Raw genomic sequence first — 133433 nt, 5'->3', positions numbered from 1 at the left:
ATATAATAAATTATTTATACATTATATATAACGTTTGTGTATATAGGCCTATATATAAAATACATATGTATTTTATTTTGAAACCCAAAATAAATGAGGCTCAAACATTATTAACAAACGTACGTGTTTATTTGAGCACTTCCGTCAGTGAACAAGCAGCCTACAAAACGCTAAAATAAATCAAATAAATAAAACATTTAAATATGAAACTAGCCTAAATAACAATGTTAAATGGGCTATTAAACAAACATTCGTTGCAAAAACGCCTCATCAGAACTACTGGCCCGAGTCCGACTGAAACCGGTCTTTTTTCCCTTTCACTTCGCCAATTACACAGCTGCTGTTTTTAATAGCAAAGTGATTACTTTTATTTTCATTTATTTAGGTTCTAAAGTTAATTTAGAAATAAATTTGGAACACTTTTTATTTGTTATATTCAAGTTTTTTTTTTTTTAAGTAACGACCAATTGCGGCCAGCGGCAGAGAGAACAATTTAGCCTTCTCAAGTCATCACGATTTAAATTAAAATCCATAGATATAAAAAAACTTAAAGCATATCACAATATTAGTTTAATCGTTTAACCTAGAGAAATGTGTGCTATTAGGCTGTTTATTCTTTATATATTTGTTCATTATTCGTTTACTTTACCACTTCGACTTTGCATGTTCCGGTTTTGCGCAGCAGAGCTGCCTGCCCTGCTCTCTATTTTTGTTTGAAATGCCTTTGTTCTGAGATGGTGATAATAAACTTTAAATCTAACATTGTGATATATTGATGTTTGTTTTATATCTGTGGATTGTATTGTAGACTAGTCAAGCGTTGATTTGACATATAGCTTAAATTGAGTAAACTCACTGTGGACCACATACCGCTTGGATATCGATGTCACTTAAAAAACTAAAACTTACATTTAAAAAAACAAACAAAAAAAACTCCAAACATTTCTCTAAATTATTCTGATAAAAATAACGAAACGAAAAAACATCAACTTTCTATTAAATACAAATCTGGTCTATTTTAATGGCTGTAACAGTATAAGCTGTTTGGCGGAAAAAAAGACGGGCTTTGGGTCGGACTCCGGCCAAAATTTTTGATAAGCTGTCGGACAAGGGCCGGGCTACAGCCTGTGCATCTTGGGCCAGGGCCGGGCTTGGGCTACGATTTAAGGCCCGTGCAGGGCTCTACAGTCACTGGCTGCGACGGAGGAAAAAAAAAAAGAGGAAAAAAACTCGGCCCGTGGATCTGTTAATTTTTCCGATCCCCGATCCAGCTATTTTTTCAGTATCGGGGCCGATATCCGATCCTAATATCGGATCGGTGCACCCCTAGATTTAACATGTTTATAGCACATTTTATAGCATCTTTTAACATATTTAAAGCATGTCACTAGCATGTTAGCACATTTTTCAGAATATTTTTAGTACATTAACATGCCATTAACATGTTGCTAGCATGTTTTAACGTGTAGTATGTTTATAGCACATTTTAACATGTCACTAGCATGTTAGCACATTTTTGGAATGTTTTAGCTTTAGTACATCGCTAACAAATCGCTCACATTATTTACCATGTTTGTAGCATATTTTAACATGTCGCTTGCATGTTTTAACATGTTTATACGTTTATAGCATGTCACTAGCATGTTAGCACATTTTTGGAATGTTTTAGCTTTAGTACATCGCTAACAAATCGCTCACATTATTTACCATGTTTGTAGCATATTTTAACATGTCGCTTGCATGTTTTAACATGTTTATACGTTTATAGCATGTCACTAGCATGTTAGCACATTTTTGGAATGTTTTAGCTTTAGTACATCGCTAACAAATCACTCACATTATTTACCATGTTTGTAGCATATTTTAACATGTCGCTTGCATGTTTTAACATGTTTATACGTTTATAGCACGTCACTAGCATGTTAGCACATTTTTGAAATGTTTTAGCTTTAGTACATCGCTAACAAATCGCTCACATTATTTACCATGTTTGTAGCATATTTTAACATGTCGCTTGCATGTTTTAACATGTTTATACGTTTATAGCACGTCACTAGCATGTTAGCACATTTTTGGAATGTTTTAGCTTTAGTACATCGCTAACAAATCGCTCACATTATTTACCATATTTGTAGCATATTTTAACATGTCGCTTGCATGTTTTAACATGTTTATACGTTTATAGCATGTCACTAGCATGTTAGCACATTTTTGGAATGTTTTAGCTTTAGTACATCGCTAACAAATCGCTCACATTATTTACCATGTTTGTAGCATATTTTAACATGTCGCTTGCATGTTTTAACATGTTTATACGTTTATAGCATGTCATTAGCATGTTAGCACATTTTTCAGAATATTTTTAGTACATTAACATGCCATTAATATGTTGCTAGCATGTTTTAACGTGTATAGTATGTTTATAGCACATTTTAACATGTCACTAGCATGTTAGCACATTTTTGGAATGTTTTAGCTTTAGTACATCGCTAACAAATCGCTCACATTATTTACCATGTTTGTAGCATATTTTAACATGTCGCTTGGATGTTTTAACATGTTTATACATTTATAGCATGTCACTAGCATGTTAGCACATTTTTGGAATGTTTTAGCTTTAGTACATCGCTAACAAATCGCTCACATTATTTACCATGTTTGTAGCATATTTTAACATGTCGCTTGCATGTTTTAACATGTTTATATGTTTATAGCATGTCACTAGCATGTTAGCACATTTTTGGAATGTTTTAGCTTTAGTACATCGCTAACAAATCGCTCACATTATTTACCATGTTTGTAGCATATTTTAACATGTCGCTTGCATGTTTTAACATGTTTATACGTTTATAGCATGTCACTAGCATGTTAGCACATTTTTGGAATGTTTTAGCTTTAGTACATCGCTAACAAATCGCTCACATTATTTACCATGTTTGTAGCATATTTTAACATGTCGCTTGCATGTTTTAACATGTTTATACGTTTATAGCACGTCACTAGCATGTTAGCACATTTTTGGAATGTTTTAGCTTTAGTACATCGCTAACAAATCGCTCACATTATTTACCATGTTTGTAGCATATTTTAACATGTCGCTTGCATGTTTTAACATGTTTATACGTTTATAGCACGTCACTAGCATGTTAGCACATTTTTGGAATGTTTTAGCTTTAGTACATCGCTAACAAATCGCTCACATTATTTACCATGTTTGTAGCATATTTTAACATGTCGCTTGGATGTTTTAACATGTTTATACGTTTATAGCATGTCATTAGCATGTTAGCACATTTTTCAGAATATTTTTAGTACATTAACATGCCATTAACATGTTGCTAGCATGTTTTAACGTGTATAGTATGTTTATAGCACATTTTAACATGTCACTAGCATGTTAGCACATTTTTGGAATGTTTTAGCTTTAGTACATCGCTAACAAATCGCTCACATTATTTACCATGTTTGTAGCATATTTTAACATGTCGCTTGGATGTTTTAACATGTTTATACGTTTATAGCATGTCACTAGCATGTTAGCACATTTTTGGAATGTTTTAGCTTTAGTACATCGCTAACAAATCGCTCACATTATTTACCATGTTTGTAGCATATTTTAACATGTCGCTTGGATGTTTTAACATGTTTATACGTTTATAGCATGTCACTAGCATGTTAGCACATTTTTGGAATGTTTTAGCTTTAGTACATCGCTAACAAATCACTCACATTATTTACCATGTTTGTAGCATATTTTAACATGTCGCTTGGATGTTTTAACATGTTTATACGTTTATAGCATGTCACTAGCATGTTAGCACATTTTTGGAATGTTTTAGCTTTAGTACATCGCTAACAAATCGCTCACATTATTTACCATGTTTGTAGCATATTTTAACATGTCGCTTGGATGTTTTAACATGTTTATACGTTTATAGCATGTCACTAGCATGTTAGCTCATTTTTGGAATGTTTTAGCTTTAGTACATCGCTAACAAATTGCTCACATTATTTACCATGTTTGTAGCATATTTTAACATGTCGCTTGCATGTTTTAACATGTTTATAGCACGTCACTAGCATGTTAGCACATTTTCTGAATGTTTTAGCTTTAGTACATCTAACATGATTAAACTTTTTTTTGCATGTTTAAAGCATTTTAACATGTTGCTAGCATGTTTTAACATATTTATAGCATGTCACTAACATGTTAGCACATTTTTCTGAATGTTTTAGCTTTAGTACTTCTCTAACATGTTGTTAACCTGATTAAACATGTTTATAGCACATTTTGACACGTTGCTAGCATGTTTTAACATGTTTATAGTACGTCACTAGCATGTTACCACATGTTTTGAAATATTTTAGTACATTTAGTACATTTTGCTAGCGTGTTTTATAGCGTGTTTATAGCACATTTAACATGTCGCAAGCATGTTAGAAAATTGTTCTTAATGTTTTAGCTTTAGTACATCTCTAACATGTCGCTAACATGATTAAAATGTTTATTGCATGTTTATAGCATTTTAACGTCGCTAGCATGTTTTAACATATTTGTAGCATGTCACTAACATGTTAGCACATTTTTCTGAATGTTTGTAGCTTTAGTACATCGTTAACATGTTGCTAGCATGTTTTAACGTTTATAGCATGTTTATAGCACATTTTAACATGTTGCTAGTATGTTTTAACATGTTTATAGCACGTCACTAGCATGTTTGCACATTCTTCTGAATGTTTTAGCTTTAGTACATTGCTAACACTAACATGTTGCTTGGATGTTTCAGTACAACAATAGCATGTTTTGACAAATTGCTAGCACATGGCACGCATGGCACTAGCATGTTATCAAATAGAAAACTCTTGTGACATTATACATGTCTTAACGCTTGTTCAGTTTTATTTGTCCTTGCTGGTTTTTTAACTTCTTAAAAATCTTACGGCCTCATACCTTTGAACGTTACTGTATATATTTAGAATTAAGTATAACACAAGTATAAATTACACTGGCATAATTATTTGATATAATATTAACCGATTTAGGCTTACTAGTAGCGTATCTTATCTATATTATACATCTGCATATCGTGCATCTAACATGCTGAATTGGTGTGGTGTATGTTTGAGAAGTGTTGTGGCATGTGTGTTTGCGAGCAGCATTGATTTGAAGGCTGGTATCAGTGTAAGTGTGGCGAACAAGGCTGCGGCTCTCATTACAGTGTGTGTACCTGCAGCTCTGCTCAGACTCTGGCTAATGGTCTTAGATCTGGACTCCTCATTAGTCTGTGGGCCTGCTGCTGATGTAGCCGTTATTGATGAGCGAGCGCAGTGCTAGCGTTCTGTACAGCACTGCTTCTTATTAGTCCATAAACAAACTGTGATCCAAACTTAAAATTAAATTATTGATTATGCTATTCAGGACCTACACTGTTTCTCTTTGCCCAAGGCTGCCTTTAAAAAATAAGGTTTTATTTTAACTGGAATATCATTTTTCTGTAGTGTAGGTGTTTCCTAAAAAATACTTGCTGAGCAATAATAATATTGTAGACTTTTTTTTTAACTATAGGTGAGGGTCGTTATACATCTGCATGTATTCATTTGTTTCTGTCTGAGCAAGTTTCTATTTTCTTTTTTTTGTTTCAGAGATGTGCTCCAGCATCCATTCGGCTAATGGACAACGAGCAGTTTCAGTTTGGTGAGTTTTGTTTTTCATTCATAATACTAACTTTATTTTGTGGGACAACAAAGATATTTTGAAGAATCTTTACACAGCTCTTTAACAATGACAGTTCATAGTGACAACTTTATTAAATTCATCATAAAAACATCATTATTCACTGATAATCTCATAATAACGAAACAAAAACTCATTTTGAATGACGAAAATCTTTTGACATTTTTATCAATGAATAAAAATGAGAAGATAATGTTAGGGAGAGACGATTTGGAAAGGGATTCATTCAGAATGAATCTGTTACATGGTTAGGAGGTTAGATGCTGCACATCCCCTAAAATGTTTGAAGATGTCAATATCTAGGAGTTAGTGAAGAGTAGATATAGATAAATTTGACGACGCAAAAGAGAACTCATTTCGGTTTGAGTTCAAGCAGTCTTTTGCGTCTCATGAACGGAGAAAAGCACAAAAAAATTAGGTCAAATTGTTAGTTTTGACGAATATTCACATAAACACACTCGGTTATGTCTTAGATGAACGTAAACAGTTGGGAGAAAATCAGAAATGTATCAGTTCATTGCATCTGTGCATTTGGTTTAAAAGGGACAGCAGCCTAATTTAGTTGCTATTGTTAAATAAGCAACATAAGAAAGACAGAAAATCACTCACTGCTCTTGATTGAATCACTTTAGTAGCTCTAGTAAGTCTATATAACCAATGGCATTTAATTGAAAAGACCAAGTTCTTGTTTCTTTTTGAGAAGTGGTTTTATTTCATTTTAATATAAAGGCATGTTGCGTGTCACAGCAGTCAAATCTGTCTATCATGATAAAACCTAAATATCAAGCCTATGCAAGTTCTTCAGTAATTTTAGAGAAAGGCTTAATAAATGTGATCCTGGACCACAAAACCAGTCTTAAGTAGCACGGATATATTTATAGCAGTAGCCAAAAATACATTGTATGGGTCAAAATAATTGATTTTCTTTCTTTCATGCCTAATATCATTAGGATAATTAAGTAAAGATCTTGTTCCATGAAGACATTTTGTAAATTTCCTACCATAAAATTGTTTTTCATATTTTATTAGAAATGTGCATTACTAAGAATTTAATTTGGACATCTTTAAAAGATTTTCTCAATATTTAGATTTTTTTTTGTTGTTGTTTTTGCACCATCAGATTCCAGATTTTCCAAATAGTTTCCTATCCTAACAAACCATATATCAATGGAAAGCTTATAATGATGATGTATAAATCTCAATTATACAAATTGACCCTTATGACTGGTTTTGTGGTCCAGGGTCACAAATGCATTACACTGCAACTGTAACTAAACCCATTAGATTTTGGCCGACTAAATATACTGTAGATTTTAATATCAGGGGTTACTTCAAGAAAATGCTTTGAATTATGTCATAAAGCCTTATCCAGTTATCACAAAAAAGTTGCAAATCATTGGTTAAGTGTTGGGATGCTAAACAAATCAATATATATTTTAGTTAGTGTGTATTCAGGGTTTGAATTTAACTTTTTCCGCTCACGTCCGGTGACACAGTTTGAATCTTCATTTGTTTTTTGACTCTTCATTACTGCTTCAATGCATAGGAAACCAGCGCGTCCACCATGCTGTTATTTGGTGGGTATGTTCAAGTAAGCTAGATATGCGCAGATGCTGCGCAATTAGGCTGTATTTATTGTATCATGATGACTCACAAATTCAGTATTTGCACTAAATCTGATTCTGCACAGATTTGGCTAAAATTGACCATATGCACGGAGGAGCATTTCTTAGAACTTCCACATAATGATAAGCTAGCTCGTAAACTTCCGCTGAAGCTCATTTTTATATGTGCTAAATATGCTCTTGAGACTCCTCTACTGCCTTGTTCTTATCAGAAACTGAGAAAAATAATAATTGCAACATCATAAATAATGATAGCAGCATGAACATTTAGTTGCATATTATTTAACAACATATAATTTAAATGCAGTGCCTGGTAATCCCAGGAGAGTACTTGCATAGTTGAACATTTAAATGCTGAAAGCTAAACACTATCATAACGTGCTAGTCACACATTTTTTAAATCTTGTAATATTCATATAACAGCTGTGCAATAAAATTCACTTCAAAGATTCACTTTTCATTCATAAAGACAACATGGAAGAAAATGTCTTTTCAGGGAAAGCAATGTCTTTTTAAGATAAAATTGACATGAAATTACCAATATAACCAGAAGATGGCAGCAGAGGATCAATCATTGGCTGCAGCTGCCATTTCAACAATTGTGGTACTTTTACCGCTCTTAGGTATAGTATAGCAAGTGCAGAAAGTCATTAAAATAAATAAATAAATAACCTCACACACCTCACAAACATCCTATAAGGGTGAATTATTTAAAAACATATATAGTTCACTACAAATTAAATAAGTTAAATATTAATGGTATAATCATTAAATAATGCACTCAATATGAATTTGAAATATTTTATATAATTTATTTACATCTTTTAAGCTTTATCTTGAACTGTAAAAGCTATTAAATAGCCACACAAACTTGTTCCTGCCGTAGTTTTGTTACTCTGAATTTAGGCTGAATCATTTAATGCACAGCTCTTTTTTTTTTACATCAGCTTGTCAGAAGTTTTGTCCGGTACTGTCAATCATAGCAATGACTGGTGCATATTTAGCCGATTTACTGTGTATTATTATTATTATTTTTTTTTTTTAACTCTGGTTTGTCATTCTTGAAACGGTATACATGGATCTTTAGTCCTCTTAGACAAACAAAACTTTTCTTTGATTGTGAATGGATTATGCAGAGAAAACAAGCAAAGTACACTCGAATTATGGCATTATACAGTTGACCGGAAATGACTTAGCTGGCTTGTCTAAAACAAGGAAGTAGTCTGTGCATATGGTCAATTAACTTGCCCCTGAAATTAATGAGTGAACATAACATATGAAAAGTAACCCGCCAAATAACCCGCATTTAGCGAGTTGGCAGGGGTTCATTTCAAACCCTAGGATCCTTAGAAAACATTTTAAGGAAGTGGGCCAAGATGAAGGGAAAACTGTGATGCAAAGCATGCTGTGTAGGAGTGCAGGATGTGTTGTCATGGTTACAGAAGGGCTGGCAGGGAGTAAGGCCTTGTGTCCTGTGTGGGCTTATCTCAGATCAGGACTGCTCCAGCCAATCACACTAACCTCAGGAAAGAGCAGTTACACATGCAATCATCTGTTTGCTTTGGGAAGTAATGTTTTGTCATTTATATTTGTGTATAGCAGATTAAACATTACTTCTGGACCAGCAAATAATTTTTATTGTGCAGCTGATGATTCATGCATAACACTAAATATTTGAACAAGCAGTGGCTGATATGAGAATGACGATACTGATATTTGAATAAAATATGTTAGACAATACTTGCAATAATTGCATAAATAATTTAATATGCTACATAATTATTATCATTATTATTATTACAGTTGCAATCTGAATTATTCAACCACCCAAAGACTGCAGTATTTTACAAATACAAGCTTTTCTGAAGATCCAGGACTTTATAAAAATGGCATTTACAACAGTTTACTGGCATATTAAAAGTGATAATGTCAGTGTATATATATAATGTAATGTTTTTGCATTATAGGAGGATTTTTTTTAAAATAACACAGCTCATAATTATTCAACCCCTTTTCACCATTGCTGTTTTAAGTGACTTATTTTATGGTAGGGAACAAAATTGTTTTAAAACACAATTAAGCCTTTAGAAACTCTATTAAAAACAGAATTAGTGCATGTGCTGCAGTTGAGTAGCAAATATGGTAAAGTCAACAGAGCTCTCACAAAAGCTATAGAGAGTAGTTTTATTATATTAGAAAGTCTAAGGCTACTTGAAGTTTTCTAAGACATTTAAAGATTGTAGAGACACAGCTGACAGCCTTATTCCCTAGTTTAAAGTGTGTTGTACCAGGAAAATCTTTGGACAATATTACAAAATGTTTGATCAGAGCAACTTAAAAACCTACAATGTACAGCCAAAGACTTGCAAGATGACCCAAAGAAAGGAGGGGAAAAGACAAGTATGGCCTTCATGTTGAGGCATCTTGCCGAATGCCACTCTTGACAAAGAAGAAAAAAAGCCGACTTGAACATGCTAAAATTCATTTGGATTGACCAGTAGAGTTCTAGAAGAATGTTTTTTTGGAGTGATGTGACCAAACTGGAACTTTTTGGACCTAGGAATTAGCCGTATGTCTGGAGCAAAAAAAGGCAATGCTTATAAGAAGAACACTATCTCACCATCAAACATTGAGGTGGACCAGTTCTGTTATTTTACTGTAGCAGGAAGTGGGAAACATGTCTGTGTAAATTATATCATGGATTTATGTCTTTGGTGCAAAGACTGAAGCTAATGATCAATGGACTTTCCCGCAGGACAATCATCCCAAAGTAAACTTCCAAATCTACTAATGCTTGGTTCAGGGATCAGTCATAAAATGTTGTCTCCAGATTTAATTCTTTTAGAAAATATTTGGTTGAATTTGAAGAAAGCAGTGGCAAAGTGAACACCAAAGATTATCAGTGATCTGAAAGCTTTTCAGGCGAGGAATGGGCCAAGATTGCAGTAGAAATTAGCAGAAGCTTCTAAGCACTTCCAAGTAGCATTTATTGGTGGTTTTAAGGAATAAAAGATTCTGCACCAAGTTTGACGTTTGGGGGTCGAGTAATTTTGAACATGAACGTTTAGAGCCAATTAGATATGTTTTTTCATTATTCATCAAGTTACATTCTCAAAATCACTCAAATGTGTATTAATACACTTTCTCCAATAGTCTACTGATGCCTTTGTATAATTGTTTTCACAAAATGTCTTGTAGGTCAAGGGGGTTGAATAATTTTGATTGCAACTGTACATGCACATGTGTGTTTTTATATAGGCATAATAAATATTCATAGTACTCACACATATAGTATGTAAACAAAATCTTTTATTTTGGATGCTAAAGTAGTACTGGTTTAATATATATGTGACCCTGGACCACAAAACCAATCAAAATCACCTTTAAAGTTGTCCAAATTAGGTTCTTAACAATGCATATTACAAATCAAAAATTACATTTTGATATGTTTACAGTAGGAATTTTACAAAAAAATCTTCATGGAACATGAACTTTACTTAATTTCTTAATGATTTTTGGCATAAAAGAAAAATCTAAAATTTTGACCCATGCAATGCATTTTTGGCTATTGCTACAAATATACCCCAGCGACTGGTTTTGTGGTCCAGGGTCACACACACATATATATATATATATATATATATATATATATATATATATATATATATATATATATATATATATATATATATATATATATATGTATATGTATATATGTGTGTGTATACATTTGTTTATTGAACATTTATACAGTTATGTTAATGCTGTTGTTTGCATTTTAGTAACTACTCTGCCACAAACCTGATTTCAAAATCAATTTATCATTTTAAATTATTTGGGCAAAGCCTAATTAATATTCATGAGCCAAGCCTTGAGCATTTTGTGACATTACAAACACCTTTTCCAACCCGTTCAGCTAAGAGGCACCATTGTTTTGTCCAGTAGCGCTGTATATTCATAACCAAACATCACCTGAGTGGTCATATAATACTGAGAAGCAAGCAGCAGAGAGACACAGAGAGCCAGTTTCCACAGTCATCAGTTACAATCCATTTCTGGCTGCAGAGACAGTTATCTGTTTTCATGTCCCGCTCCACAGAGATGAATTGGAAGATTTAGCATTTGAGAGCTTTGTTTTGGTTTTATTACTTGTTGTTGTTGTTGTTTTGTGTATTCATTACATCAAGTGGTTTAATTTGGTCTGGTGTAATTTATCTCTGGAGAACCCCCTCTCGCGCCGCCTCGTATAAAGCGAAATTGATCATTATTTTACCAGCTGAGCAGCGAACGAATGAGCGAGCGAATGCACAAACACACAATTCAGGAACAATGAAAAATGGCCCTGGCAGCAATTAAGCTCACAGTGCAGCCGAGGTTTATAACGTTACATGCGGAGATGTGGGGGAATTTGTGAGGGGTTGCCAGATATATCTGGAAAAGTTCCCCCCGTCTCCAGGGATCTCATTAACTCCTGTTCGGCTCTGTGTTTTCATCCACGGTGCACTTCTGAGAGGCAGAGAGATGTATTGACTCTTTAATGAAGACTCCGGTCTCTGTAATCATAATGCTTTTTGCAGCATGCACACTCTTTAGGCCCAGAAGTGTGGCTGTATTATTTTTATATCTGTTATAATCGCAACCAGAAGAAAGAGGGAGGTAATGAGGGTTGTAGCGCGTTCAGACGCATTAGCGTTGTAATCTCTGAATGGCATTGTATGGGTTTGGATCCTTACAAACTAAAGGTCACTGGGATTAAATGTGACTGAAATGACTGAAAAGTGTATGACCAAAAAACTATGTCTCAGAATAAAGTAATTTTATATCATCGTAAAGTTACACTAGTTAATCAGTTGAATTTAACAGTTTTATTGTGAAATATTAGTACAATTTTAAAAATGAACTGTTTTCTATTTTAATATATTTTAAAATGCCATTTGTTCTTGCGATGCAAAGCTGAATTTTCAGCATCATTACTCCAGTCTTCAGTGTCACGTGATTCTTCAGAAATTGAATATGCTGATTTGTTGCTCAAAAACATTTATAATCAGTGTTGCAAAACTCTTGCACTATGTATTTTTTATTTTTTTGGAAACCATGATACTTTTTTAGGATTAGAAAGTTCCAAAGAACATTTTTTTTTGTCTGTATTATAAACACTGTCACAGTTGATCGATTTACTGCATCCTTGCAGAATAAAAGTATTAATTTGTTTACAAAAAATAATTAAATTAAATTAAATTAAAATTATTAAATACAATTTAATTATGACCCCAAACTTTTTTTTATGGTAGTGTATATTGATAGATTTTAAGAAAAAATATTTATCTATTACTATCGCATCTAAAATAAAAGTTTTTGTCTAAATAATATAATTATTATTAATAGTGTTAATAGTAATATTTATTATGTGTAATAAAATGTATCAAAAATATATTTAATATATAAACAACATTTTCCTTAAATATATACATGCATGTGTGTGTATTTTTATATACATAATAAATAAACAGTACACACACTTATATTATGTACACAAAAACTTTTAATTTGGATGCGATTAATCGTTGCCCAGTACTATTTACATAACTGTGGTAATGGCTGTTTTGGGGTTAGAAAAAAAAATCAATGAATTAAATATAGAACTTAAACGAACTTCAACTCATTGGAATATGTTTGCTTATTTTTTTATTTTTAATTTTTACTTGGATGCTAAAATGCAAAAGCGAAAGACAGGATGCAAAAAACATAAATGCCAAACCACAAAAAAAGTTAAAAAGGTAATACTATTATTAATGCTATTAATACTAATACTAACATTACTAATATTAAAATGTTCAAATATTTAAACTCTGATTAGGTGAGGCATAGTTGATGCTGTTGCTAAATAGTTAATATACAATATCCTATACTGTACTATACTATATAAATTAAATTAAATTAAATACTGTAATCTGTGAAGTTTTTATTAATGCACCAATTTGTAATTTTAGACATCATCCAATAACCTCCAAAAACTAACAATTCACTTGCATAAAAGTTGCCTTACTTCCATTTTTCGTCTTCATAATTAATTTGGGACTATCCTAACAAGTTGCTTGTTCATTCATTATTTAATTTTTTTTTTTTTTTTTTTTAGTAATTCAATGCTTTCTATAAATATATTTATCAAGTCAGTGAGGCTAGTATTCACTGAGTTTCGGTTTATGAGAAGAGCTCCTGCTTAAACTGCAGAAAGCACATCCTGTTTTTGTCTTTATTTTATAAAAGCACAGCGTTTTGTTGATATTGTGAGTGCACACAAATAAAAGTAGACCCCTTTACATGGGGTTTGCGATGGTGCCTCCATGTCCTGTAAAGTGCGTCTAACAGCGCACATTATATAGGTAGGGCCTAGATTTTAGGCCTGTGCAGGGCTCTAATTCTTGGATGTAAATAAACACTACGATGATAGCGAGAGACAGGGGGGAGTGTGTGTGTGGACACAACACAAGCTGGAAGTGAACTTGTGCCTCCCACGTTTGCATGCTAAACTCTAGGCCACGGCTGTGTCGTGACAAGCATGTTTGATGTATTTCTCACACAGATTCATGTCAGTTTTTCAGTTGATTTGGATTTATCTGAGATTTTCTGTTCATTCTGAGGTGAATCTGACTGTGTGTGTGAGATTTAGCGGCATTTCTTATCAGAGGAGCTGCTATCAGGATGATTTATGAGAAACCCCCTGTGAAACATCCTCACTGCGTTGCCTCTCGCTCTTTCTCCCTCTCTGTCCCAGTCATTACTGTGCTATTGTTCACACCGCTAATAAATCTGACACAAAGGCCTCTGGGAAATCCAAGGGGCAAAACTGAGGGATGTTTGGTGACATTAGAACAGTACGAGAGCCATTCGTTTCTCTCTTTTTTTTTTTTTAAGGGAGGAAGCTTTTGACTGCACAAAAATGCTAAATGATTGTATATTTAATACTGGGGTTTAGTAATGTTTTTAATGTTTTGACAGGTCATGCACTCAAGCCACAAGTGTCCTCCATATTCACATCGTTCTTGGATGGGTTGAAAAAATTCTACATCACAAAGGTGAGAAAGAACCGTAAATGTGTGTCAAGACAACATTTAGGTACTATTACACTGCTCTCTAGAATACTTTATTCTGATTGGTCAGTCACAGTATTCTGCATTTAAAGCAGGGAGCTTGTGCAAGATTTATTTTTATGCACTTGTGATAATAAAATTATTGGTTAACATTGTTTTATTCACCGAAATGAAACATCTTAGAAGGTCCCTAATTAAATTGGTTGATTAAATGTTGTTTAAGTGAACAGAATCAAACGATCAGAATTTAAATATAGTTGGGTTTATTAAATTATTTATTCACTGTTTGTTTGTTTGTAATATTCTTTTATCCCACTCAAAAATGCTTTGAATTGAAATCAGAAATAAAAAGTTATTTTAGAGGAAGAGCATATACAGCATCCCAGAATGCAGTTCATGAAGCTGGCTGATTGAATCTCTAGAGTGAACAGAATCAGACAACTTAAATAAAAAAACTTAAATATGAGTTTTGTTTTTGTTTGTTCTGTTTAGTTTTTGTTGTTGTTTTGTTTAGATTTTTGTTTAGATAGTGTTTAGTTTTTGTTTTGTTTTTTTTGTTTGTCTTGTTTTAGTTTAGGTTTGGTTTGTTTGTTTGTTCTGTTGTGTTTTGTTTTTGGCTTGTTTTGATTTTTTTTTTTGTCAAAGACACTTAAATGTGAGTTTTTTTTGTTTGGTTTGTTCTGTTTTTTTTGTTCTGTTTTGTTTCGTTTGTTTTTGTTTGCATTTAGACTTTGTTCTGTTATATGTTGTGGTTTTTGGTTTATTTTCTTTAGTTTTTATGTGTTTTGTTTTTGTTTTGTTTGCATTTAGGTTTGGTTTGTTCTGTTTTGTTCTTATATGTTTTGTTTGTTCTGTTGTGTTTTGTTTTTGGTTTGTTTTGATTGTTTTTGTCAAATAAACTTAAATATGAGGGGTTTTTTTTGTTTGTTTTGTGTTTGGTTGTTCTGTTTTTTAAAGCTTAAATATGAGTTGTGTTTTTTTAGCTAGTTTTTTTTTTAGTTTAGGTTTGTTTTGTTTAGATTTGTTTTGTTTGTTCTGTTTTGTTTTTGGTTTATTTTGTTTAGTTTTTTATGTGTTTTTTTTTTGTCAAACCTAAACATGTTTTTTGTTTGTTTTGTTTTAGTTTAGGTTTGTTTTGTTTTTGGTTTTGTTGTGTTTTTATTTGCATTTAGGCTTGGTTTGTTCTGTTTTGTTTTTGGTTTTGTTGTGTTTTTTTATTTGCATTTAGGCTTGGTTTGTTCTGTTCTGTGTTGTTTTTGGTTTATTTTGTTTAGTTTTTTTATGTGTTTTTTTTTTCAAACCTAAATATGTTTTTTGTTTGTTTTGTTTTGTTTTAGTTTAGCTTTGTTTTGTTTGTTCTGTTTTGTTTAGATTTTTTGTCAAAGAAACTTAAATATTAGTTTTTTTGTTTTGTTTTAGTTTGGTTTGATCTGTTTTGTTTTTGTTTGTTTTTTATTAAACTTAAATATGAGTTTTTTTTGTTTGTTTGTTTTGTTTTAGTTCGTTTTGTAGTTTTGGTTTGTTTGTTCTGTTCTGTTTTGTTTTTGGTTTGATTTGTTCTGTTCTGTTTTTTTTTTTTTTTTGACAACTTATATATTAAACAAATATTATGTTTTTTGTTTTGTTTTAGTTTAGGGTTGCAAAAAGGTGGAAAATTTCTAGTAAATTTCGGAAACATTCCAGAAATTTTGGAAACATTCCAGGATTTTTTGGAATCTTTTAGGAATTTTTCCGAAAATTTACTGGAAATTCTCCACCCCTTTTGCAACCTTAGTTTAGTTTAGGTGTGTTTGTTCTGTTTTGTGTTTTGTTTTTGTTTTGTTTTGTTTTGTTTTGTTTTGTTTTGTTTTGATTTTGATTTTTTTTTTGTCAAAGAAACTTAAATGATGTTTTTTGTTATTTTGTTTTGTTGGGTTTGCTTTAATTTAGGTCAAGTTTGTTTTGTGTGTTCTGTTTTGTTTTTGGTTTGTTTTAGGGGTTTTTTTGTCAAAGAAACTTAAAAGGTCTGGTTTGTTCTGTTTTGGTTTGTGTTTTTTGATGTTTTGATTTGTTTTATTGTTATTTTATTTATTTTTTTGATTACTACATCCTTAAATATAAGGATGTTTATTTATGTGTGTGTTTTGTTCACTACATAATTCCCATACACATATATCATTTTGAAAACTATTTTATTTACTATATTTATTTAACATTTTAGAATAATGAACAGTGAGTAGATGTGTCATTTTTTCTATTCTTCACATCACAGCTACTAAAGGATTTCAGTATTTATCTGTACTGCCATTTCACCGCTCTGCTTTCTAAAATACTTGGTCAGTCATTCTCCAGTCAAAGCAAGACATATTGCTATTGATTTTTTTCCACTGATTTGATTGCCTTCTGTAAAGTAGGCTATGATATTATTGGGTAAGATTGTTTTTCTGCGCACACAGCCTTGAAATAAAAACAGAAATGAAATCTAATTTTAGAGGCAGAGCATGTCAAAGGCACATACATTTTGATAAAAGATTGTCACTTTTTTTTTTTTTTTTCAGAATAAATCTACTGATCAAATTTGATTTCATGTCATCTAACCATGTAATACCACTCTCAGTTTAAAGGATTCGACCCGCACCACCTGTGTGTCGCTACGCTGTTATTCGAAGGGGATCGTGGGAAAGTTTTGCAGCACGAAAAACAGGTTTACGACATCGCAGCCAAATTCGGGTAAGAAACCTCATTTTTGTGTGCTCTTCTAATCTGTGCTGTTTCTATGGAACCAGAGTTACTGTTTCACCAGTAAAGGTCACCAGGGTCGTGACCCCTGACCTTAACTGATCTCTCTGATTGTATACAGAAGCATTAGCGTTTGTCTCTGTCTTTTCATCCTCCCTCATTCATCACGGCTCTTTCGGTGGCAGTGATGGGTGTGTGAGGAAAAGAGTGAACAGATTGAATGATTTCTGCATTAACGCTTGTGTTGATTTTGAGAATATTTAATTAGAGGCTGATTGTGATTGATAGAAGGGGAATCCCAAAGCTGACCTTATTGATCCGGTTCTTCTGTGTGTGTCCATGCAGGAAATGTTCACCGGACTACAAACTCCTAATTTTTCTTTTGCAACATTGACTGTGCTGATAATATATATTTTCTCCTTCGCTTCCCAGTGACCTGTACTCTGTTATGTTTCTGTGTGTGTGTTTTAGGGGTCTGGCAGCAGGAGAGGATAACGGTCAGAGGGGATACATGCTAACGTTTGTCATCGCGTATCTGCGGGTGTGTTATGAAACTGATTTACTCTCCTTAATTACAACAGACTTCAAAGTGCCCAAAAATGCACCTTCATAAAACCCTTTTTTTTATGTGTAACCTTAAATGTGTCACAAATTTCACTTATTTTGTCTTCTGGGAAAAATTTAAGTATCTCCTGTAGCTTCTGAAGGGCAGTACTAAATTAAAAAAATATGATGTTTAGGAAAAATCAGAAAAATTTACACATCTTCATTCTGTTCAAAAGTTTTCACCCCCTGGCTCTTAATGCATAATCTTTCTTTATGAAGCATCAGTGAGCGTTTGAACCTTCTGTAATAGTTGCATATGAGTCCCTCAGTTGTCCTCAGAGTGAAAAGATGGATCTCAAAATCATACAGTCATTGTTGGAAAGCGTTAAAATAAGCAAAATTGCTCAGAAACCCAAGAATTTGTAAGACCTGAAAGATTTTTCTGAAGAACAGCATTAAGAATCAAGAGGATGTAAACTTTTGAACGGGGTCATTTTTATAAATTCAACTATTATTTTCTCTTGTGGACTATGTGTAAACATCTTTTATGTGAAATATCTTTTTCAGGTCAGTACTAAATAAAAAATAGCATGCATTTTGTATGATCCATCTTATTTTGGCAGAATAATTATTATATATGTTTGTGTGTGTGTGAAAAACTTTAAAAACTAAAATCTTCAAATACAGAGTTAAGTTCGGTCCATTAGTGTAACATCTTTGTATATGTGTGCAGGATTTGGGAATGGACTACTATGTGATTGGAGAGTCGTTTGAGACATCTGTGCCTTGGGACAGGTACTTTACAGCTTTGCCATCACTTTTGCAGTGTGCACTTTCTGTCGCCCACTGCTGCCCACACTCTCTTGGATGCTTTTGTTGTCTCTGTCTGAATGGTTTAGTGGAGGTGGGAAGGTTACAAGGACACAAAGTCAAAGAAAAAACTTGAACTTCCACAAAGACACACAAACTTTCAGACTTCATGTGAATCTGTGCAGATTATGAACTTAAAGCAGTCAAGTGTGCAACACACAAGAGAAGTATTTACAATTTAAAAGCATCCCCAAACTCATCTCTTGTTGGTTGAATGTTTGAGTGAGAAGAAACAAGACCAATAACCCAAATATAAGATGTTTTACATATTATTTATATTTTTTGTCTCTCTTTCAGGGTTTTGGACTTGTGCAGGAATGTGAAGGAGAGGATTGTAAGAGAGTGTAAAGAGAGAGGAGTACAGTTCCCTCCGCTCTCCACATGCAGGTAGACACACACATCAATCTCTCTGACTTTTGATACACTGTCCATAAGTAAGCACCTAGCAATCATGTGAAATGTTAACATATGTGACCCTGGACCACAAAACCAGTCGTAAGTAGCACGGCTATATTTGTAGCACTAGCCAAAAATACATAGTATGGGTCAAAATTATCGATTTTTCTTTTATGCCAAAAATCATTAGGATATTAAGTAAAGATCATGTTCCATGAAGATATTTTGTACATTTCCTACTGTTACTATTTTAAAACTTCATTTTTGTTTAGTAATATGCATTTCTAAGAACTTCATTTGAACAACTTTAAAGGTGATTTTCTCAATATTTAGATTTTTTGCACCCTCAGATTACAGATTTTCAAATAGTTGAATCTCGGCCAAATATGTTTCTATCCTCGCAAACCATACATCAATAGAAAGCTAGAAATGTTGGCAGCAACATCAGTGAATTGTAAAAATCGACTTTAACGCTTTGACGCAATATTGATTAGTAAATTCAGTCTTCATTCTGATCTCACCTTTGCCGTCTCACACACAGAAAGAGAGGGAGATTTGGGTGCATTTCTCAGTCATTCATTTCCTGTCTTTCGCTATCCAGCTGCGTGTGACATGATTGATGTGGCCATTTAACCTCTGCAGAACCAGATAACACAAACTCACGGCCCTTAAACTTTCACTGTCTCAAAGTCAAGGGTCACTAAAGCAAGGGCCAGGATAGAAAGCATGTCACTGTCCCTCTCTTTCTTTTTGTGTCTTTCTGGGGGCATAAAAGATCCCACAGAAGCGGTAAATCTGATTTAGCAGGAGGAACGTTAAGATAACTGATTAAAGAAACATCAAACTCATGATCCTCTGAGAAATCAGTGGTTAGAGGGTGTGTATACCAACATAAAAATAGAAAACTAAGTACATTTTAGGAAATTTTGATTTCTAGTTTAAAAAAAAATACTTTTGTCTTCCTTGGTCATATAAAAATCTGTATTTTATAGTAAATTGGTATCATGATTGTGAAAATGAACTGTACAGTTGATTTTGCATGCTCTGTGTACCATTGGTGGAGAATAGCTATAGATTTTGCAAAAAAAAATCTAATTGATGTATAATAATGTAACTAGCTACATTTTGTCCAGCATCTTAATTTCTAGAAAACCCAACAACTTGAAATCAGTGCATAGATTTTTTGGAATGTATATAATTATATAATTATTGTACATTGTTAAATAAATGTACATAATTGTATAAAGTGCACAAAAGTTTGGGATCAGTAAGATTTTTAATGTTTTTTAAAGACGTTTCTTAGGCTTTTATGCTCAGTTACTTGGCTGCATTTATTTGATCAAAAATATTGAAAAAAAATATTTTGAAGTATTATTACGATGCAAAATAATGTTTTTTTTATTTTATTTTGATATACATTAAAATCTAATGTATTCCTGTGATCAAAGCTGAATTTTCAGCATCATTACTCCAGTGTTCAGTGTCACATGATCCTTCAAAAATCATTTTAATATGCTGATTTATTATTAATGGTTGTGCTGCTTAATATTTTTTGGAACATTTGATACTTTTTCAGGATTTTTTTTTTCTTTTTTTTGATGAATAAAAAGGTAAAAAAAAAAAAAAAAGAACAGCATTTATTAAAATTAAATTTGTTTCTAACAAAATACTGTACATTACCGTTTAAAAGTTTGTGGTCATTAAATTTCTATTCCTTCTTTTTTTGGAAGAAGTTAATTTATTCAGCGAGGATATGTTAAACTCATAAAAAGTGATAGCAAAGACTTATATTGTTAGAAATGATGTCTGTTTTGAATAAATACTATTCTTTTTAGTGTTTTATTCATCAAATAATCCTGAATAAGGTATCACAGTTCCAAAAAAATATTTGGCAGCACAACTTTTGCCAAAATTGATACTTGTAATAAAAATTAAGCATATTAGAAAATCATGTGACACTTGCTGATGAAAATTCGGCTTTGCTTCACAGGAATAAATTACATTTTAAAGTATATTAAAATAGAAACCATTATTTTATATTGTAATAACATTTTGCAATATTACTGTTTTTTCTATATTTTTAATTAATAAATTTAATTTAATTTAATTAATCATTTTAAGACAACAGCTAATTTAAAATATTAAATGTATATAAAAAAAAATAATCAAAGCTGACTGCTAATAGCACATTTCTGCGTCTATAACTGAAAAATAGTACTTTTGCATGCTGCTACATCCACACCACTAGGTGTCAATATAAAATATCAGCCAGTGCAAACAAAAAGTTGCTGAGTGCATTAAGTAGGAACTTCCTAGAAGTATTTAAAATCATTTTAACTTGATTGGTCTCTGTTTTCCTCTTTCCAGAGTTACACAGACGTATGATGCAGGTGCTTGTGTGTATTTCTATTTTGCCTTTAATTACCGGGGTCTGAGCGATCCAGTTCACGTCTACGAAAAAGTGGAGGTACGTACATTAAGAAAGTGAAAGACTAGCCATTAATCTTTACACTTGTAGGTTTAAGTACTGCTGTTAAATTCAAAACAAACAAAAGGCTCAATTTTTGGCTTAAAATAAGTAGATATTTGAGAATTTGTTTCTTTTTTGTTTTTGTTATGTAGCATGCAGCCCGGGAGGAAATTCTAGCCAACGGAGGAAGTCTTTCTCACCATCATGGAGGTGAATTTCACCACACATCATCTGAAATAAATGAATATATATTCACTCCCTCGGATCTCTGCTAGAGAACATATACAGTACTCAGCCTCTAGACTCAGCATTTCAGCTTTTGAGAGAATTGCAGAGTTTGGGTCAGTGGTTTGTCCTGGTTTATTGGGTCTGAAACACATGACTTATCTACCGTCCGCCTGCTGCTAGCTAAACATCACCACACTCATTAATCACAGACACACACACACACACACACACACGTTGGGTTTACATGTTTTATGGGGACATTCCATGGGCGTAATGGTTTTTATACTGTACAAACCGTACTTTCTATCGCCCTACACCTACCCCACACCTAAACCTAGCCCTCACAGGAGATTGTGCACACTTTTACTTCATCAAAAAAACTCATTGTGTATGATTTATAAGCCTGTTTCCTCATGGGGACCTGAGAAATGTCCCCACAAGGTCAAAATCTACTGGTATTCCTATCCTTGTGGGGACATTTGGTCCCCACAACGTGATGAATACCAGGTACACACACACACACACACACACACACACACACTCTGTTACCTACAAGAGGTTGAGTGCTATATAGAGTATTAAAGGCATAGTTCACTCAAAAATGACAGATCTGTCACTGTTTCTGACTGTTATGTCATTTCAAAAACCTGTGGAGGACAAAAGACAGATTTCTGAAGAATAATAATTATGAAAATGTGAGTTTCATGCTTCAAAAAGGACCTATTCAGATTTAAAATTGATCTTTTATATTCCCCAGAAGAGAGAAATGCAATTTTTGGATGAACAGTATTTTTAAAATGAGAGAGGAAATGGTGAGCTTTCCTGATCTAAATAAAAGAAAGCTGTGTGTGTGTGTGTGTGTGTGTGTGTGGAGGGGAGTTCTCTGTAATTGTGATTAATAGCAGTACTGCGGTACTATCTGCCTGCCGACAGCACCTTTTGTCTACACACAATCACAGCATGACAAATGAAGTGTGTATGTGTGTATCTGGAAAAACAGATGTAGTGTGGGCTTGCGAGGTGGGAGGGCGCAGGAGAGAAAGGCACAGTTTACTAACCTGTGTTTACCGCAGGTCAGAGCTGTGAATGCAACCAAACACATTTGCCAGACCTCCACTCGCTTTAAACACAAGCGCACACAGTGTCTTTGTTGCACGTTGGCCATGTGGACATACGTTTAAGCAAACTAAACTAATAAAAAAATGCCCTTTGCACTTTAAAAAGACGTTGCTAAACCGATTAAACTGTTAAAATAAATTTGCTGCTCTGTTAGAGATAGAGTTAAAAAGAACGCCTTTTGGGAGAGCAGGATGGAGAATGGAAATGAATAACCATAAGTAACGATTTCTGATTCTTTAGTGAGTCTTTTGTAACTGACTTCTTTTTAATGATTTGGTCAAACCAATTTGCAAAGCATTTGTCAGACTGTACTTTGGGAGTTGGGTGACATATTGGGTGACAACATTGGACACAATCAATGTAAACTAGTTAAAATGTAATACTTAACACTATGGGTTTGTTAAAACACCTTACTCTAGCAAACAGAACTGACTAAATATTTATTTCACTACAAAAATTAAAGGATTCTGAGAACATTTTTAAAGTAATGACTCCATTTAATCGGTGAATCATTTGTGTAAGCTGTTCTTTATGTCGCCGCTAAAAGAGGGACTTCCTTTCATATTTTGGAAGTAGTGACTCAAATGAATCAGTGAATCATTTGTGTAAGCTGTTCATTGAACTGAACTGTCTGAACAAACATAGAAAGAGAAATAACAGAACATTTATGTCGGTACAAAAAAAGGACTTCCTGTCATATTTTGGAAGTAGCAACTCGAATGAATTGGTGAATCATTTGTGTAAGCTGTTCATTGAACTGAACTGTCTGAAGAAACTTATCAACCCTAGCAAAGAGAATTAACTGAACATTTATGTCACTACAAAATCTATAGGCTTCTGAGAATATTTTTAAAGTAATGACTCAAATGAATCATTGGATTGTATGTTTAAATGGTTAATTGAAATGAACTATCCAAACGAACCTAGCAACTTTATCAAACAGAACTAACCATTTATTTTATTACAAAAAAGAGCTTCCTATAATATTTTGGAAGTAGTTAATTAAATGTGAACCATTTGTTTATTTGTGTGAATCATTTGTGTTTATTGAAATTAACCAACCAAACAAACAGAAAAATATTGCTACAAAAAAGAAGGGCTTTCGAGAACATTTTGAAAGTAGTGATTCAAATCATTGAATTGAACTGTCTTAACAAACCTAGCAAAAATAAATAACTGAACATTTGTCAGTACAAAAACAAGGGCTTCTTATAATATTTTGGAAGTAATGACTCAAATGAATCAGTGAATCATTTGTGTAAACGGTTCATTGAACTGAACTATCCAAACAAACCTAGCAACCCTAGCAAAGAGAACTAACTGAACATTTATGTCACTACAAAAACTATAGGCTCCTGATAAATATTTTCAAAGTAATGATTCAAATGAATCAGTGAGTCATTAGTTAAATGGTTAATTAAAAATGGTCCAAATGGACCTAGCAACCTTATCAAACAGAACTAACAAAAAAAATTATTACAAAAGAAGGGCTTCCTATCATATTTTGGAAGTAATGAATCAAATGAATCAGTGAATCATTTGTGTGTTTGTTTATTTGTGTGCATCACTGAGTCATTTGTGTTTGGACAGTTCAATTCATTGAACCGCTTACACAAATGATTCACTGATTCATTTGCGTCATTACTTCCAAAATCTATAGGCTTCTCAGAATATTTTAACAGTAATGACTCAACTCGAATCAGTGAATCATTTATGAGTTTTAAACAATTTGCTGAAATGAACTGTCCAAACAAGCTGATCCTCTTAAATGAATTAAACGCTTTAGCCGTCTCCAGAATAACGATCACCCCTTCTGCCAAACATCTCTAGTAATAGTGATATGTTCAGCCTAAAGTTTTTTTTTTTTTTTTTGGTGCCGTGACCCGGATTATAAAAATTGAGTTGGACCTCACAGCAGGAGTTTTGTTATTAGGATTTGTTTGTTGGGCACCATGCTAACATGCTTTGAGATTTCTTCGAAGCTGATCCCAGAGTCTTTTTTATTTTAACAGCAATGACTCAAATGAATCATTAGTTTAAATGGTTCATTGAAATGAATGGTCCAAATGAATCTAACAACCTTATTAAACAGAACTAACTAAACATTTATTTAATTACCAAAGAAGGGCTTTCTATCATATTTTGCAAGTAATGAATCAAATGAATCTGTGAATCATTTGTGTGTTTGTTTATTTGTGTGAATCAATGAGTCATTTGTGTTTGGACAGTTCAATTCAATGAACCGCTTACACAAATGATTCACTGATTCATTTGAGTCATTACTTCCAAAATCTATAGGCTTCTCAGAATATTTTAACAGTAATGACTCAACTCGAATCAGTGAATCATTTATGAGTTTTAAACAATTCGCTGAAATGAGCTGTCCAAACAAACTGATCCTCTTAAATGAATTAAACGCTTTACCTTTCTCCAGAATAACGATCACCCCTTCTGCCAAACATCTCTAGTAATAGTGATATGTTCAGCCTAAAGTTTTTTTTTTGGTGCCGTGACCCGGATTATAAAAATTGAGTTGGACCTCACAGCAGGAGTTTTGTTATTAGGATTTGTTTGTTGGGCACCATGCTAACATGCTTTGAGATTTCTTCGAAGCTGATCCCAGAGTCTTTTTTATTTTAACAGTAATGACTCAAATGAATCATTAGTTTAAATGGTTCATTGAAATGAATGGTCCAAATGAAACTAACAACCTTATTAAACAGAACTAACTAAACATTTATTTAATTACCAAAGAAGGGCTTTCTATCATATTTTGGAAGTGATGACTTAAATGAATCAGTATATCATTTGTGTGTTTGTGTATTTGTGTGAATCGTTTGTGTTCGGACAGTTCAGTTCAATGAACAGCTTACACAAATAATTCACTGATTCATGTGTCATCACTTCCAAAATCTATAGGCTTCTGTGAATTTTTTTTTAAAGAAAGGAAAACAAGAAATGCTACAATAAAGAAGGGCTTCTGAGAACATTTTGAAAGTAATGATTCAAATCAGTGAATTATTTGTGCAAGTGGTTCATTGAATTGAACTGTACAAACAAACCTATCAAGGAGAACTAACTGAACATTTATTTCACTACAAAAAGAATGGTTTCCTTTATTTTGGAAGTAATGACTCAAATGAATCAATTAATCTTTTGTGTGTTTGTTTATTGGTGTAAATAAGTCAGTCATTTGTGTGTTAATTGAAATTAACAAAACTAGCAAACAGAACTAATTTAAAAAATGCTACAAAACAGAAGGGATTCCAAGAATCGTTTGTGTAAGCGGTTCAGCAAATTAAACTGTCCAAACAAACTAACCAAACTTATGGGATTCTGAGAATATTTTAAAAGTAATGACTCAGATGAATCATTGAAGCATTAGTTGAAGTGGTTAATTGAAATGAACTGTCCAAAGCAACCTTATCAAACAGAAATAACTAAACATTTAATTGATTACAAAAGAAGGGCTTCCTATAATACTTAAGTAATGACTCAAATGAATCAGTGAATCATTTGTGTTTGTTTGTTTGTTAATGTGAATCAGTGGTGAGTCGTTTGTGTTCACCGATATCAACCAAGCAAACGAACCTAGTAAACAGTACTAATTAAAGTCACTACAAAACATTTTCACTTCCAAGAACATTTTGAATGTAACAACTCGAATAAGTGAATCATTTATGAGTCTTAAACAATTCACTGAAATCAACTGTCCAAACAAACAAATTCTCTTAAATAAATTAAATGCTTCAGCTTTCACCAGAACAACGATCACCCTTGCTGCCAAACATCTCTAGTAATAGTGATATGTTCAGACTTACGTGTTTTATTTTTTGGTGCCGTGACCCGGATTATAACATTTAGTTGGACCTAACAGCAGGAGTTTTGTTTTTAGGATTTGTTTGTTGGGCACCATGCTAACATGCTTCGAGATTTCTTCGAAGCTGATCCCAGAGTCTCAGAGCACAGCATGTGTAAACGCACGGTTGAGGACAGCGTAGGAGTACAAACAGCATGCGTGTGTTTGTGCAGGTGAAGACCAGAGGTTATTGGGGAAAGAGTTCATCAGCTTCCAACACACTCAGACCGCTTCCACTTCATTCAGCTATTATTGGACACACATACACACACACACACACACACACACACACACACACACCTATGCTTTTGTCTCTTGAGTTTTTTGCATGTCTCAGCTGTGCGAAAGTGGTTATGAGAGATGAATAGTGACAGGATAGTGATGGAAAGAGAGCGCGGGAATACGGGCTGATGGCGAGATGATAGATGTGTAAATTATCTCCGTGATGGAGGCAATGATGCAGTCATGCCTCCTTCTGTTTCTGTCTGTCGCCCATCAGAGACACAAATACACCACTGGGGGTTCGAGGAGGGGCCGACGTGCGCTTCTCGTGATTGGCTGGCTGTGCGTTCAGTGGGCCGGCCGTCTGTTCGTTCATGCGAGATGACTGGCTCTGTCGCCGCAAGACCCATTTGCATATGTATAAGAGAGTCTCAGATTGGGGTGTTGCCAATAGCAAGCTGCCCTTGCCCTAAACCCCGCCCCCTTCTCAAACAGTAACGTATTATGACGAAACGCCGTCTGCTCGCTTATCAATCATATTAAGCGTCAGAGACAGAGAGAGAAAGAAGATGGGGATGTAAAGGTTCCCTAAACTGCTGCTCTCACAAACAATATGTTGTGTGGTATTATATTAACTGAACGCTCATAAAGGATGTCATTGTTTTAATGAGCTAAGAAAGAAATAATAACAATCTTACATTATATTTAATAATTATATTATCTTTTTTAGACATTGGTTTGATTTTTATTATCCGATACATGTTTTTATTTTTTATTTAATTTATTATTTTATTGTTTTTATTTTTTATTTAATTAAAAAAATATTATTATTATTTTTTTTTAAAATAAATTTATTGGTATTGGCTGTTATTAGATTATTGATTATGCACGTTTCCCATATTTTTGCATTTAGAGTACATTTTCCTTCATCTAACACACAGTTAATATTAAAAGTTAATATTTTAGAACAACAATAATTATGTAATAATAATGTAACAAATCCAACAATATCAATAATGGTTTAATAATGATGATTTAATCATTAATAATTAAATTGTTCTTGCAAACAGTACAGTATGTTGTGTGGTATTATATTAACTGAACACTTATAAAGGACATGTCTGTTTGAATGATCTGGGAAATAAATCATAAAAATATTATATTACATAATTATATTATCTTTTTTTGGACATTGGTTTCATATTTATTATCCAATAAATGTTTTAGTTAATTAATTAATTAATTAATTAAATTTTTTGTTTGTTTAATTTATTTAATATTTAGTTTTATCAAAATATGATTGGAAGCCCTTGTTTTCATAGTGACTTTGGGTTGCTACATTTGTTCGGACAGTTCAGTTCAATGAATCGTTTACACAAATGATTCACTGATTCATTTGAGTCATTACTATTAAAATATTTTAAAAGCCTAGAGTTTTTGTACTGACATAAATGTTCAGTTAGTTCTCTTTTCTAGGGTTGCTAGGTTGGTTTGGACAGTTTAATTCATTGAACCGCGTACGCAAATGATTCACTGATTTGAATAATTACTTTCAAAATGTTCTCAGAAACCCTTCTTTTTGTAGCCTTTTTTTTCTTTTTTAATTAGTTCTGTTTGTAAGGTTTGTTTGGTTGGTTAATTGCAATGAACACAAACGACTCACTGATTCACACAAATAAAACAAACACACAAATGATTCACTGATTCAGTTGAGTCATTACTTCCAAAATATGATAGGAAGCCCTTCCTTTTTTAGATTAAATAAATGTTGCTTAGTTTTTGTTTGATAAGGTTGTTATGTTCGTTTGGACAGTTCAGTTCAACAAACTGCTTGAATGATTGAGTGATTCATTTCAGTCATTTCCTTAAAGTGCCCCTATTATGCCTTTTCAAATATGATATTTCATGTAGTGTGTCATGTAGCTGTATGTGAACATAAACTATCTGCAAAGTTGTGACGCCGACAGTGCACTATAAATAAAGTTTTTGTCTAACAAAAAAAAGAGTCGGCTCACATTCGCCTAAACGAGTCGTCAGCAATTCGAATCTTTTTTCTGTAACGGCCACACGTCACGAGCTACACATTTGCGTAATGTCCGCCCACGTTCAATTTCGCGAACAACTTGCCCGCCCACAAACAGTAGGCCTACCATTTTCATGTGGATTACATCATGTCAAGAAGACGCCCTGTGCTGTGACAGCCTGTGAGAAACTATCAAGAATGAGTGGTTAACATTAATTTTTTCAACACCTCAGCAGTCCAATGCCAATCTTGTGTTGTGTTTGCGTCATTTTACTGATGACTGCTTTTCCAATCTTGGGGAGTAACGTTACAACGCGAGATTCACCAAACGCTTGGTTTTAAAAAATGGATCAGTGCCCAGTTTATTTGGACCGGCTTGCTCCTCTGAACTTCTACCTGTAAGTATGATTAATAATTGTATTTTCTAGCGATCGTTCAAAATACGTCTTTGTGTACGTTATGGTGTGTAACAACCCCGCACATGTCTTGGTAACCGGCGAACTTGCGTTTCTGTAGTTCTGTTGTTCAGCTGTGAGTGCAATGTAGTCTAAAAAGTCTTGTGATTGATGCAGCTTGACTGTCTGTCTGCCTTATTAGTTTAAGTAATGATAATGATAAACGATGGCTTAACGCAGTGTTATGGATTGTACGGTGTTGAAGTTCACAACGTAGAGGTGTGTCCGGTTCGCTTACAAAAGCAAATTGCAAGCACTTTCCACAGTTAACATATTACACCCACTGAGAAACGTCCTGCTCCAGTCGTGCTTGCAATACAGTTTCTTGTCGATGTGCCACTTCAACAGTTTCATCGTCAGACTCCGGCTCGAATTGATAGGGTAAAATCGAGGCTATCTTTTCTATGCATTAACAGGTCTCCGCAGCTGTCGTTCAGTTATGCCAATGGGCGTTTCGGTTTGCGCTGTAGCGGTAGACCAATCCAAAAGGACTGCACCATCTGACCAATCACAGCAGTGAGGGCTCACGGAAAGGAGGGGTTTAGAGAGACTGATTCTTCGAACTGCTTCAAACGAGTCGTTTACGAATCATTTAGAAACGGGGTAAAAATAAATCTAATTTTGGAGAAAACTAAAGTGTTTTTTGAACTTGCATACATGTAAACCTGTTTTAAGAGACTATTACAACAATATTAACTACCTTTAAAATGGCATAATAGGGGCACTTTAAAAATATTCTCAGAAGCCTATCGTTTTTATAGTGACAAATGTTCTGTTAGTTCTCTTTCTACGTTTGTTTGGACAGTTAAATTCAATGAAGTGCTTACACAAATGATTCACTGATTCGTTTGAGTAATTACTTTTCAATTATTTTATTTACTTTTTATAGAAACAATTAAAGGAATTTTAATTAAATAAATTACATACATTTATTTTAATTAAATAAATATCTATATTTTAGTATAATATTTATAATGGTTTAATTAATACATATTAAACAAACTCTCATAAAGGACATGTCAGTGTGATCTGAGAGAGATTATTTTATTTTATTTTTTTATATTTATTTTATAGTCTTGTTGGAAATAATTTTTATTTTTTAGTATTTTAGTAATTTTTTAGTATTTATTTTTATCCATTAAGATAATTTCAGGTTTATATATCTGTTGGTAAGTTTGTTTTATTTTATTTTTTATCTGTTAAGATAATTTCAGGTGTGAATCTCTGCTAAAACAAGACAGATTTTTCCCTAAATGTATTATTATTATTATATTTATATCTGCATCGGCTGATATTAGATTATTGTTCATGCTCATTTCCCCCATTTTTGCATTTAGATAACTTTTTATATTATTACATTGTTATAGTCTTGTTGAATATTTGTTTTATTTTTATTATGCATTAAGATAATTTCAGGCATGAATCTCTGCTGATTAGACAGATTTTTTTCAAATGTAGTATTATTATTATTATTATTATTATTTAAATAGTAAAGTATCTACATTTGCTGCTATTAGATTATTAATACTCATTTCCCATATTTTTTCCCATCTTATTTAGATGAATTTTTTAGATTAACTTTTCCTTCATCTAATACTTAAAGTTCAATTTATAAAAACATATTTATTAATAATAATAATAATGGTCATTTAATAATGATTTGCTGCCTAAATTCACTTGAAACATTCAAAATGGTTTATTTATTTTTAACAAAATGGTATATAAGCCATTTATTGGCCATAACTTGGATTTAATCTAAATTTTATACATCTTTACCATTATTTACTAATCATTTATAAAAACCTAGCAATGCTAGAACCATTTAGATTACCTCAAAACAGAACGCCACCATGGCATCTACCCTTCATTTTATTCATTAATTTTATGATTGAGTGTCATATCATTTTTTGAATTGTGCTTACAACTAGTTTCAAAACATTGTTTGGCATTCATTTATTTTTTAATGACTATTTTCTGGTAAAGTTGTGTTGACGTTGATGTATGCTGGGTGGAAGCCTGTGGTATTTAGTCTGAACGCGAGAGCAGCAGACAAACAGACAGCGCTGAGGAAGAGACGCGGCACGCGGAGACGCTCTGCCGCGGTTTCTCTCTCTCCGCTGGGAGCGCAGGCAGCATAATGAGTTTGATAGTCTGCTGCTCTCCATAAATCACATCATGCAAAACATCTCAGCGTTTCAGCAGTGCCGCCCACCCCACAACATCCATCATCCAGTGCTTACAGCCGCTCGCACACGAGAGCCATTCACGTCCTGCTGTCTGCCGCACACGTCTGCTCAATCCCTCTCTCTTCTCTTTCTCTCACAGTGGGAAAGCTCCGGAAGGAATGGATGAAAGACAGCGTGTCCGGCGTGGGGCTCGGCATGCTCAAGTCGGTGAAGGAGTATGTGGACCCTCAGAACATTTTTGGCAACAGAAACCTGCTGTAATTCACTAACACTTTGTTTTCATGCGTTTTCTGTTATCATCTATTTTTGATTTAAACTTCATATTCCTGTCTTTTTTTCTTGGTGTGTGCGCACAGTATTCCGATAAACTACTCCTCTGTTTCCCATTAACTCGATCCTCTTGCGTTTTTGTCGCCTTTGACCTTTGACCTCGTCTTTAGAGAGGTGGCAACGTCCTGCCTCCTCGTGATCACGTGACTTAAGTTCTCGCCGGTCTTCCCATTGCTCTTCTGATTTAACAGGTTTTTGATACTGTAACGTCTGGATGCTTCTGTGTCTGGCACTACTGTTGTGTTTTGTACATTAGCAGTGACTGAATTATGCTTTTTAAAGCAGTGTGCCTTCTGTCTGTCTTTCTGTCTGTCTTACACTCCTCTTTCTGAGTGGCTAAATGTTTACTGTCTCTTTTATCCTCTCTTCCTTACTGTACTTTTGCCTTTTCTATTTGTCTGTCGAACTAGGTGTATTATAATTTTGGGGTGAATTTCATGAAAAATGTCCTGTTTGTATTTCACTCCAGAAAAAAAAAATTGGACCATCAATATATATATATATAAAACACTTTCTAATAGTTGACATGAATGAACAATAAATAATGCAAAAAATGTATTAATCTTGATTGTAGAGTAAACTTGACTTTTTAAAATGTAAGGCTTCTTTAAAATGTAAAAACCCTTGAAAATAGCAATATTCCTAACGAGGTACTTGAAAAGTGCTAGACTTATTGAAAAAACAATGTGTCTATGAAATAAGTATTTAATTTTTTTTTAATAAGCACATATCTTTTAATGCGAAATTCATTAATTTTCAAATAATGTCACAAAACTATAGAGCTAAACCAGTAGTAGAACTGACAGTATCGTGTAAACTTGGCTCAATACACAAAATAAGGAACAGATGGACCAAAACAGTTGAGTCAATCATTTAAAATGGAACCGCTCAGATTGATTCAAACTCGTGACTTCTTTTTATTTCAAACGATTTACTAGCAAAAATCAGATCAAATTAAAAGAGCCATTCATTTTGAATTTAAAAACCATTAAAAAACCATTGCGTCACAACATGATTCACTGTTTCAAAGTGCTCCAATCACGTATCACGATTAATTTGATTCAAATCATAAATCATTTGATTTGGATCAGGACTTCAGAGCAGGTTCACAAATCATTTCATTCAGATCAGGCCTTTAGATTGCGAATCATTTAATTTAGATCTGAACTTCAGAGTGGGTTCTTGAATAATTTAGCGAATTAAACAACTGCCGATCTGCACTCCGAGTTCTGATCTGAAATGATGGTTCGTGAATCATTATTCAGAATGGGACTTTGGAGCCTGGTTTGTGAATTATTTGATTCATATTGGCCCTTCAGATTGCGAATCAATTGATTCAGATCATATCTTCAAATCATATATCAGAACTTCAGAGCAGGTTCAGCGAATTGAATGATTCACACTCTGCGCTCCGAGTCCTGATCTAAAATGATGGCTCATGAATTATTATTCAGATCGGGACTTCGGAGCCTAGATCGCGAATCATTTTATTCAGATCGGGCCTTTAGTTTACAAATCATTTAATTTAGATCAGAACTTCAGAGCGGGTTCTTGAATCATTCCTCAAATTGAACTATTCGCAATCCACACACTGAGTCCTGTTCACGAATCATTATTCAGATTGGGGCTTCAGATTGTGAATAATTTGATTCAGATTGGGGCTTCAGAGCAGGTTCTCGAATAATTATTCAGATCGGGACCTCAGATCGCAAATAATTTGATTCAGATCGGGACTTCAGAGCGGGTTCTCAAATCATTCTGCAAATTGAATGATTTGCACTCAGAGTCCTAATCTGAAATGATGGTTCACGAATCATTATTCAGATTGGGGCTTCAGATTGCGAATCATTTGATTCAGATCGGGACTTCAGAGCGGGTTCTCAAATCATTATTCAAATCGGGACTTCAGATTGTGAATCATCATTCAGATCGGGCCTTCAGATTGCTTCTGAACTTCGAGTCTTGATCTGAAATGATGGTTCGCAAATCATTTGATTCAGATCGGGATTTCGGAGCAAGTTTGTGAATCTTTTTTTAAATGATTTTTTCCCCTTGAACAGTAGAAAACATTAAGTGAGATTTCTTGAAAGTTAAAAAAGTAGTGCTTGAAAAGTTCTTTAAAGTCCTAGAATTTTTTGGACAGTATCTTGACGAAACCCTGAAAGTGATTTTTTTTTTTTTTTGGAGTATGATCTGGGCATTTTTCATGACATTGACCATTTTAAGAGGTGGAGATCTGTTGAAAACTATAACCCCTTTCTTTAAGTGTGGGGTTAAACAGAGATGTTGTGTCTTCGAGCACATGGTCTGGCTGACAGAGGTTTTGGACTGAGTGGATTTGGTTTGGCTTGATCGTCATCAAATCTCTCCTTGTGTTTCTACCAAAGACTGTCAGCATCTCTTCTTCGGCCGACTGCTTCAGCCACACATCTGTACATCCTGTATATAAACGTGATTACTTTGTTTGGAGAGTATGTTCGCTGAAGATCCATCACGATAAATTGTATTTTTTTAACACAACATATGCAAAAAGCTAGAGATGATCTGAACTGGGATCTAAAATGTTTTATGTGACTGTTACATCATTTGATTTGTATGCATTTAACTTTGAGGAAAATTACACGTGGCAGAATTCCTCTTCCATTGAGGTTAATATACTCTGAGAGTCCATTATACGAATCTTCAAGTGGTTTGACTTGTTTAGGAGATGCTTGCTTTCAAACAAATAGTTCATTTGAAGGATTTGTTTACTTTCAGAATACAATTTTCCCGATTAAGTACTCACCCCCATGTCATCCAAAATGTTCATGTCTTTCTTTTTTCAGTCAAAAAGAAATTAAGGTTTTTGAGGAGAACATTCCAGATATTTTCTCAAATGCAGTCGGCAAATCGGTCGAAGGTCCAAATTGTAGTTTCAGTGGAGCTCCGAAGGGCTCTACACGATCCCAGCTGAGGAAGAAGGGCCTTTGAAGCTTCATCGAAACTGTAAATTGGACCTTCAACCTGTTGATCCCCATTGAAGTCCACTATATGAAGAAAAATTTTCCTCAAAAACCTTACTTTCTTTTCGACTGAAGAAAGATATACATGAACGTCTCGGATCATATGGGGTTGAGAACTTATTCTGGAAACAAACTAATCCTTTAAAACCGAAAATTCTGTCATTGTTTACTCAACCTCATGTTGTTTCAAACTGAATGGCTTTCTTTTGTAAAACACAAAAGAAGTTTGGAAGAATGTTCATGCTGCTTTATTCCAGACACTGAAAACATAAAAAGGGATCAAAAGTAGTCCATACAATTAAAGTGTCATGTCGTAAGTCTTCTAATGTCAAATGACCTTAAAGCTTTTTCTGTACATTCAAGCTTGCCACATTATCACTTATGAAACACATGACCACTGCCATTCATATCAAACCTGGTGCACATTAATACATATTGCTGATACTTTCTTGGTGCTTTTTTTTATTCACATTCAACATATTGACAAAAGCAGCATAAGCATTCTAGTTTGTGATATTTGGAGCAGCATGACTTTGAGTTTGGACCTATTGATGACGGTTGAACTATTCCTGTAGGCTACGAAGTTGTCCAGACGTGAAGGAAACACAATGGTTTAAATAACTGATTAATTTAGTGTCCCGTTTAACAGGGCTTAGACTTCTCACTTTACTACAGTGGCACTTTTGTAAAACATTTAAGCCTAAACAAATAATCCAATAGCCTTGCAGGGTCTTTATTTCCAGACGTCCTGCCCACTGCTGAGAGACGCCTCTCCTCGAGCCTGTCAAACGGGGCTGTGATGCTCAGCAGAGCTCTTTCACTGCTTTCCCAAATGACACTACCATTTATTAAGTGTCAGAGGAGCGCTTTTTTGTATGTTATGGATCCATCTGTTTATGAACTCTTTTGTGTTGTTGAAACGCAAAATGAAGGATCAGACGAGGTTTTGTCGCCCCTCGGAATGAATCCTGAACGGTTTCATCATCAAACGTCTCATGTTTTACTCAAAGACTAAACAACAGCCGTATTAACAGTTTTGAACCTGAATATTATGAAAGCTCCCTTGTCTTTCCCCAGATTTCCTGGTCATGTGTTTAATATCAGAGTACATTTTGTCAAAGCTGTTTGTGCAATAAATTAACAGAACATGTCAGAACATTTTAGATCTCATGTCTTCTGTCGTTATTGCAAATGTCAAGTTTATTTTTCTGTCTGTCAGATTAGAGATCTCATCTGAAAAGCATGCTTCCTCATCCTGATTGCGTCATAGTCTGACAAAATCACTTTTTTCAGTATATGTCCAGTCCAAACTTCCTAGAAATTTCTGTTACAACACAGTGCATTCGATCTGATCTTTCATTTCCAGGGTCACGAATGCATTGTTTTTCCTTCTGAAGTATCAGTGAGCGTTTGAACCTTCTGTAATAGTTGCATATGAGTCCCTCAGTTGTCCTCAGTGTGAAAAGATGGATCTCAAAATCATACAGTCATTGTTAAAAAAGGTTTCTTTTGTGTATCAGTTCAAATACACAAAAATGCTGGAAAACCAAAGAATTTGTGGGACCTGAAGGATTTTTTCTGAAGAATAGTGAGCAGTTTAACTGTTCAGGACAAACAAGGGACTCATGGACAACTATCACTAAACAAACAAAATCAAAAAAAAAAAAAAAAAAAAACACAGCCGTAAACATTCAGGTAACAAACAGTATTAAGAATCAAGAAGGGAAATTTTTATAAATTCAAATATTGTTTCTCTTGTGGACTTTTATATGCAATATTTTATTCAAATCAGTACTAAATAAAAAAAAAATAACATGCATTTTGTATGTTCCCTCTTATTTTGGTCAAATAATTAACATTGTGTAGATTCTGAATGAGGGGTGTAAACTTTTGCCCTTAACTGTACGGTATTATTTGATCCCAAAGAGAGGTTTTAATCATATTTTAAAAAATAAAATAAAAAATAAGCCACTATTAAACTACCTACTTGAGGCATAACGTGTCACGGTGATCTTACCATGTTTAAAAAGCCAGTGAAATGGTTGCTGAATGTGATTTTATTTTCTGTGTGGACTTCCTGTTGAAACAAGAATTGGGGTTAAACACATTGTAAGACTTCTAGAGAGCATTAGAATATACAGAAGATACAGGCCCCCATGAACCACATGATTCATGAAAGTTGCATACTCACAATAGGAAGCTTTTTAATTGTAAATATGTGACCCTGGACCACAAAACCAGTCATAAGGTTAAATTTTACAAAACTGAGATGTATACATCATATGAAAGCTCAATAAATAAGCTTTCTATTGATGTATGGTTTGTTAGGATAGGACAATATTTGGCCGAGATACATCTGTTTGAAAATCTGAAATCTAAGGGTGCAAAAAATCACCTTTAAAGTTGTCCAAATTAAGTTCTTAGCAATGCATATTACTAATCAAAAATTACATTTTGATAGGTACAGTAGGAATTTTACAAAAAATATTCATGGAACATGATCTTTACTTAATTTTCCTAATGATTTTTGACATAAAAGAAAAATCAATAATTTTGACCCATACAATGTATTTTTGCTATTGCTACAAATATACCCCAGTGACTTTTTTGTGGTCCAGGGTCACATATACTTTTATAGCTCTTGCAATTGTATTTAATAATTTCGATTAAATTATTAAATAAATAAACTAATCAACGGTGATTGTAAATCACTCTGTAAATCTAGTTTCTGTTAAAAAAATCTTTAGATTCATAATGTGTAATGCGCACAAATGCGTCTCACCACACGGTGTCACTGTTGAGTGGCATCTGTCTGTGTTTTATCAGTGCTGCTCCTAGGAGCCCCTGAGCAAATTTCCGCTGTTCCTCGTTATGTAACAGCGCTGATCACACCTGACTAATGAACTGAACTCATTTGTGCTTCATGGCCTGAATTATGTGTGTCAGGTTAGTGAGACGTCTAAAATGAGCAGCGCTGCAGGGCCGTTAAGAGCAGCTTCATCGCCACCTTTGCAGCCTCGCTGTCAGAATATATTTCTCATTGGGTTTCACCAGAGAGATTGTTGTGAAGCAAACCAACCAGCTGCAGGATCAATCTCAATATTAAAACGCATTCATTCAAGTTCTAAAATAAAACAAAAAGCCATTACTAGCAGCACGTTTATTTGAACTGGACAGAAATCATGCTTCAGGATTCTCAAGAAATCTCTGCCAGACAAAAGGAGAGCAAGACGATTCAAAAGAGCCTCATCACTTACATAATGCCTCAGAGAAGAACCTTAACAGTGGTAATAACAAGAACCAATCCCCCAAGAAATCATTGGGAATAATGTAAAACATTCTGAATAATGCAGTTACACGATATGAAACCATTCCTCCCCGCTGCGATGCAACAGCTGCTTCCATGCAGGCACATTAAATCAAGTACTGAATAATGAATTACAGCTGAATCTCATTACAGGTAACTGTTCATCTCTGAAGCAGACACTTCTTCATGCAATTACGTTTTACTCTTTATCAATTGACATTTTATCTGGGTTCATTTCCCAAGAGCAGGTGGACTTTTAGCACAAGGAGGCTTTCAAACCACAACACAATTATCAAAGTGCAGTCACGGATCAAATAAACCAGAGTCCACGTCAGGACACAAAGGAGCGTTAGGGCAGGGGAGGAAAACTAAATGTCTGATCTGAGTGAAGGTCTGTGTGGTCGTGTGTTATAGCTGCCCTCAAAACTTTAGACAATAAATTCAAAAGTAAATCCTGCATTACTGAAAATTTGGGCAGTTGCAATGTCAAAAAAATCTTTAGTGTCCCAAATGATCCTTTATGCAAAATATAGCTTTGTTTATTTTAATTCATTATTTTTTGTTTTTTGGGGTGAAATATGACCCCTTTTTTTATTTAGCCAACTGGTGGAGAGGATGAGAGCTCAATTTACTAACTTGCTAACTAATGAGATTCCTGACTGGAAATGATTCTTGTGTGCATTGAAGTAGATTTTTACTTTGTAAAGGCACATACATGTCTCAGATTAGACTAACAATTTCACAAGAGTTCTCATGGAAAAGGTGGTGGACAAAAGCAGTCTGAAGTTAGAAATTGGCCCAATTGGAACCTGCAGACCTTTTTTTTTTTTACACTTATTTTATGGGACAGTCTGTGGAGGAATGCACTTCTGTATTAGCTGAAAACAGGATCAAATTTGACAAAATATTCAATAACCAAACATGGAGAAGCTGTGTAGAATAAGCCAGGTCTTCTGTGCTGTTCTGCAGGTTCAGCGTGGGCCTGTGGCCTGTAGCACGAAGCGAGTGCAAAAGTTGGGCAATTTTAGTTCTAAACTTCTTTGACTGTAACCTGCTAGAGATTTGGAGCTAGAGATACAAAGGAGTGGCTTCATTGCATCAGATATACACTGACCAACATTTTTAAATCAACACCATTGTTTCTGCCCCCATTTTTCATGAGCTGAACTCAAAAAGCCTATTTCTCTCAAATCTGTCTAAATCTGTGTTATGCCGAGTTCAGACCGCACGATTTTAGCCCCGATTTTGACTCGCCGACAGGTTTTGAGAAATCTCAGGCAAATCGGTGCTCGTTCACGCGAGTGACAATCACACAGTGTGAACTATCAAAGACGCGATCTGAGAGAATTGCTGACGAGTCGCCGACAGCCGTGAGATATTTGGCATGCTAAATATCTGGACCTGTCGGCGATTCAAAATCATGCCGTGTGAAATGTGTTCTGACCACTAATCTATATAATGACTGGATCGCTCATTGCGTTCTAAACTGCCGTTGAAGCCACCGGAAATGTTCGATCCGCCATCTTACTATTCCCTACCATGTACATGACTTTGATGTAGGCTATATGAACGTACATTTTTAATAAGCAGAGGGAATTCCCGATATTAAACAAATAATCGTTTACACGCTTAGGACGTTTGGATTGTGAAAATGTACAGTGAGAATTCAGATATAAAAACGCTGACTTGTTATGTGATGTTTTCTCAATAAAATAGTATAATTTCCTATTCATTCAATAGAGTGTATGGGAATACTAGGGAATACTAATATGGCGGCGCGGTGGCTTCACCTTTATGACGTCATGAGCAATCCAGTTCTCTATTATAGATCAGTGGTTCTGACTGAAAATAACAATGGCGATTACCTACAGCCAATGAGAGAGCAACTTCCAGGCCAGAGGGAAGTTAGGGGAGGAGTTACGAAGGTATAGACAATATCACAATATCAACAAGTATGGCTTTGGTTCAGAAAAGGGCTTCTTTTCGGTTTATTTGGACCCAAGAAATGGAAGAAAAATCAGTGGAAATTTGGCAGGAGCACCCGTGTCTGTTTGACGTGTCATCTGAGCTGTACCACAACCGGGTCGACAAAGAAAAAAGTTGGAGAGAAATTGCTAATTCCCTTCAACAGCCAGGTGAGCAAAATAAGTACATTTTTTACCCCACTAAGGCCCCCATCAGACCAAAGACTATAGAATACCAAAGACATGTCACTCGTGTAGTTTTGAATGGGGAAAAATGCAACGGCCATCATGGCCGCGAAGCTCCGCCTTCTTAGTGAAAGAGCCAATCGTTGATTAGTAAAGTCAGCGCGTCACTGCAGCTGACGTTAGAAGTCCCGGTTGCTATAGAAACAATCGGCGCTCTAAGACGTGCGCTCAGTACTGCGCATGCGCACTGGCTCATTTAGCCGGAAAAATAAGCGTTTTTTTAACGCTATTGGAGCACAAGGAACCATATTTATGAGGCAGTTCTTGTTGGATTTCTTTGGAGATTTAAAATATGAAATTTAATCGTGAACTTGGTGAACAGTTTTGGAGAATTTGATGTTTCCCCATTCAAAGAGATAGGAGCTGCACTTGAATGCCCGAGTAGCGTTTCAAAGATGGCCGCCGAGTGACATGACTTGTCTTAAAAGGACTTTGATCAGACAGAACACCTTTTTTGCAGTGAGAGGCGCCTTTTTTTGAATTGTTTTCTGTTGGCAGTGAGCGTTTTGCGCGCTGCTTATGCACTTTGGGCGTCTCACGTTTTAGGCCCCGATCACAATGAACGCGTTTTTTAGGTCTGAAAACGTGAGGCGCACCGCACTGCCTTTTCTGGTGACTTTTTAAAAAAAGAGCAGTGTGCTGCATTTTTTTATGTTGCTAGGCAACGACCAAAACAGCTGTCCTGTCAGTCAAATCAAAGGATTATAGCGCGAGCGCTCTAAAATCTTTGGTTTTTGCTGTTAAGTAAACTGTGATATTAGCAAAAACTTAAAAAAAATACAGCTCCGGGTTATCCGCGATAGACACCAAAAGTTTATCCTCCGTTATTGCAGTCTCCGGACTTTCTAAGCAACGGTAAACTTTCATCACCACCACAGAAAGCCCGCCTCTCCATTCATTCGATTGGACAATGGAAAAAACCATGACGTCGGGCGTTTTTCCGCTAAGAGTTGCTTTTTTTGTCAACTTCAGGTGCTCAGAGCGCTCCTGCAAAAACGTGAGGTGCAGCAGGCGGCTAAAACGCGAAGCGCTCGCGGTGCATAAGCAGAGCGCAGAACGCACACTGCCAACAGAAAACAATTTAAAAAAGGCGCCTTTCACTGCAAAAACGCATTCTGTCTGATCGGGGCCTAAGGGCTTCTTTCTCATTATGTAGTTATTATGTACCCCAGATAGTCATGCAATCTGAACTCGGCATAAATCTGTGTTAGTGAGCACTTCTCCTTTGCCGAGATAATCCATCCACCTCACAGGTGTGGCATATCAAGATGCTTATTAGACAATAAAAGGCTACTCTAAAATTTGCAGTTTTATCACACACTGCAATGCCACAGATGTCACAAGTTTTGAGGAAGTGTGCAATTGGCATGCTGACTGCAGGAAATGTCCACCAGAGCTATTGCCCGTGAACTGAATGTTCATTTCTCTACCATAAGGCGTCTCCAAAGGCGTTTCAGAGAAGGTGAGGTGAGGTCAGTACATCTAATTGACCTCACAACTGCAGACCATGTGTAACCACACCAGCCCAGGACCTCCACATCCAGCATCTTCACCTTCAAGATCGTCTGAGACCAGCCACCCGCACAGCTGCTGCAACAATCGGTTTGCATAACTGTCGGAAAGCGTCTCAGGGAAGCTCATCTGCATGCTTGTTGTTCTTATCGGGGTCTCGACCTGACTGCAGATTATCGTCGTAACCAACTTAAGTGGGCAAATGCTCACATTCGATGGTGTCTGGCACTTTGGAGAGGTGTTCTCTTCACGCATGAATCCTGGATTTTTCTGTACAGGGCAGATGGCAGACAGTGTGTGTGGCGTTGTGTGGGTGAGCAATTTGCTGATGTCAATATTGTGGATCAAGTGGCCCATGGTGGTGGTGGAGTTATGGTATGAGCAGGCATATGTTATGCATTTTTTGATGGCATTTTGAATGCACAGAGATACCATGATGAGATCCTGAGGCCCATTGTTGTACCATTCATCCACGACCATCACCTCATGTTGCAGCATGATAATGCACGGCCCCATGTTGCAAGGATCTGTACACAATTCCTGGAAGCTGAAAACATCCCAGTTCTTGCATGGCCAAAATACTCACCAGACATCCACTGAGCATGTTTGGGATGCTCTGGATCGGCGTACATGTCAGCATGTTCCAGTTCCTGCCAATATCCATCAACTTCGCACAGCCATTGAAGAGGAGTGGACCAACATCCCACAGGCCACAATCAACAACCTGATCAACTTTATGCAAAGGAGATGTGGTTGCACTGCGTGAGGCAAATGGTGGTCACACCAGATACTGACTTGTTTTCTGACCCTTTACGGACCCCCCAGTACAGTAAAACTGCACATTTCAGAGTGGCCTTTTATTGTGTCCAGCCTGAGACACACCTGTGCAATAATCTTGCTGTCTAATCAGCATCTTGATATGCTACACCTGTGAGGTGGATGGATTATCTCTGCAAAGGAGAAGTGCTCACTAGCACAAATTTAGACAGATTTGTGAACAATATTTGAGAGAAATAGGCCTTTTGTGTACATAGAAAAAGTCTTAGATCTTTGAGTTCAGCTCATGAAAAATAAGGGCAAAAACAAAAGTGTTTCGTTTATCATTTTGGTCAGTGTATATCACTTTGCTCACAGCTGATTGGTCCAGTTTGGGTTGGCGATCTCTAACCCAGAGTAAAACCTGCTCTGGAGCAGGGTAGCTGTGTAGCGTAAGTTACTATGGTAACGAAACCTGCTGAAAACCAATACACCTTCTTGAGCCCGAAAACTCAGAGTTTGCTTAGACTAAACGTGAACTTGAGTAAAAAACAAAACCGGCTTCGTGCTACAGGCCACTGTAATGAGGGATGATGGGTTTGAGGTAACCCAGTACACACAGATGAAGAGCGTAAACCGAAATCACGTACTCTCTGATTGAGTACTTCTAAGTAATTACATTGCAGATGTTAAAATAGTATGTTATGTATAGTTTGAATGTGTGTATTATTAATTTAATATGGACGTACTACATTCTTCATGTAACCTACCAGCATCAGTTGTGGGTAGGGTAGGTTATGTGTCCACTCGATGTGCACAATCTGCCGGAAGTACTTTTATGAATACTGTGAATTTGGACACACTACTCTTTTCACATTCTGTTTTTTGCTTACTATATGGGAAGTACGTGATTTTGGGTGCTGCTTCATATGGTTAAAACGTGCAAGGAATGTAAGGCCTGTTTCACTCCAGCCTAAAGGGTCGTTCACACTAGTCTATGCTATATAGCACTATAGTCTATGTCTTTTGCATGTAGTGTTGTGCCACGTAAACATAACACCATGTCTGCATTTGTGATAGTAGAAACGACAAACAACAAGCACTACTCTACACTGCTCAAAACTTGCATTGGAATAGTCAGTAGCAAATTCTTTAAATATGAAAACGTACTTACAGGCTGTGAGACAGACGCGGCAGACTGTCCTTGCAAAGTTGGAATTGCTCCACTTTATAGTGTGCACAGCCAGCATTGAATGCAACAATACTACAGCCAGAATAAAAGTTGGGCCTTCTGTCTTTGCGTATACATTTGGGTGGTGTTATGCAAATCTTCTCACACCATGACGTAGATTTGCGGGAAGTGTTTTAGGAGGTCTTAATTTTTTTAAAAGAATATCTCTTTGGATTTGAGACCTTAATCTTTGCAACTTTACAGATTTTATATATGCACAAATAGCTTGTAACACTCCAAAGACAAAGGAAAGCTAAAAAAAAATCGCATCATACCACCCCTTTAAAGGTGCAGTAATGTTGACTAGTGTTGACTAGTGCTAGTGGTTAAAATGGGTACTGCAGTCCAAATTCAAAATATTGTTTCTCTCGCACCCTCCTCCTCGGACTCAACATTCACATGGATTGTCAGATTGAGGACACGCAACAGGAATTTACAATGGAAGGCAACAAGCCTTACACTATAGGTTGATGAGTTGATTGATTTATCCTCGTTTTAATATGCCTCTGGTCTTAGAGTTTTTTAGACTAATTCCGAAGTTTTTTTTAGGTCAGGTCGAATCTGCGATCTCTGACCCAGTTCATTTGCTGGCTTCCATGACTGCAATGCAATGTTTGCTGGCTTCCATGACAATGTGAAAAAAGTAGCACATTTTGAATAGAAAATTGTTCTGTGTGAACGACCCTCAAGTTTTTTTTTTTTTCTTAATTTGTTTTTCTTAAAAATGTTACAAAGCTACAACTCTAAATTTCTTGGTTACTAGTATTTCCTTTATTAATTTATGAAATTGGTATCAGGACTTGGCAAGTCAGAATTATCACAAAGTATTATTATCATGAAATGTAATTTACATGAGGAGAGGCATCCCATTTATAGCCAAAAAGTAAGTCAAAAGTAATTTAAACTACATGGAACTCAAACCCTAATGTCAAAATATGCAAAAAAAAAAAAAAAAACTAATTAAGTCATACTTAAATCTGAATTTAGTCTTTCAGGATGTTTTCTACAGAAAGATATTGTATGGCTTCGCACAAGTCATATAAATGACTTTTATGGTATTTTTAGGGATTTTGATTCCTTTTAAAGCTAAAAGCTTAGGATCTGTGGTGCATTTTCCAAAATAGCGACATAATTCACTGCTTAAAGAAATACAGTGGGGAAAATAATTATTTGATCCCCTGCTGATTTTGTATGTTTGCCCTCTGACAAAGAAATGATCTGTCTATAACTTAATGGTAGGTTTATTTCACCAGTGAAATGGTATAAAAACTAAAAAATCCAGAAAAACACATTTCAAAAAAGTTATAAACTGATTTGCATTTTAATGAGTGAAATAAGTATTTGATCCCCTATCAATTAGCAAGATGTCTTTTATACAGGTAATTAGCTGAGATTAGGAGCACTCTCTGTATAAAAGATACCTGTCCACAGAAGCAATCAATCAATCAGCCAAAGAGCTGTCCAAGAATGTCAGAGACAACACTGTAGATCTACACAAGGCTGGAATGAGCTACAAGACCATCGCCAAGCAGCTTGGTGAGAAAGCGACAACAGTCGGTGTGATTATTTGCAAATGGAAGAAACACAAAATGACTGTCAATCTCCTTCGGTCTGGAGCTCCATGCAAGATCTCACCTCGTGGAGTTTCATTGATCATGAGAACGGTGAGGAATCAGCCCAGAACTACACGGGAGGATCTTGTCAATGATCTCAAAGCAGCTGGGACCATAGTCACCAAAAAAAACAATTGGTAACACACTACACTGCGAAAGACTGAAATCCTGCAACGCCCGCAAGGTCCTCCTGCTCAAGAAAGCACATGTACAGGCCTGTCTGAAGTTTGCCAATGAACATCTGAATGATTCAGAGAACTGGGTGAAAGTGTTGTGATCAGATGAGACTAAAATCAAGCTCTTTGGCATCAACTCAACGCACTGTGTTTGGAGGAGGAGGAATGCTGCCTATGACCCCAAGAACACCATCCCCATCGTCAAACATGAAGGTGCTTTGGGGGTGTTTCTGCTAAGAGGACAGGAAAACTGCACCGCATCAAAGGGACGATGGACGAGGCCATGTACCATCAAATCTTGGGTGAGAACCTCTTTCCCTCATTGAAAATGAGTCGTGGATGGGTATTCCAGCATGACAATGACCTAAAACACCTAGTGGCCTAGCCAGTCTCCAGACCTTAATCCCAAAGAAAATCTGTGGAGGGAGCTGAAGGTTTGAGTTGCTAAATGTAGCCTCGAAACCTTAGTGGGACAAAATCCCTCCTGAGATGTGTGCAAAACTGGGGGCCAACTACAAGAAACGTCTGACCTCTGTGATGGCCAACAAGGGTTTTGCCACCAAATACATGTTTGTGAAGGGGTCAAATACTTATTTTACTCATTAAAATGCAAATCAATTTATAACTTTTTTTTAAAGTGTTTTTCTGGATTTTTTGTTATTATTCTGTCTCTCACTGTTCAAATAAACCTACCATTAAAATTATAGACTGATCATTTCTTTGACGGTGGGCAAACGCACAAAATCAGCAGGGGATCAAATCATTTTTTCCCCCACTGTAGTTCATCCAAAAATGAAAATTACCACATGATTTACTTTCCCTCAAGCCATCCTATGTGTATACAACTTTTTTCTTTCAGATAGACACAATCCGAGTAATATTAAAGAGGTCATCCAATGCCCATTTTCCACAAGTTAATATGATGCTTTAGGGTCCTAATGAAAAGTTTGTAATATACTTTGATTAAAAATTATCTATGGTAGTGTAAAAAAAAACAAATTTTACCTGGTAAAAAAGCAAGCGATATCAGTACCTGGCCCTTTAAATTTTATGAACCTCTGCTCACCCCGCCCCTCAGTTCTGTGGGGCGTGTCATTACATAGCACACAGGGTGTTGCCTAGACAACAGTTGGGGGTATAGTTGTATAGTTTGGGGGAAAATGGCACTTGGGGGGCTTTGAAGACACTGTACAACCCCATCCATTTAAAATTTAATTTAAAAACCGGAGTTGGAACCGAAACAAGATGACACCCGCAAAGAAGTTCGGCAATTACGGCTTATACTGGACGCGTCTGAATGGTTAGTAAACTTAATGTCACTTTGATTTATCTTTATATGTACTGGCAGAGTAGAGTACTGAGAGAGATACGAACGCGATGTGTTTACTGTGGTACAGAGCTGAACGCGGTGTGTTTACTGAGGCATAGCTGATTGAACAAGAGCAAAAAAGTGATCGGTTAACATACCTTACCCCCTCCTTATATTGAAATACATAAATGTGAGTGCTATAGTCTTTACTCATGTGCAGTTGCGGGCTGTAAACACGTTTGCAGGAATTGCGTTAACGTTACATCTTAATAATTAACAGACACCGTTTTAAACGGTTTATAAAGCTAAGCTTTATACTGACCCTCGTTTATAAAGCAGTATGGTGAGAAATGATTCGTGTAAACATTAACCCATTTAGGTAGATCGGCGGTCACATTCCCTCAGTGCTGTCAGTTTACACTCGGGGCAGGTCTATGCTAAAACACTGCTGTCTATCAACTATCGCAGGAGCGGCCTCTGTCGGTGTTACGCCACAACAACAGGAATCTGAGAACGGCTCGATATGAGAAGGGGCAAATTATTTTACTAAATTAAAAGAAAACTACTGGGCAGATCTTTGTCATTCTAGGGTGGCTGTGTACACACACTCCCAACACACATTTCAGTTCAAACAGCTTGTAAAAGCGCATGTGGGCACCGGATGACCCCTTTAAGAAATCTCCTGGCTCTTTCTATGAATGTTTATAGAAACGATGGATTTGGGAAACACCAAACTTGCAGAGCTTGCAACCATAGTTGGCTAACTATGATTTTGGGAAACACACCCCAGTACAGATCTTCAGAATATAAGTTCTTTTGTGTCATACTTGATACATCACAAGGGTGACTAAATGATGACAGAACTTTAATTTTTCCTGATGGGTGCTGGAATAAAAACACGTTGCTTACCTTCGTAGAGTGAAACAGGCCCAAAACATGAGGGAACATCCATGATGATATGCAGTGTGAACTAGAAGAGTGATGTCGAGGATGGGCTGCATGCATTTTCATAAGGGTTTTACCAAGGCACAGAGTACAGCGCTGGAGTGGATTTGCATTGCAAGCATTGCCAAGAGCCCCACGGCTCCACAAACCCCTGATCCTGGAATAAATACATCAGCTAAAACAACAAAGGCAAAACATAGAGTCAAATCCTGCATTAGTCATTTCCTCACATGACATACGCACAGTACAGAACCGAGCTCCAGTGCTCAAGATATGTGTTCATACAACAAGATCAAAGCTACAAAGGGAAAAATACGCTAAAATACCTTTCAAAAAGCGGCAATCCTCCTTAAACAGTCTCTGCTGAAAGTAGCTTACACGCACAATAGAGTCTTTATGTTAGCATGCTAGCCCTAAAGTAGCTAATTCAGCCAATTAGCTTCTGGGTGTAAACACATCCCTAGGGTTCTCCACGTTATCAAGTCGTTGCTAGCTAAACGTGCAGTCTTTGCACTGTGGAGACGACGCAAACTCGGTGCCTGAAGTGCTCGCAGACAGAGCAAATGCCCGATAGAGGGCGCTAGTGAGGTAATGGCTGCTGGTCTGAAGCGTGCAGCAGAGGTCAAAACTCCATCCGCCTGCATTGCTGCGGGTCAGAGAGAAGCATGTGGCAAAATCTGGCAGGTTTCTCCAGAGTTAGCTCACGGAGTAGAAGGGGCCGCTGTCGCTGCTGCCTGCACAGCTGCAGCTGTTTTCTGCGGTGTCTCCGTTACGTGGACTGCCAGGGCTGGTGGTTTCCTGGCTGCGTTGGTGTCTGTGGTGCAGCTCTTCCCATTTGACACGATTGGCCTTGATCAAGTCAACCATTGGCTGGAGTTTGGGGTTTAATTTGGCAAACGTCTGAAGAGAAAGAGAAAGAGCTGATTTATGTAAACTATAATACATTTTTATTTAACCTGCAGTTGAGTGTCTGAAAACATTACCGTGCATTCAGTTTAGATAATTTTCCTAATGAAGCTATGCACAACTATATTCAGAATTTTTTAAAGGATTTTTGTTAGAATTTGTAGAAAAAAACAGGCGACTATTTACTAGAAATGAATATTCAAACAGGAAGAGACAGATTCTTGTGTTTTTCATTTCACTGTTCGGGAACATCACACATTTTAGTGAATATGAATAAATGAGCTGTTGTTTGTTTGAGTCGCTCGGTGATACAACTGTCATAATGCTGTCATGTGCTGGAAGAACACTTTTCATGCCTCAGTAAAGTGTTTTGATAAATTATCTGTTGCTACACACGGACAATCTGACCATTAATCGCCAGCACAAGGGTCTTCAATCTACAGTAGTGCTACAGGGAGCCGCCAATTATAGTTTGATCTCAAATACAAGCTTGTGTTAAAAATCATACTACGCATTAAATAAAAATGGTTTAAACTGGTTTAGCTGGTTGAAAGGAATAGATCACTTCCAGAATAAAAAAATTCCTCGTAATTTACTCACCCCATGTCATTCAAGATGTTTATGTCTTTCTTTCTCCAGTTGAAAAGAAAGGTTTTTGAGAAAACATTGCAGGATTTTTCTCTATATAGTGGACTTCAATGGGGATCAACGGGTTGAACGTCCAAACTGCAGTTTCAGTGCAGTTTCAAAGGGCTCTACATGAGCCCAGCCGAAGAATTAGGGTTTTATCTAGCAAAATGATCTAAACGCATGCATGCATGTTCTAAGCAAAATATAAATGTATATACCTTTAAAGGTGCCATAGAATGCATTGAGAGAATATTTTAAATTGTTCTCTGATATCTACATAGAAGGTATTTGGCATAGGAAAGGGCAAAAAATCTCCAGAAATGGTTTTACAGGTCCATTTACAACCCTAGAATTTGCCCCTAGAATGAAATGCTCTGTTATTTGGAAGCTTCATGAATATTAATGAGCTCTGCTCTGATTGGCTGTTTCACAGAGCTCAATAGCTCGCACATGGATAAAAATATATATTTAATTCGGAGCTCTAGTCGCTTTTAATATGCGGTTTGTTGAATCTGCCGTTTTGAATCGCGGATATTTTAGTTTCATTACTGTGATCGCTCTGTGTAAAGTTACAATGCAGAGGGAGTGCTTCCTACCACACAAGTTGAGCTGCTGTCAGTGATTCTGAAGATCTGTAAATCATTCACCATCATCAGCGCAGTCATCTCTCTGTTTATGTGGTAAGTGAAATCCTATGTATAGCAATGTAACAGGCTAGCACTAGCATTAAGCTAACCGTGTCCCTTGAGTGACTCACGTTGTTTTACTGATGTGCTGAAGTTAGTGATGATTGGGCGATGCAAATGTTGGAGGCATAACTATTAACGATCTCGGGAAAGTTTCGTAACAGTCAGGTATATGTTGGAATTGACCTATTTTTCGGTGGTCTTTTGCAAATACTAGATTAATATAAGAAGGAGGAAATGATGGTGTTTGAGACTCATGGTATGCCATGTCCATGTACTGAACTGTTATTATTTAACTATGCCAAGGTAAACACAGTTTTCCATTCTATGGCACCTTTAATATACTAGCTCGACCTCACGCATTACGTAATCATGCACCCTTGACCAAAGCCCAGTGTTTACAAAGCAAACATGCTAAGCAAGTGAAATGCCCTTTACAAAAAAGGTAAAACACTGTTAGTGTCAGAAGATTTTGAAGTTGGAGAAGAAAATGATGTTTTTTTCGCCCTACCCTATCTTTTTGAAACAAAGTACACTGACGTAGAACTAACCACGTGGGACCATTCCAACATGACTATGTAATGCGTGAAGTTATAGATGTGCATCGCAGAGCTACTGGAAAATGAGCATTTGTGGTTAAAAAGTATATAACTTTTATTAACTTTTTTTTTTTTTAGAAAATGACCAATCGCTTCACTAGACAAGACCCTTATTTCTCAGCTAGGATTGTGTAGAGCCCTTTGAAGCTGCATTGAAACTACAATTTTGACCTTCAACCCGTTGATCCCCACTGAAGTCCACTATATGGAGAAAGTCCTGAAATGTTTTCCTCAAAAACCTCAAAAACTTAATTTCTTTTCTTGCGATCGCAAATCTCGAAAGTGAAAGTAAAAAGTGATTGTGCATTCAAAATCAGCTTCAATGCCCTGCATATTAAAGGATTAGTTTACTTCCAGAACAAAAATTTACAGATGATGTACTCACCCCTTTGTCATCCAAGATGTTCATGTCTTTCTTTCTTCAGTCGTAACAATTTTTTGTTGTTGAGGAAAACATTTCAGAATTTCTCTCCATATAATGGTCTTCTAAGGTGCCCTCAAGTTTGAACTTCCAAAATGCAGTAAATGATCCCAGCCGAGGAAGAAGGGTCTTATCTAGCGAAACGATCGGTTATTTTCTAAACAAATCGACAATTTATATACTTTTTAACCTCAAATGTAGGACAATTTTGAAGTTGGGGAAGAAAACGAGATGGGAGTTTTTCGACATACCCTAACTGTCTTGACCTGGATTACACAGACAAGACGAGCATTTGAGGTTAAAAAGTATATTTATTCAATTTAGTCAATTTGTTTAGAAAATAACCGACCGTTTCACTAGATAAGATCCTTCTTCCTCGTCTGGGATCATTTAGAGCCTTTTGAAGCTGCATTTAAACTGCATTTTGGAAGTTCAAACTCTGGGGAACCATAGAAGTCCATTATATGGAGAGAAATCCTGAAATGTTTTCCATAATTTCTTTACGACTGAAAAAGAAAGACATGAACATCTTGGCTGAGTACATCATCTGTACATTTTTGTTCTTAAAGTGAACTAATCCTTTAATAGCGGCTCCCCGATGCCCGCAATTTATATACAGTATAATTACTCAACAATATAACTGTGAGAGAAAGTACTGAAATATATTTTTTCCACCCTGTGTTTCCTTCCTGCTGTGTAAGCTACTGAAATGAGCCGCACTGTGAAACAGCCAATCAGAGAAGAGCTCAACATTATTATTCATGACCCTTTCAAATAAGGTAAAAACAGACGATTTCATTTTAGGGACACATCCTAGGGACACCTTGCATGTAAATATCAGAGAACAATTTTGCTCTCTGATATAAAAATATTGTGTCAATGCATTCTATGGCAATGTTCAAGATGTGGTTACGGCCTTGAGCTTGACAGACCCAGACACTGAGGTAAGCGAGAAATAGTGAAGAAGTTCAAAACGAGAGGAACAATGAGAGAGAGATAAAGAGAGAGAGGAGGGTCAAGGCAAAAACACTCCCACACATTTCCTGCTTTCCCGCAAAGTGTGTGACTGGTAGGATTCTTTAAACACACACACACACACACACACACACACACACACACACACACTCAGGCTGGCAAAATCTTTGAAAAAATCTGCTCTGCCTATAACAGCTTTTTATTTAATTCATACATGCCTCTGATTTTAAGTCACACTCTCAAAACACACTTTAAATAAAAACTAAATGAAACAAGTTTTTTTTTCATTATTCAGACATTTAATTAGTGGTAATGTAATTAGTTTGCTCATTCTCAGTGTCAGTGATCTGATCAAATCCACACCCTCATATCTAGACAACAGAACATCACAGAGACTCTGGTGTGGACTCAGAGTTATGACCCCCCTAAACACTCTAGCAACTGCCTACTGTAGCACAGCAATGGCATAGCAACCAGGCAGAATACCCTCGCAACTGCGTTTCAGAACACCTTAACCTGGCCTTGTGGCAGAGGCTAATTCTCTCAGAAACTGTGAAAAGCTTAAACATTACACTTTCTCTCCTGCTCTCCATCTTTCTTTGAGGATGAAGGTTAATAGAGGAATTAGAGCATACTAAGCGTGGATGACGTCGCATTACGCCTGTCTCTGAGATCTGACCTGCTAGACTGATACTTCTGTTCATACAGGCAGAATGAAAGAGAGAAGAATGAGAGAGGCAATGTTTGAGGGAACAGTGTTCATTAAAATGTGTGAATATTGAGTGTGAATATTTCTATTAACCCTATAAAGCCTGCAGTATCATAGTTGAGATGCTCATTTCTAAAGCCACTAAATCTAAACCAATCTGTTGTACACTATCTACTACTATGCCTTCTGTCATCTGATTGATAGACTAAGTGAAAGGCCTTTTAGTTTAATTGTAATGTTCCCCCTCAAGGTTGTGGTTCACATGTCTTTAAGCTGTAAAATATTTACTGATTGACATTTAGTTTGTAATATTTCGTGAATGACACTTACTGGACTAAAGCAGCTTAGGATTACTTGATTATCCATACATCATTGTTTAGAAAAAATCATATTAAAATGTATCAAATATGATCCATCAGGCTTTTGAGAAATATTTATTTTATTCTCTCTATGCTCACTGTATTGCACTGCATTATATGTTTTGGCCACACAATAAAAACTACAGAGCTTTGAAAATTCATGAAATGATTATCAAAACTGACCGTGCAGACCAAACCGTAAATTGTAGAGACTTGAAACTTGGAGGGATGGTAGTACTCACACCACCAACAACATCACCAAAGCTCGCCCCAATCGGCCTGACGGGGGCGGCACAGCGATCAAAAGTATGAAGTTCGTTATAACACCTAAACTGTCAGTTGCAGACTCAATTGTCTTATGTTTTTGGAAATTCTTGTGTATTTTGGATTTTTTGCAAAACATACTTTTGCGAACTAGTCCTAGATTTTTAGCCCGATCTGAACCAAACCAGTGCAGAAAGATTCTCCGGAGAGCGAATATCAATTATCATCACAAAAAGGTTGAACTTTCGACTTTCGAACATTCGAAATAGGCAGGGCCACTTTTAGTAAAATGCCTATAACTCCTGAACAGAATGAGATTTCTTTGCCAAACTCAGAACACCTATGTAAGAGCTCAATCTGAGGTCACAGGACAAAAATCGCAGAGCTTGGCCACTTGGTGGTGCTAAAAAAACAACAACAACAACAACAACAAAAAATAGCTATACCTACGCAACCATTTGTCCTACCAACATGAAAATTGCTGTGCACGGTCTTGGTCCAAAGTGCCACAAGTGTCCATTAGGACATTTGCGTATATCAAAAAAACATGGCTGCCATTGACCGATGAAGTTTGAGCACATATTGGACAAGGTTAATGAACGCAGATCGGAACAAAACAACTTTGTCAAATTATTTGTTAAATGATTGAGAAGATGTTAAAAAAATTTTTTTTTAAACTAGTCGCTCAATCTGGAAAAAAAAACAGCAGTACAATTTTCTGGCCTCTCTAGGTCAATAATTATCAAACAAATGTTGAAATGTACCCTATGGGAAGCTATTGTTACAAATAAGGCTCCCGCATCGTCTCTCCCGCACCACCAGAGGGAGCCGTCACCCGAGTTCTAACCTTCCGATTCGGACTTCATTTCCCATGTGCCCCATGCCTAGGACTGACCTTTTACCTGTAGCCTTTACCTGTATCTCCCACTTCCTATAAAGAGGCCTGTTTCCTGTTAGTCTTTGCGAAGTCTTGGTTTGCCACGGTGATCAATTCTGAGCATTTTCCCTGGTTTGTCTTAGTTATCTGATCTGGACTGTTTTCTCGTGTTTGATTCAAGCCGCCTGCCCCGACCTACCCGCCTGTTAATCGCACTCTGTGTTACGCCGCCTGCCCCGACCTTTTACGCCTGCTATCTGGATTACGACTCTGATTACCCTTGTAAGTTTGCTGCTGTGTTTAATAAAGTTTACTGCAAATGGATCCGAACGCCTCTGACTCTTCGTCACAGAAGACTTCGCCGGACCAGGATCCAGCAGTGATTGCACAACTTTCATCCGTGCTATCAGCCCAAGCTAATCAGCTAGCAATGGATCAACAGCAGTTGGAATGATTAACCTCGCTAACCGGAGAGCTCGTGAAGGCGCTACAGACTCTCACGCCTGCATCAGCAGCCACGGCAGTCACACCCTCGCCGATAAGCCCTCCCACACTGCAACCAGCCACTGTAAGTCCTCGATTGGCGTTTCCTGATAAGTTTGATGGCTCTCCTGCTAAATGTAAAGGGTTTTTGCTTCAATGCTCCATCTTCGTTAGTCAACAACCCGCATTATATCCCACTGATGCTAGCAAGATTTCTTTCGTATGTTCATTACTCACCGGCAAAGCTTTAGATTGGGCAACGGCTGTATGGGGCACTGACGGATCTGTCTTTCCTACGTTTGATTACTTTCTCCAATGATTCCGAGAAGTGTTTGATCATCCTTCCGGAGGCAAGAGCGCCGGTGAGCAACTGTTAGCATTATCACAGGGAAGCAGTAATGCTGCCGAATTTGCTTTAAATTTCCGTACCCTAGCTGCACAAACAACCTGGGAAGAGGACACTTTAAAACTGCTTTTCCGCCGCGGGCTGAACGTCGATTTACAGATGGAGCTTGCATGTCATGACGAGGGAAGAAGCTTGGATGAGTTTATTGAATTGGCCATTCATATTGATAATTTGATTCGATCTCGCCGTCCATCACGCTTCAACATGCTCAACCTTCCCAGTGCATCTCTTACCAATACCCATTCGGAGCCCATGCAGCTCGGCTTCACTCGACTCACCCCAGAGGAGCGGGAACGTCGCATACAGCTACATCTCTGCCTGTATTGCGGAAAATCAGGAAACCTCAGAGCTTTGTGCCCCATTCGACCGAGCGCATCCAGTCTTAAGCAGTGAGCTCCAGTATTCAACATTATTATTCTGTTTCATGTGTTAAAATACCTGTGCAATGAACTATAAATCAAGAACCAGTTACAGTTAATGCACTAATTGACTCCGGGGCTGCAGGCAATTTTCTATCTTATGATTTTGCTGAAAAACATCGCCCTACATTAACACCCAGCAATTCTCATTTGGCAGTTGAGGCGCTCGACGGCCGACCCTTAGGAGAGGGAAGAATCACAGCTCTCACGGAGGGTCTCAAGATGCAGGTCGGACCAGAACATTCAGAGACCCTCAAATTCTATGTCATATCTTCCCCAAACCATCCACTCATATTAGGACTACCCTGGCTGCAACAACACGAACCATACATCTCCTGGAAGAAGAGTGAGATCCGACAATGGGGCTCTGACTGCTATTTTCATTGCATTCCTACAACCTCTCATATACCTGTGAATACCGTTACTTGTAACGATTCTCCCATCGAAGTCACCGGTCTACCAGCAGAGTACCACAATCTAATTGAAGCATTTAGTAAATCCAAAGCAACTCAACTACCGCCACACAGACCTAGTGACTGTGCCATAGAACTTCTCCCTAGAACAGCACAACCCAAGGGTAGAATTTTCCCCTTGTCCCAACCTGAGTCAGAGGCCATGAAGAAATACATTGAGGAGGAACTTTCCAAGGGCTTCATTCGACCATCCACCTCGCCTGCAACAGCTGGCTTCTTCTTAGTCAAAAAGAAGGATGGTACCCTCCGACCCTGCATCAATTACCGTGGGCTCAACAACATCACTGTGAAATTCAGGTACCCTCTGCCCCTAGTTCCAGCCGCCTTAGAACAGTTACGTCAGGCAAGATACTTTACTAAACTTGACCTCCGCGCAGCTTATAATCTAATCAGGATCCGTGAGGGCGACGAATGGAAAACGGCCTTCTCCACCTCTTCTGGCCACTATGAGTACTGTGTAATTCCCTTCGGATTAGCCAATAGTCCTTCGTTTTTTCAGTCATTCATTAACGATGTATTCAGAGACATGCTTGACCGCTGGGTAATAGTCTACATAGACGATATCCTCATCTATTCACATTCCCTTCAAGAACACATCCTCCATGTCCATGCAGTCCTCCAACGTCTAATCGAACATCAACTCTACGCTAAGGCAGAGAAATGTGAATTTCATCAGACGTCCATATCTTTCCTGGGTTACATTATTAGTCACGAAGGGGTGTCAATGGACGAGGCAAAGGTCCGCGCAGTTACTGAATGGCCACAACCCCGAACTTTGAAAGAGCTACAGCGATTCCTGGGGTTCGCTAATTTCTACCGACGCTTCATCAGGGGATTTAGTATAATTGCAGCACCACTGACTTCCATGACTAAACGAAGCTCACCTCATCTCACCTGGACTGCTGCGGCCATACAAGCATTCGCTGATCTCAAATCCAGATTCACAACAGCTCCCATACTTCATCATCCAGATCCTTCTCTCCCCTTTGTCGTGGAAGTAGATGCCTCAAGTACTGGTATCGGAGCTGTACTCCCTCAACGTCATGGATCTCCCGCCAAGATGTTCCCATGTGCATATTATTCACGCAAACTTTTCCCGGCTGAACGCAACTATGATGTGGGCAACAGAGAACTGCTGGCCATGAAAGCAGCAATGGAGGAATGGCGTCACTGGTTAGAGGGGGCTCAACATCCCTTCACGATACTTACGGATCATAAGAACCTAGAATATCTTCACTCCGCCAAACGTCTAAACCCTCGACAAGCTCGGTGGGCCCTCTTTTTCACACGCTTCAATTTTACCGTCACCTACCGTCCTGGCACCAAGAACACCAAGGCTGACTCACTCTCACGTATGACAGAATCAGCTGACCAACCCAACACAGAGGAAACCATTATTCCAGAGAATCTGCTCGTACCCCCTGTCCAGTGGGACATCATGACCGAAATCAATTTAATCAATGAACAACATCCACCACCTCCTGAATGCCCTCCACAGCTCACCTACGTTCCAGAAACACATTGAAGGCAATTACTGCAACAGGTTCACTCTACCCCCAGCTCAGGTCACCCAGGCATCACTGCCACCCTCCATCTCCTCAATAATCGGTTCTGGTGGCCGACTATTAACCAGGACACCCAGATATCTGTTAAGAACTGTACAGTCTGCAACACCTGCAAACCCTCACGCCAACTTCCCGCCGGACTGCTCCAAACATTACCCATACACTTGGTCCCACATCGCTATTGACTTTGTGACAGATTTACCCAACTCACAGGGTATGACCACCATACTAACTGTTGTAGATCGTTTTTCCAAGTCTTGCCGGCTTATTCCTCTGCCAAAGCTTCCTACTGCCCTTGAAACTGCTGAGACCCTCTGCAACTTCGTGTTTCGTTTCTACGGCCTTCCTGAAGATATCCTGTCCGACAGAGGACCATAATTTACCTCCCATGTCTGGGCCGCTTTTTTCAGCCTCCTCAATGTAAACGTCAGTCTCACCTCGGGATATCATCCTCAGGCCAACGGCCAGACAGAGAGGCTCAACCAGGAGCTAACTCGCTTCCTCCGTACCTACTGCTATAACCATCAAACGGATTGGAGTCGGTATTTGATGTGGGCTGAGTATGCTCAAAATTCCCTCCAAAAGCCAGCTACAGGTCTGACTCCCTTTAAGTGCGTGCTAGGGTACCAACCACCCTTATTTCCCTGGTCAGGTGAACCATCAGATCTTCCATCAGTTAACGAATGGCTACAACGCAGTGAGGAGACTTGGAACCGTGTGCATATACACTTGCAACGAGCTGTAAGACGTCAGGAAGAACAGGCCAATCGTCACCGACGTCCCAACCCAGAATACACTCCTGGACAGTGGGTGTGGCTGTCAACCAGAGACCTGCGTCTCCGACTACCCAGCAGGAAACTCAGTCCTAGGTATGTGGGTCCATTCAAAATTCGTAGACATTACTCCAGTTTCGTTCCATTTAGAACTACCTTCTAACTATCGCATTTCTCCCACTTTCCATGTCTCATTGCTGAAACCCGCTGATGGCCCAGGAGGGACGACGGAGGAGGAGGGAGCAGAGGTCCAGACGCCCCCGCCCATTCTGGTCGATGGCGAAGAGGCATGCCAGGTCAAGGACCTACTCAACTCAGGACGCCGGGGTGGAGTACTGCAGTATCTAGTTGCCTGGGAGGGGTACGGTCCGGAGGAACGATCCTGGGTCAGCGCGAGGGACATACTGGACCCTACGCTCAAAGAGGCTTTCCACCAGGCACATCCGGAGAAACCGGCCCCCCGTCCTCGTGGAAGACCCCGGCGTCAACAGCCATCTCGCTTCAGGAGCCGCTCGCAGGGTGGGGGCTCTGTTACAAATGAGGCTCCCGCATCGTCTCTCCCGCACCACCAGAGGGAGCCGTCACCCGAGTTCTAACCTTCCGATTCGGACTTCATTTCCCATGTGCCCCATGCCTAGGACTGACCTTTTACCTGTAGCCTATCTCCCACTTCCTATAAAGAGGCCTGTTTCCTGTTAGTCTTTGCGAAGTCTTGGTTTGCCACGGTGATCAATTCCGAGCGTTTTCCCCCGTTTGTCTTAGTTATCTGATCTGGACTGTTTTCTCGTGTTTGATTCAAGCCGCCTGCCCCGACCTACCCGCCTGTTAATCGGACTCTGTGTTACGCCGCCTGCCCCGACCTTTTACGCCTGCTATCTGGATTACGACTCTGATTACCCCCGTAAATTTGCTGCTGTGTTTAATAAAGTTTACTGCAAATGGATCCGAACGCCTCTGACTCTTCGTCACAGCTATAACGGGGTCCTATAAATCTTATAAAGCCTAACATGACATGTGTCAGATGATTCTAAAGAAGAATGCAAAGTTTCATGGAGATTGGACTATAGGTGGCGCTATAACAGATAAAAAGACTTCAAAACCACAGTTTGTCAATAGTTAATGACTTCACATTGCAGAACATGTTGATATATTCACACAAACACTAGATCGTCATATCATATGTTAGATCTCCTCATTCTGAACAACTTCCTCTGGGACCACTGCTGTCAGTCAAACTGTTCATTAAAGAATCCAGATTACTTAAAAAGGCTACTTCTGCGATCTAGTCATAGTTTTTTTTTCGCTCAATCTGAACAAAACCACTGCTGTACAGTTCTCTGGACCCTCTAGATCCAGAATTATCCAACAAATATTAAACTTTTCAATTTGGTAAGCTACAACAGTGTCATTTTTAAATGGACGTGGCCAGTTATACTTAAAAGCCTATAAATCCTAAATGAAAACTCAAAACCTCATAAAACTGGTTAAGCATATGTGATAGATGATTCTAAACAAGCATGCAACATTCCATGGAAATAAGTGGTGCTATAATAGTCAAAAATGTTAAATATATTTAGATTTCTATGGTAAATTACCTGAATTCGAATCATTGACTTAAGTGGTTACAGCCATGTTAAAACAATATCTTTTTCCTCATCTGCTCAAATGCCTTAAGCGTTTGAACCCCGGTAATTGCTGCTTGCAGTTATTATTATTATTATTATTATTATTATTATTATTATTATTATTATTATTATATTAATTTTTTGGTGATTCTAGTGCAGTAGAGTTAGTTGTTTGTATAGATGTTTTCATATAGATTCCGTATAGTTTTTAATCATTCAGTTAAAAACTCTTTGAATTTTCTTTGACTTTTCCCATTTTTTTCAGATTATTGTCAGCTTTCATTGACTGTATTGATGATGCATTGTTGGACAGCATTACCTCATACAGCGGTGCACAGATCCCGTCAATCCACTCCAGCTGTAGACCTGGCAGCTCATCCTTGCGATTTCGGTCAAAAATAGCCTATCACACACACACACACACACACACACACACACACACACACACACACACACACACACACACACACACACACACACACACACACACACACACACACACACACACACACACACACACACACACACACAACCTAATCAATATTTATTAAACACAGACCTGAAACTGTGTTTAGAAGTGTTCCAATCCACAGAAGATGAAAAAACCCTAAAGCGACCTCTATATTACCTCAGTTGTTTCACAGACAGCAGTGAAATTAAAATGAACAAAGACATTAGCTTAAACCCCCTTGTGAAAAAGAAGCACACTTTGTAATGCTTTTAAAAGAGTACTTACATAAATAATATACCTTAAAAGAATACACTCAAAATTATTAGTTTATATTAAATGCAATTACCTGAACTTTAAAGTGCTTTTCTGACACTTAAGTAGGACTTAAGTACATCTTTTTATGTAATTTCATAACGCACAACAAAATATAAATACATGATTAAAAATTTACTTAAAAGTAAACATAGTACATATTTCAAGCTTTGCAAAAAAGTTCCCACAGGTGCGTTTTCGTCATGAGATCAGGTTGGCAAGTTCAGTACAATTAAGTGCACTTCTTTTTCACAAAACTGAAATATTGTCTATACTCTTACTGTTTGTCAACAGTTGTATTAGAGATCCAGAGATATAAAAGCGCAACCTCTGAGCAATAACATTTTCCCTTGAGAAACAGACACACAGTCTCCTTTGAATGAAACCTTTTCATGTTTTTCTTTATATTGTTCAGCATCTCCACCTACAGATGTGATTAGATGTTCATAGTTTGTTGTTTAATTAATGTTTGTGTGTGTGACTTAATTTAATGCACTTGTCTGTTGTAGCTGATAATGTCTGTGCTCTTTTCTTTCTTTTCGTACATCTGTATGTGTGTGTGTGTGTGTGTGTGTGTGTGTGTGTGTGTGTGTGTGTGTGTGTGTGTGTGTGTGTGTGTGTGTCAGCGCGAGCTGCAGCACAGAGATAGAGGGTCCGTGTTTGAATATATCATGCTAACACCCACACACTCTGAGCAAAAGACTGAGACTTTTAACCTGAGGCAAGCGCTTCTACAGAGAGCTTCAAAGCTGTGCCATCCGGAGACTTCCTAATGTTACCTTCTGCCTCACAATCCAGGGCAATGGGAAAAAAATCTAGCTATTTCCTTTTTAAAAGTGAATGAGTGTGTAGTAGTGAGTGTGCAAATGTAATGAAATTTAATCAAATGCAAATATTAACATAATTGGACCATACCATAACAAACAAACTGTAATGTTCTGTCATATTATATATATCACATCTGTTATGACTAGGGGTCAACCGATTATCAGCCTGGCCGATTATCAGTGCCAATATTAATTACACTTTTATGGTTATCGGTATCGGTCATTTACATAAGCGATTTGCCGATAAAATAATTTAAAAGCAAGAAAGATTTTGTCAGAGCCCTTGGTATTCTTAATTTTGACATTCATTTTCATTTCTACACCAGATACATATACATATAGGGTTAAAATATTGGTTATCAGTCTACTTCATCTGTAATAATTTGTATTGACGTCGGCCCTGAAAAATATATCGGTTGACCCCTACACTCTTAAAAATAAAGGTGTTTTAAGGGTTCTTCAAGCGATGCCATAGAAGAACCATTTTTGGTTCCACAAATAACCATTCAGTCAAAGGTTCTTTGAACAACCATTTCTTTCTTACCTTTTTATAATCTAAAGAACCTTCTTTCACTACAAAGAACCTTTTGTGAAACAGAAAGGTTCTTCAGATGTTTAAGTTTCTTTATGGAACCATTTAGACAAAAAAGATTCTTCTATGGCATCGTGAGGCACCTTTATTTTTAAGAGTGTAGTTATGACCATGTAAATATGCTATACACTTTTGCCTAAATTTAGGCAATTTACAGCTTGACATACATTTTTGTTTTCACAAAAACACATTCCTTTTATAAAAACCTAGCTTTAATGTTAAGACTGTGTCTTAACTATTTTGATCGACTAGCAGATGGGCAAGAAGTAATCAGTCTTGCTTTTCAGATTCAAATTAGAGAAATTTACCTGATTTAAAAAAAAATATGAACAAAAAAATAAGATGACTAACTTTTAAGACTAGTCTAATCAGTTTATCCAGCTGTTCAAAGGCTATTTGAAAGTGTTAACCTTACCGAGGGAGTCAGTTTAAGTTCTGATCGCTCTCTGTCTCCCTGCTCGAAAAACTCACTAGTCACCAGTTCTGCAACCTGTTAGAAAGCAGAAGACACATGTTAACACACTAGTTTCAGCAGTGTATTATTCATGTACTATTATACACTATATTGCCAAAGGTATTCTAATGAACTGGTTTGACTACTTTCGTAATGTCCATGAGTACAAATCTTAATGTTTAAGCATTTAATGATATTCTAGGGGATTGTGTGCTTCTAATTCGATAGCAACAGATTTGACAGGACCCTTTTCTATTCTAACATGACAATGCCTGTGTATAAGGCAAAGTTCTAGAAGAAATGATTAAGTCAATGTAGAAGGACTTGACTGGTCTGCAGAAAGCAAAAACCTAATCCCAGCTGAAAATCTCTGTTGTGACTTTAAATGCAGACCTTGAGCCAAAAACTCATCACCAAACACCAATGACTTGTACATATGGGTACAGTCATTCTAGACACTTCCAAAACTGTTGCGACAGATTTAGAAATAAAAATGTTAAATACATTAATTGTTTCCATCTTTGTTGCCACAGTTTTGAAAGTGCCTTTTTCTGTTCTAAAGAAGCCAATATAGTGTAGCTAGTAATTTTAGTATTTCAACTTAAACTTTTTTCAGTTAGTTGCCAAGAAAAAGTTTTACATTTAATATCTCATCTTTTTTCAGCATTATTTTAATATTCGAAAAAAAAAACAATGAGTGTCAGTGACATTCATTTCCATATTCTGTGGTGTATTATGGGTAAGAGCATCTACCTTGCATGATATCTCCCAGGGTTTAGTGACAGCACCCAGATCACATGCTGTCATCAACATCGACCTGAGAGAATTTCAGAAATGAATCTGAATCAGAAATGTAAAAGGTACTGTGTGTGTGTGTGTGTGTGTGTGTGTGTGTGTGTGTGTGTGTGTGTGTGTGTGGAGGCATGTTCATATATGTAACTGACCTGCACATGTCTCTGTGTTCCTTCACATTCCAGTTGTATTCACCTTTATTCACCAGCTCAAAGAAGGAGTTTCTGTTCCTGTGAATGAAAACTCAATGAGCACTGTGCAGTTCACAAAGCTGCCACGTGGTAGCAGTACAGGGTCAGGAAAACTGACAACATCTGCTACCAGCAGCACCAAATCACTGCTGCAATGTGAAGCAGGGAAACATTCACACACATGCATACACTGTAAAAAGTTTTCACCAGATTCAACATACTGTAAAAGTTCAGCAGCTGCCTTAAGTTTTTAAGTTAAATCAGCTTGAAACTACAAGTCATTTGAACTTATTACAATCAAAATTAGTTGATTTAACTTGTGAGTTTAAATTACTTAAGTTGGTTTAACTGAACATTTTAAGGCAGCTGCTAAACTTAAGTTTTTAAGTTGACAACTGGTGAAAACCTTTTACAGTATACAATAAATACTAAAGAGATTGCCACAACTGTTTTATGACACTGTGACCCTGGACCACAAAACCAGTCATAAGGGTCAATTTTTTGAAATTTAGATTTATACATTATCATTCATAAATCTGAATAAATAAGCTTTCCATTGAAGTATGGTTTGTTAGGATAAGACAATATTTGGCCGAGATACAGCTTTTTGAAAATCTGAAATCTAAGAGTGCAAAAAATCTAAATATTGATGAAAATAGCCTTTAAAGTTGTCCAAACTAAGTTCTTATTTACAAACTATCTATACATGGGACATGATCTTTACTTAATAAAATCATAAAATGATTTTTGGCATTAAAAACAAAATTGATCATTTTTTGTTGTATTTTTGGCTATTGCTACAAATATACCCATGCTACTTAAGACTTATTTTGTGGTCCAGGGTCACGTTTATTAAAACGTACCGGGAAAAAAAAAAAAAAAAAAAAAAAATTATATATATATATATATATATATATATATATAAAAATGAATGCACGGTTGAATGTCTACATGCAGTAAACCACGAGAAGCCATGAATTATAGTAATTTTCCCATGATCTTAAACATGTCGCCAAGGGGTGACACCCAAGTTCAATTTATAATTATTATTAATATTATAATGAACATCATACCTAAGAAAACAATAAGCAATACTACTGCCAAATAATATAGTTATTTGTGTAAGTCTAAGTGATATTATAAATACAATGCTGTTTAAACATTTGTGATCAGAAAGATTTTTTGTTTTTGAAAGAAGTCTCTTATGCTCACCAAGCATTTATTTGATCAAAAATACAGTAAAAGCAGTAATATTGTAAAATATTAATATACATTTACATTTAGTCATTTAGCAGATCATTTAGCAGTCATTTAGCGGTTATCCAAAGCGATTTACACATGAGAACATTAGAAGCAATCAAAACCAACAAAAGAGCAATGATATGTACTGTAAGTGCTATGACAAGTCTCTGTTAGCATAAGGCAGTACACATAGCAAGTTTTTTTTAATAATAAATAAAAAGAAAACAAGTAGATAGAATAAAAAAAGAATAGGGGACTCTAGTGTTTAATAAAAATTAAACTAGTCAAAAATATAGAAGAAGAATAGAGAATGCTAGCGTTAGAGGCTCTTTCTTTTTAAAGAAAACTAGTTAGAAATCAAATAGAGAGTGCAAGTGTTAGAGGGTTGTGTTTTTTTATAAAAAAAAAAGGAAAACAAATAGATCAAATAGAATTAGAATAGAAAGTTAGAGGTGTAAATGAATATAGAAGAGATATTTTTGTATATAATATTTGTATTTTTATATTTTAAAATGTAATTTATTCCTGTGTTGGTAAAAAAGCTGAATTTTCACATTTTCAGCAACATTACTCCAGTCTTCAGTGTCACATGATTCTTCAGAAATCTAATATGCTGCTTTACTGCTCAAGAAACATTATTATACATTTATTACAACAGAAAGTTCAAAATAAGAGCATTTATCTACAACCAAAATCTTTTTGTAACATTATAAATGTCTTTACTGTCACTTTTGATCTATTTAAATGATGTTTTTTGAATAAAAGTAGTAATTTAATTTAAATTTTCATAAAAAAAAGCATTTAAAGTAGATTTGAACAGAGTCAAGAGATGTGTGTTATTTTGGCACTTACTGAAAGTAGAGTGTTAGGTCTGTGGCCAATATGGATTGTTTTAGGAGCTGCATGAGTTCTCCATACTCATGTGAAGACAGATTAGAGAAAATATTGTGACCCTAAAGAGACAAGGAAAAAATGGAAATCATTAAACCAAAATATATTCATATAAATATTATTCTGTCCTGCAAAGAATCCTATTTGAGGATGTTTGAGAACATACCGGTATATGTGACTCTGGACCACAAAACCAGTCATAAGGGCACATTTCTTTGAATAAAAGCTTTCCATTGATGTATTGTTTGTTAGAATATGACAATATTTGGCCGAGATAAAAAAAAAAAATTTGAAAATCTGTAATCTGAGGGTGCAAAAAAAATCTAAATATTGAGAAAATCACCTATAAAGTTGTCGAAATGAAGTTCTCAGCAATGCATATTACTAATCAAAAATTAAGTTTACTGTAAGAAATTTACAAAATATATTCATGGAACATGATCTTTACTTAATATCCTAATGATTTTTGGCATAAAAGAAAAAATGATAATTTTGACCCATGCAATGTATTTTTGCAATGCTATTGCTACAAATATACCTGTGCTACTTAAGACTGGTTTTGTGGTCAAGAGTTTCACGGTAAATCCACTGGCTCAGTGTGGCGATGTATTTTTATCTTACAGATACAGGTACTTTTGAGATATGCTCTCCTACGTCAGGATAAATTTCCATATAAAGTGAGTTTGTGTATGAATATATAACCATTACTTAACATGTAACTCTGAATTCTAGCCACCCACGCACGCTTACATCAGAGCGCTGATTAAAATAAACTGATATTTAAACAGGCAAAAAAAGTGTGCGAGGTTTAAACAGTGACACATGAGTCCTCATTTTGCCTTAAGAAAAGTGAAGGCACGTTTTTTTTACACACACCCTTCCATTTACTGAGTGATATTTCAAGTCAGCAAAGGTGTTGTCATTTAGATGTTATCATAACTCATTCACTCTAGTAAACTTCTGCTTTTCACTAACTGCAAGGCATGATGGGAAATAGGATAGGCTGTATCTGCCCCCTACCAGATTAAAGAGCAGGGCAACTGTTCCCATTTCATTAAGGACCAACTTAATTAATACTTGTCTGTCTGCTGGTCAGTGAACACGTTCTCTCTCTCTGAGTAAATGATGACCGAAGCTCATTTGTATGCAAATGACAGTGACACAGATAAACACGTTGTATCTGTAGAAAGCAATTATTCACAGTCAACATCTGTCAGTTACCACAGGGTGTAATTTATTCACCTCTCTCTTTCTCTCGTTCTCCCTTGTTATCTCATTTACTGTGCTTAAAATGATTTCTTGTATGGCACTGGTTTAGTGTAGCTGATTATATGAAGTGAAAGTTTAAAAGTCTTTGCAGACTATTTTAAGTCTATTTTTGATTTCATTGATGTACTTGCTTTATTAGGTTTTATTATAATTCAAATTCTAAATGGGAATGGATCATAAACGGCAAATTTCTTGTAAAGTGTATTTTGGTTTGAGTTTTAGAATGAAAATAATTGTAAAGTAAGTATTTTTATAATTAAGTTGACTTTTATTTTGTTAAACTGATTTGTATTACAGCATATGTTCAAGAATGTTATTGTCACAGTTCATGTAGGAAGGCACAACTCGAAGTTGAAGCAATAATAATCCACAGGCAGGGCAATTCACAGACACGAATGGTAGGAACATACGCACACACTAGGTAACCTTGTAGCCGGACACCAGAACACTGAACACAAACCAACTAATTAAGACAGGTTAATGAGACATAGACAGGTGATGGGAATAACACTAATGTCAGGAAAACCAAATATGGGCATATGGGAGAAACCAAGACAGACAGTCCAAGGGGTGTTACATTACTCCCCCCTTCCAGAAGGCGCGTCCCCGCGCCTTACACAAGGAATGAAGAAATAAGGGGACTGGTAGGAGGAACAAACGGATGAGGAGGGCTGGAAAACACAAAGTCTATGCAGGAGGAGGCTTTGGCGGAGGATGGACTCCAAGGAGGAGGACGATCAGCGGATTCCAGGGTGGCTTAGACGGAGGGAGGAGCCAAGGAGGAGACAGAAGGGACCCGGAGCAGGAGGAGTCAGGTGAGACCCAGGCCGCAGCCATGATGGTAGCCCACGGCGGAGTCGACAGAGGGAGAAGCCATGGTGGAGGAAGGGCTGACGACTGTAGGTGGGTGACCGTTGGAGGAGGAGCAGGTAGCGGTGGAGCCCAAGGCGGAAACAGAGAGCTCTGGCGACCGAGCCGGACGCAGAGTTCCGGAGGTCTGCGGCGAAGCCGGAGCGACAGAGTACTGAGGTGAACCCGGAGGGAGGAAGAAGCCCAACGAAGCTGGTGGAACGGAGTTCTGAGGCAATGGCGGGACAAGGGAGCCCGGTGGAGCCTCCCACCGGCTCCACCCCAGCTGTCAGCTCCCTCGTCTCCACTGTCGGCCCACCGGCTCCACCGGGCTCCCTCGTCCCGCCATCGCCTCAGAACTCCGTTCCACCAGCTTTGTTGGGCTCGTGGCTGAATCATCATGGCAGACAGGAGTAGGCAAAGGAGGGAGGGAGGGTGGGTGGGAAATTCAAGCAGGCAGACAGTTCGGGGTAGACAGGAGGTTCAATTTCTATATCCTCAGTGAAATCAAATCTTGATCCATATCTGATTGTCCCAGATCTAGGCTTTGCTCACCCTTGGCAGTGGTGAAGTGGGCAGTGCTGTCCTCAGCACTCTCACGCTCCACTGATACATCCACCATTGCGGGTGCTGTGGCCTGGCCGGACTCATTAGGCTCAGGCTCCGTAGCGATCTCTCGCACTGTCGCTCCCGTTGGCGATGGCTCTGTTGCTAGCGGCTCTGGCTCTCCATCCGAGGTGGGCTCGGCCTCTGGCTCTGCCAGGGGTGATGGTGGGCTGGGCTCTGGGTCTAGAGTGGGGCTGGTGTCGTCCTTCATGGTCTGCAAAGATCTGCTGGACAACAGCACCCACTCGATATAGGCGGCGAGGCTCTCCCAAGGACCATAACCGGACAGCTGCGCTTTAGTGGCAGTGTTAAGTCCAGCTAGATAGAAAGTACAGAGACGGCTGTCCGGGTAGTGTATCATGGGGGCAAGGAGTCTTTGGTGTGGTCCTGGAGAGATCAATTCCCCTGCTCCAGGAGAAGGATGAGGACAGACGGCTCATTCATGGTGAAAAAATAAACGCGAGGTAGTACGCAGCTTATTTTACTGTTTTCTGGTCCGGCTATCTGTCACGGTGCGTGTAGGAAGGCGCAACACAAAGTTGAAGCAAATCCAAAGTCTTTAATAATAATCCACAAGCAGGGCAATTCAGAGACAGGAATGGTAGGAACACACGCACACACTAGGTAACCTTGTAGTCGGACACCAGGGGCCGGATTCACGAATATCTTCTTAAGAAATAAATTAAGAAATTTCTTATGATAAATTCTAAGAAGTTCGTAAGAATGTTCTTAAGTGCAATTCTTGAAAAAATCTTAAGATATTCTCAAATATGTTCTTAAGAACATCTTAATTTCTTTCTTAAGAAAAAAAAATGATACATCTATCTGAGTGAATACATGGCTGAAGACGCATTTATAAACACTTCAACGTCTTTTTTGCGGTTTCTGCAGATTATCCTAATAATCATAAGCACGCACATTTTCGTCACGACAGTGTCTGGCGCTCGGCTTCATGTTTTTAATGCGCCGTGTTTTTGAACCGTTACTTTTAAAGGGTCTGTCTTAAGCTTTGGCGATCAGTTTATTCACTTTTGTGTTGTATTTTGTTGCCTCGTCTGAATGAACGCTTCCGTTATGTGTGTGCGCTGCTACAGCAAACGCGTCCTGCACATGCGCTAAATACGGCCAAAGATTATGTCGTATTTTTATTTATTTTTTTATTAAATCTCCCTATCTGACTCGATTTTGTCGAGTTGCTACTAAGTTTTGATGACGGCAAAAAGTAGGGTCATGCACAGGCTAATCATTCATGACAGATCATTGTTTACATTATCAGTCATTGCTGTCACTTCAGCGAACTCTTGCTCATCTCTAATAATAGTCCTAATATGTATTATATGTAGCTAGTAGTGTTGCAATGCTTAAATATAACAGTTAATTTGAAATAACCCAATCAATTAATTAAATAATTCTTACTATTTGGGATTTAAGACAAGTCTCGGGCTATCCTAACTTTAAGAAGTTATTTACGATGGTTTTTAAGAAGATTCTTTTCAAGAATTTGAATTTTCTTAATTTTTGTCTTAAGAACAATCTTAAGTAAAAAGATAAAAATATTCTTAAGATGATTTTTTTGGGAATACAAAATATTCTTAACTTTTTTCTTATTTTAAAAAATAAGAAGAAAATGGCAGTTAAGAAGAAATTTCTTCTTAAGAATGTTTCGTGAATCCAGCCCCAGAACACTCAACACAAACCAACTAATAAAGACAGAATAACGAGACAGGTGATGGGAATAACACTAATGACAGGAAAACCAAATATGGGCATATGGGAGAAACCAAGACAGACAGTCCAAGGGTTCAGTTATAGATTGTTCTACAATAGTATTTATGGTAAATTGTTCTATGGCTCAATTTCTAAATTATAACTCATTGTAAACTGTTGGTATAAGGTTCTACAATATTTGTTGTAAATGATTTGTATTATAGAATTGGTAGCAAACTCTTCTAGTAAACTAATTTGTATTATAGTTTAAGTTCTAGTCAAGTTTTGTAAAATTTGTAATACTGTAGTTCAAATATTTCATTATTAACGTTTGAAACTGAATTTACGGCCATATTTTCTTCTAAATTGTTACTTATCTTGAGAGAAATGGCTTCTCGAATGACAAAAAAATGGATGTGACTTGATCTTGTCCATGGGAATTAATTGGGTTGTTGTTGTATTGTAATTATTATATATGTATTGGTGACTTTAATTTACCTCGCTCTGCAAGATCATAACAGCATGGTTGAAGTGATGGTGCTCTAGCGTGGCTGATGTCCCGTAAAGAAGAGAGAGAGCTGATCCCGTCCTGTGAAAGACACAAATGTCATTCTGTTCATGTGCAAAGTGTCCAGCATTCAGCTTCATGTAATGCTGTAATCTTTAAAAGATGCCAGACTTTAGTCTTTTATTGCACCAGTGGTTAAGTAGCAGTGACTGAGTCTCACTTGGCCTGGAAAGCATTGTTGGTTCCTCTGTGGTCCAGATCATGGCAGATGCAGCCCACTATCAGAGCCAGAATCTCCATCTCAGTCAGAGTCTCCTGGAAGCCAGCCGTCTGCAAATAAACATAAACAAAACGTCCCACTTCTGTGGTAAATGTACTAAGACTGAGACTGAGGAACACACACACACACACACACACACACACACACACACACACACACACACACACACACACACACACACACACACACACACACACACACACACACACACACACATCCCACAGCTTTAATGCTGATAATAACACTAATAGCATCAATGTCTGGAAAGCTGCTTTGAAAGTTTTTAAAAATAGCTACACAACAAGCTACTAACAAAAAGTATCTTATGCTCATTAAATCTGCATTTATTTGATCAAAATCACAGCTTGGACACACCTTGGACACACCTTTGAACCAAAGTTTTCTTTATTTTCATGACTATGAAAATTGTAGATTCACACTGAAGGCATCAAAACTATGAATTAACACATGTGGAATTATATACATAACAAAAAAGTGTGAAACAACTGAAAATATGTCATATTCTAGGTTCTTCAAAGTAGCCACCTTTTGCTTTGATTACTGCTTTGCACACTCTTGGCATTCTCTTGATGAGCTTCAAGAGGTAGTCACCTGAAATGGTTTTCACTTCACAGGTGTGCCCTGTCAGGTTTAATAAGTGGGATTTCTTGCCTTATAAATGGGGTTGGGACCATCAGTTGTGTTGTGCAGAAGTATATATAGTATATATAGAATTAAATATTTTATAGAATTAAATATAATTCCACATGTGTTAATTCATAGTTTTGATGCCTTCAGTGTGAATCTACAATTTTCATAGTCATGAAAATAAAGAAAACTATTTGAATGAGAAGGTGTGTCCAAACTTTTGGTCTGTACTGTATTTTCAAATGTAATTTATTCCTGAGATGTAAAGCTGAATTTTAAGCATCATTACTCCAGTGTTCAGTATCACATGATTTTTCAGAAATCATTCTAATATGCTGATTTGATGCTCAAGAAACATTTCTGATTGTTGAAAACGGTTGTGCTGCTTAATATTTTTGTGCAAACCAGGATATATTATCCGAATTCTGTATGCATTTTTACAACAACAGCATTTATTTGAAACAGAAATATTTTGTAACATTGTAAACATATTTACTGTCACTAATAATTTAATGCATCCTTTCTAAATAAAAGTATTAATTTCTTTCAAATAAACCACACACAGAGTAACTCACTGTCAGCATGGAAAACATGCACTGGCAAACGTTGAACGCATGTCTCCAGTTATGATACAGAACCATGCGATAGTTCTTCCTCACAGTCAACAGCCACCGACAAAGTGTCTAGAAAGAGAATGAAGAGATGTGATGTTACAATACAACTGAAAAAGCTACTAATTTGCTTCTAAGTTGATTGGTCTAGAGTGCTGATATTCATACCCCTTCATTTTTCACGTTTTGTAATGTTGCTGCCTTATGTTAAACTGTTTTAAATTACTTTTTTTCCAACATTAATCCACACTAATAATGACACAATGACAAAGCAAAAGCAGAATTGTCAACTTCCTAACTTAATAAAAAAAAAAACTGAAATAAGTTCATTGCATAAGTATTCATACCCTTAAATCAGTACATAGCTGAAGCACATTTTCATACTCAAGTATTTTAGGGTATGATGCAACAAGCTTTGCACATCAACATTTGGCAATTATCTGCCATTCTTCGATACACCTCTTCGCCTCTCAAGCTCTGTCAGCTTGGATAAGGTCTGGCAGACATATTCAGGTTTCTCCAGAAATGTTTGATTGGGTTCAAGTCCAGGCTGTGGCTGAGCCACTCAAGGACATTCACAGAGTTGTCTATAAGCCACTCTTGCTGTGTGCTTAGGGTCATCGTCCTGTTGGAAGGTGAACCTTCTGCTCAGTCTGAGGGTCTGAGTGCTCTGGGTTTTCATTAAGGCTATCTCTATATTTTGCTGTTTTGAGCTTTTCTTTTACTCTGACTAGTCCCTCAGTCCAAGCTGCTGAAAAACAGCCCCACAGCATGAGGCTGCTACCAGCACACGTTTCTTTTTGGATGGTACTCTGCAGGCGATGAGCAGTGCCTGGTTTCCTTCAAACATGATGCTTGGAATTGAGGTTCATCAGACCAGAGAATCTTGTTTCTTACAGTCTGAGGGTACTTTAGGTGCTTTTTTGCAAATTCCAAGTGTGTTTTCAAGTTACTTCACTGAGGAGAGGATTGAGTCTTGCCACACCACCATAAAGCCCAGATCAGTGGAGTGTTGCAGTGATGTTTGTCCTTCTGTAGGTTTCTCCCATCCCCACATATGATCATGGAGCTCAACTAGAGTGAGCATCAGCTTCTTGATCACCACTCTAACCAAAGCCCTCCTCCATTGCTCAGTTTAGCCATAAGGCCAGCTCTAGGAAGGGTCCTAGTTGTTCAAAACTTCTTCCATTAAAGGTAACAGAGACTACATGCTTCTGTGAACTTTCAAATGCAGCAGATTTTTTTCTGAACTCTTCCCCAGATGTGTGGCTTGACACAATCCTGACTCTGAGCTCTTTTTTTTCTACCTCAGGGCTTGGTTTTTGCTCTGATATGCATTTTCAGCTGTTAGATCTTTTATTAAGATGTGTGTGCCTTTCCAAATCATACCTATTCAGTTGAATTTGCCACAGGTTAATGTCACTCTAAGTGGGGTAACATCTACAAGCAATATGAATGCTCCTGAGCTAAATTTCAACTGTCCAAGATATGGAATAATTTAAGTTTTTTATTTGTATTAAATTGTCAAAGATGTTAAAAACCTGTTTTTTCTTGGCCATTATGGTGTATGGAGTGTAGATTGATTTGGGAAAAGAAAGGAATTTAAAACAGCAGCAACATAAAATGTGAAAAAAATGAAGGGGTATGAATACTTTTGCAATTTTGTTACTAAATGTGAACTTTAATCACACTTTACAATTGAATACAGGCTTATGTTCAATCCAAAGCCTTGCTGATATTCAGTACAACAGCATTTTTGCTTAAGTGATATTGCTGAGTTGAAAAATGCAAACATGTGCGAACCTCATAGTCTATTTTGAATTTCTGCACCATTCCCAGCTCCATAAACATCCGCAGAGCTGCAGTGACCATGGCATCCACATCCAGCGAGAAGTCATCAAACGATAGTTTATCAATGCCCAGTTCACACACCAGAGGGATGTTTGCTGCCTGAGAAAAAGAACAATAGAGAGAGAGAGAGTGCGAGAAAAAGAGAGAGTGTGTGTGTGTGTGTGCACGCAAAAAGTGGGAGAGACGCAGGAGGCAGAAAGGACAGAGTTTGCTCTCGAGTGCTTTAAAACAGATGCTTCGTGAATGGAATGAAACTAGCGTCAGGATTTCAGTAATTCCTGTGTTACTGCTGACTGAAGCTCAGAGTCGTGCTAATGAGACACTACAAATAGATTCGCACACACATTCACAGATCTAATGAGAGACTGCTGGCAGGAGGAGCTGTGTGTTATGCTGTGACGTCATTAACAAATTCTAATTGCAGATATTTATTAATATACAGTACCCAGTACTCATAAAGAAGAACAAGAAGAAACGAAAACATGCAAACATTACCATCCAGCATGACATATTTGCAGTGGAACATTGAAACAATGTTCTAAGCTTCAACTAGCATTTTCAATCATTATAGTTAACGATAACAAACCTGGTCCAACAATATAGTTCATGTGCTCTGCTTTATACTTTTTTGAAAGCTTTCTCTGATGAACAGCCGATTAAACACCTGATTTTTGAACATTTGCTTTGTGTGGAAAAGAGTAGGGTGGACTTTCACAAAATGTGGTTTGGTTTATCAGCCTCGAGGTCTGACCTCTGCTGAGTGTTGTGTCAGTGACAGTGACAGATCGAGAGAGTCATGGGAGCTTATATATTTAGTGTCCTATATATATACAGTGTGATATTCCTGGATTTGGCTTTGAGCAATGGGTTCTTCATTCAATTGTGAAACATGCTGGTGCTCGTCAATGAAATGCTATAAGAGCTTCTGGCGAAATCCAGTTAACACGTTAAAAATGAGCATTTCACCAGAAAATGAACCCATGATAAATGAGGCATTTTGTTAACAAGACTCCACAGAGACTATATCAATAATGCACAAACACTGATGAGATATTGAGTAGTTTTGTTCTGAATTATACATACTGCATAAACAATACAGTCTAGCTGATATACTGAGGTTAATATATCATGAAACAAGTTATTTTATTATTGATAAGCTTTTGTAATACCAAACAGCATTAAAATGTCAGACGCCTCTATAAACAGTATATTGGGTATGATTCAATGATGCATGACTGTTTACCTTAAACTTATCCACCTCAGTCTTTGAGCAAGTGGCGTGATATGACAGCACCTATGGAAAACACACATAAATGAATTATTAAAGGGTATATTTCTATATTTTATGTTTATAATATAGACTTGACACAAGAATAACATCATAGAGATGATATACAGAGAAATTAAACTGGCTGAACTGCATTTAAATAGACTGAAACCCTGACACTTCAAGATGTAAGTGCTGCATCTCTCTGATTGGCTGATGGGAGTCATGTGAGCGCAGTGTGTTAGAGAATGATGATGTCATCCATTCATGACATTCTGACTGTACTGTCCTACTGTAAAAAATGTATTGATGATTGTTAATGTTAGTTAATGCATCTATATGTTATAAAACCTTATTGTAAAGGGTTACGTTCTTAACTCAGTCTGCCATGGCTTTCTGAGAAAAAAACAAAAAACAAAAACAAAACAACAACCTTACAGAGCAGCTGAGTGTTTTGACTGTAAACACACCATCATCTGTGTTTCCAGACGATCGTTTAGTTCGATTGAAGTCGGTCGATTGAAGGCTTTGAAGGTGAGGATTTATTCCTCTGTGTCCCACTGTTTCATTGTTAGATTAAAGGGGGGGGGGGGGGGTCATATTCTGCTCTTTTATAGCATTTTAAGTCCTCTTATAATGTCAGCAAGGGTTTCTTGCACCAACACAGTAATAATTTGGTTTGAATTGATCATTTTCCACCCACTCACTGAATTAAACAGGCTGTTTTTGGGTGTGACGGCTTATTTTCAATAAATGTTCTTGGATGAACTGGAAGCTTTGTGTAGCGAACATTATTTCAAAAAGAGCAAGGAAAATCCAAATTTCCGTCATAGGATCCCTTTAATAGACGTGGATCCCAGAGAGATGACTGCAGTGTGAGATGGTTGAGTGACAAACCTACTCTGAGTCAAGAATGAACAACAGCTCCTCCGGCTCTTGCAGTAAGCTCCAGCTCTAACAGGAACTAGGTCAATATTCCACCAATAACATGCTCTCATCTTTGCTTGTCTTGAATCATCCCACCAGTCATATTATTTTAATCTAACAACCCACCAATTACAAAATCTCCAAATAATTTGCCATACCAATCTCTGTCTGGAAGTGTGTGTGTGTGTGTGTGTGTGTGTGTGTGTGTGTGTGTGTGTGTGTGTGTGTGTGTGTGTTTTGGAGAGACATACATCCAAAGCGACAGACTGTTTGGCCCAGGACTTCTTCACTTGGTCATACATAATGGTGTTATTGATTCCCAGTCCACAGAATATTACAAATGCCTACAGAGAGAGAAAGAGACCATGGTCACAAATACAGTAACAACCAATTTAAACCTCTGAAAGGATTTTTAAAACTTTGTTTCAGGGAGAGTGTGGTTTGCAAGGATTTAGTTTGAGTCACTTAGGGTTATTATACCGTAGTTACCTAACTAAAACCATTAGAATTTTTTTTTTACTTAAAATAAATGTTATAAATGAAATAAACATTGTTTTAAATATTTTAAAAACTTATTTATTTTCAGCTAATAGCTAAGGAAACATTTGTCAGTTTCATTTAGTTTAGCTGATTTATTAAAATAACTAGAATGAAATAGAATTTTCCCTCAGTTCATGTTTTGATCCACAGTGTTCTAAGAATGCGTGGGGCGCATTCCCTTCGAAAACAAAAGTAATCCACTGCATCTTCAGCGGATTCAGATGTCGGGAGTAAATGACATTTGGTGGTTATGTACACACACTGACAAGAGACATTTAAGTACAAGCATTCGATAAATTTTGCATTCAATGACCCCTTTTAATGCTAGTGTAAGTTTGGAGCTCTTCAGCTATGGAATTAGCAGAGCATTGGTGACTTTCACAAACCATGTGTCTCAGCACTCAGGTCACCTGCACCTGCTCAGCTTTGTGGCTGAGTTGCTTACTTCCACTTTCCCACCATACCACTTACAGTTGATCGTGGGATATCTGGCAGGGATTAAATTTCATGAATTGACTACTTGTAAAGATGGCATCCTATTACAATATCTGACTGTAATTCTGAGCTCTTCAGAACAACCAATTTTTTCACAAATGTTTGCTGACTGCCCTAATACTTTTGTCCATATACTCCGGAGTCTCCAAACTCAGTCCTGAAGGGGCAGTTTCCTGCAGAGTTTAGCTCCAACTAATTAAGGTCTTACTAGGCATGCTAGAAACTTCCAGGCAGGTGTGTTGAGCCAAGTTGGAGGTAAACTCTGCAGGACACCAACCCTCCAGGAGACCCTCTAGTCTGGAGATCCCCAGAATTTCAGTCCTTCACGGTGTAGTGTGTTACCAATTGTTTTCTTGGTTACTATGGTCCCAGCTGCCTTGAGATCATTGACAAGATCCCCCCCGTGTAGTTCTGGGCTGATTCCTCACCGTTCTCAAGATCATTAAAACTTCACAAGGTGAGATCTTGCATGGAGTCCCAGACCAAGGGAGATTGACAGTTATTTTGTCATCGCACCAACTGTTGTCACCTTCTCACCAAGCTGCTTGGTGTTGGTCTTGTAGCTCATTCCAGCCTTGTGTAGGTCTACAGTCTTGTCCCTAACATCCTTGGATAGCTCTTTGGTCTTGGCCATGGTGGAGAGTTTGGTATCTGATTGATTGATTGATTGATTGATTGATTGATTGATTGATTGATTGATTGGTGTCTTTTATACAGGTAACAAACTGAGATTAGGAGCACTTCATTTAAAACAGTGCTCCTAATCTCAGCTCGTTACCTGTATAAAAGACACCTGGGAGCCAGAAATGTTGCTGATTGATAGGGGAACAAATACTTATTTCACTCTTTAAATTCAGAACAATTTATAACTTTTTTTAAATGCGTTTTTCTGGATTTTTTTGTTTTTTGTTTTGTTTTGTTGTTGTTATTCTGTCTCTCACTGTTCAAATAAACCTACCATTAAATGTATAGACTGATAATTTCTTTGTCAGTGGGCAAACATATAAAATCAGCAGGGGATTAAATTATTTTTTCCCTCACTGATTGACTCATGCAAGGATCAATTTAAGAAGTTATTTTACACATACACCTTTATATTGTATAAATAATATATATTATTGTAATTTATAATATGCATTTTATGCATAAACATATTATTCTGTCATTATTAAAGGCATTAATATGTTTAATATTATTAACAATAAGTTCATGTGTTAACTGACTGTTAGCACTGTTAACTTTTGACTTAACTCTTAACTTTAGAATTATAAATATTAATTATTAATATAAATAATACTATTGTTAATACTATATTTCAATATTACTCTATATATTGTAAGAGAATATACTAAGATTTTATTCTATATATTGTAAAAGGATATAATAAGTGAGGTGGGTTCCACACACAAACATCTGAGCCCACTTTCAAGGCAAAGGTTTAAGGTTCATTTTCTGGTCCACTTTAATATTATATTATTGTATTATAATGATATTTTCATTCTTAGAGGGGTCTGGATTCATTTGAAGAATACACATAAGCCATAGTTATCTCAAAACACTCTGAGACCCTTGCATTAAACTAATTGTGTTACACAAAAGACTGTGTGTGTGTGTGTGTGTGTGTGTGTGTGTGTGTGTGTGTGTGTGTGTGTGTGTGTGTGTGTGTGTGTGTGTTCGGACCCCTTTAAAGTGAACCTTCTGGTTCAGTTTGCTTACATCATGCTTGATGGTTGCAAAGTGCTCATAAAGGGATCTCACAGATATCATACCTCAAACAGCCTCTGATCTGCATCATCGAATGGTTTTCCATCTAACCTGTTCAAGACCTGAGCCACACCTGCAACACACACATGAAGACTGTGAGATTGCATGTTATGTTTCATGACCCATAATCAGGTCCTATAAAGCGCAGTAATGCACAGCATTCATTGATGAGGGATTCAGGAGTCAAGAATCTCTTCCTCACCCCACCCCCAATCTCTTTCTCTCCCTCTGTCTACATGGCTAATTAAACAGTGTGTGCTGTTGTTTTACTATGTAATTAGAATGATTGTTCCTTTAAGTGCAAACCCTCCCCCCGTTCACACACCTAACACCTCCCCCCCATCCTCACCGTCTCATTACAGTCAATCAGAAACATAGCGCTCGCTTTGGACATCTCATGCACGCATACAGCTCTACCATAACACTACTCATAATTACATTTTCATCACTTGAAGAAGCCTGTTCGCCTGAAAGCGCACTGATATGTGCCTGACTGAGAATAAAAAAATCATTCCAAGTAAGTGGTGTCCAGTAACCATCTCAGTATATAGTTACACAGCTGACTGTGTCTACATAGTATATACTAAACACCTCCTACTATTTTAAAAACAGTATGTGAAAGAGTAGCATTAGGGAATGATAAATGCTCTAAACAGTAGTATGCTACAGGGTTGTCACATGACCTCATTACATGCTGCATGATACAGTGAGAAAGTGCCTGGTTATCAGCTCATATTATAAAAATGGTTATTTAGCAGGAAGAATAATAACAAAGCAGGTAATGTTATTAGCTTTCCAACGCCATAAAGAAAAAAATATTAAAGTTAAATTAATTATTTAATTTAAGGTTGATATAATTTCTCATTCTCATTTATTAGTTTAATATAAATTATTACATGTTTATTTTGGTTGTGTAGTGCACTGTAAGTTTGCTGTAAATTTTACAGTAACTTACTGGCAGCTGGATGCCAGTAAGTTACTGTAAAAATGTTTACAGTATTATTACTGTAAGTGCATTTACAGTACTAAAAGGTATTTACTGTAATTTCATTTACAGTATTTTTACTGTAATTTCATTTACAGTGTTTTTACTGTATCTTCAATTACAGTATTTTTACTGTATTTTCAATTACAGTATCAGTACTATAGAGTTTATTTTCATTTATTTTAAACATTTTTTACCTGTAAAAACAATCCAATTAACCTACAGCACTGTAATTCAAGATTTTTACCACCCCAACCCCATAAAAATCACAATAACTCATAAGCATTAGTTCTGATAATATTCTTTTTAATTGTTGAACATTTTCTTTTTAAAAGTACAGAGACTTTGTATCATGGCAAACATACACACACTGAAAAGCAAAAATAAGTAAGTACACTACCAGTCATAAGTTTTTGAACACTAAGATTTTTTTAAATAATTCTCTTCTGCTTACCAAGCCTGCATTAATTTGATCCAAATTTAATTTATTCCTTTGATCAAAGCTGAATTTTCAGCATCATTACTCGTCTTCAGTATCACATGATCCTTCAGAAATCATTCTAGTATGCTGATAAACATTTTATTTAATTTTTTGATTTTTCAGGATTCTTTGATGAATAGAAAAATATTATTTAGCAAGGATGATTTAAATTTATCAAAAGTGATAATAAAGACATCAAAGAAACCTGAAAAAAATGTACTCCACTGTTTTTAGCATTATAATAATTTCAGCAACATCATAATAATTGTTTTTGAGCAGAAAATCAAATTATTAGAATGATTTCTGAAGGATCATGTGACTGCAGTAATGATGCTAAAAATTAAGCTTTGATCATAGCAATAAATTACATTTTAAAATATATTCAAAAAGAAAACAGTTATTTTAAATAATAAAAATGGTTCAAAAGTGTATTGTTTTTGCTGTACTTTGGATCAAATGAATGCAGGCTTAGTGAGCAGAAGAGACCTTCTTTAAAAACATTTAAAATCTTACTGTTCAAAAGCTTTTTCTGGTAGTGTAAATAAAATAAAATCATACAGTAAAAATGTGTTTGTGTTGTGTTAAATTTTAGAAATTTTGAGTCAAAGGTGACAAGCTCTCTGATGAGAAACGGCAGAATGGGATTCAGGCTGATGCTTGCTGTTTGCACCCTCTTTCCAGAAGTCCATCTGATCTGTGACTGTCAATGAATTTGCTGCCACAAAGGTTGACTGTCTGAACGAACCTGCAAGCACAAGAAAAACAGTGTTTAAAGAATTTGCCTCAACTGTCAAACTTGGTGCTGTATGCATTTTAAAAAAAATTTTTTATAAAGAATTTTATGAATGGGTCAGTAAGTCACTGATTCTAGGTGTTTAAAAAAGGTAAATTCATTCACACACTGCTGTGTGCAGAGATGCACAACATGGCTTTGTTAAGAACCGTTTTTACTAAATGGAGCAAAAAGACAATATTTTCTTCTTGATTTAAATCACTTAATATTACATTCTTGTTTATTGAATTTTGTTGCCCTGACACTTAGTAAAGTCTGCCACAGACCATGCTAAATGCTAACCAATCTGTTCATATAAACATTCTAAACAGGTGTGTGTTTCCTAGAAAGTCTGTGCATATAATAGGCCTACTATGATTAAAAATCTATATTTGTTGTTTTACAGTAACAATAATCTAAATTGACAGACAGTAAGATTGCTATTATGAATTTAAAGGTTACAGTAAGTTAAAGATACCTGAAGCAGCTGCATTTTGCTGTTTAAATGCTGGTTTAATAGAAATAATTTTAATGCGCATGCAAACTCAATCTTGATGTGACAATACATGGTAATAAAAAACATTCCCAGGAAATAAATACCTTACAAATGTGTACTTTAAATACAATATAACTTGCTTAGGATAAAAGCATCTGAAAAATGCATGAATGTAAATGCAATGTAAAACAAAATATGTTTTAGGTTACCTTATTCTGCATGTCTGTAAAATGGACAGCTGGCTGTATGATGATTCTGCCCTTGATGGTCAGCATCCAGTTAGTGCTTGGAGAAATCTCCTGTAACAGACAGTGTCACAACACCCTTTTAGTGTTACTATAGTTTATGATCAGAAAAGACAACTACTGTACAGTAATAAAATTTACATTTTTAATAAAATAAACAATTATAATATTTATTAGCAAAACTTGCTATATTAATATATTGCTAGCCCGTTACTCTCTTTAAAATGTTAACCCGTTCTGTGAGTTAGTGGAGAACAGCAGCCTGTGGCTAATTTAGTAACGTTAACATTAGTTAAGTTGACGAAAGCAAAAGCTTAACGTTAACGTTACCTGTTGTTTGCACTGCGACGACGGCAATCACCAGAAAAGACTGCAATACACCTCTGATGCAGACGACATGACCACGAGACCACAAACTTGAAAATAAAACACAAAAGAAGCACTTAACCGCGGTGTTTCAGCTTTACCTCAGTGTTTCATGTTAGCGCGCTGTTTATGTCACGTCTGTCACTGAATTTAGGGACCGTCTATAAAGTTACATACGACATTGATACACACATTTCTTACTTAAACATCATTTGAAGAGAATTACCTTGCTAGCTATAAAGAGGCAGCGTTGAAACGATATTATGCTGCTCTGTGACTAACGTTGAGTTTGTCAACTTCGGCTTATGGACATTATTAGCTTACCTGTTCATGTTATCGTCGATACTATGGCAGTCATTCACAAGAAGAAGATCCAAAATACACCTCCGACGTTACAGACGACATCCAGACCAGAAACTTGAAAATAACAAGCAAAAGAAGGGCTTGAAAATACTATTTAAAATCTCCACAGAAAAAGCGGTGTTGCTTAACGCACTTTATGTTACCTCAGTATTTCACCTCAGTTCGCCGTTAAGCTTGAGTAACGTTAAGGGCTCGTCAGACGAGCTAACTTGCATTAAAGGGCAGCACAATATACAAACGCGTTTCTCGGTTTCACTAAAGTTTATTTCGACTAATATATGTCACCTTAAGTTACTCACCAGTCCATGTTTTCACCGTTATGGCGGCGCCCTGGCCGTCAGTCAGAAAAAAAGGCTACCGACATGCAAAACACGATGAATATTGTTAGTTTGCTGTTAACAAGTGAAAACATCTTAAAATTGTTCAGTTTTTCATAAAACAGAAATAATATACTAACCTTTTTGTCAAGTTATTGGTGCAACATTTCTCCTTTTGTCCTTTTACCGCCACTTCCTCTCAGCAGGAGAGAAAAAAAATCGCCCTTGCCATTGGTCAATTTTTCGCGGGCAAGTTCACTACTGTAAATTTACAGTAGTTTACTGTAAACGGATTTACAGTAGTGGATAATTACAGTAGTGATCATATATTTTCCCATAATCCTTTGCAGTTTACAGTAAAATACTGTATATACATTTTACAGTATCTTACTGTAGATATTACAGTAAAATACTGTTCAAATTACAAAAATCGGTTACAGTGTGTTTATAGCAGCGGTTCCCAATTCCAGTCCTCCCGACCCACCGCTCTGCACATTTTGTGTGTTTCACGCATCGCTTCCGACGTTTGTTCTATTCCAATGTTACTGCCCTTCGAAGTGGACATCACAGGATATTCCGCCATTATTCATTAGTTCGAAGCGAGCGTATGTGTTCCATTTGAAGGTCATTAAAGCGTGCAAGACGTAAATTTAAAATGCATTTATTTACAGATGCACTTATGTCACACTTCTCTAGTAAGTTTCATCTGTGTGAAGACGCTACATGCGGTGACGTAGTGCAAATATGTGAATGAATGTTTCGAAGTATAGTAAACAGATTTCCCCCGCTTAGGGAGCAGGGAGCAATGAACACTTTGCAGGGACCATGTCAATCGGATCGCAGTTCCTGCACGGACCTCACTTCTAATGAGCTAGTTATCTGAATCAGGTGTGTTAACTAAGAGAGACATGCAAAATGTGCAGAGCGGTGGGGCGCGAGGACTGGAATTTGGAACCTCTGGTTTATAGTATATACTATGAATAGTTTATACTATATATAGTACTATGGCTACGTTTACATTTATCCGGATACATTTTCATTTTAAAACGCTCTCCGTCCACACTAGCGTTTCCAAGCGTTTTCCAAAAGTTTCTCATCCACACTGAAACGTAGAAAAACATCAAATTCGCCTTACTGTGCATGCGTAAAGCCTCCAAAATTATACAGACGTAATAAGTTTTCACACAATTCTTCTGGCGGGATAATTTACGGAAATATCTCATCATCCACTGACGCGTCTATATCACGCTCATTCATATTTTATCTGAAAAGCAGTTGTCGTCATGTTTTGCAGGACTTTTTTTCATCATTTTAGGACTGTAATTTGAAGAGTGTACAAGGTAAATCTCTTTAGCAGCAGTGTGACAGTGAATAGCACAGGCACAATTACTGGTGTAAACATAGACATCTATTGGTACAAAATGCGTCACATGACTATAAATATGCGTCATCGTTTTCAAAAGCTCTGTTTTCACAGTCCACACTACAACGTGAAAACGGCGTTTTCAAATTTATCCACTTTGGCTGGAGTTTTTAGAAATAATCGTTTTCTGTGATTAAAAACGGGGTTTTTGTGTAAATGAGAGGCCAAACCGCAGGGAAATATCTGCGTCTTCCCTTCATGTAAACAGGGCCTATATATAGTTTATAGCAGTGGTTCTCAATCCTAGTCCTGGAGGACCCCTGCTCTGCAAATTTTGCATGTCTCTCTTATTTAACACACCTGATTGAGATCTTCAGCTTGTTAGTTCAGTTCATGGATCTCTCTCCTAATGAGCTGATGATCTCAATCAGGTGTGTTAAATAAGGGAGACATGCAAAATGTGCAGAGCAAGGGTCCCCCAGGACCAGGATTGAGAACCAATGGTTTATAGTATAGTAGTTGTACATGTAGTGTTTATACTCTGTATACACTGCAGTATACACTACATACTAGTAGTATGCTGACTACAGTTATATATTTTTAGATATAAAATGTTTTAATTATGGGCAGTAAATTATCTACACTAAATCTTTATAAGTGCTGAAATGCTTCCACACTGGCTTTATACATGATTTGAGAGAAAGGAAAACTGGTTGAGAAACTACGGCAGTGATGAAGAAAGTGAGCGAGAGGGGGAGAGAGAAATCTTTTGAATGAAGACATCCTTGACTTCTGCTTCTACTGGCTGTTTGTGCTCATAATGACTTTCGGTCCCTGACAGAGTCCTCCCACACACACACACACACACACACACACACACACACACATCCACCCACCCACACACAGTGTGCTTCTGCAGCAGCACACACACACATGCTGATGTGGCACACAGATATACACTTAAACAGACATTATCATACATAAACATATTTGTCTTCCATTTACTCACACACACACTGAACTGTAGCACACATCAGAGCAGGGAACATCAGTACACTAGGCTATATGTAGTGAAACAACAACGGTTAACTGGATAACGTACCTATGATTTGGTGGTTACTGTTCCAGATTGGGACACACAGGACAGATCTGATATGGAAGCCAGAGAACTGATCTGCCTGAAGAGATTACAAACAAACACTTGTCACCATATTAAATACTGAATGGTCTGACTATAAGCATGTGAGGAGAAGTGAGCAAAAATCATCTGAAGACACAGTGTTATATAATCTTGTGCTGCTGGCATTTTGAAGACACACAAGAGCCGACAGAGGTCCAAGGTCTTATGCAGAGCAGAAGTCTCTCTCATCTTTAATCATGCTCTTTAAAGGAAGATTCTGGGTTAAATACAACTCTCTCCTTAGCATCTGTAGAGTACAATTTCATCTGGTTCCTCAGTATTTTACATCCACAACATGTAGTGTGAAAGTGGGACTAGCCCTTTTATTCAGTTAAAAGTCTGGGTATGGTTGTTACGATGTTCAGTGGACTCGATGCAGTTCACCAAAAATCACACTATAAAAAAAGATCAGGTAAAAACAGCATTTTTTTAATATATCATATTTCTAGCTGTCTGATGTGTGTGCTAAAGATTATTGTTTGTACACAGTCCTGAATGTGTAAATAAAACAAATTGGATTGGACTAATCAGACCAAGCACCACAACACTCTTTTGGTCAATCAGAAGTAGGGGTCATTCAAGCTCATGATGCCTCAAGTTTCAATCTTGTGTGCATTCAGAATGGTCGAAACTTTGACCACAAAAACAAGACAGCAAATATGTCTGTTATTGCTTACGTCTACCTCGGTGCCAACACAGTGGCAAGGAAAGTTTCCTTACTTTCTTCTAATACAATAGGACAGTTAGAACAGAACATGGAAAGGTGTAAATACTTTTCACTTAAATGGACTTGAGTGATACAGCTCAGTTTTCATTTGATTGAAAACTCATTTTGAACTTTTGACATTGCTTCCGCTGAAAGCATGATCAAATGATTTGACATCTACAACGTTTTCAAGAACTACTGCATTACTTTGGTAGAGCTTGGAAGAGTCAGGACATTTTTTAATACAGTATAACTGATTGTATTAGTCTGACAGAAGAAAGTCATATACACCTAGGATGGCTTAAGGGTGAGTAAATCATGGGACAATTTTTATTTTTGGGTAAACTATACCTTTAGAAAACCACGCAGATGCAATTGGGCAGGAATTCAATGAAAGGTTCAGTGATTTTGATTTGAAATTTGTTTATGCGTCCCTTGTTTGTCCTGAACAGATAAACTGCCTGCTGTTCTTCAGAAAAATCCTTCAGGTCTAATAAATTATTTGTTTTTTCAGCATTTTGTGTATTTGAACCCTTTCCAACAATGACTGTATGGTTTTGAGATCCATCTTTTCACACTGAGAACAACTAAGGGACTCATATGCAACTATTACAGAAGGCTCAAACGCTCACTGATGCCTCAGAAGGAAAAAACAATGCATTAAGACCCGGGGGTGAACACTTTTTGAATTTGAAGATCAGGATAAATTTAACTTAATCTGTCTTCTGGGATGTGGACAAAACATGTAAGTATCTTCTGTAGCTTCTGAAGGGCAGAACTAAACGAAAAAAATATGATATTTACGCAAAATAAGAAAAATGTACACATCTTCATTCTGTTCAAAAGTTTACACTCCTGGCTCTTAATACATTGTTTTTCCTTTCAGAGCATCAGTGAGCATTTGAACCCTCTGTAATAGTTGCATATGAGTCCCTCAGTTGTTTTCAATGTGAAAATATGTATCTCAAAATCATACAGTCATTGTTGGAAAGGGTTCAAATACACAAAAATGCTGAAAAACCAAAGAATATGTGGGACCTGAAGGATTTTTCTAAAGAAAAGCGGTAGTATTTAGTATTAAGTATTAGTATTAAGAATCAAGAGTATGTAAACTTTTGAACAGGGCAATTTTTATAAATTCAACTATTATTTTGTGGACCATATGTAAGTGTCTTTTATGTGAAATATCTTATTCAGGTCAGTACCTAATTAAAAATAACATTCATTTTGTATGATCCCTCTTATTTTGGTAAAACATTTAGCAGATTCTGCAAAGTGTACGTAATTTTTTGACCTCAACTGTACCTAAAATGAAGGAATAAATGAATAAGTTGTCAAAACTACTCCAACTTCAGTTATTTACTTACTTCAGCGTCGAAGCGTGGATCTTGGTAGGCATCACTGATATTCACAGGAAGACCAGTAGAGGCGACCAGCTCTGCAATGCTGTTATTAATCAGCCAGTCAGAATAGGATGATTTTTCCATGCTGTCCTTGAAACTGTGGATAAGACAAAGAGGAAGTGACATGAGCTGCTATATACAAACCCAAGACAACCATTACTATTACTATTGCTCATATTCTGGCTTAGAGATGACACATAAACCCTAAACCCACAGTAAACTTGTGTGCAACTCATCCTGCACCATTGGTGCTTTGGACATGGAACGATACCTCTAACTGTGTGATTTATTGAGGAAAGCGTAGTGCTCCCTTGTGAAAAAAGCACACCTCAGCATACTTTTTAAAAAAAGAGTATGTATTACGAAGATAATATACAAGCCAGTCGTGGTACTCTTGTGTACCAACGTCAAAGACTGACAGGAAAAAGAGGAAATAGTTGAATAAAGTTGTTATTTTTTCTTTCTTTACGCACAAAAAGTATTCTCGTATAACATTACGGTTGAATCACTGATGTCTTATGGACTATTTTAATAATGTCCATACTATGTTTCTGGGCCTTAAATGTTTTAGTTGAATTTCTTTCTATCTATTCTCTATTCCATCAAAAATACCTTCATTTGTGTTTCGAAGATGAACAAAGGTCTTATGGGTTTGGACCGACATGAGTAATTAATGTCAGAATTTTCATTTTCGTGTGAACTACTGTTAATACTGTCATGAAAGTATGTCTCTTAAGTTTTTATTCACTTTCATTCATTAATATTCTCCTTTTACTTACATTAATATTCTATTACCTGTGGGTACAGTTAAAAAATATACTTTTAAGATTTGAAGTATACTAAAAATGCACACTCAATACAATTTAGAACATTTCTTTTTCAAGGGTTCAGCTTCAATTAACACAATTTGAATCCTTTCCATTTTGAATCCATTCTTGAATCCATTCCTCAAATTCACCAGATTTCTGCTCAAAATCAGCTCAGAAAAAGTGAAAAAGCCTGCAGATCTCATTTAAGCTTCACTGTTACTATGTAAACACCTGCTGCTAGTACTTAAGTTTGTGCTTTCTTCAATTACGCGAACGTAGGATGGTTCAGACCCATAATGACCATGTATTAACAGACCTGAGGGGACAAGGAGGTGGAATTAAATGTAAATTCAGACTAAGCAATCGAACGAAGTGTGAAGACAACCTCCGACACTTCAGCTCGAGGAAGAGCTGATGGATGCTGAGGTCCACAGGGCGGCCGCTCCGGCCCACATGCTGAGCGGAGCGGCTGCTGCTCACACTGTCATTCCCTCTCCAGTAATTTACAGCTAACGAACTTTCCTCTGCATTTTAATAAGGCTCTACGGAGCCTGCAAAAGCAATGAGAAGTTAACGCTCCAACTCTCATAAACGCCCACGTGCAGCGGAGAGACAGTCCTGATGTAGCCTCTCTCTTTTAATCTCTCTCACGTGGTACATTTCAGGCTCTTGCGCTCTGGGCTGAGAGAGTCTGATCAAACATCTTCCCTCATACTCTCGATCACACCCCAAAGATCACACATGATTAATGGCGCTGTGAGCTGCGAGCTGCTGTCTGAGGAAATGTCGGAATCAAAGGGATGAATGGGAGCGTGTGAATGCGTTGTGCGGGGTGTAACTGAGCACACGAGATGTGAGATCTGCATGTGTGTGTTGTGAGCTTCGTTCGTGTGCATCTTGGTGAGCAGCAGAGACGCGACTCTCTCCCGTTTGGCCCCGAGCTGTTTCAGAACACAGGACAAATCATCCTTACATAATGGCTCCGGCTGTACCTTTAGAGAAGCCAACACAGAGGATGAAATCACTAAATGACACACATAACTCTGAGAAAATCCCCTGTGTATGACAGTAATATATATTACTGCTGTGGTATAATTTCAAAGCTCTGAAGCATTGTGACATATTTTTGCATTCTTTTCAGTCTGTGTTCAATCATCTTGTGTTTTTAAACAATATTTTACAAGCTTGTGTGATGTATAATCCTTCAGTGATAAATCTGTGATGTGTGCTATAGAAAACTAGAAACATAAAACACTATAAAAGAAGTGTATTTATTTATAATAAAAGCAAATCACTTTTTTGACTGACTTACAAAGGACTTAACTTCATTTTAAAGTTGACATATGAAAATCCGACTATATAAGTGCTATAATCAGGTCCCTGGTATATCTACCAACACAGAAAATGTGAAAAAGGACAACCCAGCAACATTTCCACCCATGGCGCCGTCATTTTGTTTATGCAAGTGACAGCAGTATACCAGTGACAACAGTATACCAGTTTGCCATGGCAAAAGTTAGAGCAAAGCATGCTAACTGTTCTGTCGTTGGCTGCACAGATAAGCTACACTATTTAGAGCCCCAGTCTCAGGGGAAACAGGAGAGCAGTGGATTTTACATGGTTCATCCCTGACCGGACTAGCGGACGAAGACACCAGCCCCACTCCAAAAAAATTACAATTTACATACTTTTTAACCTTAAACACTTGTCTTGTCTGGCTCTGTGTGAACGAACTCGGTTACTAACGTAACCTCAGTTCCCTAAGATACAGGAACGAGTACTGCGTCGCTAGACGCTATAGGAAAAAGCCTTTTTTTCTCCTTAACTGAAGCCTTTTTCAATCACGCAGTGAAACTGTATGATTATTCGTTTGTGCAGTGCTTTAGAAACGAACCAATAGATTGGCAGCGGTGCTGCACAATCCTATGGCAATAAAGCCCGCCAGAGCCTGCTGAAAGGGGAGGGATTGCACCCTATACAAGCGGACATTTCATCACAGATTCTCAGGTTATTTTGACTGAAGCGACAACTGAGTCGTGCAGCTACCTGGCATGGCTAGCATCGCAGTACTCGTTCCCGTATCTAAGGGAACCGAGGTTACGTTAGTAACTGAGTTTGTTTCCTGTCGATACTACACTTGTACTGCGTCACTAGACGCTATGGGAACCAGTACAATCACGCCGTGCCAGGTAGAGGAACTACGGAAATATGTACTTCATAAGCATGTAAGGCTCATAGAAAAGCATAACAAATCCTACCAGGCACTAGTGGGCTAAGCTTCAGTGAGGTTACGCCTGGCCTTAATGATCGTTCTATGACTCGTACAGCTTAGACGCCTCAGGGGTCTAGAGTGCTCAAGTACTAGCTCGAGGAGCTTGAATGTGCCTATGGCCTATACAGCCCTGGTTCTATGTGACAAGTGTACACCAGGACCCTGGTTTGTAAGGCAGGGACATCCAGGTTATAAAAACTTACGTGCATACATGAGGCAATGCCTCTACCATGAGTACCCTGCTTTTGTGCTCCCTGATTCGCCTGATTACCTGTGAAATCAGAGCAATTGGGGGAAAAGCATAAAGGAGGAGGTTGGGCCAGTCGTGGGTCAACGCATCCTTGTCTTTTGAATAGTAAATTGGGCAGTGAGAGTTGTCTTTTGAGGCAAAAAGGTCCACTTCGGCCTTGCCAAAGATCTCCCAAATCCTCTGAACCATCTGCGGATGGAGCCTCCACTCCTCTGAGGGGATGTTGCTCTGTGATAACATGTCTGATTCAGTTTGCCTGGAACGTGAGCTGCTCATAGCAAGCTCAAGTGGAGCTGAGCACATTCTAGAAGGCTCTCTGCTAGAGCAAGGAGGCGCTTCGAGGAAAGGCCTCCTTGGCGATTTATGTAGGACACCACCGACATGTTGTCTGAGCGAATCAGCATGTGGTGTCCCCGCAGGTCCGGCAGGAAGAACTGACAGGCTCAACATACTGCTAGCATTTCCAAGCAGTTGATGTGGAGTTCCTGTTCCTCTTTCGACCAGAGGTCAAAAGTGGGTCTGCCCTCGCACAGAGCTCCCCAACCTGTGTATGGCCAGAGTGCGCTCTGGTGTGACTGCTGCTCTCATTTGAGCTGACTCGAGGATTGTACCCAGGAACGATATACATTGACTGGGAATCAACAAGCTCTTGGCAAAATTGACCCTGAGCCCCAGCTCCACCAGGCTCCCTCGTCCCTCCAGCTCCACCTTGGTCTGTCGTCGACCTATCCTCGCCTCAGGTCTACACTTCTCCGGCTTTACCTTGTGCTTCCGTTCCTCTGGTTCTGTTGGGCTCCTTCCTCCCTCCAGCTCCACCTCGGTCCTCTGTCACTCCGGCTCCACCGCGGCCTTCCTGAGCCCCACCTGCACCTCGGTTGCCTGAGCCGTCTGCTTCACCGCGGCCTTCTGGATCCTCTCCGTCTCCACCCTGGGCTCCATTACCACAGGCTTCGCCTCCATCAGTCGGCTCTCTGGAGTTCAGTCCTTTCTCCACTATGGCTCCTCCCTCCATCAACTCCACCGTGGGCTGTCTACCTGGCTGGACTCCAGAACATCTCCCATCTCCTCCTGCTCCGTGCTCCTCCTTGGTTCCTAGCTCCGTTCCTTACTTCCACCATCTGCTCCTCCCTGGTCATCCTCTACACCTGCACCTCTCTGGAAATTTTTTTGTTGTCCTCCTCTTAGTCTTCCTTCCATCTCAAAAACCGGGATGCCACCCCTTTGCCAACTCATCCTCCTCTCTTTACACTGCGAGGTCACACCTTCCCAGAGGGTGTGTTCTGTCACGTTTTCTGTTGGCTTGGACTTTCAGTTTGCACCTTTTCTCTATTCATTGTCATGATTTCATCATTCTGTTCAGGTGTGTGTCATTAGTGTCCTTGTGTATTTAAGTTGCTCTCTTTTTGTTCATTATTGTCTTGCGTAGATGTGTTGCTGTTCCCTTTCTTTGTGAATTATTGCCTTTTGGATTGATTAAAGATTACCTTCTACCTCAGGGGTCTCAAACTCAATTTATCTGGGGGCCGCTGGAGGCAGAGTCTGGGTGAGGCTGGGCCGCATCAGGTTTTCCACAAGAAAAGCTTTGTTAAAAAAATTCCAATCTTCTCAAATCTCTTTATTTTTATTTTTTAACACAAAATAAGATGAAAAAATAAATGAATTAAGAATTAATAAGAAAATAAGTACTTCAATAAGTACTTAATAATAATAATAATAATAATAATAATAATAATAATAATGAAATTAATAATAACAACAATAATAATAATTAGATTTCGCTAGTCAGCGACTATATGTGGTTTCTTCAGTCTTCTTTGTCTGCTGTATTCAGATTCAAAAGTCTGTATTAACAGACTTCTTTAACCTTAAACCTTCTTCTGAACAAGAATGAAACATTGAAGAACATGCACTGTTGTTCTGAACATGGCTTCTCTTGCCTACTCCTTGCTGCTATAGAGACCTGGCAGCGCTTCCTCTTCAAATTATTTATTAATAAACTAATATTTTCTGAGTCAGTGTCGTAAAGATGAAGTTGACGATCGTGACTCGGAATCTGTCACTGGACGGCATTATGGATTAATTTATGGATTAGGCATATAGCTGATGAAAGAGTTTTGTTTTCGAATTGGAATTAGATTAGTAGTGAAGTAATAATTTAAATTTACTATTACTCTTACCTTTATGAACAAAAATTAAGTTTCACATAGCGCTTTTATATTTATGGATTTTAATTTAAATCGTGAAGGCTAAATGGATCTGTCCGCCGCTGGCCGCTTGTTCGTTACTTTAAAAAACAAAAACTTGAATTTCACAAACAAAACGTGTTCCAAATATATTTCTAAATTATCTTTATAAACTAAAGAAACGAAAATAAATGTAATTACTTCGCTATTAAAAACAGCAGCTGTGCAATAGGGAAGAGAAAGAAAACTCAGCCAGTAATTCTGATCAGCTGTCGAGGTTGTTAGAAATTTTTGTAACGAATGTTTGTTTAATATTTAACACTTGTTTAGTCTACTTTCTTATTTAAATGCATTATTTCTTTGGTTTATTTTAACGTTTTGTAGGCTGCTTGTTCACTGACGGAACTGCTAAAATAAACACGCACGTTTGTTAATAATGTTTGAGCCTAATTTATTTTGAGTTTACATTGCGCTGAGTATTTATTGTCTCCCTGTCTGTGTTCCAGTCTGACATGCTCATTCAGTAAAGATTTAAACTTAACATAGACTGCCAGAATGGACTTTTATGCAATGGAAATGCTTGTGTGAATTTGTGACATGTACAGATAAGGATATGACCGCAAACTGAAAGTGTTCATGCTGAGGATGCAAACGGATCTCAAAGCGCCTCACAGGGCAAGCCATTACGCTTCAAGTTTAAAATAAGGTATTCTCATGTTTTGGGCAGCTTGGATCACCCAACTCTCCTGCAGCATCTCATTCTGTTTCCTCCACTATTTTGAGATGCATTTTGTCTATAGAAATGCGTCGTTCTGTGCTTTAATTTGACGTGATCCTCTGAAGTTGTACGTGCACTGTGGGCGGACTTGGTTAATCGATAATGAGAATCGTTGTTGTCGTAGTTGTTGCAGCCCTAATATATATATATATATATATATATATATATATATATATATATATATATATATATACACACACACACACACACACACACACATTTATATACATTTATATACGTAACGTATATAGGCCTACGTCGTATAATGTCCCGCTGGGCAGCAACTTAAAAAAAAAAAAAAAAGTGTTGTGAACTCAGCGCGCTGGGACAAATGTCTGCGTGTGCCCAATAGAAACGAGGCAGCCAGCCAGGCATGGAAGAAAACACTCCATGGCAACGCTGCTGTAACTTTCACTCATTGAGAAATGTTTCTCTGCTGCATCAAGGCCCGCCCCCTAGAGCCATATATCCTACCGTGATTGGTAGATTCGCTCAGCTCCGCACACAACACTGTAAAGTGCCATATATATCAAACTCGCGGGCCGCAGTAACATTAAACTTTCATATTTAGGCGAGGGCCACAAACTATTGTCCTGCGGGCCGCAATTGGCCCGCGGGCCGCGAGTTTGAGACCCCTGTTCTACCTTCATCTGTGTGCAATCGTGTGTTGTACAGCAGCCAACCATGACAAAAATAAATGATTTGTGAGGTATTTTGAACTGAAACTTCACAAACACATTCTGGGGACACCTGAGACTTATATTACATATTGTAAAGAGGAGCATAACAGGTCTCCTTTAAAAGTATGATCAAGTGCTTTACATGTGCATTAGTATGTTAGTCAACACATCAAAATAAGATTATTACTATTACTATAACTATTTGACATTATTACAGTGCACTTTTTACTTACTATCATTTGCAAGTAGTTTTTCAAATACTTTTAAATTTTTTTGAAATTATTGAAGTACACTAGAAGTGGATATTCAATACAAATAAGTGCATTTCTTTTACACAAGGGTGTGAACGCTTGCCTGTGAAAGCTGGTTTTGGGTCAGGTAAAGCACCGCGGTGTACACACGTGTGCTCCAGAGACAGGACAGCACAGAGCAAATCATATATGCATGTTGGCGCAGACCACAAATCATATCTGACCCATTTGAATTCTACACAGAATAGTCTACTTTATAGAGCTATGAAGGAGGTCAAATATCTCAAATGCTTAGACAGCCCTGGCATTTTAAACAGCACTAATGAAGAAAAGAGAAGACAACGCTGTGCCATCATGCACACAACACCAAGGATGTGTTCCAGAAAGCAGGTTATGCAACACAGATACAGTAAGCAAGCGAATAACCTCAACAAACACATCTGTAAAAAAAAAATCAGATGAAATTTATAAATAGCATATCTGTACATAATTCTGTTGGTATATATTTGTGTTTCTATACTTTTTTTTTTTTTTTAAATGCAGTTGCTTCTGCTTGTTCTTAAAAGCTGAATAATTCCATATTAATTCAAATATTTTGGCAGGAAAAGAGCCTTGAACTTAACACTGGCGAGTGAAATCTAACAATTTATCATTTTAGTGGCATATGCGTGTGATTACTCACATTCTAGAGGGTCGATTTTGAAAATAATTTGTGATTTGAATATCTCAGAGCACTTTAGCCAGTTGTAAAGTGACTGCATGTGATGTTTTGTTGCTCAGATGGTGAGGGTGGGTTGAGCGATGCATGCGTTCAGATGGTGATGGTGTGTGATCTCCCCAGACAGACCTCTGCTGGAACATTAGACAGGTGCAGAGAACAAGATGATATGTGTGAATGAACACACATTGTAGTGTGAAAGCTCCCATATGGCAACTGAGATCTCCAAACCTGTGCTCTTCGTCGTCATTGGCTACACAAAACAGTCACGAACAACAGACTTATTTTGCACAAAGAAACATGTTTGCTCTTATTCCTGGGCTCTTCAATGGATGTGTGCTTGCAGATCTGCAGCTGTGTGTGTGAGTGTGTGTCTGCAGTAATGTACTGTGGTGGTGTGTGTTGTTGTAAGAGCTGAGCTCAGGGTTTTGAGACTCCACTAGTGCTGAGTACTGGACATACTGGATCGCTGAGTGTGGGCTGCAGATAACAGATACCACACAATAACCCTGACCTATTGCACACCCTACAGCACTGCCACTAAATACACCACACACACACAAACTACAAAATAATAACCCTGAGCTGCTACACACCCTACAGCACTGACCTTCAATCACAAACTCAAAACATAGTATACATAAACTACAACACTAATACACGTTGTACATGAGCTACAACACAATAACACTGACATACTCTGCTGAACTGATATTAAATCCAAAAACTAAGTTAACTACATTACACCTGTGGCGAGTTTTTTAACCAGATATGTAATTTGTTAGAGACAACAAATAAGAAACACTAGCAGGCATCGTTTTAAAAGTAAAGCTATTGCCAGAAATAACCATTAGGTGGCAATGCCTTTCCAAGACACATTCGGATTCTCATACATAGGGCTGGTTATGGAAGCCCGTATCCGCCACTAAATCAAAATTTTTAAAAAGTAATTGTGACTTTTTATCTCACAGTCCTAACATTTTATCACACAGTTGTGAGTTTACATTGCCATTATGTTGTCATTACTCTATGGGCTAGTTTTACTAAACAGGGCAAATTAGCTGTAGAGCGCAATTCCATAAAAGCACCAGTAGGAGAGAAAAATTCTGTGTGTGATTTACTAACAATGTGCACATTAAGAACACAGATTTCCATAATGACCAGCGCAATCTACCAAGAGCAGTGCAAATTACCACCTGCTTTAAGACATGCTTTTTTGGGCGGTAAATAATGGTGCAAATACCAGTAATTTGACTAGCGCAAACGCTAGTAGAACGTGTTACATGATTAATTTTAATACTCTCCTCCTATAAATTTTGCATCTGAAAGGGAAACACCTACAAATGCATATTTAATAAGGTCAGGCGCAAAATTAACTGTTTCCGCACCTTTTCAACACTAATACTTCACTGTGCGTAAATCCTGACAGTACCATTTTAACGCCAAAAAACGGTTTGTGCTGGCACAACTGGCTCTATATCTACATGAATTTGTATCACAATTGTCAGAATTATGATATAAACTTGTAATTCTAAGAAATAAACTCACAATTCTGACTTTTTTTCAAAGAATTGTGTGATATAAACTCACAATTACAAGTTATAAAGTTGAAGCGAAATCTCGCAATTCTGATTTTATTTCTTATCATTTTGAGTTTATATCATGACATTCTGAGAAAAAAGTCATAATTGCGAGCTTGTATTACAATTCTGAAAAAAAAAAATCTGAATTGCGCGTTTATATCTTGCAATTCTGGCTTTATTTCTCAGAATTGCGAGTTCATTTCTTACAATTCTGAGAAAAATAATTGTGAGATAAAAAGTCGCAATAACCTTTTTTTATTTTTTTATAGGTTGGCTGTATGACTGAGGTATGATAAATTTTATTTCACTATAGGTATCATAGTAACATCAATATAGCTATTTTTATTTTGTTATTTAGTTCAGTAATTTATGGGAGTGACAACCGCATTCTACAACTGAATTAAATCCAAAAATTGTAGGTAGTGCCAACCGCATTTACAGAAATTTTACACAACGTGTACAGAACTGAACTGTATTGGGAAATGACGCCATGTTCATTACATGTTGTTACGTAAAAGATAAAAATGTCATTTTTTCCTCAACCTATAAGTCATGATGTATATTGCAGCCACCGCCTAGCCATTATTTTAAATCAAAAGAGATGTAGATATCTTTAGCAAAGCAGCATGCAGAGCCACTTCTGGGGTGCTTCTGAAACGACTGGTATAAACAAAAGTATTGACTAGAGTGGCCATGGTCAGCTCCGGCAGATAAGAGGGTTTTCAAGCATTAATGGCAAAGAAAGCCCCTTATACTTGTGAGCAGCGAGGTATGAGGTGTTTTTTGGAATTTATAGTACATTAAAGAATGATCATGTCACTTTTACGTATGCCGTGTGAGCCGTTAATGCACTTTTTTTTCTAATTGCTTGAAAATCCACCTTATGCGAGCATAAAAACTTTGCAGCTACTGTCGACTATGACTTAGTTAAAATCGCAAAACTCTCTTTCTATAGTTACAATGGCGTCAATCAGCGCAGTTTGTAGAGTGAGTTCTGTACACACACAAAACTGTCATTTATTGGATTCACTCCCATATTTAAATGCAGTGGTCACTCCTGAAACTTTACTGTGTGTACTTGTCCATCATCATACCGCCGAAACCTACTTACATGCAAGATTTGTCAAGCATTGGGAAAATGGATGGAACAACAAAAACTTGATTAGTTTGCTCAAGCATGTTGCCAAATAATGTGTACCGTCAACATACTTTATATGTATGCCAACAGACAAAAAAATTACAGTTTTCATTTTATTTACACCAGTTTTGCATTAAATATGGTGAATAATGGTGTTTTAGGCAATTATTCATAAAAAGATTAGCTTCAGAAGACCTTTATTAACCCCCTGGAACCATGTGGAGTACTTTTTTATGATGAATAGATGCACTTTATTTGACTTCAAAATCTCAACAGCCATTGACCGCCATTATAAAGCTTGGAAAAGCCAGGACATTTATGAATATAACTTAGATTGGTTATATACTGTACACCTGGCTTGAGGGTGAGTAAATCATGGGGTACTGTAATTTTCATTTTTGAGTAAACTATCCTTTTGAGTGTTTAGAAACATAATCATGAAAGTGCATTTTAATTAATTAATATCACAACATTAATATTAAATATATTTTCAATATTTTAAATTCACTACAAATGCTCATTCAATACAACACAAATATACTACATACAAGCTGCCTACTAAAATTCCAAAACACTATCAAATTCAACATAAAGTAACTCACAAAATCCTACAGAGGTTTTTAAATGACCTTCTTACACTTTACATTAAAATACGCTACAACCTCTAATGAGCTAATTACCACTTCATCTGCCAATCTTTAGGTTGTATAATATGTAGATGCACTTAGTGCTGTCAGTGTGTCCCCTTTAAAAATGCTCAAACACAAAGAATCACACACAAACATGCCACAAGCAAACACTCCTGCTGGCAGTGAGACTGACATATCTCTCTCAAGCTGTGTGTGTGTGTGTGTGTGTGTGTGTGTGTGTGTGTGTGTGTGTATTAGAGGTCGTAGCAGAGAAGCAGTTGTCACTGTGGGGGCAACACATCAGCACACGCCGCCTGCTGCAGTTAACAGCAAACAAACACCGCCACTCTGAAATGGCCTCATTAGCGCTACAGCAGCGCTGCTGGGTCTTAACTCCTCTCTGAGGTTATATAAAGCAGAAGTATGTTTGTGTGAAAGAGTGTGTTAATGCGTAGACATTTTTGCAAGTGTGTGTGAGTGTTTAACCTGCCGTTAGTCACACCTGTTCTCCATGTCGGCGCTGCACTTGGGTGACAGAAGCTCAAAGGACTTGGTGAACTTCACCACCTGCAGGAGACATTAAAGCGAGGAGGATTAGAGAGATGAAGCGGGCAGAGGATGAGGAGGAAGAGGAAGGATCAGAGCGCACCGGAGATTCGATGTCCTCTAGCAGCTGGACAGAGCAGCGTTCACACTTCAGCAGGGTCTGAGCTCGATGCATGATCTTCCTCACGATCTTCTCCAGATCGGTCTGCTCCTCGAACAAATCATTCACGACCTCCAGAAGAGCCTACACACATTGACACACACAGAGAAAGGCCTGAAACTTACTTGAATGCAAATACAAGTACAAATATAGCTGCAAGCAGCGATTACCGTGGCTTAAGACATTTAAGCATTTATAAAAAAGACATTACATATTATTTAGCAAACCTGTATAACCTAAATCAATGATTTTAAAAAAGCATTTTTAGCAAACACAGGTAATAGAAATATGATGTTTTTTAACGTTTATATCTTATAGCGCCAGCTGTGGTCTGATCTCCCTAAAATTTTGCATGCTTGTTTAGAATAATTTGTCGCATGTGCACACCAGGTTTCATGAAGTTTTGAGTTTTTGATTAAGTTTTATAGGTTTTTGGGTATATTTAGACAGGGCTCTTTTCAAAACAACCCCATTATAGCTTGCCAAAGGGCAAAATTTCAACATTTTTTTTGATAATTATTGACCTAGAGAATCCAGAGAATTGCACTGCAGTGTTTTTTTTTTTTCCAGATTGAGCGAAAAACCTAAGACTAGTTTCATTGTGGGTTTGATTGACAGCAGTGGTTCTAGAGGCAAAGTTGTCTGGAATGAAGAGTTCTATTGTATGATTCAAATCTCATGAAAAACTGCGCAACATACATTTAAGCCCTTGAAAAATGCGATATCATCCCCGGTGGCAGATTTTTTTTTTTCAAATTTCTCACAGACCTTTAGGGCCATGAGTCATACAGGCCAGCTGAGTTTATTTCTGATCGACGTTATCTTTGTCTAATTGGTGCTCAAAGTTCATCTGCCTATGGCGGTCATGTTTTTTGAGATGTCCTTGTATCCACTTGTTACGCTTTTGTATGTTTTTCCCCTCTTATAGTGTTTATAGCAAATTTTTTCACATAACCTCAGATTCTTTGCTTACATAAGCGTTGTGAGTTTGGTGAAGATATCTCGTTCCATTTAAAAGTTATAGCTGTTTTAGTAAAAGTGGCCCTGCCCCTTTCAAACTTTTTTGATAATTATTGATATTCACTGTCTAGAGAATCTTCCAGCACCAGTTTGGTTCTGATCAGGTGAAAAATCTTGGATTAGTTCACAGAAGTATGTTTTTCAAAAAAAGCAAAATACCCAATTTTGGTTTTGTCCGCCGTGAACCAAAGGATTCCGAAAATATAAGACACTTGAGCCTGCAACAAACGATTTTAGGAGTTATGAGCGATATCATACTTTTTATTTCTGTAGCGCCCCCTTCAGGCCGATTAGGGTAAGTCTCAGTGATGTTGTAGACGGTGTGAGTACTACCATCCCTCCATGTTTCAAATCTCTATGATTTTCGGTTTGGTCTCCCCGATTTGTGTTACGTCGAGATTGCTGATCCTTGGCCATTACAATAGGGTTTCTTTGTGCATAAAAATATTCTTGTAGCTTCATACAACAACGGCTGATCCACTGATGTCACATGGACTTTTTATGGATTTTATCTATGTCCCTACTACCTTTCTAAGAAAAATGTACACAATTCTGTTCAAAGGTTATCACCCCCCGGCTCTTAATGCGTCGTGTTGCCTTCTTGAGCATCAGTGAGCGTTTGACCCTTCTGTAACAGTTGCATATGAGTCTCTCAGTTGTCCTCAGCGTGAAAAACCAAAGAATTTGTTGGACCGGAAGGATTTTTCTAAAAGAACAGCGGGCAGTTTAACTGTTCAGGACTAACAAGGGACTCATGAACAACTATCACTGAAAGAAAAAAAAAATCACTGTGGATCATTCAGGTAACAACTCAGTATTAAAAATCAAGTGTATGTAAACTTTTGAACAGGGTAATTTTTATAAATTCAACTATTATTTTATCTTGTGGACTATATGTTAAACATCTTTTATGAGAAATATCTTATTCATGTCAGTACTAAGTAAAAAAATAACATGTATTTTGTATGATGAACATTTTGCACATTCTGCAAGGTGTATGTAAACTTTTGACTTCAGCTGTATCAATTATATATAATAAATATATTATTTCTGCAATAAATATTCTTATTTTATGCTCTTAAGATGTATTCTTATTAAATTCCTTCTACTGTGTGTGTATATATGATGGGAGACCAACAGAAATTATGTTAATGGCTTGATGCCAACAGTGGTTCCTCAAGTTCACCCATGTTAACAAAGCGAGTATCATTAAAATCACTCTCAGCAAACACTCTCTTGTTCGCTCTCTACTTCGTTCTTGTTTTCTCGCATTATGCTCTTCCATGATCGATATTTAAGATGTGTTGATGACGCTGTAAAGACGCCACAACTCAGATTTATGCTTCCCCAGCCACACACACATCTCTTCTTGATTCAAAACCTCTCGATGCAGGAACAGAGTGTGTAGGAAGCAAAAGATCAATAGACAGATACACACACACTACGTAATAAACACCAACATGACATTTATAGCACACACACACATTCACACACACGGAGCGCTGTCTTGTTACACTAGGAGGGGTGCAGAGATATAATACGGTTTTAATGAAGTGCTGAAGTAAGTGTGCTCTTACCCTGCTCCTGTCGTACTCTTTCCTGGAGGCAGCGAAGAGTTGGGCGTTCGAGATGGCGATGCCACAGAACGGCAGGTACATCTGCAACACCTGCACAGACACAACAGTGTTTTGAAGTGGGGAGTCAATGTGAGTCTTAAGAGTCTTGGATAAACACCACAACAATAGTCTGAAAGTGGTTTCAGCCTTGCAAAGTACTGTACCAGTAGTTACAGTGAAATTACATTAGTAACTCAAAGCCTAACCCTCCAGAGCAAATAGTGGAAAATATTATGCATATTTAAAAATCACAATAAACATTAACGTCTTTCATTAATTGCCTTTAGTACACCAAATGAAACAAATGACTAAAACAAAATGTTAGTTTTATCTTGAGTGAAAAATTTACATTCATATTATAGCTTATTTATATTTTATATTGACCTACACTACGAGTAAAAAGTTTCTAAAGAGCAAGAGATGTTTTTTTTTAAGAATTCTATTTTGCTCACCAAGCCTGCATTTATTTGACCTGAAGTACAGCAAAAACAGTAAAAGTTGGAAACATTTGTACTATTTAAAATTTCGAGTCTCGAACCCAACTAACACCATTGTTAAACTGCTATTTTGGAGAAATTAAACTACAAATGTCTAATTAAACCTTGCAGCAATTTCACTGGCCAACTTAATCTTGCAGACATCTGTCAAGAAAAGTTAAAACTTAAGCACAATAACAAACGGATCCACTGAACATTAATGGATATGATCACAACAGTCTATTAAAGTGCCCCTATTATGCCTTTTCAAATATGATATTTCATGTAGTGTGTCATGTAGCTGTATGTGAACATAAACTATCTGCAAAGTTGTGACGCCGACAGTGCACGATAAATGACGTTTTTGTCTATCAAAAAAAAGAGTCGGCTCACATTCGCCTAAACGAGTCGTCAGCAATTCGAATCTTTTTTCTGTAACGGCCACACGTCACGAGCTACACATTTGCGTAATGTCCGCCCACATTCAATTTCGCGAACAACTTGCCCGCCCACAAACAGCAGGCCTACCATTTTCACGTGGATTACATCATGTCAAGAAGACGCCCTGCGCTGTGACAGCCTGTGAGAGTGAATTTGTTTTATATGCCCTTCCAAAAGATGAAACTATCAGTGGTTAACATTAATTTTTTCAACACCTCAGCAGTCCAATTCCAATCTTGTGTTGTGTTCGCGTCATTTTACTGATGACTGCTTTTCTAATCTTGGGGAGTAACGTTACAACGCGAGATTCACCAAACGCTTGGTTTTAAAAAATGGATCAGTGCCCAGTTTATTTGGACCGGCTTGCTCCTCTGAACTTCTACCTGTAAGTATGATTAATAATTGTATTTTCTAGCGATCGTTCAAAATACGTCTTTGTGTACGTTATGGTGTGTAACAACCCCGCACATGTCTTGGTAAGCGGCTAACTTGCGTTTCTGTAGTTCTGTTGTTCAGCTGTGAGTGCAATGTAGTCTAAAAAGTCTTGTGATTGATGCAGCTTGACTGTCTGTCTGCCTTATTAGTTTAAGTAATGATAATGATAAACGATGGCTTAACGCAGTGTTATGGATTGTACAGTGTTGAAGTTCACAACGTAGAGGTGTGCCCGGTTCGCTTACAAAAGCAAATTGCAAGCACTTTCCACAGTTAACATATGACACCCACTGAGAAACGTCCTGCTCCGGTCGTGCTTGCAAAACAGTTTCTTGTCGATGTGCCACTTCAACCGTTTCATCGTCAGACTCCGGCTCGAATTGATAGGGTAAAATCGAGGCTATCTTTTCTATGCATTAACAGGTCTCCGCAGCTGTCATTCAGTTATGCCAATGGGCGTTTCGTTTTGCGCTGTAGCGGTAGACCAATCCAAAAGGACTGCACCATCTGACCAATCACAGCAGTGAGGGCTCACTGAAAGGAGGGGTTTAGAGAGACTGATTCTTCGAACTGCTTCAAACGAGTCGTTTACGAATCATTTAGAAACGGGGTAAAAATAAATCTAATTTTGGTGAAAACTAAAGTGTTTTTTGAACTTGCATACATGTAAACCTGTTTTAAGAGACTATTACAACAATATTAACTACCTTTAAAATGGCATAATAGGGGCACTTTAAGATCTGCTACCAGTTCTATGGTTTTAAACACTTCACCTTTAAGTGGAAAAGGATGACTGAAGGAGAAAAACTAAATGAAGTGAGAAAGAATAAAAGCAAAAGGTGAGTTGTTTTGCTGTGTTAAGGCCGAGAGGTTTGCAGTGGTATCAACCTGTCACCTACTGAGTGCTGGATTAACATACACAAACACAAAGTTGTGCTCAAGGGCCACATTCACTGAAGGCCATTCCTATAATAGTGATCATTTTTTCTTTCTCTCACACACACACACACACACACACACACACACACACACACACACACACACACACACACACACACACACACACACACACACGTATTCCTATCAGTATGGGGACATTCCATCCCCTCACATAAAACTTCAAACAATTAATTATGTATGATTTATAAGCTTGTTTTCTCATGGGGACCAAAAAAATTAATAAATAAAAAAAATTCCCCATAAGGTCAAAATTTACTGGTATTACTATACTTGTGGGAACATTTGGTCCTCATAATGTAGGAAATACTAGGTATACACATGCACACATCCTATTACAGACACCCTAGACATTTATGACAAATCTACAATAGGATTATTCCCAAAATCATTAAATTTACTTGAGAAAAAATATTGTCACATCAGCTGGGGGCATTTAATCTCCCATAATGCACCAGGAAATCAAAGTCTTTATCCCTGTAAAGCCTAAAATATGAAATAATAGTCTGGAACAATTTTTTTAATGTAACAATTTATTGAAACTTCATACAAAATCTATGTTTTATTGAGCTTCATATTTGACTTTCATGCGTTTTATAGAACAAAGAGCTTACTCTTGAGGAGTAAAAAACTGGCTCTAGTTGTCCTGGTGTTCGTGGCAGTAGGTCCGAGAGAGATACCACCCAATCTCCTGGATCTTCTGTTCGGTCTGGCCATTTGTCTGAGGGTGGTATCCCGAAGACAAGCTTACAGAGACTCCAAGCATTCGGAAGAATCCTCGCCAGACCCTGTAGATCGGTGGCGAAGTCAGTGCCGAGATGGGACCATGGCACAGAAGTTCTGAAAGATAGACAGACTATTGGACAGGCCATAAGGCATCACCAGGTACTCGTAGTGGCCAGCAGGTGTTATGAAGACGGTCTTCCATTCGTCACTCCTGCGGATACAGATCAGGTTGTAGGCGCTCCGGAGATCCAGCTTGCTGAAGATGCGGGTGCCTCGGAACTTCTCCAGAGTGGCCGGGACCAAAGGAAGTTGGTAGGCGAACTTGAGCGTCTGTTCGTTGAGTGCCCGGTAGTCGATGCAGGGTCTCAGACCCCCGTCCTTCATGGCCACGAAGAAGAAGCTCGACGCTGCGGGTGAGGTGGATGGACGGATCAACCCCTGTTGTAGAGCCTCCTGGATGTACTCCTCCATGGCAGCTCTCTCCGGGATCGACTAAGGATAAACTCTTCCCTTAGGATGTTTGGCTCCAGGCAGCAGGTCTATGGCACAGTCCAATGGCTGTTGAGGTGGAAGACGGGTTGAAGTGACCTTACTGAAAACGTCCTGGAATGCCTGGTACTCGTGAGGAATGGAGAAAGTTTTTGAGGAATTGGGACTTTCGACCGAGGTGGAACAGACTGGCAGGTGAGTGGTTGTGGTGATTGGCTTGGGTAGTTCCTTCAGACATTCTTGGAAGCATCTCGGACTCCACTTACGGATCTCTCCTATATGGAGCTACTGGAGGGTGTGAGCCTTATGATCACCACTCCTTTTACCTTTAGGTTGGAAGCTTCTGAGTTCTGTTTGTGAAACTTACCGTGTTTGCCTCTTCCAACTGTAACAGACACATTTAACATGATTCAAAAAAATTTTTTATAGATAATCAAGAAAACCAAGTTGATTCAGTCCGGAAAGTATTTATCTTGAAATATTAATTACAATATACAAGTTATTCTTACGCTTACTGTTAAACGTAAAGATTTCACAGCAAAGACATGATCTGAAGTCGGATATTTTCAATTATACTAAAAGACCTTTTAATTGCTAAAATGTATAAAGTACAAATCAGACAATAGAAGACATTGATCATTTAGAGGCCTAATTTAGAGAAATGCATGTATCAAATATAATACAGTAAACTTTATAGGGTTAATGTTAATAATCCCCCATTTATTTGTTCTGTAATGTTTAATAACTCCATATCTATTAGTGTTTCATTTGCATGCATGTGTCCATTGTTTAGCCCAGCCTCAATGTATGTGTGTTTTATGCTATTCAACTATATGAGGCTGTCTTGTGTCTCAGTAACTCTTCTGGGTGTATTTTCTTCACTATCTCATAAACTGAACCTAATTGCAGTCTACAAAGAAGTGTGACGGAGACGGCAGAACTTCACTGCCCTGAATGCATTTGCTGTTTCCTCACTCACAGCTGTGTTTTAAAGGTCTGAGATCTCCTCTAGCACTCCCAGAATGCCAAACACACACTCAGACTGCTGTCAGAATGACAAAAACAAACTCGCATTCCTCTTTTAGCGAGCCAGAGAGGCTCTCTGAGAGAAATGAGTGTAGTCATAATGCTGAGAATAAACAGGTTCATATTAAAATTCTGTCAGGAAGCACATCAAAACCTGCCTCAGGACAAGTCAGTGTGACACCACAGAGAGGCCTGTATGAATCTGTCAGTGCTCGAGTCACAGAGAGCGCAGGTAAACGGGGTCCTGGAGTAATTGGATTCTGTCTGACTGCCCATTAGTCTGGGCGGCACGGGAGACTGGTGCATCGAGCCTGTTTACCGCACTCTTAAAGCATTTAATAAAGAGCGGATGTGACCTGAACCTGTGGGAGCGATCAACAGATCCTCGCAGCACACTTTCGCCTCATTTAAACCGTTAAGCTAATGAAATGAGAGAATTGAGCTCCTTCACATGGAAACACAACAACAGATTATCACTCAACTATTTTAATACTGCTTCATTCCACTGTGGGCATCCTAAACAAGGTTTGTTGCAGGTTTTTCTCCTAAACTTCTTTATCACTGTAATTTTCCCCCTGTAGTCCATTTATGTTTCTGCACCATGTGTATGGAGTTTCTCATGATCATTTTGCACCTTTTAAAAGTTCTGTGTTGGTTGTCTGATGGGTCCAGTATAGTTTGTAAAAACCTCATTCTTCACTAACAACCTCTCTGCAAAGCCTGAATAACATTGTGACAGGATCACAAAACAATCAACACTTAAGTGTAACATCAAAACTGTTAAGTTCTAACTGATAGGACCAGGGGTATTGTTAAAAATAAACTTCAGGCACTTTTTTGTGATTCTCTAAGGATCTGCAGAACAGCATTTTCTACACATAACCAGAAACAACACTAGGTTTAGATGAAAACCAGCAGAAACGTATTGAAGCCCGTTTCCACCACTCAATAAAAAAAGGTAATTGCGACTTTTTTCATCTCACAAATTTTCACAATTGCTAGTTATAAAGTCAGAATTGCACACAAAATTGCGTAAACTTGCAAATGTGTGAAATCATTTTCTCACAATTGCAACTTTATATCTCACAATTCTGACTTTCTTAGAATTTACAAGTTTAAAATTTGCAATTCTGACTTTTTTTTAGAATGTACAAGTTTAAGACTTGCAATTGTGACTTTTTTTAGAATATTCAAGTTTAAAACGTGCAATTTTGACTTTTTTAGAATGTACAAGTTTAAAACTTTTTTCGAATTTCTGACTTTCTTAGAATTACACATTTTAAATCTCACAATTCAGATTTTTCAGAATTACAAGTTTAAGACTTTGTAACTTACAATTGCGAGATTCTGTGACGTAATTTTGAGTTTGTAATGTGCAACTGTGAGTTTGTCATGCAATTTGTGAGAAAAAAAAAGTACAATTTGTGAGAAAAAAAGTCACAATTGCGAAAAAAAAAAAAAAAAAGTCAGAATTGTAAGATAAAAAAGTCACAAATCCCTTGTTATTCTTTATTCAGTGGTGGAAATAAGCTTCCATAGTGAAATTTCGTATTATGTTGCATACAAGTTCAAGTCTGTGAATTTATATGACAAGAAGATGTGTGACAAATAATGGATCTTTTGAGCTACAGCTAAAGCTACAGGTTTACAGTGTTGCGGGAAAAGTGGAGTAGATTGAGATTTTATTCATATCATTCAGATTGAGATATTTTCATTAAAAATCACATTCTGTTGTGGATAAAGCCATAACAGTATATGGCCAGCTAAAGCATCTGACCTTTTATCTATCCCTTATGAAAAATGAAGTACACTTTAGTGTTGTTTAAAAAAAGAGTACTTATTACTTTTAAAAAATATACTTTAAGCAAAGCCAATAAAAAACTGATTCCAAAAAATATACCTTAAAACGTATATATATTTAGATGTGACCTAATTGTAATGTTTTTGGACACTGAATGAAAATGTACTACAATTTAAATTTACATTAAATGCAATTAGCTGAATGTAAATGAAAATTAACAGTAGTTTAAATATTAAATGCAAAAGCTAACCTTTAGATCATTACATTAGTTTTTAAATATACTCTTAATGTCCCCATGAAATCAAAAGTAAAGTTTTTTGGCTTTTAGTATTAATATGTTAGCCTTAAGGTTATCTATAAGATAGTGTGCTCCAAAACAATGTTAAAATTTGCATTTACAAGATATACGCATTCAAAACTTACAGGCTCTAACTTCGGCCAATATGGATCAACGATTTTGATGACATCACCCTGCACTTCAGCTTTTCCTCAAACTTTCTGTCCAATCAAATGCTCTCTAGAATCCGAAGCATTTTGTGCAGAATCTGCAAAATTGTATTTATTTGACCAAAATGCATCATAAATGCATGTTATTTTTTTTTAATTACTGACCTGAATAAGATATTTCACATAAAAGACATTTACATATAGTCCACAAGAGAAAATAATAGTTTAAGTGATAAAAATGACCCTGTTCAAAAGTTTACATACACTTGATTTTTTAATACTGTGTCGTTACTTGAATGATCCACAGCTGTGTTTTTTTTTTCATTTGATAGTTGTTCATGAGTCCCTTGTTTGTCCTGAACAGTTAAACTGCCTGCTGTTCTTCAGAAAAATCCTTCAGATCCCATAAATTCTTTGGTTTTTCAGCATTTTTCTGGTATTTGAACCCTTTCCAACAATGACTGTATGATTTTGAGATCCATCTTTTCATACTGAGGACAACTGAGGGACTCATATGCAACTATTACAGAAGGTTCAAACGCTCAGTTCAATGATGCTCCAGAAGGAAACATGATGCATTAAGAGCCAGGAGTGAAAACTTTAGAACAGAATGAAGATGTGTACACTTTTCTTATTTTGTCTAAATATAATATTTTTTTCACATAGCACTGTCCTTCAGAAGCTACAGAAGATACTTATATGTTTCCCAAAATACAAAATAAGTTAAATTTACCCTGATCTGCAATTCAAAAAGGCTCTAAATGCATAGTTTTTCCTTCTAAAGCGTCAGAGAGTGTTTGAACCTTCTGTAATAGTTGCATATGAGTTGCTCAGTTGTCCTCAGTGTGAAAAGATGGATCTCAAAATCATACAGTCATTGTTGGAAAGGGTTAAAATACACAAAAATGCTAAAAAAAACCAAATAATTTGTGGGACCTGAAGAATTTTTCTAAAGAACAGCAGGTAGTATTCCCTAAAAAATGCAATGGATCATTGTGGACTATATGTAAAATATAATGTGTATGTATGTTAAATATTTTATTCAGGTCAGTACTAAATAAAAAATAACATTAATTTTGTATGATCTCTCTTATTTTGGTAAACAATTAACATTTTGCAGATTCTGCAGGGTGTATGTAAACTTTTGACCTCAACTGTATGTGTGTTATATGTAGTTGTCCATATAATTGTGGCCATTCAATGTTCAGGTATGTAAATGAGTTTATGGTTGTGACCTGAAAACATTTTTGTAGTCTAGGTGAAGTGGGGGTGGGAGCGGGAGGTTGATCCAGTTTTCCTAGTATGACCTTATTAAATAATACCTATGATTAATGCAGAGGTCCTGTGTTTGTCAACAAACAGCACTTGGCTTCTGTGCTCAGCCGTCTCAGCCCTGTGCCTGAGCAGAGGAATAAAGATTCAGGATTACAGGTAAGCACACACTGAGCAGTCAGTCACCACCTCAGGGCTCCTGTGGCCTATTTTCAACAAAGAACCATAAATCTCAGACACAAACAAACACACACAACAGACAGCTGTCTTGCAGCAATAAACATCTGCCTAAGAGCAATAATTTAGCATGTGTCACAAGTTTGACATCTTGCTCTTTCTTGTTTAGAGTTCCCCAACTTCACTACATCACATCTTGGAAGTAAAATGGACGTCGAATGTATTTTCATGTTGACTTCACAACTGAATGGAACATTCTGAATAAGCTAAATGTAAAGCTGCACTAACACATTTTCATTTAATTGCATATAACAACAATGCAGTTAAGTCTCCAAAGTCCAAAAACATTACAACTGAAGTAAATTCCATGGCATGCTGTATGAATACAGTAATCATACTGTGTATTTTATGATGTGGCACTATAGTAATAGCATGGTATTCTTTGAAGTAGGACGCAGGATGAGTGGTACAGTAATTTTCTATTTCTGCTTAAAATGCTAGAGCAGTGAAGCATTTCGCAGTGGGGCTGAACACCAGCTGTATGGAGCGAGAGACAGACACACATTCTGTAAGGCAGATCTGCGTCACTCTGCTCTGCGTCACTGTCTGAGAGAATATGATATTGTATTGAATGCACAGTAATTCCTCAGCGCTGCCTTCTGCTAATCCCACTGAGAATTCATGGGACTATTCACAGGACTGTGGCATTTCACAACAAAGAGCAGAGAGTCGTGTGCCCGTCTGGAAGCCCAGCAGCACATCCGGACTCTCTGGCTATCAGAAACACACAGCAGAGCTTTGAAACAGAGATCAGATCTGTGCTCACCACACTGAGCAGTGTGCACTGCTGTCTCACTGAACTGCTGACGTTCGCTCATGCAGAACTTGCTTGTGGTAGTTGGCAGGGTGTTGCTATGTGGTTGCTAGGGCACTGTTAAATTATTACTCACGAAAAGCCTACCCTTAAAGGATTAGTTCACTTCCAGAACCAAAAATCCCCTATAATTTACTCACCCCTTGTCTTTCTTTCTTCAGCTGAAAAGAAAGGTTTTTGAGAAAAACATTCCAAGATTTTTCTCTATATAGTGGACTTCAATGGTGATCAATGAGTTGAAAGTCCAAATTGCAGTTTCAATGCAGCTTTAAAGGGCTCTACATGATCCCAGCCGAGAAATAAGGGTCTTATTTATATTTTATGAAGTGAAAAGCTGCCTGTTTGTAAGAAACAGATATATTTTAACTTTAAACTGTCCAAAACAGCTATCCATAATCCATAACAACACTTGTAGACAATGTTTGATGTGTTCATTTCTCTCCTGATTCAGACGAGAAAACTTGTTTCACTGGAGAAAGCAATATTTTGGATAGAGGACTCATATTAGAGTTGGAAGGAACAGTTTTAAGTTAAAACATCTTATTGAAGGATTTGTTTCTTACAAACACACAGCTTTTCATTTCACAAGATGTTAATTGATGGACTGGAGTGGTGTGGATTACTAGTACTATTTACTTACTATTGAATTCAGTGTTTGTGTTATTATTTTTCAAGTATCTATTTAAATTATAGGGTACAACGGGGCTAAAGGCGTCCCGGGCTAAAAGGAGCTTTTGATATTATTTTCTTCTAAACCACTAAATGGCAGAAAAACGTACTGTAGCACTTTCCAAAACATCCGCTTTTCAAGATATATGTGCAAATTTGGCTGATGCTTGATATAATTGTGGGCAGCAGTGCAAAGTCTAAAATTAGGTTTGCTGCGATAGACAAACTAAATGATTTTTATTACTATAAAAAAATCAATACGATGGTGGCGAAGTGATAAAACTAAAAAAATGTCTCAGATTGAGCGATTGAGGTGTTCTGTTGTTGGTTGTAATAATGAACATAGCAGTTGTCATTTACTCCCGACATCTGAGCCGCTGAGGACGCAGAGAATTAGCGTTACTTTTGTTTTTGAAAGGAAAGCACCGATCCCGATCTACATATACGTCTATGTTCGTGCGAATCGTTCCTGATGCAGCTTCACCCACAGCAGAAGTGAGTATAAGGGTTTTTTATGCATCTTTGTGAGTGGCCTTTCTTAATAATGTTCTTGTTGGCTAGTTTTGCGGCTAAATGGCTAAATGTGGATCCCTACTTAAAGTCCCCCTGAAATCAAAATTAAAGTTTTTTGGCTTTTAGTATGAATATATTAGCCTTAAAGTTATCTATAAGCTAGTGTGCTGCAAAACAAAGACAAAATTCGCGTTTACAAGATATGGGCATTCAAAACTTACAGTCTCGTCACTTCCGCCAATATGAATCAAGGATTTGTATGATATCACCGTGCACTTCAGTTTCTCATCAAACGTTCTGTCCAATCAAATGCTCTCTAGAGTCCATAATGTCCCGCCCCCTACACAGAGACGCATTAACCCGGCCGGAGCAGATCATATTCGCTCATATGTGCGATCGGCATGTATTAAACTACACAGCCTCAGCATGATTATGATCACTATTTCGTTTTAGCAAGTTTCATATTGAATCTGTGTTGTAATTTATTAGTCTGTGGCTGTCATAAGCTTACAAATGCGGCTTTACCGAGCTCAACGGCTCTGGCCCGATCAGATATTAATGGAACGCTATTGGCTATTCAAAATTAGTGGGCGGGGCTGGGCGATATGTTTTTGTTTCAGTTTAAAGTACGTCACCACATAGAATAACGCTGCGTGTTTCAAGGCACTTCAGTGGACCTTTAAGCAATTTTGGAAAAAGCCAATAGCTGTATCAGCACAGCACTGTTTCGAACAGGGGACTTTTCGCATGTGAGGTGCACGTCAAAACCATTACACTACAGAAACTTGTGCAGAGAAGACAGCCAGCAATCTCCTGGTGATTGCTTGTTGTTTTGTTAACGTAGATCGCAACAGACCATGAACCTGACGAAGAAAGCAACAGATCCCTACTTAAGTAATTCTGGAAAAAGCCATCAGCTGTTTCCACCCAGTTTCGAACTGGAGACCTTTTGCACAGCAGCCGAAAACATTGTTATTTTATCTTGATAAAATTTGTAAACACGAAATGTTAAAAATGGTTACTATTAAACATATGCAATTGTACATAATTATTTAATTTAAAATACATATTGTTCTTGTTTTTTCTGTGTTTTCCACATCTTTACATTTTATTATATTTGTTGTTGTGGTTTATTCTATAAGTATTTAAGTATATTTATTTAATTATTATATATATTTGGTTAGTACTATACTGTACTAATGACCTTTTTTAATTTTTATATAATATGTATATTATTGTACTATCAATAAAATGAAAAACGTACTATTTGTTGGTGTTTATTAATTATATTTCATATATATGGGTTTTCTGTACATAGTTATACAAATATGAAGTATGGAAACTTACACAGAGACGACAGCCATCAAGCTCCTGGTGATCGCTTGCTCAAGAGCGAATAAAGGAAAAGATAACTAAATCACTCCCCTGACGTCGCAAACAGTTCATGTTTTCCCACAAAAGAGAAACATTGTTTCTGCTCGGTTTCGAACCGAGGACCTTTCACATGTTAGGCGAATGTGATGACCCCTACACTACAGAACCTTGACGGAAATCCACTATTCTTTTAACTCCACTTGTCAGAAGGGCTTTGTATTGCTAACGAAGAAAGCAACAGATCCCTACTTAAGCAATTTTGGAAAAATCCAATAGCCAATAGCATTTAAAGGACCATGCAATAAAATGAGTTGATTTTTTGCAGAGCTGATTTTGACAAGGTAAAAGGGTGTTTTTTTACACTACTACTGAGAATTTTTAACCAAAGTATATTATAAGCTATATTATTATATTATATTGTAATTAATTGTCACAAGTTAATTGTTAACTTGTATTTTATTTGACGTCAAGGTGTATGCCGTGTCTCCAAGCGTTCTTATTTGTTTTGCTAATAAACTATCTACCCTACTATCTATATACCCCTAACCACAAACATGACCGTTACTAACCCTGAATTTTTGAAACAAACCTAATTTGCTTTATTATACTGTATGAGACCCTATATTCTGGTTTTAAATTCCATTTTCTTGGAAAGAAATGCCTAATTTTTCAAGGTGGAAGTCATTCAGTTTCTGTAAATGTGCAAGACCTCCATTTTACAGAATTAGCCACGGTAAACTGTAAAACTATTTGTGCAACAAACCAGTGTATTTGCGAGTGAGATAATAAATTAAAATAATATGATAACTAATCCCAGTTTGAAACATCAAGCAGCATAACAGACCCATTTTGTACAGCTAAGACAACTGGAAGCGGCTAACAATAAAAGCCTGGCACATTCAAGTTTAAAATGATCATGCTTACATAAAAAATAAGCTAAAAAGATACAAATTTAAAGTAAAAAATAAAAACTGAACCCCTTTCATGGGTCTAGTGTCATTTTTTTTCTCCACAGAATGAAAAAGAACAAAACCTCACCTCTTCATATACAATATGTCGACTGTTTGGAAAACACTAATGTTTGGTTCTGCCAATACAGAATCTAAAAGTGGCACCTTTGTCTCTGTGGGCTGGAAACAATAGCTGAGTTTTCTCTGTTCTGCTTCTCAGTCTCGTACACACAGGGAAGAGTTTCATCATTAATTCAGCAGTTAGTATCATGCATGACATGATGCTAATGTACAGTGAAAAGCACATGGAAAACCATCGCACTGAACTCCATCTGGGGTTCAGCAATACACATGCAGTCATACGACCACATGTTAAAGAGATAATTCACACAAAAATAATAATTCTGTCATTATTTGCTTACTTATTGCCATTCTAAACACATATGATTTTCTTCCATGCTTTCAAGATGCCTTCAAGCTCTATTAAATGATCAGAAAAATATTTTAAATACACTGCCATTCAAAAGTTTAGGATCAGTACGATTTTTTTAAAGAAGTTTTTAATGCTCATCAAGGGTGCATATATTTAATCAAAAATCCCCCAAAAAGCAAATTGTAAAATATTATTACAATGTAAATGTCACACCCTTGGACTGTTTACATTGGTTTCTCCCTCATGTGCCCATATATGGTTGTTCCTGTTTCCTGTTCTTGTTTAGTCATTATTAGTTAATCACCTTCACCTGTCTGTCTTATTATCAACCCTTTATAAGTTAAGGATGTGTAAAATTGATAAAAAGTGATAGCAAAGACTTTTATTGTTAGAAAAGATTTCTGTTTTGAATAAATACTGTTCTTTTCAACTTTTTATTGATCAAAGATTCCTAAAAAAAAAAAATCACAGGTCTTAAAAAAATTAAGCAGCACAACTGTTTCCAACATTGATAATAAATATTAAATAAATATTATTAGAATGATTTCTGAAGGATCATGTGTCACTAAAGACTGGAGCAATGGCTGATGAAAATTCAGCTTTGCATCACAGAAATAAATTATATTTTCAAATATATTAAAATAGAAAACCGATATTTTAAACGGCAATAATATTTCACAATGTTACTATTTTTCTGTATTTTTGATCAAGTAAAATGCACCCTTGATGAGCATAAGAGACTTAAAAAAAAAAATCATAAAAAATCGTACTGATCCCAAACTTTTGATCAGCAGTGTATATATTAAAATATACTTTGGCACATTTACAAATTACACATTTGGAATTATGAAATTGCAAAGTAGTAAATTTAAAATATTTTAACTTAGAATGTAATATTGAACAACACTCTACTATTAAAATTATGATCAAGTAGTTTACATGCACTTATGTACTGCCTTAAAGAACCACAAAACATTATCTAAAAAATGATTTACAGCTTTTTAACAATTAATTTTAAGATTTGAAGTAACTACAAGTGCAGATTTTATACAAGAGGTATACTTCTTTTTCACAAAGGTCCACTAAGCTGTTAACTACAGACCTATTAACCAACTAGATCATTAAATGTTAAATAACCAAATTAAAATCAAGAACAAAAGCAGTCAGATGTATGAATTTATCATTCAGACCAATTGAGAATCAACTAATCCAGTGAAAAGAATCACTTCTCTCACACAAAGCTATTATAAGGCTTTAGAAGACTAAATGTCTCAGTCTGTAAGTGTGTGGCTGGTGACTCTGAGATAAAGGTTAAATAATGCTTTCTACAAAATAATACAATGGCTCATTTAGACGTCAGCAAATCCACACACACACATTTAGTGTGTCTCCTCTCAGCATCCCTGACGCCTCTGGACACATTCATTATATCCAATGTCAGCGCTGCGCTCACTGCTTACGTTGAGAAATACGAGACATCCTGTTCAGCTTTAAAACCCACAGCATCTGTTTCATTCACAGAGATGAAAGATAAGTGTATTCACCACACAGTGACGGGGTATGGAGCCATCGTCACTGGACCAATCAAATCCGAAGAGCACAATAAAACAATCATAAAATAAAAATAAATAAATAAACAAGACAGGACAACTAGGCTCATACTCACAAGGTTAATTATGCATCTTGAGGTCTTGTTTTGCACAAGGGTCCACTGAGCCATTAAAGGATTAGTTCACTTTCAGAACAAAAATGTACAGATAATGTACTCATCCCCTTGTCATCCAAGATGTTCATGTCTTTCTTTCTTTAGTCATAAATAGTTTTTTGAGGAAAACATTACAGGATTTCTTTCCATATAATGGATATGTATGGTGCCCCCAAGTTTGAACTTCCAAAATGCAGTTTAAATGCAGCTTCAAAGGGCTCTAAACGATCCCAGCCGAGGAAGAAGGGTCTTATCTAGCGAAACGATTGGTTATTTTCTAAACAAATTGACAATTTATATACTTTTTAACCTCAAATGCTCGTCTTGTCTCGTATTTTCCATGCATTTAGGGTATGTCGTAAAAAACTCCCATCTCGCTTTCTTCCCCAACTTCAAAATTGTCTTACATTGCTGCCGAAATATCAACCAAGTGTAAACATACAAAGAAGATCAAATGCCCTTTACAAAAAAAAGGTTAAACAGTGATGTAGGATGATTTTGAAGTTGAAGACGAAAATGAGATGGGAGTTTTTCGACATACCCTAACTGTATTGACCCGGATTACACAGACTACGCATCGCAGAGACGAGACAAGACGAGTATTAAGAGCTCTCTGCTGTTGGTTTGTGGACAGTCATGGCTAAGACAAAGGAGCTCACTGAGGACCTGCGGCTGCGCATTGTGGCTGCTCACAAGTCAGGAAAGGGCTATAAGACCAGATCTAAATGTTTTGAAGTTCCAGTGGCTACAGTACAAAGTATTATAAAAAAATACAAGACGTTCCGCACTGTGAAAAATCTCAGAGGACGTGGTCAGAAAAGTGACACCTGTGCTGGCCAGGAGGATAGTGTGAGAGGTAAAAAAAAATAATCCAAGGATCACCACCAAGGCCATCCTGATGAATCTGGGCTCTGCTGGTGGCAACATCTCAAGGCAGACAGTCCAACAGACACTGCACACCACTGGGTTCACGGACGCAGACCAAGGAGGACACCACTTCTCCAGATAAGGTGCACAAAAGCCAGCTTGGCCTTTACAAATGCTCATCTGGACAAAGAAGAAGACTTCTGGTCTTCTGTTTTATGGTCAGATGAAACAAAAATTGAAGGTGTTATTTAGCCAGTGGATCGGGGAACCTAATCACACTCAATGGCACCATGAAAAAGGAGCAATACATCAAAATTCTCAACAACAACATCAGGCAGTCTGCAGAGAAACTTGGCCTTGGGCACCAGTGGACATTTCAGCACAACAACGACCCAAAACACACAGCAAAAGTGGTGAAAAAATGGTTAGCAGACAAAAACATTAACGTTTTGTAGTGGCCCATCCAGAGTCCTGACTTAAAACCAATTGAGAATCTGTAGAGGGAGCTAAAGATCAGGGTGATCAAGGAAACCCTCCAACCTGAAAGAGTTGGAGCTCATGGCTAAAGATGAATGGGCAAAAATACCAGTGGAGACATGCAAAAAGCTGCTCAGCAATTATAGGAAGCATTTGATTGCTGTAATAGCCAATAAAGGCTTTTCTATTGATTATTGAGAAGGGTACGAATAATTTTGGACAGGCCACTTTTTGTTCAAATGTAAATAAAAGATGAGTAATAATTTTTATTAATGATGCCTCTTGTACATCGTCTTATTATCTTCTGGGAGACGTTTGTGTCCTTTCTAATCCAAAAAAGCTTGCTGGTTGAATAAAAGTAACTTTAAGTCAGAATTTAACTTTAAATTTTAATTTAAACGCAGAAATTCAAAGTTTAAACTGTATTTTGGAAGTTTAAACTTGGGGGCACCATACATATCCATTATATGGCAGCCATATCACCCTGTAGCCCAAGATTGGTCGCCCACTGAAGCTAAGCAGGGTTGAGCCTGGTCAGTACCTGGATGGGAGACCTCCTGGGAAAACGTCTAGGTTACGAAGGTAACCCACGTTCCCCGAAGGAGGGAACGGAGACGTTACATTGGGAATCGCCTGAGAGACCGATCATCTCTGAGCCTTATATACAAAAAAAGCCAATTGCAAATTGGCGAGTGGACGTGCGCCCTTCAGTCGAATCACTTCGACGTTACATTGGGAACTGACCCATGGAACAGGCCACGGCCCTGGCACCGCGTTACACACAACTTCACGTGCTGACAAGTATACGTGCCAGCAGGCGAAGTGTAACGTAACCTTCCCAATGCCCTGAGGCCCAGTAAGTGGGCCTTTCCAGGGATGCCAGTTGTACTGAAGCATGGGTTGGGGGGGCGGAGCACATGAAATTTTTACATGTGGAAATGAGAATAATTCAATATATCCATAAAGGTTTTTAGGAATACACGAGGGAAACAGCGGTCTCCTCCGCTGGAATAAATAAAAACTAAGCCACAACCTGCGGGGCGAAGGAGACCCAGGCAGGATCACAGTGCAGGACTACTCCGCGCCTAGCCCTGACTGCGGGGCAGGAGGACCCAGGGTTCGCCGGAGGGAACATTCTGGGAAATAGCGCACGGATCCACGTGGGAATGGCGCAGCAAGCCGACACCAGCCGGTCTTCCCGCTCACCTGTGAGTCCTTGTGTTAGGACACGGGAGAACGGCCTCTACGCAAGGTTGTAGAACCAAGCGAAGGTAGGGTGTCGCCCAGCCCGCAGCTCTCGGTTTTTACATCTGCTAGTGAGGTGTACTGTCCCTGAGTATAACAGGGAGAAGGCATCTACCACCCATTTAGCCAACCTCAGTTTGGGGACAGCATTCCCTTTCTGCTGAACCCCGAAGCAGAAAGCTGCTAGGTGCGCCTGAAGTGCCGAGTGATTCTATTTTCACACATCTATGGACACAACATCGCAAGGCTGGGTCTGCCTCCTCCAGGGCAGAGCTTGCAGGTTCACCACCTGATCGCGGAAAGGCGTGGTGGGAACCTTGGGCACATAACCGGGCCGGGGTTTCAGTGGTAACGTGAGAGTCGCCGGGCCCGAATTTCTCGACACGCTTTGCTGGCAGAGAAATCTTGTAGGTCTCCGACCCTCTTAATGGGAGCCAGGGCAGTCAGGAGCGCTGTCTTAATGACAGGAATTCTAGCTTGACTGAGGCCCGTGGCTCCAAGGAGCGACCCACGGCCCTGAAAGGCGACAGGGAGGACCAAGAGGTATGAGGTACGGTCTAAGCACCTCTGGGGAACCTCAGCTTGTCGGTATCCTACCCTCTTAATGGAAGCCAGGGCAGTCAGAAGCGCTGTCTTAATGACAGGAATTCTAGCTCGACTGAGGCCCGTGGCTCCAAAGGAGCGACCCGTGGCCTGAAAGGCGACGGGGAGGTCCGAGAGGGTATGAGGTGTTCCTTTTCTATACTGACAGAGAAAGCTTGTAGGTCTCCTACCCTCTTGATGGAAGCCAGGGCAGTCAGGAGCGCTGTCTTAATGACAGGAATTCTAGCTCGACTGAGGCCAGTGGCTCAATTGGAGCGTCCCGCGGCCCTGAAGGTGACGACCAAGAGGGTATGAGGTGCGTTCTGAGCACCTCTGCGAAACCTCACGACCAGTGAATGCTTACCTACTTTGCTCCATCTACTGCATGTGATATGCGGCGAAAGCAGCGGCATATATTCGGAGTGTGGAGGGGACAGCCTGCGCTCCAACTCCCTTGCAGGAAAGGAAGCACTACTGCAATCGTGTATCTCTGTGGGTCCTCTCAGCGAGAGGAAAGCCAGCAAATAGACCTCATCTCAGTGCGTAAGCCTGCCTGGTCAAGGGGGCTCGGTACTGAGTGACAGTTTCTATCACGGCCTGTGAAAGGCCGGAGAGGTTTGTTTGTTTCTTTGTTTAGTTTATTTCTATAGCACAAATTCATACAACCATTGTTGCCCAAAGTGCTGTACAAAAATAGAAAACCAAAACCAAAACAGCAAAAACAAAAGAAAACATTTACACAAAGACTAACATAGCACCACAGAAAAAAAACACAAAGAACATAAAACTCAGCACTCCGAGAGATTAAAAGCCTGAGTTAATAGATACGTTTTTAACAATGATTTAAAACTAAAGATTGTCTGAGCTGATCTAATACTCAAAGGTAACAAATTCCACAGTTTCGGCGCAGCAACTGAGAAAGCACGATCACCCTTTAGTCTTAATCTAGATCTGGGAATTGTTAAAAGTTGCTGATCAGAAGATCTCAAGGATCTAGCGGAAGTGTGACGATTTACCAAGGTATCAAAATATGTTGGAGCTAAGCCATTTAAAGATTTAAAAACAAACACTATAAGTTTGTATTCTATTCGAAAACGAACCGGCAACCATTTAAGAGAGAACAAAATTGGCGTGATACGATCATGCCTGCGTGTACCTGTCAGCAGTCTAGCCGCTGCATTCTGAACTGCCTGCAACCGTGCCAGAGCTTTTTGATTAACTCCTGTGTATAAAGTGTTGCAGTAATCGAGTCGTGAAAAAATAAAGGCATGGATGAGTTTCTCAAGATCATTAACAGAGAAAAAATGTTTTGCTTTAGCTAAAAGTCTCAAATTAAAAAAGCATAATTTAACAACATTGTTAATTTGCTTATCAAATTTGAGTTCTCTATCAAACCAAACACCTAAGTTTTTTACAGCTACTTTATTGTACCCGGCCAGAGGACCCAAATTTACTTTTATAGAGTCAGAAAATTTAGAGACTAAATTTTCCGTTTGTCCAAATAAAATAATCTCTGTTTTACTATCATTAAATTTCAGAAAATTTGAGGCCATCCAGCTTTTTACTTCCCTTAGGCAATTCAGAAGTGGAATTAAAGCATTATTGTCATTCTTTTGAAATGGCATATAGATCTGTGTGTCGTCAGCAAAACAGTGAAAGGAAACACCATGTTTTCTAAAAATAGATCCCAAAGGAAGCATATATAATGAAAACAGAAGGGGAGCAAGAATGGAGCCTTGAGGAACTCCCGAAGTAAGTGGAGCCGAAGTTGACAAACAATCACCAAATTTAACTGCAAAACTTCTATTCGTTAAATAGGACTTAAACCACTGAAGGGCCATCCCTCGAACTCCAACATGGTGTTCCAATCTAGAGATCAAAATATTATGATCCACAGTATCAAAAGCCGCACTAAGGTCTAGTAACACTAAGATAGCCGAAGCTCCCGAATCAAGAGTTATTAAAATATCATTATGAACCTTTAAAAGTGCAGATTCAGTGCTGTGTAATGCCCTAAAACCTGACTGAAACACTTCCAGCACGGAGTTATTTCTTAAAAATATTTGTAATTGAATGAAAACTACCTTTTCTAAGACTTTAGACAGAAAAGGCAGTTTCGAAATCGGTCTAAAATTAGATAACTCTGTAGAATCCAAATTAGATCTCTTTAGTAAAGGCTGCACTATAGCATGTTTAAAATGAGCTGGCATAGAACCTGTAGCCAGACAACAGTTAATTAGGATCACAATGCTATGACCCACAACATTAAAAACCTGCTTCAAAAAGCTAGCCGGAATAATATCTTGAGGACTACTGGAAGGCCTCAAGTGTTTAACAACCTCTGTCAAAGACGTCATGGAAACAGGCTCAAACTGGTGAAAGACAGCAGAGCATGTCACCAGAGGGACTGAAAGGTCATGATCAGATGGCTGAATCGAAGATCTAATATCAGTAATCTTATCCGAAAAATATGAACGAAAGTTTTCACAGGTTAGTATAGAAACATCAGAAACAGATGGATTAATAACCGCGTTCAGTATAGAATATAAAAATCTAGGATTACCACGATTATTTTCAATAAGACCATATTTCTGATAATTTAACAGCTGGTTCTTAAAAATCTCATAAGAGACTTGAAGTTTATCTTTCTTCCACTTTCGCTCAGCATGTCTACACAACCGGCGAGCAGTACGAGTGGAATCATTTAACCAAGGTTCTGATTTTGGTTTCAGACATCTGGTCTTCAGAGGGGTAATAGAGTCCAAAATTTTCGAACATACAGAAGTAAATGAAGACAATAACTCATCTGCACACAGATCCGAAGGAAAACAGTCATCATACAGGTTTGAAAAGGTAGCCTCATACATGGTGCAAAAATCATTACTAGTTTCGGGATTCAAAGTACGACACCTGCGAGTAGACACACAATGTTTCCCTACAAAGCATGAAAGAGAAATATTAAAAACAACAGATTTATTATCAGAAAACCCAGACTCCATAATCTCAAAGCAGTGTTGTTTTCGTCAACGATGACGATGACGAAATCATTTCGTTGACGCCACTTTTTTTCATGACGATAATGAGACGATGACGAGATAAAAATGGCTCGTTGATGACTAAAACATGACGAGACGTGTGTGAGTTTTCGTTGACGAGACGAGAATAGACGAAAATGCTAGTGGGTGGTCCGTCAGACGTTTAAAATGCATGACATTTCCGCTTATTGTGCATGCCAATTAAAACTTAAAAAGTATCTGACGCTATGGCAAGCCGTTTTAGCATTAAATACTCTTTGCTATACTAGTATGGCAAGCCGTTTTAGCATTCCATCCTTTTTTGTCTTTTATGTTCTAAAACATTCCTTCATTATTGTAATTATTGGTGAAAATAGTCGATCCGGAAGCTCACATTGTGTTGAACTATAGATCTGCTATTTTCAGAACTTATAAGTGACACTACCCAACAGCAAAATACTTACTGACCTACATTAATTTGTTAAAAGACTACTTTTTTCCCTTTTTTTGACTAAAACTAGACTAAAACCTTTTTGACTTTTCGTCGACTAAAACTAGACTAAAACCTTTTTGACTTTTCGTCGACTAAAATTGGACTAAAACTATCACATATAGAAGTGACTAAAATTTGACTAAAACTAAGAAGCATTTTAGTCCAAAAGACTAAGACTAAGACTGAATCTAAGATGGTTGTCAAAAACAACACTGTCTCAAAGTCACAAACAGTTAAGCCATATGATAAAACAAGATCCAGAGTATGTCCTAATTTATGGGTCGGGCCTGTCACAGCCTGTACAAGATTAAACGAATCAATAAGATTTAAAAACTCTTCTTGCCAGTCCATTTGAGGGACAACAGATATGAATATTAAAATCCCCAAGTATCACAAGTCTGTCGTACTTCATCATAATTTCTCCTAAAAATCCAGTGAACTCAGAAATAAAGTTCTTATTTACTTTAGGTGGCCGGTATACCAGCACACACAGCACCGGATTTCCTGAATCAATTTGCATCAACTGTACTTGTACTTGAAAGCTTGAAAAAGTATCAGTCTTTATGCTACGACAGCCGAAATTCTTCTTTAAAATTGAAGCCAAACCTCCACCACGACCAGTAGTGCGGGGTGTACTTAAAAAATCACAGTCTGGAGGTACCAGCTCTGTAAAAGGGCTAAAGTCTCCAACATTAATCCAAGTCTCAGTTAAGAACAAAAAGTCCAGACATTGCGAGGTGAAGAAATCATTCAATACAAAGGTCTTATTCATTACCGATCTTGAGTTTACCAATGCCATCTTAACCCGAGTCGATTCATGCGCAAGCTGCGATACCTGACACAGCGGGCGAAGATTCGCTGAATCCACACCTCTTCCATAGAAACGAGGCAAGAACACCCAGGAAGGAGCCGAGCCCGAAGCAGGCAGAACGGGCCGGATCCAACGAAGCCTCGGCACCCAGCGGCGCCGCGAGGAGAAGCGATCCGAAGCCAGCCCACGCCGAGAGACAGACGACTCCGAAAGAGGCACAGCCGAAGACACCAGGTACAGCTTCCATCTAATCGAAACGCCGCCTCGCTTTCCGCGTCTGCGTCGACGTTTCCTCCCAAGAGCAGCATATGCCGGCCGGCATAAGTCCTCCGGTATCGAGAATTCAAACGGAGGAGGGCAAGTGCCTGCTTTTGCTAGATCCTGCTTAATTAGTTTTTCAACAGAGTTTCGGATAGTCAACAGTGATAGCCTGTCGTAAACCAAAGTAGTTGAAGCATGTTGACGAACCACAGAAAGACATAGAACGATCACAAACAACCAGACAAGCTGTAGACGGCAAGCCATACACACTGGCGCCATCTTTTCTACGGTGTCAACCCGTGCCCTACAGGGAGGGACTGCCGCGAGGGAACGGTTACTAAGACCTAAGTCCGGGTGGCCACTCCTGCAGCACTACCAATCAAGACTTACTCCTCGTCCTCCCTGGACTTGCACAATATCTGTGCAAGGAGGCTCGCTGGGGAAGGGCGTACTTGGGCCCCGGAGGTCAGCTGTGTGCCAGTGTTACTCTGAAAAGAGGCAGCTGGCAATGGAAGGAATCGGAAGGGTGAGCGGATGTGGCTGGGCCTTGCCGATATAACTCCAACTAGCTGCGTCACGGGGTGGAGTCGCCATTCTGCAGGTGGGTGGACTGCCGTGTGAGCCGACCGGCTGCACGGTTGAGTTTCCCTGCTTCAAGTGAATGGCAGGCAGCAAAATCTGCCACGTTAGACTCCGTGGGAGCGGATGGGGACGAGCTGTAAGCATCTGTCGTACATGGCAACCCAACCCGTGGTAAGCCACGGGCTGACTTGTCGGCAATACTGCGGGAAAACGCCAGTCCGGAGTGAGCCGAGGTGCCATGCCCATCATAGGACTCGATCGTGCTGAAGCGGTCTCACATGGAACAAGCTTAGCGGCAAGCGGCTAGAGCTGTCATGTGCCCCAGGAGCCTCTGAATTTTGAGAGGGACCGCTGAGTTGTGCCTGATTAACTCAGGGACTACAGCACTGACTGCGCGCGCTTGGTAATAGGGCGGGCCGTCTGCGGACCGAGTCAGGCTCCCGGCCGAGGAAAAGGATTTTCCCTCGGTTGGCCTGAAGGACCAGATGGCAGGGTGCGAAGCACCGGTCCCTATATTCGCACAACGGAACTCACGAGTGGGCTAAAAGGCACCAGTCGAGGAGCCGGTTGAAAGACGCGAACTTCTGTCTGTCGAAGAGGGGACAGGGGAGCTCCCGTGGCCTAGAAAAAAAGGCAGGGAGGAGAGGGACTGGCCAAATGGAAGCACCTCGCGCTGAAGCGCTCGATCCCTGGAGCAGACCGCGGAAGGGGTGTGTGTCGGGAGAGATCGAGGCGCGACAACGGATGCCCTTCAGGCAGATGGCTGCAACCCAGCCCTGGAGACGGAAACATACTTGTATGTACTTCGTCGTGAACGTGTGTGCCGACAGCCTGAGAAGGAACCGGAACAGAGCTCCAACCAGGGCGGATGTTAACCCACCACTCTAACTGGACACGTGAAGTCGGGACTGTGAGATCCTGACCTCGTCCCGGCTGGAGGGACAGGCTGGACCTCGTCCTTCGCCAGTAGGAACGCGACCTCCGCAGGCAGAACAGAGGCACGCCTGCCCGAATAAGAATGTAAGGGGTACCTCTGAGTCTGGGCGGACGCCTGGTGCCGGGCCGTACCGTCCGTATCAACCAGCGTAGTGGTATCAAGGGAACGTTGACCGACGTGACCGTGGTGGGGCAGCCTAGGGGAAGACAGGGAGGGAGACAAAAACCCAGAAGGATGAACGTCCTGGAGAAGAGTCTAACTGCACTAAGTAGTGCTTACCTTCTTCCCTGTTCCCGCGCTGGCGAAGGCCGGCCGCGTGTCTGGTTCCGAGGAGTGTAAGTGCTGCTCAGGAAGGAAACTCGAGGTCGAAGACCAGAGGTGAGAATTTTGCTCTTTTTGTGAAAATGTGGGTACCATCGACCGATGGGCCGACGGCAGCATTGAAGTACACAGTGGCCCCCGGCCCTCCACCGGGAGCGGGGAGCGTAGATGTCAGCATCCCCTAAAGAGCAGTCTCAATCACCTCTGGCGGCCCGCGTCAGGGACGTTTCGCAGTTTTCTTGCGGGTGTTTCGGGCCGGTCCCTGTGGCGCGGGCGGCGCCGCTCTCCTGCGGCTGGCTCTGCGTTTGCGGGCTCCTACCGCCAACCTGGCGTCGTGGGCCTCCACGGGGGGCAGAGCTGTGGATGTTGCGGCCGCAGGGGGGCGCCCTCGGCGACGTACAGGCGGAGGCGGCGTCTCTGGCGGCGGGATGGGAACTTCGCGGCGGGGCAAGATGTGTTTGATCGCTTCCGTCTGTTTCTGTACTGCCGAGAACTTCTGGGCAAAGTCCTCGACAGTGTTGCCGAAAAGGCCACTCTGGGAGACGGGAGCGTTGAGAAAGCGTGTTTTGTCGGCGTCTGCCATCTGGGCCAGAGTGAGCCATAGGTGTCGCTCCTGGACCACAGCCGTGGACATCACCTGACCAATGGCCCGTGCCGCGACCTTCGTCGCTCGAAGGGCGAAGCCGGTGGCAGCGCGGAGTTCCTGCATTACGCCTTGGTCAGAACCACCCTCGTGCAGCTGTTTCAACCCCTTGGCCTGGTAGACCTGCAGGGTTGCCATCGCATGCAGGGCCGAGGCGGCCTGGCCCGCTGAGTGAAAGGGGCGGCCCGCAAGGGCGGACGAGCGCTCGCAGGCCTTGGAGGGGAGATGCGGCCGCACCGCCACAGCGCGCTCGACCTGGGGAACCGACACATACCCCCTGGCCGCCCCGCCATCAAGGGTGGCGAGGGGAGAGGAGCTGGGCAGCGGGCGAGATGAAAAAGGAGCCCGCCAGGTCTTAACCAGCTCCTCGTGCACCTCCGGGAAGAATGGCACCGGGGGGGGCATGGCGGTGCCACCGGGGCCCTCCCCAGGAACCAGTCATCCAGCCGAGAAGGATCGGCCGCAGGCGATGGAGCAACCTCTAGACCGATCCCCCTGGCGGCTCGGAGGAGCATAGCCGAGAGCTCGGAGTCTATTTCCGACGGAGCAGCAACCACGGAGGGGCGCTGCGCCGCCGGAAGAGCGTCCTCACTCCCTGATTCTCCCTCTGATGCAGCGACCGACATCTCTTCCTCCTGAGGAGCGCCAAAGGAGACGCCCAGCCCAAATGGCGGGGAGGCGTACTGCTCTGGCATCTCGACGGGGGTATGCTGACGGGCAGAAGACCACAGGGCCTTTAGGGCCGGCGGTACGTTCGGCACCGTGACTTGTAAATCCCCCTCGTGCCTCGCCACAGCGGCAGGAAAACTCAGCCGGCCGTGGGGCGCGAGGGGGGGCCTACTCGCAAGAGAGCGGCGAGTCTTCAACATACCCATGGTCATGCGTTCACAGTGAACGCACGAACCATCCGTGAAAGCTGCCTCAGCATGTTCGAGGCCCAGACATGTGAAGCAGCTTTCATGTCCGTCCAAGGAGGTGAGGTAACTGCCGCACCCAGAAACGCATGGCCGGAAAGCCATTCTGAAAAGAACGTCTTTACATGACCGTGAGAAATTGCTCTTTTAGTCCCGGTCTGCCCAGGGAGGAAACCGCGGCACCACTGTGCACTCAATGGGGCTTGCTCGCTGGAGAGCAGGAGGCTTTTTGTGGCCGTGAAAACGGCCGCCCGCAGGACCCCGCTGGCGGCGCCGAGAAATTCACTCTTTCAGAAGAGTTTTTCTTTCATTCGATCGGCACGCCAGCAGAGAAGAGCAGCAGCAGCAGGAACGTGAAGTTTTTTCTTCTTGAAGAAGTGAAAGGCTTGAGCATGAGGGCTCTGAAAGCGAAAGTCTGTTTGAGTGATGCGCCATCTTATATACCCGTATGTACGGGGGCGTGGCCGGCGCGCACGTCCACTCGCCAATTTGCAATTGGCCTTTTTTGTATATAAGGCTCAGAGATGATCGGTCTCTCAGGCGATTCCCAATGTAACGTCGAAGTGATTCGACTGAAGGGGTAACTAGGTTGCTGCTGGAAGAGGTGCTAGTGAGGCCAGCAGGGGGTGCTCACCCTGTGGTCTGTGTGGGTCCTAGCACCCCAGTATAGTGACGGGGACACTGTACTGCCAAAAAGCACCGTCCTTCGGATGAGACGTTAAACCGAGGTCCTGACTCTCTGTGGTCATTAAAAATCCCAGGATGTCTTTCGAAAAGAGTAGAGGTGTGACCTTGGCATCCTGGCCAAATTTGCCCATTGGCCTCTGACCATCATGGCCTCTGAATCATCCCCATATTCTGATTGGCTTCATTACTCTGTCTCCTCTCCACCAGTAAGCTGGTGTGTGGTGGGCGTTCTGGCGCACTATGGATGCCGTCATCCAGGTGGATGCTGCACACTGGTGGTGGATGAGGAGATACCCCTGACACTGTAAAGCGCTTTGAGTGTCTAGAAAAGCGCTATATAAATGTAACTAATTATTATTATTATTATTATTATATGGAGAGAAATCCTGAAATGTTTTCCTCAAAAAACATAATTTCTTTACGACTGAAGAAAGAAAGACATGAAAATCTTGGATGACAAGGGGGTGAGTACATTATCTGCATATTTTTGTTCTGAAAGTGAACTAACCCTTTAACTACAGCAAGCTGATCATTAAAGCTGTTGAAATCAAGAGCCAATTCAGTTCAAAGTGTGAATGAATCAATCAGACCAGTTTTGTGAACTGAATCAAAAGCTGTGACTCCAAAGAATCAAAAACAGAATTACAGACAATGATGCACCAGTTGATCCAGAGTGGAAATGTCTTCTCAGTGCTTACACAAGTACTGTGATATTTCCATGACATTAATATCATTACATTTTATTTTAAACTTTTTTGTAAAGACAGAGAAAAGTAAAAAATTTCAATGACTCTGTCCTTTAAGTCGGTACCTTCACACGTTTCACACGTGCCACGCGTCCCCCATGAAAGATGGCGTATTACCTGTGTGACCTGAGCTCCTGTAAACAGAGCAGCGCGGCTGAGGGATTTCAGCAGCCACCGCTGATTAATGACTGTGCCATATGAGAACTGCTTCTGTGTTTATAAAGACTTCATTGTTACTGAAGGTCAACATTAATGAGACACTTTATTTCTCTTTCATGATAGCGTGGCGTGGTTGATCATGCTACCTTAACCCAGAACAAACGATGACAAGGGCAACTAACGCTAACTATTCAGCTTTACACAGACAGTCATGAACGCTCTACCCACTCACAGTGATCCAATGACAGGACCATTACATAAGCACACAGTCTGTGACGTCAGTGCAAAGTTAGAGTGAAGTACAACATCACGACTTTTCAACTGAATGCACTAAACTAAAACTTCACTGTCTACACCTTATTAGACTTCTCTGCTCAGAGATAAAATTATGTGTTAATGAAGCAAATAAAAGCACAAAATAAAACCAAAATCTTGTACCAAAATATTTTTATATACTAGTTTATAAATAAGTGTTAAGTATGGGGAGTCATACCAACTTTAACTTAAAAAATCATAGAAAAAGTCATAAAAAAATATCTGGCATTTTAAGAGACATATTGACCTTGACACATGGTCATGTGTGTCTGCAGGATCCTCTTTATGATATCTTTTCCTATTTTATGTTTTTTTTCTGCATGTTGGTTGTTTTTAAAATGTTAGTAAGTAGTAAAGTAATGATTTTTTTTTTCTAATAAATGTGACCCCGGACTACAAAACCAGTGATAAGGGTCAATTTTGTATTTATACATAAACACATAAGCTTTCCGTTGATGTATGGTTTGTTAAGAACAATATTTGGCTGAGATACAACTATTTGAAAATCTGGAATCTAAGGGTGCAAAAAATCGGAGAAAATCGCCTTTAAAGTTGTTCAAATAAAGTTCTTAGCAATGCATATTACTAATAAAAAATTAAGTTAAGTCGATTTAATTACAGTAGGAAATTTACAAAATATCTTCATGGAACTTGATCTTTACTTAATATCCTAATGATTTTTGGCATAAAAGAAACAATTTGACTCATACAATGTATTTTTGCCTATTGCTACAAATATAACCATGCTACTTAAGACTGGTTATGTGGTCCAGGGTGACAAATAATAATAATAAAAAAGTTATCTTTTCAGTATTGTTTTGCTTTTAAAGAAGCATTTTTGTTTATTATGTATTATGTATCTCCCTCACATTTTTGACTTTAGTCCCCCCAAAATGTCAAGAAAAAAAAAATTAAGAAAATTGCCTTTAAAGTAGTCCAAATGAAGTTCTTTGCAATGCATATTACTAATCAAAAATTAAGTTTTGATATATTTACTGTAGTAAATTTACAAAATATCATCATGGAATTCATCTTTACTTAATATCATAATGATTTTTGGCATAAAAGAAAAATCTATCATTTTGACCCATACCATGTATTTTTGGCTATTGCTACAAACATACCCGTGCCACTTAAGACTGGTTTTGTGGTCCAGGGTCACATTTGTCTTGGTTGGACATTCCAACTGCATGGAATCCAAACAGCATATAATATTCTTTCTACTGTGAAACACAAAAAGGTATGTCAGGTAGAATGGTGATTTATACTGCCAAACTATCAAAAAAAGTCTGTAAAAGCATCATAAAAGTAGTCCATGTCATACAGACTATTTTTATGATACCTTTAGAGTGCATTTAGTAATTTTTGGAGCTCCAGTACCTCCTTGTTTCCTTGTAAAATTAACTCATTCTGCAGAACATCTCAAAATAAAACTAAATTCTGGTATGATATATTAATAAATAAATAAAAGAACTGCTTCTCTGTGTGTGTGTGTGTGTGTGTGTGTGTGTGTGTGTGTGTGTGTGTGTGTGTGTGTGTGTGTGTGTGTGTGTGTGTGTATGCATAGGCTAACGTTAAGGCCTGTTCACACCAAAAAAAAAAATTACTATAAAGCAGGGGCATCCAAACTCATTCCTTGAGGGCCGGTGTTCTGCACTTTAGCTCCAACCCTAATTAAACACACCTGAACCAGCTAATCATGGTCTTACTAGGCATGATAGAAACTTCCAGGCAGGTGTGTTGAAGCAAGCTGGACCAAGTTTGGACGCCCCTGCTATATAGGTATCTACATTAGTAGGATGCACTGAAATGACAATTCTTGGGCGAAGCCAAAGCCGAACACCGAAGGCCAAAGCAGGCGGAGTATTATCAGAAATGAGTTCCCAGCTAGTTTAGCATTTGCACATGTGCTGCGTGGTATTACTGCTCCTGCTTCGGCCATATTATGGCAGCAAACTTCCTTGACTATTACGCCGGAATGGGAGTGTAGTTCCTAATCTTATCAGCCTAGAAAATTGAAGCTTTGCATTTCCGCTGGTCTTAGTACACGATATAACTACAGAAGAGTCAAGTTTTAAATAGGACAAATATCGAAACTCGTTGGTCATTTTTGAACGTGATGCTATTGGTCTAATAGGATTCAATGATCTATGCTAAGCTATGCTAAAAGTGATATCGCCAGAATAGAAGAACGGCTGAATGGATTTCAAAACGGTAAAACTCAATTTATTAACTCGGGGGGAGTTGGAGAATGAGCCTATTTCCAAAAAAAGTGGAGAGTTCCTTTAAGATTACTCTTCACTAGAAGTAACGGGCCACGCCTAACCCCTAAAAAAACAGCCCCATGTCATTATCCCTTTACAGTTGGCACAATGAATTCAGGCAGGTGATGTTCTCCTGGAATCTGCAAAACCCAGACTGAGACATCAGACTGACAAACAGAGAAGTTTGATTCGTCACTTCACAGAACAGGATTCCACTGCTCCAGAGTCCAGTGGTAGCTGCTTCACACCACTATATTTGACGCTTGACAATGTATTTGGTGATGTGAGGCTTGCATGCAGCTGCTTGGCCATGAAAACCAATTTCATGAAGCTCTGATGCACAATTTTTGTGCTGATATTAATGCCAGTGAAGGTTTGAGCTCTTCAGTTATGGAATCAGCAGAGAATTGGTGACTGTTACGCACCATGTGTCTCAGCACTCACTGACCCTCTCTGTGACTTTACATATCTAGCAGGGATGAAATTTCACAAACTGTAATTTTAATAATTGTAAAAGTGGCATCCTATCACAGAGCCATGCATGTTTGAATTCACTGAGCTCTTCAGTTTTTTTCACAAACATTTGTAAATGCACACTGCATGTTTATACACTACTAAGTACAAAAGTTTTTGAACAATACAATTATGTTTTTTAAACATGTTTTTTTTTTTTTGTTCACCAAGCCTGCATTTATTTAATCCTAAGTACAGCAAAAACAGTAGTATTTTGAAATATTTTTAATATTTAAAATAACTGTTTTCTATTTGAATATTTTTAAATGTAATTTATTCCTGTAATTTTAAAGCTGGATTTTTAGCATCATTATTCCAGTCACATGATCATTCAGAAATCATTCTAATAT

The 133433-nt window shown here is 38.1% G+C and overlaps 2 protein-coding genes across 2 annotated transcripts in view; one reads left to right on the top strand and one right to left on the bottom strand.

Annotated features, from left to right (window-relative positions):
* agps (alkylglycerone phosphate synthase) overlaps positions 1–36037 on the top strand; it is a 69949-nt gene extending 33912 nt beyond the window's left edge. The window contains exons 12-20 of the mRNA XM_073845890.1: positions 5644–5695; positions 14359–14435; positions 17047–17159; positions 17640–17709; positions 18448–18509; positions 18882–18971; positions 21348–21447; positions 21603–21660; positions 31682–36037. Coding sequence (XP_073701991.1) covers positions 5644–5695; positions 14359–14435; positions 17047–17159; positions 17640–17709; positions 18448–18509; positions 18882–18971; positions 21348–21447; positions 21603–21660; positions 31682–31803 — 744 coding nt within the window. The 3' untranslated portion in view covers positions 31804–36037. The remainder of the gene's footprint in view (positions 1–5643; positions 5696–14358; positions 14436–17046; positions 17160–17639; positions 17710–18447; positions 18510–18881; positions 18972–21347; positions 21448–21602; positions 21661–31681) is intronic.
* A 12592-nt stretch (positions 36038–48629) lies between these two features.
* pde11a (phosphodiesterase 11a) lies at positions 48630–105993 on the bottom strand. Its single transcript, XM_073845032.1, has 20 exons — positions 105654–105993; positions 105411–105517; positions 102449–102538; positions 99795–99935; positions 99648–99712; positions 87819–87951; positions 85668–85743; positions 79183–79250; positions 76630–76722; positions 75428–75478; positions 74137–74283; positions 72298–72405; positions 71015–71124; positions 70785–70875; positions 65817–65917; positions 63684–63761; positions 63493–63556; positions 62701–62775; positions 60423–60506; positions 48630–48833 (listed from the first exon to the last, which is right to left on the bottom strand). Exons 1-20 carry the CDS (start codon positions 105991–105993, stop codon positions 48630–48632), a joined length of 2226 nt encoding a protein of 741 aa, XP_073701133.1.
* Positions 105994–133433: the final 27440 nt, after the last annotated feature.

This window comes from Garra rufa, chromosome 8 (genome assembly GCF_049309525.1).
Source record: "Garra rufa chromosome 8, GarRuf1.0, whole genome shotgun sequence".
Taxonomy (NCBI): Eukaryota; Metazoa; Chordata; class Actinopteri; order Cypriniformes; family Cyprinidae; genus Garra; species Garra rufa.
The sequence above is the reverse complement of the archived record's forward strand: the minus strand, read 5'-3'. Positions and strand labels throughout refer to the sequence as shown.

Bases quoted from the DNA above. Each gene is read 5' to 3' on its own strand.
- pde11a (XM_073845032.1), bottom strand. From the start codon at position 105,993: ATGGAGGAGTACATCCAGGAGGCTCTACAACAGGGGTTGATCCGTCCA. The intron at 70,876-71,014 runs GTGAGACTCAGT...TGTCTTTCACAG, and splicing joins AACAATGCTTTCCAGGCCAA to GACGGGATCAGCTCTCTCTC. The intron at 48,834-60,422 runs GTAATGCTGTCC...CTTTCTCTTCAG, and splicing joins TCTGTGCACCGCTGTATGAG to ACGTTTGCCAAATTAAACCC.